This window comes from Xiphophorus couchianus, chromosome 19, assembly GCF_001444195.1.
Source record: "Xiphophorus couchianus chromosome 19, X_couchianus-1.0, whole genome shotgun sequence".
NCBI classification, from domain to species: domain Eukaryota; kingdom Metazoa; phylum Chordata; class Actinopteri; order Cyprinodontiformes; family Poeciliidae; genus Xiphophorus; species Xiphophorus couchianus.
The window spans coordinates 8,123,247-8,234,836 of record NC_040246.1 but is presented as its reverse complement, the minus strand read 5'-3'; the positions used below and the strand labels follow the sequence as shown (position 1 = coordinate 8,234,836).

At 38.4% G+C, this 111,590-nt stretch overlaps 2 protein-coding genes across 10 annotated transcripts; both read right to left on the bottom strand.

Moving 5' to 3' along the window:
- Nucleotides 1-7,951: 7,951 nt before the first annotated feature.
- fermt2 (FERM domain containing kindlin 2) lies at nt 7,952-54,161 on the bottom strand. Of its 5 annotated transcripts, none has more exons than XM_028000507.1 (17): nt 53,963-54,161; nt 51,705-51,862; nt 33,325-33,558; nt 24,548-24,676; nt 22,284-22,316; nt 20,339-20,564; nt 20,119-20,221; nt 19,739-19,846; nt 17,491-17,625; nt 16,464-16,513; nt 15,759-15,883; nt 15,507-15,613; nt 15,213-15,431; nt 12,238-12,258; nt 11,066-11,190; nt 10,815-10,956; nt 7,952-10,233 (listed from the first exon to the last, which is right to left on the bottom strand). In XM_028000507.1, the coding sequence occupies exons 2-17, from the start codon at nt 51,859-51,861 to the stop codon at nt 10,060-10,062; spliced, it is 2,088 nt and encodes a 695-aa protein (XP_027856308.1). In that variant the 5' UTR covers nt 51,862; nt 53,963-54,161; the 3' UTR covers nt 7,952-10,059. The 5 variants fall into 5 exon arrangements, with proteins under 5 accessions (XP_027856308.1, XP_027856303.1, XP_027856304.1 ...); XM_028000502.1 differs by lacking the exon at nt 53,963-54,161 and adding an exon at nt 52,062-52,137; XM_028000503.1 differs by lacking the exons at nt 12,238-12,258; nt 53,963-54,161 and adding an exon at nt 52,062-52,135.
- A 4,938-nt stretch (nt 54,162-59,099) lies between these two features.
- ddhd1a (DDHD domain containing 1a) lies at nt 59,100-78,530 on the bottom strand. Of its 5 annotated transcripts, none has more exons than XM_028000591.1 (15): nt 77,330-78,530; nt 76,573-76,650; nt 74,212-74,388; nt 70,176-70,277; nt 67,413-67,541; nt 66,736-66,883; nt 64,355-64,464; nt 64,166-64,272; nt 63,808-64,070; nt 63,591-63,666; nt 63,034-63,183; nt 62,844-62,908; nt 62,590-62,762; nt 61,810-61,995; nt 59,100-61,249 (listed from the first exon to the last, which is right to left on the bottom strand). In XM_028000591.1, the coding sequence occupies exons 1-15, from the start codon at nt 78,108-78,110 to the stop codon at nt 61,065-61,067; spliced, it is 2,730 nt and encodes a 909-aa protein (XP_027856392.1). In that variant the 5' UTR covers nt 78,111-78,530; the 3' UTR covers nt 59,100-61,064. The 5 variants fall into 5 exon arrangements, with proteins under 5 accessions (XP_027856392.1, XP_027856391.1, XP_027856394.1 ...); XM_028000590.1 differs by having other exon boundaries at nt 61,798-61,995; nt 77,330-78,528; XM_028000593.1 differs by lacking the exon at nt 70,176-70,277 and having other exon boundaries at nt 61,798-61,995; nt 77,330-78,527.
- Nucleotides 78,531-111,590: the final 33,060 nt, after the last annotated feature.

Here is a 111,590-nt window from a genome sequence, read left to right as displayed (position 1 = left end):
ACACGGTCGAAGTTCAGATGGAAAGATTTTTAAAAATTGCTCCTCATAAATGTTTTCCACCCAGTCTGACCGAGTTATTTCGCAACCAGTGGACAACAGTTTTGGTCGGTAGACGTGTGAAACTGATTGAGACATGCAGTAAAAGCGTTGGACCTGTAATGGCAGCAGAAACATTGTTCTGCAGAATTTTCAAACAGAGGAGCTGTGTGCAGATATTGCACATTTTGGATTTTAAATTCCCATTTTAAAAAAAATTGAAACATCACGTTTCATTTCCTTCCACTCTCAACAATGTACTACTTTGACAATCGCGAAATCTCAATAAAATGTGACAAATGTGAAAAGGTTCCAGCACCCTTGCTGTGTTAAAATTATTATTTTAATTCCAATTGGTAGATGAAACTGGGAATTATCACCAGTTTTATGATCATATTCATTTATTGTTGCTGTTATTAGCAGAACAAATTTCACTCGTTATTACCAAAAGGTGAAAAGCTCAAGCCCACTCACTTTTTAGACCAGTTGATTGGTGCATATTAATTCACATCGACCTCACAACCTTTGAAGATCAGAGAAAAGAATCAGTTTCTGTACTAAATATGCAAAGGATGCTTCAGTGTGTGTCATGCATGTAAATATCTTCATTTTGCATTACATATTAGCATTATAATAAACACCATTAAAGTAAGTAGTACTACATCAGGACTGTGGGCTGTTTTTGCTGTTTGCTGAACAATAGGTGTAGGGAGTGCATTTGTGATAATCATAAATGAAAACCATAAGTTACCACCATCGTAATAAAGCACTGACGCAACAGTTTCTCTGGATATTGAAGAAATCGTTCAATATCTAATTAACCGGTTGCCTAACTTTATATTTTTACTGGTTGTAGAAATACTACTGTACCAGGACAGCTGTCATATTGCACAGAGCTCTCTGTGAACACAAACTGTCAAGCTTTTCAGATTTTCAATTTGAGCTCCTCAGGTTTATGTTTGCGGTCGCCATCCGCAGTGGCAGTTCATGTTTGTTCAACTCACACCCAAACACACACACACTACCCTGTTCTGCAAAATACAGTAACTTTTCAATACATAACAGGAAACATGGAGAGATGAAAGTATTTCTGTGTCTAGTCTAGTCTTATCCATTAAAAATATTTGTATAGATTATTTGAATTTATGCTAAACTTTTAATGTTTATTTTAATCCAAGATGTTTCAAATGCCACAGAAGAGTTTTATGTTTTCAGAAATAGAGCAAAATCATGATTTGACTAGTCTAGTACTTTAGATTTTTAACTGGAGAACAAATGTGCAGATTCTTTAAAAAAAACAAAAAAAAAACATAAAAACTGTCCTTTAATATGGTGCCAACTTGAAAATTGCAGTATTTTCCTACCACTGGATATATAAACCACCAACAAGGAACTGGTTTTGGCTGAAATGACAGATAATTTTTTTAAAATGCTAATTGCGTCCCACTGGCCAAGCTGCCCTGACTGGAGACACAATTCAATCAAAAACCACCACTGCTTGTTCTAATGGTAAGTGACTCTCCACCCCAGTTTCGCATCCTCTAAAGTATTTTGATTCAAAATTTCCCCAAGTAACTTTGTTCACATTTTCATCAACTATCCAGCCTCCCTTAATGTTACCACTACCACAATGTTCACAGAGTTCCAGGGCGATATGAAGAGTTAGCTTTCCCTCACACATAGCCTGTTGTTGTAATTTTGCTCTGTTTTGATGTCTGTGTATTTGAGAGTTTACTGTTAGACTTGATAGTGCTTTTACTTTACACAAGAACACGCATGTTAAGCCAGCTCATTCTGCTGGACTCTACCGCTTTCTCATGTTGCGTTTGCTTGCCTCCCGTCTGTGTTTAGCAGGAATCCACTCTGCCCTGTGGTCTGTTTCATCTCACTGGGAGATAACAATCAAATGTCTAATATGGGTAATAGAAGAAGAGAGCTCCCTGGGTACCACTGAGCAAATATTTCCAATTATTTTATGCAGAAAACGCAGGATTGGAGATGTGAAAATTATAATTCAATCAATAGTCAGGACACAAATGAACCCTAAAATGCAATGACTATGATTTTATACATTGAGACTAGTTTCTTGATAGCTTCAATTTCTCAAATAAATAAAAGCCTGCCACCACCTAATAAATCTTCTATATCCTCTAAACCTCTCCATTTCTAAAAAGAAAAAGAAAGACTGATATTAGTTCTTGAATATAAGATTATTGAACACATTTTTCCTGAATTTGGTTTCATCTACCTGAATGTGTCAACCGAACAAGCACCAAGCGCTCACTTCACGCTCCAGGCGATGACAAGTTCGTGCACCATCATGGAAAGACAAGAAATAAAGCAATGTGACATCCCTGTTTGCGCTCAACATATTCCCCAACAAAAGCAGCCTTTTAAATTGCATTAAGTCAGCTACAAAACAAGATTCAGCCCCAACAAAACAGGTTTTAGGGCACAAGGTAATGCAAATTACCCAATTTTGTGCTACAGTGCTTAAAGCCAAAAAGGTCCTCGAGGATAAACGAATTACTCTGGAAAACAACTCCCACAGCAAACAGCCTGGGATCAGATTCAACTTCCCGAGTTGGAAGACACTGCATATCATATAGCATTAGCTGCAGCTTCTTTCCATCAACAAAAACCCCTTCTACTCACAGTTGTGTTTGTATGCATTTGCACACAAATCTTGTGTCCTGAAGAAAGTCCCAAAGCGCGCATGTTGGCTCTCTCTGAGCTCCATTTCATCACAATAAACACCATGTGACATGATCTCATCAGCTCAGAGGAAACCCTCCCGATCTGACATAAATGGCAAACTCAAAATTTCTATAACAGCTTGTGTGATGTCCCATAAGCATAGCAAGACTGACAAGGTGGTGAACTTTTACTTTGACGGTTCTGGAGGCAGATGGGAAGCAGCTGTGTCAGATGTTGTCATGTAGTGAAAGTTCTCATGTTATTATAAAGATGAGCAGGTGGGATAAGTTCTTTAGGAAACATAACCGAAGCTTACCTTTAAAAAAAAATGCTCCGAAGTTAGAATCCTGACAATATCTGATGATCTCTTACAAATTAGAGATCTTATTTGTAAGACTTATTTGGTATCTTGGGAAAGATACCAGATAAGTCAATTAGCCACAAAATTGGAAATGACTTTGAAAGTGCTTTCCAGCTGTGTGTCACCTTTGGACAGCGCAGAACCTTTTCCAGATCCTATAAACTCCGTTTAGCAGCCCTGGAGAGGTCCCTGTGACATCAACAAAGAAATCTTGGCACTCATTGGTGTTTAGCTCAGTCTAAACATTTTCCATGAAAACATCTCTAGACTCAACTGTGAAGATAACAGGAATGACGTATGCGTGGAACTGCTTGGCCGTATGTCATGAAACTGTTGGGGTCGAGTTGTGTTTCATATATCTGCAAGAGCGAAGATCAGCAGGGGAGAGGCGATCCACAGAAAAGCTGTGGGTTGAAAATGCAGAACTGTCACATGTCAATGTGTTAAGTCCAAGTAAATGTTGGGAGTCTTTTTGAAGCCACCTCTACACAATACCCAACACCAAACTCCACATTGTTCTCCAAGTTACTATATTTTTGGGTCAATGACAAAATCAATATGGTATCTTACTTATTGAACTTTTTCTACATTGTGTCATTCTGCAAACTTTAATGAATTTTAGTGGGGTTGGGGTAGAAGATCTGGATGTTTCAGTATTTATTCAGTATTATTTGCACTAAACAGAGGACACATATGTATTCAAATGTAAAACGTTTGAACGTTTCAGCTGACTTAGGTAAATTTATCCTCTTTCTTTCACTTCACATCTATGGAAGTTTGTGGATGTGGTGTGACAAAATGTGAAACGGTTCAAGGAGTGTGAATACAGTTTCATGTCACTTATAAGGCATAGAGGCAAGAATTTATAAAAGATTTACCTATGCAGTATAAGCTTTACTGCATTTGAACAACATATGAAATGAAATCTCAGAAAACTCCTGAATGTCCCAGTGGAGGAAGGAGATTCTTTGCAACAAAACCAGCAATAATATTTTATTTTAACTCAAACTGACAGTGGAAAACATTTGGCTTATATTACTATTATTACAGCAGCACAAAACAGAACTTTTAAAGGTGAAAGTCTCAAGTAATCTCTTAACAGAGATCAAAGAATTATCACACACATAGTTAGTGGGATATGTTTTCCAGAACCATAACACACAGCAAACTGATAAAAACAAAAGTACTATTTCTGAACAGATTACTTTTCTCAATATCCAAGATCAAAACATTCCTCACACAAAATGAAAATGTGAAAAGCTGTTCTTCCTCATTGAGCCTTTTCCACCCACTTTATTTTCTAACAGGATGCAACCTAACAGCCCACTATTGATTCTTGCAAAATTACTTTTTTTTTTTTTTTTTTACGTATCTCCCTAGATACTTTTGTCTTCTGGAGGAAAATCGATAAATCAACCTGACAGCAGCCTATGTTTCAGAGCAGAGGACGACCACGGATGTCAGAAAATCTCAATCCAAAACAATTTAATGTAAAATCTTAAGACAGTTTTATCTCTGCTGCACAAATAACAGCACAGAAACATACTCACATATATGATTGGTTTATGCTTAATAAGTTTTCCCCCAAAAAATACAGCATCTTTCAGTGTTACAGGCTTCCTGGCAAAGACGTGTAGAGACTTGGTGAAGCCAACATCAGTGGCAGAAGAGATCATAAGGAAAAGAAAAAAAAAAACAAAGGAGAAAACAGGTCAGTGAGATGTTTAAGAATGTGTCTTTTTGATCCCGAGAACAACATGTCAAAGAATGACATCACCAACGTGACAAAGGTGTGGGAAAGAGAAAACTAATTCACCTGGAGAAGGTCAAAAAGATTTGCCTGCAGAGAAAGTTGGATTTTCATCAGGAAGATTTCAGCATTGACTTTTCAAGTCAGCTCATCAGCACATATTCCGCTGGTGGACATTATCCACAGTGCTCTCTTCACTGCGGGGGCGAATGTCACAATCAGTTTCTTAGACAGGACACTCTGTGACATTAGGAGTGACGTTAACCTGCTGTGAACTACAAGACAGCAGAGCTGCTCTTTCTTGTAGCTCAACCCATTTAGGAAGCTGCAGCGTCTGAATGGCGACAGGTGCAACTTATGTGCTCCATGGCTTGTGCAACTAGTTTTGCGTTTTCACTTCCTGAAATATGCAGGAACTGTCCACCCCTCAAGGCTTTCCCCTCGTTTTTTTTTCTCCCACATCAAAGCCCAAACCCACCCAACATCCTCCCCAGGGTTAGCAGGAATTTATGACAATGGGTGAAGTCATTAGCGAAACGTCTTTAGCTCTCATTAAATTTAGGAATACAATAGGCCAAACACCGGTGAGACCTGGACTTTACGCAAGGAGAGTTAAGGATTCAGAAAAGCAAAGTAGCTCCATCAAGACATACTTCCAAATCTACAGTTTTGATGACTTTGAGTGTCTATTTTTTTATGAAGGTCATAAAATCCTATGTAGGTGTCAGAATGAACACAGCTTTCCACAAGTATAGGATGTTCTTACAGAAAGTGTCCTTCTCTAGATGAATGATGCCACTTCACTCAACTGAGTGGATAGATTTTAAAATGTACATCTTCATATTTAGGAGGAGGATTTTAGTCTTGATGCTGGAGAAGATAGATATACCCAGGTTCCCAGTTTTCCATACGACTTAAGAAATCGTATTAATAAAACTGAAAGTTTTTATTGCCTTTTCTTTTCAGCTGTCTTAGGTAAATTTATTTTCAAGAGAAACGAGCAAAGTTGAAAGGTTATTGATAGTATTTCAATTGAACCACCAAACTCTGGCAGGAATGCACAGCACAATGTCCACCCAAGAGAAAATTTGTAAAGTCTTGAATCTGAGTTAAATGAGTTATGTGGTAAATTATCCAAAGGAGGAGAAATTTAGGAGAATTGTCTTAAAGTTGTATGTTTGACACTTCATAAACTACTCAGCTAGGCTAGTCTGGCTATAATTTACCACAGATGGATGATTTCTGCTCCAATTCTTACATTGTTACTTCGTTGTGCAAAGGCATGCATCAACATGCTAACTTCAACATTTTTGTCGCTAGAGTAGACTACCTAATTTTCACAAGCTATGCAGTGTTTGTGTGATCCAACCTTTTGCAACTTAATCAGCATATGTTTCATTTCTAAAGGTTCAACTACAACCTGATATTTAGATATGAAAACGTTATTGTAAAAACAACATCCCTCACATCTGCTTAAAGTTTAAATACTGATGTACAACTGCGGATAAACATTCTCATTCATTTGGCTCACACACTGAAACAAAGAGCCAGAACTGGAGTTATTTGGTGTGGCTAAATATACAGAAGAACAACACAGAAAGAGTAGTTGCTGATTTAACACAATCTGTAGACATTAGCAGATGTTTCTTCTTTCTTAGAGAAGAGACATCCATCCACTTTCTCCATCTGTTTAGTGCTTGCATTGTTGCCAGGGTGACTTCTGCCTATTTCACATATAAAAAAACTCTAGTAAAACATAAAAACTGATAAACTTTACAATCCCCAAAAAGTTGCGTTGTGGTCTGCTTGTTTACTTCCTGCTAGAACTATCTGTCCTGACTGAAGCATAAATATTTTTTCGTATGCTCATTCCTCAAGTTTAGGTTGCTCCTTCCCTTAAAAGTCTTTCATAATCCTTGGGCAAAGGAAGTTTTGTTCTGATAAACTCTTTTTGGTGGATGAGGAGAAACACATTTTATCACCAGTTTAATTCCACAGAGGTCACTTCCTGCATCAAAAGTGTTGACTTAGTCTTTTTTTTTCCTGTGTCGGCAATCAGCAGAATCTCATTCATTCAACATATTTCTGTTCACAAACTTTTTTTTATATACATAAAAAGTAGTCAGTATCCTATATATAACAACAGTATCAGACATTCAGGATCCAATATGGTTTAAATTCTTCAATAGATGTTATGGCTCTATAACATGACATCTGTAATTAGGTGAATCCTATAACACGCATGGGCAAAGCAAATCCATCACTACTGCATTATTTTCTAATTATCATCCTCTTTAATAGATTTCCTGTCTTCCCTGATGAAACCATGTTGATTTTTGCTACCATTTCATAAGATGATGAAGTCATCATCAGGTGGTTTTAGGGGGTCCTGATCCGTCATCATTCTCCAGAGTTCAGCTGTTTCACGTTCACACCCACACGTTTCCACTGAAGGGGAACAAGCAAAAGCCTGGAAATAAACAGATTGTCAGGGGGCGTCCTCAGATTCGATCTCTACCTCCATTTGGCACCACCTGGTTTCTGCTGGTCAGTCTGTTTGCGTCATGTTTGGATTGCACCAGCCTGAGACTGTCACACGGAGGCGTACTTCTGGTTGAACTCTGTCATCTAGTGGAAAGACAAAGCCAGTGCATACAAAGCTTTAAAGAAGGCTTCAAAAAGACTTCCAGTAAATAATGGTACAGCCTAACAAAAAAAAGAAGAGTCACAAAGTGCAAGTGTCATGCAGATTTAGTGAAACTCATTGCAATAAACTGCTTAGAAAACTTCGTAAGACAGCATTTTATATGAAGTGACAAAAAAGTTAAGGTGTAGGCAATATTTTATTCAGAACTGATGGATTAGACAGCTGGGACGCAGTTTAATCCATCAGTCCATATATCTCTTGTTCACAAGTGAACAAGTACACCATGATGACTTGTCATTCTCTGCACTCGGCTGCCGTCAGCAACTCAAGAACTACAATGTATGCATTATTAGAGTCCATATCTTAAAACACAAATGCCTCTACCACCTGGTATGAAATGTACCAAAAAGAGTGTAGATGTTTTTGCAGAGATGCCTCTGCAAAAACTGGAGCCAAATAATTTAAATAAAAATTACTTTATTATTTTTTTTAAAATAAATGCATTTTTTTACAGTCCGAAAACAGAACAGCAGGACATGCACAGCTGCTCTGGACACTGGAGGCAAACAAAACATCAACAAGAAAAAAAAAAAATTTCTATATGCTTGTTTTTTTCTTCTCTCTTATTTTTTATTAATATTAATTTTTGTTGAACTGTCTCAAACTCCAGGGTCATCTTCTTCACCACATTATATGGTACTCTTCAGTTGTGACAAAAAAAAGTTAGAAAAAATGTGAACAAGCTGAATATAAGGCAGAAATATTTGTAAATAATTGTTGTCAGTTCAAACAAATAATAAATATGGTTCTCTTGGCCATTAATTGACTTTTTTTTTTCTTTTTTGAAAATGGGACAAGAGAAGACACAAAAATAAATGAACAAAATAAACTAGGAAAAACATCTCAACCAAGTCAGGAGTTTGAGACTAGTGTTATCTTCATTTAAATTCATATGCATCGTCATGTGGGACCTCAGTAAGACCACAATGTACAGACACAGTTCTGAAAGCTACACACGTCGACTGATGGCTTCTGAAAGGAAAAAAAACCCCTCCAAATCCCCAAAGCAGAAAAACAATCACTGTACAATTTTATAAAATGTTTGAGTTTTTACATTAGTTACAAAAAATAACAATACTTCATTTATCAATCCTTCATACTGAGAAGAGAACAAAAAAAATTGCATATTCATTCTTTAAATTCGGTGACCTTTTGCTGGTGTGTATTGATAACAATATAATACTATACGGTGAGACACAGGACTTCATTAACGTAGGACATGCGTCGAGGGACTGTGATAGTGTTCCTCCTGTTGTGTAGTGTACATGCACTTTAACGTCACAGCTGTAATTTCAAGTCTCCGGTTGCTTAAAACTCCAGAAAGCAGCTACAGACGGCCACATCTCTTGCTGTTACAGTTGGAAAAAAATGAAGGAAAGTCAGAAAAAAGAATTGGTGCCCTTGCTCAAACTGAATGAGACATTTTGACCTTATTCGGTACACCCAGGTGGTAAAACCCACAGGACGCTCATTATAGCGCACTAAAGTGTAGCGTTTTCAGAAATGTTTCCTATTCAGTCTGCTGAATACAAATGAAGGCTTACAAGGGTGTCTGCGTAAGGCTAATCCACGGCCAACAGGGTGGCTCAACCAAACAAGACGAAAGGTGTGCAACAAGAAAGCAAATGAAAAATTTTATAGAGAGGAATCTATAAATCAAAAGCGTTTCCATGAGACGTAAAGGAGAGTAATAGAAAGGACGTTTGACTTTTGATCACAAAAGCATTTGGTATCTTGCCAAATGCTCAAGATACTTCAGTCATCTTGAGCATTTGGCAAAGTATAATTTAATCCATAATACTTAAACTAGTTATGACATCATAAGGCAAAATTAAAAAAGCTCATTTAAATTTGACAAAGATTAGTTACAAAGACTAATCTTAGATAACCATCATTATTGAAGTAACTCCACATGTTATGAGATTTGGATTTTTAAAATGTTTTGTATAATTAAAAAACAACATTTCCTCTATATTTCTCCAGACTTGGCAAATGATAAAATCAACTCCATATTTTTCCAGACTAAGGAAAAATACAGAATATGATTAAGAGAGGAAAAAAAGACAAGTCTGAAATATATTCTTTGGGATTAAATCTAAAGGTTGATCAAACGGTCATCATGGATTCAAATTTGTGGCCATAACTCTGAGAAGAAAAGACAAGAAAGAAAAGAGGAGAATAAGAAGGTGGTGGTACAAGGTGTTATTCTAAGATTCCTACTCAAACAAAAGGCTTCATCTGGATTGTACCAACCAAAACATTAGTGACGTAACAAATGACTGTGAGCATTAATGCAATATATATATATATATATATATATATATATATAAAAAACTAGAACAATAACTGTGTCAGTCTTGGCAATACCTGTGCTAAACTTTGACTTCTTCAGCACAGTTTCAAACACTTAAAAAGACAACAGAATACAATAAAATAAACCCATACAAGCCTGCTCTTCTTCCCGACCCCTGACCTAAAAATCATCGACCCCTGCTGGCCTGGAACTGCTCAGACCCAGCCGCTGGTCAGTTTATAGAACATTTCCTCATCTAGCGACTCATTCTGGTCCTTGGCGCGTGTCGACAGGAAGATGTAGCCGCCGATGAACTCGTGGACCACCTTGCAGTCCACTTCGGCGCAGATGAAGGACAGACTGGGCTCGTCCGCAAACTCAACAGTCACCTGAATGCATAGGACATGACGCATCAATCAGACTACCAACAAACAATATATGAAATTTATTTTGCATTGTTGTCATGAGATGCACCGCCCTTTAAGGAAAAAGTTTTGTTTGCCACAATCCTTGTCAGAGACATGGTTGAAAATGGAGAAGAACATGTTCTGGACAGATGAAAACCTAACGCCAAAACCACCAGTCCCATGTTATATGACATGGTGGAGGAAGAATCATGCTGTGGGGATACTTTGTTTAGCAGAAACAAGAAAGCTAGTGGGGAAAAAATGTTAGGTTTGTCTTATCCCGAAAGACGATCAGATAGAACTTCTGTAAATTGTGTTTCTACAAAGTATTGACTATTCAAGGATTCATAGCAATAAACGTCAAAGATTTTTATTTGTAAAACCTTTGGCTTTTGGAAACCTCTACTTCACAATTATGCGATGCACTGTGTTGGTATATCCGATGAAACATCAATAAAATGCACAGAACTAGGGATAAATGTGAAAAACCTCAAAGGGTGAGGACATTTTTTATACGGTACAGTATAAAAAACAATTTTAGTGACTTTCGTTGGTCTCCCTACCATCTTGATCTCCCAGTTGACATTCCACTGTTTCATGTTGCTGAAGCGCCAGGTCTTGATTGCGTCTCCAGTGTGGGCGTCCATCCGGATCAGGCGATTATAGGTGATTCCGATCAGCTCTTCTTTTTTTCCTCCTTGGAATCTGAGGATCAAAAAGGGGAACAAAGAGTGACGGTTTAGCTCAACAGACTGCATGATATGCCACAAAAAATACAGATAAAAAGATAGATCATGGTGATTGAACTATGTACTTTGCAAGGAAGTGAGTGATTCCAAACTCTGGCAAAGACTGCCATGCCTGAATGAAGCGCATCTTAGCCTCGATGAGACTCATCTGGGCCACATTCTGATGGGCTTCAAGAATTCGGGCGGAAATCTGCCAAAGACAAAAATCACACATAAAAAAAAACAGATTTTTGGCATGGTGCTCTACTAAACTAAAACACAAATTAAGCCCAGCCCAACAAAATCATCCCGTCACCACATAACACAACAGCTACCCCATCAAATACAAATCGACACCTGAATATAAACTGTTGCCAAGGCAAAGAATGAATCAAGGTGAGTTTACACATATGTTTGTGGTGCAAGAAAGATATAAAATCTCAGGTATTTCACAAACAATATATCAAATATAGATAAAACCTTACCGTATTCAAGATGGCGCATGAAGCGACTAGTAAATGCATTACTGCGAGGGAATGCAAAACTTACTGTGTGAATGCAATACTTTTGTAAAACAAAAAGTCCTGTCACCTAGGGGGCGTCATACATTATAATCCAATGGTTTTTCTAATGACACTCTTTAATTTTGTTTTAATGTGGTGGTCATTATTTTTCCTGTGCATTTTAATTTTATTTTTGACAAGACACTGGCTTGATGTTGATGCATAACAACTGCAGTGAACCTGAACACCTCTTCTTCTTCGACATCAATGCCATACAAGTCCACACAGGATCAAAACTACCCTAAAATTGTTTCAGTCACAATTGTGTGTATTTGTAAAGTAACTGTTGTCAAAACACGTTTACTGTGGCCAGTCACTTACCTCCAGTTGAGTTATATATTGGAGACACAGAAACTAAAGCAGTGTTATAAAGCTAATACTAAAGTCATTTAAGCGCTTATTAATCTATTATGAGTGTTAAATGGACTAAAGCATGCAGCAGAACTCCATGTTTTAGTCTTTGACATATTTGTTAAGATTGTCGTTTCAACATGAAGTAGAAGTCATAGCAATACTTTCACATGTGATTTTCTTTTCCTTATTAACTCTTGGAAACTCGTTATAGCTGAAGACAAACAACACACATTATTAATTATGCCATCTACTTTCTATAGTTAGAGGAGCACCCAGACAAAAAAAGAATATACACAAACATGCAGAACGGCTTAAAGGCACCCAGTGGACACATCACTTACCAAATCCCTGACATAGCCTGGCTGAAGAGAGGAGGTGGGTATGGAAAGATGCAGGAGTTTGACAGAGATGCAGAAAAAACAGAAAGAGGAGTTTGGACAACAAACAGGCAAAAAAGACTAGAGTCAGGGGAGGAAGGATAATAATAATAAAAAAATAATGCTGGAAACTGCGGCATAACTGTAATGAAAGAGCAGGACTGTGGGGATGAGATGTCATGCAGTATTGAGCCACAATAGAGAGTAGAGCTCAAAAAAGAAAAGAAGGACGGCAACACTGTTGTCAAGGAAAACATCAGTCAAATAGAAACTGGAATTGTATATTTAAGCTTTGACTGTCTGTTTACTGTGTCATAACTTCCACAGAGACAATAAAATATCAGAGTTCCTCATATATTGTACCACAAGATGGCGGTGTGTACTAACTTCAGTGGAGCTGGTGATGGGTAACATCTTGAAGCTTTAGGAGCTGCTTTTCAACTCTTTCAGTGTTTGCTTTATGGCTAAACTTGTACAAGCAGACCAGACAGTGCTCTAACCCACGTAATGCAGACATTCCTGTGTGTACATCCGCTTGGAGCAACAGCACGGAAGTCTCCCTGGACGAATCTTGCAACAGGAAGCCTGATTTGAAGGAAGATGGGGAGGGGCTGCAGCCGGCTAGAGTGTTTACAGGTTTTTCCCAGACAGTTTTCCCGCGCAGCATTCCCAAGCAAGGCTCATTTCCTGATGCCCCAACGCCCACTACACAAGTTCACGTGTGCATGTGTGTGTGAGCATAAGGCACTCACTGTACATACTGTACTGCATTACCCTTTCATGTTGATCCCGTGGAAAGCATTCATCACACTGGGCTGGTGTGACTTTGGTGATGGATTTGAAATACAGTTATTACAGTTAAGGACACACTTGTTTGAACTCCTGGTAAAGAGTTTTTAAAATCCTTAAAAACAATTTATATTTTAATGAAGTAGCATAGATTCATATGGAAAATTCAACATGTTTTCAGTAGCACATAGATGGCAGGACTTGGATGACTATGCCAGAAAATTGATTTAGTGTCTGGTGCACCATTTCTTTGATTGATTTGGATCATTATGCAGTGATCTGCCATTTTTCAGTCAAGACAGAAACTAAACTGCATACCAAAGTAGCAAACCAGCAACATAAAATACATTACATTTATCCACAGTAGACTATAGTAACTTATTCTTTTACGATTCCTAACTAAATCTCAACTACAGTCAGTTTTGAACAAAGGCTTTTAAAACAAAGTTTAGTTTTCTGTATTTCTAACCACAAGTGTGATTTCCCTGGAACCAACACCAACTCTGATGATGACTCAATGCTTCCTCTTTTATAGCAATTCATGATTGTCTAATCCTTGTTCTCCGTCTCCATTTCTTTCTGGATATCTATGATACTCCAAGCGGCGGTCCAGACTCCTTGAGTCATCGTTTATTTTATCAGCTCCCCCCTGACATCCTTCCCTCTGGCAAAACGCCACATTTTTACTTCCAACTTAAACAGCTCCAGATTGAGTGACTAAGCTACAGTACAGAGGTAAGATCCTGCCTCATCCATCCCTAACTAACACTGCCATGGCAGCCGTGTACTCAGCTGCTGCAGTGTACACACAGCAGGCTATTTGTTTGCATGCAAATCTGCTGAGCAAAGTGTAGAATCTTCCCAACATTTGAAAGAGAATTAAAAGGCTGGTAGGGATTAAATGTTGAACCCTTTCACTCCTACTGCTGGAACAACTTCAGATGCACAAAAATTGGAGATTGAACAAAAAATAAGAGAAACAATTCAACAGTTTTCAGTTTTGTGTTGCCTCCACACTAGGTCAGTTCTTTTGTGTAGATTGAAATAGAGCTTATATATGCTTTAAATTTAGTGATTTCTAAACAGAATGTAGGAATTATGTGAAAAAACTGATGTAGCTAAAACCTTGTGTAACCGATTCAAACCCCAGGCTTTAGTAAAGGTTTCACCTGCTGATGCCAGTTTTACCCGTATTAGATTGTCCTGTAGGACATAAAATATAACAAGTATCAAGAAGAGCACTAAAACTCCTTTTTTTGTTGCTATCCTGCCGTGAATGCAAATTTTTTGTTAGGATCCAAGCTAACTTCTCAATAGTGTGTAACAAAGTAGCGTCTTATTTTAAAACCTTGACATTTTAAATTGTTATTAGTTTATATTAGAGATTAGCGCACTTAGCCTGTGTTACATTACTAAAACGGCAGCCTCCAGTCTTTACCTTACCTGTTAGTTTCCTAAAAGGCTGAAAACTTTTCCAAATACAGTATGAAAGGCTGAAAGCTCAAAAAGTCTTTTTTATGTAATCTACAAAGTTTTCCTATTATCTGCTGATGTACAAATACTCAGAAAACGGTTTCTTTTTAAAAGCTTTTTTGTTTGTGATTCCTCTAGCTAACTCACCAACAATAAAAATGACCCTCTTTGAGTTTTTTCAAGTTACAGCACCCACATTAAAGAGCATTTTTGTCAGCGTGACCTGCTTGAGCTTAGTACAGTGCTCTAGCAGCAAGAGATTTTTTGCTGGAGTTTCCAACTAGCCAGGACCAATTAAGCTGAAAATTAGCTCAACTTTTTTGGTGCATTTAATATTTAACCATAAGGAAATCTGATTTGCTGCATCAGAGGATAGAAATAGAGTTTAGCAAAAGCAGTTGGGTGTTGTAAAGATTGTGTTTTAGAAGTCTGATGGAAAGTTGACTTTGTGACAGAGGAAAATATGTACAGGAAGTTAAGGTGAAAAAAAACAGTAAAAAACAGGAAAATGTGGAGTAAGAGCCACTGATATCTGGGCAGAAAATGTTTCACCAATCAGCTCAACTAGTAGTAGTTTAATACTAATGTATTCAATTGTTTGAAGAAAAAAAAAAAAAAACATTTTTTTTTTTTTTTTAATATTAAATGAATCTTCCAGCAGAACCTGGGTGGCTTACCTGCTTGTTCTTGTACTTTTTAAGATACCGTGGAGACACCAGACACTCTGGGTTGATGTCAGTGGTGATTGGTTCAATGAACTGAGGGTCGGGGTTCATGTGTTGCATCTTGAGGAAGGAGAGAATGTTCTGGACCTCCAGGTTGTATGAGCTGTCAGCCATGGTCTTCCCTTTAGAGGCCAGGCGACATGCTGCCATCCAGTGAGCGTACTGTTTCTCCTGCAAACAGAACAACAGTGGAATTAAAGAGAGCAACAGAGGGAGGACAAATCTGGGGAAACGATTCAGCCTTACTGTGTCACACCGAAGCCAGATCTCATTCATCCCGTCGGCCACAGGGATTAGCAATTTGATGTTGAATTTCTGACCAGAAATATTCACATCTGGCGTTACCTCACAACCTGAGCAGACAGGAAATGAGGACAAAAGGTTTCCATCATTCTTTTAACACGCCACCTACCATAACATGTTTAAAGCAGATAAATAAACCTTCACATTTCATGATAAGAATCATGTAACACTTTAGGTATGTTTGGATTTCTGCACCTCTGAGATTCATTTGGTGTGCAGGTGTCCCGAGTGCTTCCTCTTTACTCTTGTAGCAGGAAATCGTGATGTCCTTGAACGTGCACCAGTACTGCTTATAGCCCTTCAGCGTCAGCTTCTTGGGTCTGGAAACGCACGGTAGACAGACATATCAAGGTTCAGGTGGAAAAAAGCTCAATACTCTTAAACAGAGGTTAACAGGAAGAGTGGGGGAGGAAAGATCATAGGAGAATACAAAGAGGAGGAAGAGAGAGAGCTCCTTAAGTGTAAAGTCAGCGAGGTGAGAAGGAATGGAGCCAGCATTGTGGAAAACCATTACAGAGGAAATACTCCTCAATATCACAGCCCCCACTCCAAACAACTTTATACTGCATATTTTATGAGACAAGCATCCCAGGAGGCAACATTCTGTCAGCAACGTCTTTGAGCCAAAAACGGATTGGATTCAAAATATGCTTCCACCAACTAATCTCCCTAAAGAGAACCTAAAAGCTCCCTCCTATTTAAATGGTCTTTGGTACTGGCACCATTACAGTTTAGCGCAATGTTGGAAAGAGAAAATAATTCTTTAAAAAGTTAATAAAAATTCTCCTAATGTTTTAATCAGAAATGTTTTTGAATTTATGATGAGTTACTTGCATTTTGTATGTCAGAGAAAGAGCAAATGATTTTTTTAGGGATGTGTTGCTCTGAAAATTCACTTACTTGAAGACTTTGACGTAGTCTGCCAGTTCTGGAATAGATGTGATGTCACCCTGAGGGAAAATGGAAAAAAATCCATTAACATTTATGCTTCCTTTGTCAACAGTTGAATTAGCAACTGTAAAGTGAGGGAATTTTACACTAGAAATATACCAAATCTAACTTTTAGCATGTCCTTTGGTTTATAATTTATATGACTTTAAATGCATCACTTTTAAAGAGCTGGCCAATATAAAAGGGCAAAATGAAAAAAAGTATTTGGTTCTGAGCCCAAAATCAAGTTATATGTGAAGAGAAAAACAAAGTACCAACTGCAAACGAAGAAAATGAGCACAATGTCAATGGAAAACCAATGAGTGAATAGTTTATGTATGCAAAAAAAAAGGTAGCTCAGGACAAAAGTGGTGAAAAGCACCTCCTGAAACCAATGCCAATTTATCCTCTGTGGAGTAACACACTGCCCTCATACCCTAGGATTTAACAGAGCTTAGTGGAAGGTCCAGCTTACTTGTAATCCATTACACTGATGAATGGCTGCTTGTGACAAAAACTGTTAGAAAAAAGAACTGAAGCAGGTTATTCTGAAAATAACCTTTGATAACTTGAGGTTATCAAGGCTGAGGGATACAGTGATGTAACAAGCTCAATTTTGAGCTTGTTACATCACTCAAAAGTGTCCATCAGTTTACATGTTGGGCCCTAAAATTGCACTTAAAGTAAATGTTGGCAAATGGCGTTGAAAAGGAAATGAAAATAACTATACACAGTCTAAATGATATATTTACTGAAATTCTGAGTTTATAGTACACTCATGTCGTATCTTGTTTATTTTTCGCCTTGCTCCTCTTCTGTACACTCAATTTTGTGTCCTTGTTAACTTTATGTGAAGCGTAAATAAAGCTCATGAACTCGAAAACTGAAACAAAAATAATGGACCAAAACCTCAAAACTGGGGGAAAAAATGGTTTCCCATTGTAAGTTCAGAAAATGCACAACACCAATAACAAATGCAGTAGAGTTTTTCTCATACCAGTGTGCTGGAGGTTTTCCCTCCCTCCAAAGTAATCTCCAGGTCAGATAACGCTGCATCCACCTCATCCACCTCCTTCTCGCTGTTATTCATGTGGTTGTCTGAAGACATGCCTGACAGCTTGTTGATGTGGTACTGAGAATAAAAAAATGCTTCACTTCAGATAACTTTAATGATTCATTATTTCTTCTATACAGAACAATGAGGAGTATTGAGTATTACTCTACCAGAAAAGCTGAGAGACAATTAGTTAAAGTAGAGAACACAAAAAGATGGAACAAGATGTACAAGGAAGGAACCGGTAGTCATGTTAGCTGATATCTGTGAAGTTTGCTGCTATTCTTGCAAAAATGCACCAAGTTCCCTTTTATAAATGACAGCTGGGCTGCAATGAATGTTATAAAATATTTGTATGGTAAAGCTTATTGCAACTGTGTACCATTTAACTTAGCTGTATGATTGTTTAAGAGGAAAATGAGGAAGTTAAAAAAAAACGTAACAGGATAGGACAAAATGACAGACGATGCTAATGCACCGCATAATAAGCGATGTGGTCAGGGAAACATTCATTGCATGTCTTTGAAGTTTAATAGCAAATAAAAATCTTTCTCACTGGGGTACATATGTGCAAGATGAGGAAACATGTATCAGTAACAATGGAAATAGCAGTTCAGAAGGATGGCCTCATTACAGAAAATCACCCAGTGAGTTACCAAAACTAAAAACAGCTTGTTGACAAATGGCATTTTTCCATGTCAACTCATCACCAGCCTCCTTCACCGATAGATGAATGAACAGCTGCCCAGAAAGTGAAAGCCACAGAGCTGTGTTTGGCAGAAACATGCTGCATACAAGCAGTAAGACTGGCAGAAAGAGTTCATGCGATATGTTTTATTTTAAACTGACATTTCTTTTCAAAATATGCTAAAGAACAAAGCTTATTTCCCCATTTTTGTGGGTCTAGGTTATGTTTTTAACCATCACATGCCAAATTTCTGCGTAAACTCAAGATGACGGCATGCAAACGCCCAGCGGAACCAGACTGGAACTAAATGATCACTGCTCCTTTTTTAGATGTCTGCTTCAGCTGTGAAATCTTATGCTCATAGTAAGTGGATGAAACGCAGTACAGCTACGTACTAATAGACAGGTAGTGACAGAGCCGCCACCAGTCGGAGCACCAAACGTTCATCAGCAACACTAATGGCACAGCAACAAGAAACCATTCAAGTGTGATTTATTACCAGTCTGATAAAATACACGGTCACACCTCAGACTGCAAGAGCTTTCAAAGGAATGCCTAACAGGTCTATGGGAAGGTATCTTGTTGGAGTGGGTGGTCTGGGCCAATGCATGGAGTCCTGCGGCCAAATACGCACTATAATTACCTTCGGGGTGAGGACAGAGTGGCGTCCTCAAGTCTTGGCACCCAGTTTATGATGGTCAGAAATAGCTGAGGGCACCATGTGGCAACTTGAGGAAGCAAAAGGGGTTAACATCTGTAGATCATTTCCACTGCTCCCCTTTCACTAGTGGCCTGTCCAGGGATTACCCCACTACTTGAAGAGCAGCATGGGTAATAGGTTTGATTCTAGCCTACTGTAATTCAAAACTAAAAATAACTGATTGAGGTATGTAAACATATTCAGAAGTCCCATAGAAACAATACTGAAAATGGGGCTTATTCTCAGAATGGAAACAATAAAGAAATTATTTATTTGACCTTTCAATTCAAAGTGGTGCATAATTATGAACTTTAAGTAAAAGGAAATGGATTTTAAGATTTTTTTACACTTATAAATCAAAAAAGTGTGGTGTGCACTTGCATTCATCCCCCTTTGATCTGACACACCTCTATAAAATCCAAGCCATTTGCTTTCAAAAGTCACCTAGTTAGTAAACTGGGTGTTTGTGTGGAAATCAATCTCAGTATAAACCCAGCTGTTCTGTGAAGACCCCAGAGGTTTGCTAAAGAACATTAGTGAACAAGCAGTACCATGAAGAAGCACAGCAGCGATCAGGTTGTAAAGCAGCATGAACACCAAGACACTGTGTGCACTGCCCAACTGGCAGCCATATGGCCCAGCTTTTGACTGGGATCCAGTCCAATTAATTAGCATCAGGTAGTGAGTTACAACATCCAAAGATAAAAATGACTGCAAAGCCCTTCATATTTCAGATCTATATACCAAACAAGGAAAGGGAGAAAAAAAAAGACCAGGCTTTCGCAAAAACACATTGTTCTTACCTGCAGGGCAGCAAACATCATCATTTCCTCCTCTGTGCACTCAATTTCCTCCAGCAGGATGGCCCACTTGGCCTGTTCATAGAGCTGGTTGACTCTGATGGCATCATACTGCGGATAAATACAAACACATGCTGAAGGGAAAAGGCATTGCAACACCTGTTAAACTCCCAGAACTCAAGATGCTCTGCCTTAACGACCAGACTAGCGCTAGATCAATGAATTTGATTAGATTCAAACTCAAAAGAACAGCACAAATGTTTCTTGAAACATGAAGACGGCACACATTTTAATTACTATATTTTCCCTAAAATATCACATGACTGTATAGTACAAAAAACTAGCTACTGCTTTAATTGTGATTCCCTGGTGGTGGGACATACCTTAGGGTTGAGGTCGAAGAAGCTGTGATATTTAAACCTCAGCAGCAGCACATCGTTTTCCTTCACATCCTGCTCCATGAGAGACCTGGATGAGTCCAGCCACCTGAACAAACATTAACATTACAATAAAAACCCACACAGATCAAAACTACGTAAAAACAACATATTAACATTTAAGATGATCTGTTTTTTTTCCAAACTACGGTCAGCATCATCTCACCCTTGATTGATCTTGGCTTTGTCCAGCAGGGACTGGGGTTTGTAGAGTTTAACCAGGATGTCTGGTGAGGCTATCGACTGGCTGACAGCAAGGATGCCGGGATTGCCCTCTGACAGGGGGCTGTCCCCAAACCAGGCTGAGGTGGGCGACAGAGGGCTGCCATCTCTGGAATCGTAGGTGGGAGTCATGGTCTTACTGTACAAGCCTGGACTAGAGTAGATACTCCCTGCAATAGAAAAAACATAAACCAAAGTCACCAGTTAATCCACCATTATCCACATACAAAGAAAAGCACACAATGCGTAAAGAAAAACATTTTCACTACATAAATGGTGCTTTGCAAAGCTTTTCATCTTTTTACAATGATCTTTTTTTTCCCACATTACAACCATTTCAGTAGAATTATGTAAACTAAAAGTAGTGTATTATTACAAAGCAGAATGAAAGTGAAGGATGGCTTTCAAACTTTTACAAATGAAAATCTGAAAGGTGTGGCTTGCATTTCTCCACTTGCGCTGGAATTTATTTAGCAATATCAGAGTGAAAGGGACTGAATATAAAAGCATTTTTTCCCACTTCACAATTATGCCCCACTTTGAATCAATTACATGAAACCCTAATGATATACTTAGTAAGACCAGTTAGCATTAAACATCACTATATAACTTCCACCCAACAGAGTTTTCAATACATCATGATAAGGTAAGCAGACCTACTAAATTACAACCACATACCGACAGAATTACACTGCTGCAGCAAACTATGTACAGCCAAGGCAAGATTTAAGGAAGGACAGGCAAAATTAACAATACTAACAAATTAGTTTAACAGAATATTATATTCAAGTGCTCCAAACATTTATTTACATGTACAATTTTTTCCTTTAGGTTTTCAGAGTTGGAATCCGACACCACACACACACAAGTCCCTGGGGTAAAGCTGTTTGCATTTCCCGTTGAGAGTATTTTTGGCGATCTCGCCCCCTTCGTTCCCTCTCTTCCTCCTACAGCCGTAGGTCAAGAAGTAGCTGACTAAACCACTAAATCTCTTCTGAAACAAGGAAGTGGGTTTGGTTGGAGTTTGTGACAGTGTATGTTTGTGTTTGTGAGCTAAGGTCATGAGAAAGGAGTGCCGGCTTTGACCACCCATTTATGTGGGGGAGGGTGTTATCCAACGGATCCTCCAAGGTCTTCCTCCTAATGCCGAGTTCACTAGGGCAGGGAGAGTACTCCCATCTCCCATAGGGTCTCAGGAGGAATGTCAACCATGTAGTGCAAGTATGTAGAAGGCAAAGCTGTCAGTTTATTGAGAAACACAAATAAGCCTCCTCCATCCTGTTTACTGTTTAGTTCTTGCAAAATGGAATTCCCTGAATTTCCCACACTTGGTTGCATGCTGCAGTTAGGACCTAGGCAAGAATAGGGTAGGCAAGAATAAGTTTGGCTTCAGCCTATTCCTTTTTTGGGGGGAATTATGGGTTTGTTTATTGTTGTTTTTTTTTTCTTTTGTTGTTTTCTGTGTTTAATGTGGACAATTTACCAAAATAAAGTGATTGATGATTGATGATGATTGATTGAGGACCTCAAGCAAGAAAAACAAAAGTGGAAAACAATAAATTTAACTGGATTACTTTTCTTTTTGGGTTGTTATCTGAGCCATAAAGACAGAATAATAATGTATGTTTAAACTGCTGACTGTCCTCCACATCCTTTAGAGAGCAGCAGCCTTAAATTACTCAAAAAGAAAACTGAGCTTTGACCTAATAGGACGCATAAGTTTGTATCATGAGACTACTAATGTCAGGTGACTCTCTCTTGAAGAGAAGTCAGGTGACTCTACTGCCAGCCTTCAGCCTACGGATGAGGTCTAATGCGCCAACGGAAGGGGGGGAAGGATAAGGAAGCAGTGCAGAAGACACAGGACAGAAGACGAAGGAAGCGCTTACCTTTCACTGGTCCGATGTAAATTATCTCAGAGGCTGGTGTGAGAAAGAAAGTAGGAAAAGGAAAGACAGGAAAAAGTGAAGGAAAAAGGAGAGGAATAGTAAGAAACAAAATTAGTAGGATAGATTCAGGATGCTTCAAACTGTTCAAGGAAAGAGGAAAACAGAAAAAGCAGAAGAAAAGACAAAAGATAAAGAATATTAAAATGAGACTATGTGGCATTTCCGGTGCCAGAGCGAATGAGTCAGTTTGTCCCATTTTTAGAAAGAGATGGGTTGGGCACAACTAACATGGTTCCATCCATATATGTGTAATCATTCAACACAGCAACAGTGACTTCAAATGCAGACAAGACAGTGGTCAAAATGACCATGAATCCTGTGTGTACAATTTAGCAACAATTTTCTGATTCATCGTAAAATTCTAATATCTGCTTTGAGTAAAGTTTTCCACAATCTGCCAAAATTTCCAAATCCAAGATTTAGATATATAGGCAGTATTTATTATAGACAGAGGTTAATAGCACAAGATAAAATAAGGAGAAACCTTGCTGTAATATGCACAGCCTTGATGTTATCTGCTGAAGTCTCACTCTCTCTTACTCTAGCAGTCTTAATAAATTTATGTCAAGCCTGGCTGTCTTCTACTCTACTGCAACTTGAAAGAACCTTCATGTTATCTAATGAGGTCAACTTAGGGTCAAGTTCTCCTCTTTACAAAACTGCTGAGACATCAAAATGTTCGATCTGTCATCCTCCGGCAGACGTATTAGAGCGTGCTTGTACTGCAGACCAAACTGAAATTCTGGTTGATTTCTCAACCAGAAATCTGAATTTGAGAAATCAAATTCTAGTGCATGTCTGGTATACAGCCCTAGTTATCAGAGGTTTTACCAACTTAGTTTTCACCAATATGTGGTGAAAACTCAATTTGTGTCTCAATATGTGTCATAAAAACACAATCAACAAGAAACTTTTAACTCTGTTTATAAAACCAGTGATTTCTTTTCTTATAATGTTAAGATTGTCTCTCAATTTTATTATTTCCTGATAATATTTATATTTTCTCAGTCTTCATTATTTACTTCTATGACTGAAATACCTATGGACCTTTAATTTTGTTAATCTGTTGTAAAATGGAATGAGAAACATAAATTAAATAAATGGTGTAATTTCGTATTTTTATATTTTTTTGCTTTAAAAAAAGAAGAAACATAAATCATTCTCAAATCACTGTTAAATCCTTTTCAGTTTATTGACTGATTAACAGCAGCACCGCATGTGACAAGTCACACTGATAGAAGGGTGGAGAGAGGAAAAGAGCGCATTCTGATTGCATCGCTGCCTCTCTGCAAAGCCTTGTGATTTTGATCAGGAGATCTGGGCTAAGCGGCCGCCGCCTCCTCCCCACAACGGACAGAACATCCTACAATCTGACCACGAAATAAAGCCTTAGACTGCAGCTTGTGATTTGAAAGGGAGGCCCTGCAGGAAGCACACTGAGTAGACAAGGAAACGAATGACAACAAGTAGAGTTTGCACGTGTTTGTTGAAACTCGGCTCCGCCTCGTAGTGTGACCACACGCATCCACTGGGAAATAAGTACATCTTGAATGTCACACACCCATGTTATGTAATGATGTGACTTTGGGTGTGATCGTCTTTGCTATTATGATGTGGTTCCTTTTTGCATTTTCTAGGATTAATTCTAATTTCACATAAGCATTTAAAAGAAGCTTTTCTAAAGAAAGAATAAAAAGAACAGCAGTGGAAATGAAGCAACAGAGACTCATTTACTCCGTCCCATAAATCAGTGACAGCGACCCAGCCTGTTTTGTTCTGCTCCTCCTTGCTCATATGGATGCAACTTTCCATCACTCAGTACAAAGAGAAGGAGGAGCAGGAGGGTTATAATAACTGCACTCCTCTTCCCTGGTTTGGGCTTAAAATGGCAGCGTGACCAGCTATGTGTGGAATCTCAACCATTCTTAGTCCTCCCTGCTGAAGAATTGGGAGCCATGGCTGTCAATCCCTTGCAGGCCTCCAATTCACACATTCACATTTGGTCACTAGAAACAGCAGTGTGGAGTTATCTTAGTGGTTTCTCAACCACAGGTGCAGTCATGCACAAACAAAAAGAATGGAAGATGCTCCGTGTGGGCCAGCAGAACCTGCTGTTCAACCTGCTGCTTCAAGACAATGTCAGTGTAACATCAACAAAGATTATTTTAATGTAGACAGAAATATAAAAGCTGTCTGTGCCTCACCAGATCCAGGAGTCAACAGGGGACCCTCCAGCTCCAGACTGTCCTCTTCTGCCTCTTCCAACTTTTTCTTTTTTTTCTTGGGGTCACGAGGTTTGCGCAGTAGAGACAACTCCTCTGGGTGGCGGATATCTAAGGTGGAATATACAGAAATGGAAAGCAAATGTTTTTCGATGTGGTATAAAAATATAGAAGCCAAACAAAACTCTACAAAAGGGAGCCAGGTTTTGATACTGCAAAGTAGCGTCAACTTGTCACAGGCTGTTGCAAGATTTGACACATTATTTTTATCAGATAATGCTGGGTGAAAATACCAGGTCTGTTTCCAAAACAGGAATGGAATAATTATATATACTGCAGTAAAGATAAACCATACTAAGTAATACTCAGTGTTAACTTAGTTTTGATGAATGGAGCAAAAAACAAAAGGAAAAGTTGGATGTATTTTCAATTAAACATGCTTATTGCAAAGTACACTCTACCATTTTCTGATAGTGTTTTTATAAAGTAACAATGATGATACAATGTTATCTGCTGTATCAGCAGACGATCTACTTGTGCAAAGCCAAAAGTTGTTTTTTTAACCGATAACTGCTGGTTGCATTTGATGCAGTTGTTAAAGAGCCTATTTTGTCCAAGGAAAATCTTGAAACAGGAATCCATTCTTCCTGTTTGCATATTAAGTACTCCAAGACACTGTTTTTAGAATCGTCTTCCATTTCTCACCATTGATATTTGAAATATTGCCTCCATTTCATTTGTGAATTCATTTTAAATAACAAAAAAGTCCCTATCCAATGTTGTTCCAATTAGTTTCAACTGCTCCACCATTATGCACATACTTCTGCACAGTAACATATGGGTGCAGCATATCAGTTAACCTGATGCTTTTACATGGTCTAGACGCCATGTACACTCGGAGGCGTCTGAGATCTTGCCGTCCAATATTTTGGAATGCAGTCTGCAGATAGGATTGTTCACCAACTACTTTTAAATCTTTTTTAAGAAAAAAAGGCTCTTGTTTGTGATTAGTGACATGTATTCACACTCTGCATGCTAATAATATATTTGGCTAGCTGGAGGAAATCTCACTGCCCTTCACGCCTAACGTCTATGTTAATTTATGTTAATAATAAGACGCTTAAGCTCACAACAAGTGTTCAGAAATTTTGATGGGGCCCTCTGAAACCTCTGTATACCTTGATACCAGTAAATGGCCCCCGTCAACACGAACAAACAGTAATTACTGCTTTCTCAACTATAGGCCTTAAATAAACCACCTGGCTTCTCCTAGGGACCAGAAACAATACCATGAAGCCACACAAGACCGGAAAAGAGGGATGCCGAGTCAACATAAAGTGTGAAAGACAGAAGGGAGAAGAAGCAGGAGGGGGTAGATGGGTAGAACTGCAAACAGCTGTACACACATGGGGTGGAAAATTGAAAATCCTTTTTCTCATGGCCCCCAAAAATCTCGCTTTACTGTAATCACCAATTGAGCCATGGGAACCACAGCCTTACTCATCCTTAGCAGAAACACATCAAAGATGAATTCAGTTGGTGCTGATGGTAAATTTTAAGGAATGACATCTTTTACCCAAAAGGCTTCCTATTCATTTGAATAATGAAAAAAGAGAGTGCAAGAAGCCGACACCATGCAGAGTAGACAGACTAAAGCAGCGGCCCGGGCTTCTCTTATTTTCTCTCCATCCCTTGGAGCAGAGAGCCAACATTCAGCAGCAGGACGACTCTGACGAAGGAGGTGAAGGAGCCAGAAAGTGTCAGCATTAAAACAGATGGGCCAAATGCAGAGGGAACACATCTGGACTCAGCTGGATTTGGCTTTCATCGCAGATTCCTTGTATGTCGATATTAGAAAGACATTTCTAATTATTTTTTAATTCTTCTTCGTACACAGCTGATCACTGTCTCATTTCCATATGCATAACAAAAAAAATCCCTCCACAGATGAGGGGTTTAACAACTGTGGCAGACTGATTGAGGAGGTCGCTGGAGGTGTTGAGGAGAGCATGGCCAGGAGGCTCGAGGGGAACATCTTGACTTGGTGAGAAGCTTGTTTGGCTTGTGTAACTAAAGCAAAAGCATTCCAGGAGTTTTAAGAACTACCAGATGGGAGTTGGTCCTCTCTCCCCGTCTCCCTCCTCCCTCATTCTCGTACTGTTGGAGCAGTCCCTCTGCCCTTATACAGCCATGTGAGCTCCAAGCGTGCTGCTGAGCTTTAACCTGACTGAACTATGTGAAGGGGCTGGTTGACACACAAACACATGCACTGTGTGACGTGTTTCAGACTGTGAGTACTTGGACAGGACATGCGTATAGCTGAGGCATAGCAGAAGCATGTGGCTTTTTACTACGCTGTCATTTTAAGCATTTAGCTCGTACAGACAAAATGGAAAATTTTCTGATTAACGCAAGAGAGACATTTTGTAATATTGTGTATCTGATGAAACTGAAGATATGTCTTTAATTTGTTGCATCATGGGTTATATTGCAACCCTTGTCTGTGTTGTTCAGCCCAGATCTTAATATTAAATTTTTTTTTATAAATCTGTTGGTAAACTTGGTCAAATCTCATGAATTATACATCCAGATTACATGACAAAATGACACATGTGTGACCTGCTGGTTGGTAACAAACATGAAGGCTGTTTTAACAATTAGTGAACATAGCAGAACTAAGCTTGCGCTAACAACACCCTCTTCAGTGTGAGAGGTGTTACTGAGGGAAAGTTGGTCATTTTCAGTTTCAGTTAGGTGTTTAAATAACAACAACAGGAAAGACATAAAAGCTGTAAGAATCTGTTTAAAAAGGAAATGGTATTTTCTAGGGAGGCATGTCAGTTTATTCTGGCGGCTACAAAGGAGAGCGAGAGCAGCTTGGGTTTATTCTTGAAAGCTTTCCATCTCTTCCTGTTATGGAAGTGACTTGATTTGGAAATGTTGTACCAACACATTCTGTGCCCCCTCACATCACCATTAAGCATCATAAATTTGTCTCTTTTTCCCCCCACTAGCAGCAGCCCAGCCCTTTCATACTTTAGAACAGTGATTAGATCTCAGGATCTACCAGCTTTCTCCACTGTGAATGGTATTACATCATGTTGTCTCTTACATTACGAACGTCTAAGCATCTTATTTTAAAGAGATGCAGCACTTCAGTGATTCCTCATAATTCTCAGTTATTAATCTCCCTTCTGACATACCTCAACTTTAACAGTTTGCCATCTGCTCCAACAGAGAGAAGCACCTACTGACTTATTTCCAGGCAAACAGTGTGAAGCTTGCGTTCGGTTCCAACATGCAAACGACTCAGGAGATCATTTATGTTACAAAATGATTATATAAATCTCTTTTTTGCCCATTGAATTGGACCCCCATCAATTCACAGTTCAGTAATCACAGATTCATTTCTTTAGAGAGGCCTCAAATATTCACAGACTTTAGACATTTGCAGGTGGTTGTGGTCCCCAAACTCCACAAAGCATCGGCCCACTGTAGTGTGTTTTTGTTATTATTCTAATGAAAGAATTTTCTTTAAAGACCATGCAAAATATTCAACTAAGATTCTTTAAATACATGCACATAAATGCTCAAACAACTCAGACTAGATGTCTGCATTGCTTTAGAATTACCAGCAAACAGCATAATAGAGTAAAAGTCACAATATAATTTACTTTTGTGAAACCACATAGAAATAAAGCACTGATATAGTTAAAGGAGCCTGGAAGAATAAAGTATTCTTCCAGTTGAAATCTAGTTGATTTTCACTGAAATAGTCAATGGTCTCACTGTATGCCATTGTGTTGTTTAAGACTTCATCTTAGGGAAATCAATTCTTCTACACTTCCCACATATCCTGGGCTGATCTTGTATGGAGGAGATGTGACTAATCAGATGTTTTTTAACAAATGTTTGTGACCTTTCTGTCAGCAGAAATGGCACAGGAACAACAAGTCCCCTATCGTCAATCCTACAGACTTCTGACAGTAACCAGGCCTGAGGTCAGAGGAGCTGGGCTGACAGGGAGCCAGCTGGATGTGAAAAATCTGCTCCTTGGAACAGATGATTCAGTTCAGTGAGTAATACCCACCACAAAAAAACACACAAACTTCGTCACAGTCTAATTTTACACCAGAATTTACAGTATAAAAGGCACAAACCCTACATGGACATCCATGAAGACAAAAATTAAGGATTTACAATATGAAATGAGTTCATTCGTAAAAACAGCTTGCTTTATTCATCAGACAAGGTCGAAAGTGTAGTAAATAAGAAGACACTTTTGATTTAGGAGTCAGAGTTAAGTCAAACCACAGTTGTTTTATATTATAAACAACACTGGCCAGTACATTTAGGCCAAGATAAGTAGCCCACAGCTTGATGGGCCATAAATCTGCTGGAGCTAAACAACAAAGCAATAGCCCAAACATATTAAAATAACTTTTCAGAAACTTTACCGAAAAAGACCATGAACGTCATACTCCCGATACAAAAGTGCTGCCTTAAGCCTTTGTTTCCACACTCATCTGGATCCATGGAGATTTATTAATTCATCCATCTGTTCGTTGTCCATCCCTTACCCAAACACCAGGTCAGAGATTATTGGTCCAGGAGGGAAACGCATTCTTCCTTCCCGCCAGTGAGACCAACTCATTCTAGTGGTTCCCAGAAGGGAAATATTGTACACTCCCCACAGCTGGTTATGAGTCTGACCTGGACTCCCCCATTGGATAACCTCTGCAAGGAGGCATCCAGAAGGTATCCTGATCAGATACTCATAGTGATGCAGTGTCTAATCTGCAGGAGGAAGGTGATTTCAGTCATTCTAAATCTTTTGGACATGATAAATATTTCCTGGCCAAAAGTAAGGATTGTTACATAGACAGATTAGTTAACTGGGAACATAATCTTTCCTTTCAGCTCTTTCAATCAAACTCAAGCTCCATCTTACAATCACTTGTAAACACCAGGATACTTAAAAATGACTCTGCTTTAGGCAAAATAATCCTCCACCCAGATAAAGAACATATTTTTCTGGTTGGCAACTATGGCCTCTGACTTAGAGGAGCTGATCTATGTACTGTAAAATGGGTTAGTACATATGAAATGCTGCTATTGTGTCTCTGCTTACTGTAATGAATGACTAAATGTCATAATTAAGTGGAGAAACCTGACTCTTGTTACCCTACAGTGGTGATCAGCAGAAAGGAGGGGTTTTTTTAACACCACAAAACCCATAGCAAAGTGTTTGTTAGATGTTGGAAAGTAAATAAATCCTCATGGTGGAGGAAGGCAAACATGATTTACACCAACACAAACGGAAAATGTTTTTATCACACCATTATTATGGCCTCAGAGAATTTATAAAAAGAGCTGATGAATTGATGAAGCATGCATGTGACTAGCTTGTTAGTTTCCCATCACACCAAGGATGCATTTACATGATCAACAAGCTGAAGATATTTTTCTACTACAGATAAAGGAACCATTAGCTTCATTTAAATTTTTTTTAAAATGTCTAATTGTCACATACAGACTCCTGTTCTGGTAATATTAGTGCCTCATGTTATCGCTGCAATCGTTTTTTCAGCTTTAAAATCAGTAAAACCCTTACGGGTGTGGCTCTTACATGACGCAACATCACAAAATTAGAAATAAATAATTTAAGTAGGCTTCTTTAATTTTTCATATATGTAAAGTTCTTAAAGAGAAAGGCATTTAATATAATTGGGTTCTGACACTTGAACTGAACAAGCCGTTTCCTCGTCTTTCTCCTGTTCTCCAGGTGGGTAAATATGAAAATAGGTTTTTAATCCAGTAATTAGACATGCTGGAACATATTTGGAACATCTGTGAACGTATTTGGAATAGTTATGAGCTATATTAGTTATTCAATTCTTGACTTTGTGTCGTTTTGTTTGAAGAAAGTAACTACGCACGGTGTACATGCTAACGTTAGCCATTAGCCAAGTCTGTTTAATACATGCGCTTCATCCACTTCAGTTTATGCTGGAAAAACCGTTAGAAACTGAAGAACTCAATGTCTATTTTTCTGTTTTGGCTTTTGTAAGGTCCCCACCACCAGTGTTAAAATAGTTTTTTTACCATTAGGATTCAGGATGATAAAAAAAAGTGACTTTAAAAATGACGTTTGGTTTTATGAAGGACTTTAGTTTATTGAACGTCCAATGCAGTACTGTCTTAAGTTAAAAAGTAGCTGGTTAAGGTAACCACTGTCTAATGTGTTTCATTTTAGATAAATAGCTTAGAAAGCTAAGAAGAAGAATGAGTGGATATGTGTTTAGGAAAGAGATGTTTGTTTTGTCGCTAAAAGATGTTTGTTTTTGTCACTTATGGACACTGAAATGTATTAAAAAGGTTGAACTTTGAATATATAAACTGTAAAGAAAGAAACTCAATACAACAAGTATGTTTGGATGTAAAACTTGAATAAATTGCTGCATGACACTTGAACTGAACAAGCCGTTTCCTCGTCTTTCTCCTGTTCTCCAGGAGTATATCTGTCAACAGCGGTGCTGTCGCTACGGTACCCGTTACATAGGCTTCTTTAATTTTTCATATATGTAAAGTTCTTAAAGAGAAAGGCATTTAATATAATTGGGTTCACCAGGATCCCGCTTTACTTAAAACTGGAATTAGGCTCCAAAACTCTGTACAGTGCATCTCTTAGCACTTTAACCAGGGTTCATGAGAATTCTCATTCCTGTTGACTAAAAAAAAAAAAAGCACAAAAGCAGAAAATTCCCAAAAGTCATCCCTTCACTGTCAACTTAGCAGCACAGAACAGGATGTGAGAGCAGCCAAATAACAATAGTGGTCAAAAATAGGGGTGGTGCAAAGTTATTTTTATTACAGTGTATTACAGTACAACAACCTTTAGCTACATTTTTCCTCAATGTAAACCAATTCCTCATGACAAAGTCATGGGCTTTGTCTAAGTCAAAATTCAGCCTCCTACAACAGTCACACAGGCAATATTTTGCTTTCCACTTAACTTGGAGTGTTGGAGTGTAGTCAATTTTCTGCATGTTGCTCCTGTGCAGTATAAGATATTGATAATAAAAACGATTGTATGACAAAGACAAAAAGCTTAGAAACCAACCCTTTTAGTATGATGAAAAAATTGACTAACAGTCAAAAACAACACTTAGAGGGCTGAGCTTCTCTGCGACCAGCTGACCAGATAAAACAGCAAAATCAAAGAAATGTATCAGTGTTAGAAGTGCAACAACTGATAACCTGTTGTCATCAGAAAACACATGTGGTCATGTCTTCAAATACATGACGGGTCCCTCTTTTTCTGCTGTTTGGACCGAAGCCAGGCTGGACAGATGTCGTCTCTTCCCGTTTCTTCTGACTTTCTATCCTTCGCAGTTCAGCAGAAATATTCAGGAAACTGTTAAGCTAAGAGTGCCCTCAAAAAAGCAACGTACCCAGACGTAAATGTTGCTGTAAATTAAGCCAAGTCAGCCGTCATAAAACTACAGTGCAAAATTGTCTCTGACTAATGACCAATAAAGAAAAGTGATGTTAAAGGGAGCATTTAGAGTCAGCAAACAATATCCTGACGCGTACTAAGTCAGCCAAAAGCTTTCTGCCTTCAAACTCTGTGAACCTAAAACATTTTTTAATGCCTGACTCACAGAAAAGCTTTTATTCTGTTCACATCAGCAGGCTTCAAACACAGCTGTTGTTCGATTTAAGCCCAATAAAAACAACTATGTAGTTAAGATTAAAAACAAGAACATTTGCTGCTGTTGAAAACATTCAAAAAGGAGAAAAGTTGCTGCTTGAGTCTCTGGTATCTGGCTCAAAACAGTACTGGGACCAAGATGTGTGTTTTGACCATATCCATGAATCCTTCATTCGTATTCTGTAGGTTGTTTTACATTTTTTGATAGCACAACAGCAAATGTCTATGGATTTTAGGGCATAACAGTTATCCTGTCAACAAATTCTTCCACTTTAGCTACGTATCTCTGCAGCTACTCCAAAGTAACCATGTCTTAGCAGTCTGATTAATGCTCTCCTTGCTTAACCTGCAAGTGTATGTTGTTGTATGTTTTGAAGTAGTAGATAGTGACAATGTTCTCAGGCGATCCAATATTATGTGTACATTGTGTACTATCGGATAAAAATTATAAACAGCAAATTTTTGCTTGTAAAGTGAAAAGGTGTCAAAATGTTTAAAAATATTTATGAATATGTTTGCAAAGCAATGCATGTTCTCCAAGCCAGCGAAACATGGATGAGATTGGTGCAAAGAGGCCTTCAGGAAAACATTGAGAGATTTTTTAGGTAAATGCTCGATGGGATCCAGAATGTGGCCTCTGACCCGTCTCTCAGAGAACATAGTGGAGCCAGGGGAATGAGAAATTCACAGAGGGAGCATAAACATGAGCAGTCATGTTTTCTTCTAGTGTTTTCTGTAAGCCTAACACAGATTGATAATCTTTGTATACTAAACATTTATCTGAGGTAGCTACAAACCTGAGTTCAAGGACATAACTTCATACATAGGGGTGTGCAAAGAGGAGAGAGTGTTTGATAAACACATGAAATTACTACATAAAAACAGAGCAACAGGAAGGGTGTGATTATCAAAGCTCAACATAGAATATTTCCAAAAATACCATCACCAGAGGAAGTTTTTAGTTCAGCAGGGTGTGTGCCTTCAGCATATCCTTAAACACTCCAAACAATCCGACGTCATAAAAACGAGCAGACGGTTCACTCACTGAAAGTCTTGCAGATGTCCGACACAGCCTTGAAGACCCGGTCTGAGAAGTTCACCTTGACCTTCATGTGCTTCATGTTGGGCAGCTGCAGGCGCAGCAGTTTGTGCTGCGGCGTGAAGAGCAGCCTGGCGTCGGCCTGGATGCCGTACTTGTCCAAAGTCCAGTGGGTTTTCAGCAACCATGTCTTCTTCTTTTCCCACCACAGGGCATGGTCTGACCAGTCCTTCTTCACATCTAAAATATGGAGGAAACAAAGAGATGAAAACGCTTAGAATGTAAATCTGTATTATTTACTTTGAGACTAAAAGAAAAAAGAAAGAAGAAGATAAGCAAATCTCCATCTGTAGCTACTTAATATCATCAAATATCCTCCTTTCAGGAAACAGGTCATATTTGGGAAGGACACTGTAAAAGTGTTACTGAAAAAGCTTTTAAAAGGGGCAGCAAAGTCAGAGTGTAAAGGGTGAGAGGAGCGTGTGAAAGACGTGGCTGTTTGAGTGACACTGTGGGAATATCGGGTTCATACCTCCTTTATTCCCAAGTCACACTGTGATCCCTTTTAAAACAAACACAAGGCACCCAAAACCCCACACAGCTTCTAGGCTTTTGCTCAGGAGGAGCTCAGCACAATAGCGACAGGTCTGTGGTCTCATGGTCTACGTGTCTGACTTCAAGGTGGAGGTGAAAGCCGCAGGGATTTTAAGGGAACGCGCAGCATCTGTTTTCAACATCGCATGGTTTCTATTCAAGCAGTGCAGCCATAAGCTGAGCTTCTGTAGGACTTTCCAAACTCCTTCAAAGTAAAATGAATTTATTAGTTAATACATCATTTATTAGTTAATATCTTGCATTTCCTTGAGATATATGCAAAAGAAAGCAAAATCATTTTTAAAGTAAAGACCCCTTCAAAATCAAGCCTTTCTTCACTTATTGTTCTCTTTTTTAAGTTAATCAGTTTCTTAGAAATTAATTACATTCCATTTTCCTAGGGTATCCAAAGCACACGAGAGGTCTGTATTTTTTTCCCACTAAGCTGTACGCACATCGTGTTACCACACACAATGAGCTTGAATGGCAAGGCAGATAAATAAATAATCGACAACAAAGTGTCATCTTGGTGTCACAGAGTCTCTATAACAAACATTACCGTTACTTCTACATTCTGGTTACTTAGAAGTGGTGCAAGGAAAAATAAATAAAAAAATTTCTGTCCTACTACAGCAAAGGGAAATGTGTAGTTCTCCGTCTCGTGTCTGTAGCAATACGAGTTGGTCAGATGGGACTGAGATCAGGGTTTTTGGATGAATATGTGGAAGAGCATCTCAGGCCAGCTGTTCAATGTAGCGGAGGAGCTGTGGTGCTGTGGGCCTCTGTCTCTTCCAAAGGAACCTTATGCACCAATATGAACTTTGAAATACCAGAAGATTTTAAATGAACATTCTCAATCCGAACACCTATGTCCCATAGAAAATTTGTATGGCATTTACAGAAAACCAATGGTGACTCTAGGGATTTTACGGAAAATATTATTTATTTACCCCAGTGAATCAATGTTCTCAAATTAAATGTTGGACTCTCAGTCACAGATTTTGATCATTTTAATTTGAATACTTTTTACACATATTTAACAGGTGTGCCAAAAAATTTATTTGTACACATTAAAAAAATAAATAGAACAACGTAGTATGTCCTATTCATATACAAGCCACTCATAGGACATAAGCAAGAACATAAAAAAATAACAGGTATATATTTGTTCTTCACTTTTTCCACAAGAGCAACAGTTTACATACACAGATAAATAAACACGATGTTGGATGTTGTTTGTGCCCAATCCCCCTGCACCTGTCAGATAAACAGCTTGTTGCCATGACATCCGAAACACCAACATGGCCGTGTTATTTCAGAGTGCTGCTGTTGTTTTCCCTGACCTTTACTTTACATTGGGGCAAATACATGCATTACTGGCACGCCTGCTGATTTTGTCTGAGAGTTGAATGAATGGGATTAGTGGGTGTCTGAGTGAAAACACCAGAATGTCTGTTTAGACCCGAGGAAACAAGACTGCTGTGATGAGGGAAAAGCAAACTGAGCAGAGGAAGGATTTACAATAATGATTAAAATGGAGGGTGGGGGGTATGAGGAGTGGGGGGACTCCATCACCATCTCAAAGCTGTGAGGACCATCTTGGAGAGGGGTTGGTTGTTTGTAAAGCTGCTGGCTTGTATGCCATTTACTCCAACAGGCAAACACTTGGAGGCCAAGTGAAAACATTCTTTCTGAGTCCTTGTGCAAGTTGCTCCAACAGCATGGGGTCGAGCTGTCACCGCTTCATTCTGATGCCTCAGCTGTGCAGAACACGGCTTCATTGCTACCATCAGCATAACTTTGCCCTCAAGTTTGGTGCAGCTATTAAAGGCAGAACTAATGAGAGGGACTATAGAGAGAAAACCTGAAAATAATCCTGAATGTATTTTCATAACTCTGCTCAGTTTTTCCCCTCAGACAACCTTGTAATTTCTGGTGTCTGGGAGCAGCCAACCATAACATTTGGCACTAAGGTTTGCACCACACACATCCTATAGAAGTGCTCTTATACTGTATTCATGCATTCCTGAATACATCGACTTGGCTAGTCTTAGACACACTCCCTATAGGCTCTGCTTCTTCATTTCCTTATAGCCGCCCACTGCTGAACCCTCAGTGAACACGGCCTTCTGCCCTATCCTTACGAGAGTCATTATGCAGTGGTTTGATGAGTTGTGATTGGACAAAAACAGCTTGGGCAGGCTTCTATTGGTCCCCTTCAGCGATAATAGGGTAACTCAATCCACACAGAGAGGAAGAGAAGGCCAATGGCATCTTACAGCTAAAAATATAGCTTGCCAAGCCTGACGTAATGCAGCAGCCAGAGGAATGGGTTCCTAAGTAATTGGGTGCATTAAATGTGGACCCACAGCTCCTGGTCTGTGCACATGGACTGAGAGGGAAGGGAAACCAGAATGAGAAAACCATGTTTTATGACCTCCACATGACATGACAAATGATACAGAGAATGTATGTTATGTGTGTGTGTGTGTGTGTGTGTGGGTGTGTGTGTGTGTGCTCCTTTTATCCATCCATTAACTACATTAGCTCTAAGTGTGCTGTGCATGAGAGTATCTGGGCTTTATTAGGCTTAATTAATTCATAAATTCAAGCAAAAGAAGTACTTCCCATTCAACACCATGATTTCTTAATCTGATTTATACACGAGTTGCCATGAGCAGAGATACAGGTTATTAAAGAAAGAATGATTAAAAACCATGAAAGGTACAAAGGTATAAAAGTACTCAGTCTAAAGGGCTTTCATTGGGATTTGCTCTCCTCTACATACTCCCTCCATATCTTGTCTTCTGCTCTGAATATCTTCTTTGTTTACATTAGGAGGCTGCTTTGTTTATGAACGCCTGTCTGTATGGGGGAGGGCAAGGGTAGAGGGATGATGAAGAGGATGAGTAAAAGGGCATGAAAACGATGGGTGAGTAGAATGAGCTACAGACGGGGAGGAGCAACAGCAATATGACAAAGCAGGTGGTAAAGCAGCAAGGACGTTCAAGGTTAAAACTGATGTTAGACCACAGCTTCAATTTATTGGGAATAATTCAAATTAACTAAGGAAGAATAAAATTTACCAACTGTTTCACAACCAATAAGGTGTCCTCTTCTACATCATATTAGCCAGGTTATCCATGTTATTCCAAGCTATGTTGACATAGTATAGATTCTTTTTGCAGCTTCTGCCAATAATGTGGAAGTTACACTGAAGTAGTGCAAATCTTTATTAGTTAGGTATTTTTCAAATAATTGTGATGCACTTCAGCTACATTTCTAACTTTTGTTGCAATGCTCCAGTCATCTGCAAGTCCTTCTACCTATAAAAACTAACAAATCTTAACCTGTGGTTTCAACAAATGTGCATTGAGCATTCATTAAAATATAACCCCTTCTCCGTGTTGTGGTTGTGCTCTGACTGGTTAACAGAGGAGAAGGATTTCACTAATAGGAATATAGCGTAGTTACATCCTTTTACTTGTCAGTGCATGAAAAAAAAATCTAATATATAAGATTTAAAAATGTGGAAAAACTGCAGATCCATATTGAAATAAATTAAGATTTCTAACTCATCCAACATTGCAGCTGAAAGCCTGCATCTCCCTGATCTTACAACACGAGCAACCCACCGTCTGCAGTTTTTCAAGCAACAGTAGAACCAAAGCCAGGTAATGTGTGACTCTTGATTTTTCCAAATGTTTTAAGCCACATATGCTTTGCAACAGATGAAAATATCAGACTGGTGGTGTGAAAGTCACAAAACAATGTGGACAAAAGCTTTTTTTGTGGTATGCAATAAATGCGAGACCTTCTTGTAGAAAAACTAAACTGCTTTTTGGAGAAAAAAAATGCTTATATTATTTTAAAAAGTGAGTCAATGCATTAACTGAAAGAAAATATTCATCACTATAAGTGCTACTGCAGGCTGAAATCAAAAGTAAATCTAAAAATATAACATTTAAGCACAAAAGAAGTGTTGTCCTGCAGCTTTAAAGGGGAGATTGTGGAGAGTGAACTCAGTGACATGATGTAGCTAATTTTTTTTTTTCCGTGCTTTGCAGCAGTAGACATCAGCTGGCAACCAAAGCCAAATCCACCCTCATAAAATGATTTAAAGGGGCTGTGTGTGGAGGTTTTGTGAGGCTTTTTAACCCCCATCAGCCAGTGTAACCAATACGTCAGTTGTCACTAAAAACATGTTCGTGCACTGAAAGGCCGTGTCATTTTCAACCATCAGTTGAGAACATTACGACCGAGTAAGACTAGTCATGCCGTTTCCAAGGCGACTGCTGTCTGACGCCACAGGGGCTGCAGTGTGATGACTTGTTTTCAAACACAACAAAGACGAAGAGCAAGGTATGTTAGAATTAACCAGCCCTAGCACATTTACACGAACACAGACTGAAAAGAAAAGTCAACAATAAAGATTAGGAAAGCATCGTTCTTAAATTGGAGATACTAAATACATCAACCATAATGTATTCACAGCACTTAATTTTTCCGAATTTTCTTTCTCTTCCCAATTCTAAACAGAAATACCCTTTTATGAAAATGTGAAAACAATTTTTGAGATTTTTGCAAAATTTTTGCAGAACAACTCTGTGAATGTCCTGAAGTGGCCAAGCAACACTCCAAGCTTGAATTCAATTAGCCATATCTGGAGAGATCTGAAAATGGCCAGACAGACGTCTCCCATCCAACTTCATGGAGCTTCAGAAGTTCTGCAATGAAGAAGGGGTAAAACTGCCTAAAGGTAGGCGAGCTAGGCTTGTGCGTCATATTTAAAAGGCTTCAGGCTGTGATTGCTGCCAAAGGTTGACCAACAAACTACAAAATGTTATTTCTTGGTTTGCTATTTTTAAAAAAATTGCAAAAGTCTCAAATATCTTTCTATTTTGTTGTAATGAGGTATTTGTGCAGTTTTGTTTGAGGAATGAGATGAATTGAATACAATTTGGAATAAGGCTGTAACATAAAAAAAAAAAAAAAAAAACTGAAGCCCTGTGAATACTTTCAACAAATATCTCCAAATATATTTTATAATGTTCAAACATGCAGAATCTTAAAATTCTACAAACATTTATCCTGTAAATCTACATAAATTTAAAGTAAGTAGTTAAATCAGGTAATGCTGAAGTGTTTTTTATTGATAAAAAACACTTCTGAAGGTGGATATCTGAGGATATCTGAGCTTGTTTCCAGGCCCCTGGTTATATAACAGCTCAGTTCTCTGCCAAGAGTCTATCAAACTAAGCATTTATCACATAAATTAAATATGCAATGCACACAGAGCTTGAAAGGGAGTCAAGGAAAATTCTCATATGTTATTGATTGTAGTGCTTTAATACCCCTCCTATTCCTGCTACCACTACTAATGCTCCTTCTGAGTCTCACACACAACCACAAACCAGCCAAAATCAAGGTAATGTCTTTCTCAGGACATGGTTTCGTCATTACACAAACAATCCAAATTCAAAGAATGTAGTATTAAAACTTTGTTCTGTAAATCACTGTTTTGCCTATTATAATCTACTAATGTACTTTATTTCAGTTTTAAATTTTTTTTATTTTGCAAAGCAAGAATTTTGAGAGACTGCAGCTGTAGGTATACATTTTTTATTTTACTTGTGGTTTCTTAAAAATAATGACGCAACATGAGCAGAGCTAATGTCTGAAAGGCACATGGATAAATATGCTGCAACTGATCTGAATAATTTTATAAACCAGGTAAATGGATAAACTCTTTTCCTCGACTTTCGTTTCCTTTGCAACTTTGGATGTTTAAACATGATATATACTGCAAGTACTTCTGCTTTACTGCAGACGTCTTGTTAAAACAAATTCTCTTTAACAATGTCAAAGCACTGACGGTTTCCATCAGAGACTGGCAGATGATAAGATCAAATACATTTATTACAGCTGAAAAGATTTTGTTCAAATGCGAAAGTATATGGAAGATATAAATACCGGCTTGGTCTGAGATAGCATAAAAGCCAGGAAGCATTGCCCTTTAGAGTATCTGAAACCTAAACCAAACATTTTGGAATGGCCAGCCTCTCCAAATAAGAAGAGTCCAACATCTCTGGCTTTGATGAATCAGACAAAAAGCCGGAGGGCTACAGGGCGCCTCCTTAGATACAGATACTTTGTATCCATTTGTGTCATAATCCCAACAGAGCAAAGCAGTGGGGATAGTACTCCTCCGCCCTGACACAGCTTTATACAATTAAGTATTCTGGGTTCTGGTGGAATAATGAGATTACAAAGAAACTCTGGGAATAAGATCAATGGAGAAAATATACAATATTCATCTGTTCTATCTTCCATACAGCAACCCAGTTAAATATCCCTTCAGGATTTTGAAGAGCTGCTCCACTGAAGCCTCTTTGAAACGGACAACAGGCAGGATACTTTTGCAACAGTTCAAGAAGCCAGAAAGTGGGCCTAAGAGGTGAAAGGAAACCTCAGAAAACTTGATTCAGCTCAGGAGGGCTGCTTCTAAATAAAATGATTTAGTAAACCTTAGTACACATAAAGATTCAACAAAACATCTGGTTCCACTCTATTATTGCCAAGTGCCTTGGTTGTGGAAACAAACTCCATGGTAGGTTTAGAAATGAGTGAAATGAGGGCTGAGAAGCTGCACAAACCCCTCCAGATCATTTTACTCTATTGACACAAAGGTTTGTGGTGTTACACCAACAATGAGCAGGTTTAAGGTTTCCTTGCTCTAAATCTACTGTGCTATTTGTACTAGAGGAAGGTGAAAGGGACAAAGCTATTTGCAGTGGATTCCTTAAGGAACCAATGAAAGTATTTTGCAGTTCATGGTTTAGATGCCACGTATGATTAAATCATCCTTCACAAGCACAGGAATGTACAAGAAGAGCAAAGCATTCCTGAATTTCTTTGATTCCACAGCAAAATAATTTTAAAAAAGATTTGATTTTTCAGAAGCCGATTCATAAATAGAACATTTCTAGAGCAATGACCGCTTATAATAACACAATTATCTGTTCTTTGAATAATCAAGCATTGAACAGTTAAATACAATGAATCCAAGAAGTGTCAAAGATAAACAATAATCACCCTTAATAGAAGCTTTAAATCCACTTAGTAAAACAGAAATGTAAAACTACTGCTGATGTCTGTCCATCAAGCCTTCTCCTCAACACGACTTAATAGTGTGTTGCAATAAATACAAAACTCATTATGAGTCTGATTTTATGTAAAATAAAGCCTCAAGTAACGTATGTAAGAAAGTGAGGAAGGAAAGACAGAAAAAAGAAGGAAGGATGCAAGGAAGAGAAACAAAATGGAGAGGATACAGAGAAGGAAGGATTTAAAGATGGAAGGGCAGAGGGATGGAAGTAAGGATACAAATAACACAAGGACAGAATAAATAAAGGACAATTTGAAGGAAAAACGAAAGTAAGAAAAAACAAGGAGGAGAATGAGGAAATACGAGTACAAATGTGAGGAAGGAGATGGAATGACAAGGACGTAAGCACAGTTGGAAGGAAAGAAAGACAACTTCAGACAATGGGACAGAAAAAGTCTAGAAATACAATTTTTTCCTTTGCTTCCTTACAATCTTGTCCATGGCTGGAAAATATTTAAAATTGAATTCCCTACTTTTCTGAACTGTGTAGGAAACCTGTTTCTTGGTAAGTTACCACAGAGTCTTCAGTTTAAGCTTTCTCTATGCTTGTTGTGTAGGAATATATAAACGGTTCTTAAAAACAAATGATTTGATTCTGTCAACCTGTGTTCACATAGAAACGCTGAATATGCTTCCTGTTCTTCAGGGTCATGGTTTACATGAAACCACAGATCTACTCTGAATGCTGAGTAGCACAATCACTGTAGCATCTGAAACAGGAAAGCTCTAGCCTGGGCAGGACCACCACTTAGGCTAACTACTTCCTGTCAGAAAGATTAAACAGCAAGATGATTACATGAGCTGGCAGACCATTTCTCACTTCGAACCTACAGACTTAGAACAGCTTGACGGCCACAATCAATGAGACTCCTATACACAGGAATATGTCTCTGTATCATGCCTTAGTGGAACAAAAAAAGAATGCTGAATCCACTCATCAACTCAGTTCACATCTGCAGTAAAGGGAATAAAATAAGCGACATGTCTTTACATCCTCAGGAAAGATATGACTATCAATATCTCAGACCGATCTTTCCCTACGGCCCTTACAAAATGTCTGACATAGCAAGAGCGCAGGAAGGCGGGAAAGAAAGCTAGACAGAACGTAGAAGGCAAATAAAAAAAAAAGGAAGTTGCGCATCCTGTGTTAAACAGTAACCATTTCCTAATGAAACCTGAATCTATTGTCAAAGAAAAGCCATCTCCATGTGGTCACCACAACCTGTAGCAGAGTTAGGCTGACATTGCAAAAAGGAAACTGCAATCAAACAGCTGTTTAGGTGAAGAGTTATGTGTAAACAAGGAAAAAAGTTTATTCTTTAAATGTACTTTTTATAACTATAACTACTGTATATACTGGTTAAATTGTAACTGGTGCATTAACAGTAGTTTTGAGTATTACCCCTTCAGATGCAACAGATCTGTACCTTGGCTATTCTCCCTAATTTTAATGTCTGTTATTAAAACAGACATAACACCTGTCGAACGAAGGTGCTCCATGTCATTTCACCTAGTGCATATTTGGTAAAGTTGCCATTCACAGTATAAGTGTTGCTTAGCAAAACAGTTCTGGCATTAACATGTATGGGGCTGCCTTTCACTCTGATGCTTTAGATTCACTGCAGTTCTCCTTTTGAACAGTAGATGGCAAGTCAGGCAAATTCTAATTCTATTCAACATGTAGTAACAGAAGAAGAATCTAGAGGGAGGATATTTTCATAAATATCCCAAATTGAAGTATTTAGCTTTTTAAGGTTCCGTAATATTTTGCGTCATTCACTACACACAGACCATTTCTGACAATCTTACAAAAATGACACGCAACTGGCTCAAATGAAACAACATGCAGCCGCCTGACGGGGATTTGGAAGGGGTTTTTTGTGAGAGGTGGTCTGTGAGGACAGCGGTAAGCATAAGCTTGCATTCAATGATGCAACCAAACTGACAAGAGAGGGTTCTTCCAAAAGGTATTGCTCTCAAGCATACCTGCAGCTTTTTATTGAAGTTTTCTGAGAAGCTTTTCAATTACAAACAAATAATGGGAGAGACAGCCAGCTAAATTGTAAAAGGGCAGGAATTATGGAGCAGGTTTAGAGGCCGAGAAGACAAAGCGCTTCTACAAAACAAAGTCAGCAATGTCAAAATTCTTTTAAAAACCACATGCAAAATGGTTTCTAGAAATGAAAGACATTCATCTGATTGGATGCTCTGAGCAGCCAATCAGTGCATGAGAAAGTAAGTATTCATGAGGCCAGAAATGAGACAATAAATAAATACTCTATGTTTGCACAGATAGACTTTTCCTCCTCAATTAAAGCAGAATAAAGTTTTACTGTTTTCAGTAAATTAGGAATCACAGGATAATTTTATTGATAGATGCCAAAAGAAGAGATTTTGATTACTTTTTCTTTCAAATTCAGAAGTTTACACACACCCACACACAATAAGATTACTTTGTTAAAAATGTGGGGGAAACCCTGGGGCACACAACATTTAAATTAACTGGAGGTACACATGCGGATGCATTTTAAGGCAAAACATCAGACACATTCCCTTTAATGTCTTCTTAATGTGCTTTCTAAACTGTATTACATTTTATTTAAAATATAGCCCTATGGAGGATAAATGCAAAGACACTGAGGGCAATACTGACGAATGGTATGGCAGCTTTATATCCTGTGAAGAAACTGAAACAAGTTCAGGATAATTACATTTTGTTAATTTCTAGCAAAGTGAATATGTAGGGCACAGCAAATGCAAAACAGACATTATGTTTTCCATGTAGGAAAAGTTCCATGTGGCACGCCGGTGGTACAGCAGCCAAAACCTGCATGCCTTGCACTGGAAACAACCACATGTGCTATAGAGACACACCAGACCAATTAGTTTGCTCAAGTTCTATTTCTGGAACATTGAATAGTCAGTGTACATGAACCCATGTCAGAAACAATGAAAGAATGAACAAAGCTTAGTTTGGAGTTTCCAGCTGATCATATACCGGCATCTTGCTATATTTAAGTCACGTTATTCTTGGACATAAAATAAGTCTGAAATACTTCTATAAAAACACAGCTATTTTAGTGGCAACTAGAAAAGAAGGTGAAAACAGGGAGAGAGGCAAAGAGGGAGGGATTTATGAAGAAAGTGGGAAGAGGATGAAGAGTGCAGCAGAGACTCCAGCAATGACGGCAGCCACCAGAGAGCCACATGCCGATCCCTGGAGCTCATTTCCTGCTTCATCGAAGACTTTTATGGAATTCTAGCAGCATGGCTAACGTCACACTGAGGGGAGATGGCAAGAGGAGAGAAAGATCAGGCCCTCTACTCTTTTGTCACTCATCTATCTTTTTTTTATTTTCTCTTTTCTAGCGACAGTGCTTTGAAAAAAAGTATTTTACCATTTACAGATTTTTTCTGTTACAATTAGCCAAGACAAAAAGGTAAAATTTTAGTATTGGAAAAATACAACCTAAGTGAAAACAGAAGTTCTTAAATGGCAGGGTTTCCCCCAGAAAACTTGCTAAGCCCAGTGGTCGGGGCACCGAGGCGGTCCATCGTGTTTTTGTATTAAAAGATGTTAAGTAGACAGGAAAAGTAAAAATATTACTGGGTAATTATATGTTACGGCAAGACATCACCAGTGAAACGATATTTAAACCCACAACTAGTCTTAAAAACAACAAATCAAAAAACACAATTAAAATGAATATTAATTATTTGCACTTTTGTTTAATCCAAATTAAGTCAGCAGCTCCATAAGGCCCCCCTGACCTTCAGGGACCCCATAAATGCTAATATTTTAACACAGACCACAGATACATAAATGTAACATTTGTTTATTGAGTTGATCAATGCTGCCAAATTTGATTTAATAGTTCCAGCAGGTATCAATTAAAAGATTTTAAATTGTTTAACATTTATATGTAAGATTTTAAGGAGCTGGCAAATTTACTCTATAAAAGTTCAAAGAACAATATTCATTGTTAGATTGTTTTGTTACCATAGCAACAATCTGATGTTGTTAGTTTAATCTTTGAGTTTGAGCTCTGTTTTCCCACAAATACAAACTAGTAAACTGTAATTATAATTTATTGCTTTTTAGGTTGGCCAATTAAACTACTCCACTTCTCCCAGATTTCACTAAATCCAACACAGAAGCTGTTAGAGGTGCTGATGTTTTTAGCAACAAAAGGGGCCACTTAGTCAAATTCTGCTCAAGGCCTCATGCAGCCTTGGACCGGCCCTGCATGAGTTAAATCCGCTGCACTGCGTAAACGGGAGATTTAATTTAATGCTGCTAATGTGGCTTTAGTAGCTCTTCCATTTCGTGTCTGTTGAGTTTTTAACAAGGGGACACAGAAACTATTTTTTTGGTCCAGTTTATGGGACGAGTTTCTCAGATCTCCGTACAGCCACGCACATTAACTCTGTCTGACTAAGGGGACAAAGCATTTAATATGGTTTGATGTTTCGTAACTGGAAAAATAATAATATAAAACTAGCATGATGTGTGACTACGAGGTGAACGCGAAAGCTCCTCACCAGGATGAACCTGCATGATGAGGTTGGCGCTGGTTCGTTAACTACTAACAATCCGACCAACCGGGACCACATACATAAACTTTATCAGCGCAGACAGGGCCGGGAGCTGGGCAGCGTGTTGAGATGGAAAAGCCGCACAAAATTCTTTGTCCACAAATATAAATCATTCTCACCACTACCTTGATCCATAACTCTGGAAAGAAACATAATTCCTCACAGGGGGTTGATGTAAATATCTATACAGGTCAGTCTGTGTCCAGCTTAAGTGAAAGGAGGCGCGCGGGATCCGCGCTGAGGTAAACTTCAGACATCCAGCTGCTGCAGCGCGCGAGGCAACGCGCAGAGGCGCCAGCGGTGTGATTGGTCCGGCTTTAAATACATAAACTATAAACCTATCTTTTAGGAATAAATCTGCTCCGCCAGTGAAACGCTCAGAGCAACAGAGATGCTTACAATCCACCTTAAAAAATAAATAAATAAATAAAATTGTGTTTTTTTTATTTATTATTTTCCTAAAAACATAAACAAGAAAGGCTTAGCCTGGCGGTGTGGCTCGTAAAGCATGGCGGGCCGCCAGACCTGTAATATACTGGGGGAAATGCTGAATGGGGATTTTACTCATAAAGGATGAAAAAACTATCCAAATTAGTCTTGGCCTATAAGGAAATATATTTGTCTCTTATAACCAGTAACTGGTTTTACCACCATATATTTTAAAGCAATAATGACCATCAGGAGTTTGTCCTCTCCATTGCAAAGATATTTGAACTCACCCACACAGTAAGGTTTTCAAGGATTCAGATGCTGAGTTTTATGCCACAGCATCTCAATTGGATTTAAGTCGGGAGTACGTTTGGTTCAGTTTGATTTTTGTTTTTTAGCCATTCAGGGCTGGACTTTCTGATATGCGTTGATAATTAATTTGCTGCATAGCCCCTGTGTGCTTGGGCTTAAAAATCACAAACTGATAACCAGATAGTCTCTCTCACGATTTTCTGCTAAACAGCAGAATTCTTGATTTTATCAGTTCAGAGCAAATCACCCAGATCCTGATGAAGCAATGTAACCTTCGAACTACTACTACTACCATGTTTAACTGTTGGAAGGATGTTATTTTTATGAATTGCTTTGCTACTGCCAAAAAAGGTTACACTTTTGTCTGCTAAATCTACAAAATACTTCAAGTGTGAAAGGTAGTCAAGATGTTTTCTACAAATAAATTCAGGCATTTGTGGTCAGCAGTGATTTTATCTTTTTTTTCCCTTTGGTAAGTGAAACTGAAGCAAAAATAAGTGTTCATTACATGCAAGTCATGAATTAACAATTATATTCACATCAAACAAGTTAGGTTTGGATAACCTTTCTTTTAATAAATGAAACCACTAATATTAAGGTTGTTTGACGATTCAAAAAAATGGAAGTGTGACTTAAGTTTCTTTTTTTTTTTTTCTTCAAAAGCACTCGCATACAAGTTTGGATGTGAGAAGCACACACTGCTACCCAGATTATCAAAGCTAAAAACCATCCAACTCAAAAAACAATTGCTTTAAACTGAATCAAACTCATGCGTCTCACAGCAAGCTGTACAATATGTTCCCTACTAAATGGAAAAGCTTTCATATAAACAGATTGTTGTACTTTTAGAAAACATGAACAAATTGAAAGAAAGCTCCAGTGATGGAAAGCAACGAACGGATGAAAGGATTACCAGACTCAAGGACCAAAAGGCGGTTAATCAGTGGCCTTTTAAATACGGCTCTCCTGCAGGTTTGCAGGGGGAAAGTGGAATCAGGGTCCGTCACTGTGATCAATACCTAAGTGGCTTCCTGGCATTTGTCTATTTAATCCATTATCAAAGGCCATCTGAGCCTGCAGCTCAAAAGAAGGGTCGAATGATAACAGGAGGATGCATGTCGAGAAGACACGCCCATCGAACCAGACGACCACACTCACGTGTGGGAACACATGCGTGTGTAAGCCTACTAATGAAATCTCGTAATCCCCAAAATATACCACACTGAAAGGGAATACTGCTCTTACCTGTACCCAAAACAAGTTCATATTCTCAAAATGTCAACCACCAAAAACAAATTAACCAGGAATCTTAACAGAGTGAAACAAAACATTAATCATTAAACCTAGGATGTTTTTTTATGTCAGACTGTTCAACAAAGAATTCTAAAGCATCCTATGCCTATATAACAGCATAATAGAAGTCCAACTAACATGCTAACGAGTATTTAGAGACTAATGTGCAGTAAATAAGACCACTGAGACCTCAGAGGAATAGTCTGGTTACTAGTAACAGGAAAAGACATGAGGAGTTTCGTTTTAAACAAGTTACACTGGGGTTTCTCTACATGGCTGATAACCAGAAATAATTCCTGAATGGAAAGTTTATTTCTTAAACTTTTAAGGAGGAAAGTTCAAGAACTTTCGTTCTTAAAAAAGAAGGAACTTTCTTAGGAAAGAAAGTTCTTAATAAAATGTTATTTTCTATATCTCAGAAAATATGTCTGCGATACACTGAAAGTCATGCAAGGCTCTTGTGTGAAGCTGACATAAGTGTTGTACTCTAACATCATTAATTAGTTGAATAATCAGAAGTGGTGGTTCTGATAGAAGAGAAATATTAAAATATATAAAGCCACATTAAGAAGTATAATGCCACACCCTTTTGATGATATAACTTACTGCTCTGGCATCGAGATGGAACAAGTAGTCGTTAAAAGATGTAACAGAGGCTAAAAAGGTTCCTGTTTGCAGGACAGATGCAACTAAAAACTGACAATTTTTAGGTTGTCTGGCACTTACCAGTGACTATTATGTTCGATAAAATCAAATTAAATTATATTGGAGCGCTTTTAGAAACATAAATCAAAATAACTCTTTGAAACAATTTCCTTTTAATAAAGCACATGCTCATTAACAGGGAAAGAAAATTGGAGTAGCTAAGCTTAAAATTAGGTTACATTTTGGCACAGCAATAACTTGGCTATTGCCTTCTTGTGCAATTCCACTTGGAAAAAAAAAAACATTCTCCCTTCCAGCATAGTCTGGGTTTACTCCCCTTGACTCAGATTGTTTCTGGTCAATTTTTGACCGGGCCAATCAGCGAACAGAAGGAGAAGTTGTGAACGATAGCACTGATTTTCTGTGCTGTTTAAGAATTGTAGTCTGCCTGTAGTTTTAGCAATGGCTGTGGACGGTTGTTTAGAAAGCAGGTAATTTCTTCACAACGTGGAACTGGTGCGTTACATGTGTTACAGGCAAATGTTAGCGACTGGAGCAACAAAATGACCCAGAACCACCACCCAAAGTAGATTGGGAAAAAACATTTTATTCAGAAAATAAAAAAATAAAAAAAAGGGTGGGAGGGGTGTTTTATATGATGAACTGATCTAAATATTACAAACAGACTTGTCTTTTTGGTAGCATGTCAACACTAAAAGCACATCAACATGAATGCACCAGCTAGAAAAACAATAACTTCAATCTAAAATTTAAGTCTGCTATTCGCTTTATCCTAGTCTCAGCAGCCCAGGTTATACTATATTTTAGTGCAACAAGCGTTTACATAGAAATTCAAAATTTATGGATATGCACTGCTTAGCCTTACGATTTGAACAGCTCTATAATTGCTCTTTAGCTCCAGTGTCTGCACAAAGAAAACCTTCTAACCTCGTAACGATTAATAAATGTCAAAAATACATATATCTACTCCTTGTTTTAAGAATAAAAATGTGCTGCATGGTCTGTATACACTAACCAGCAATGTGCTCCCTTGTGTTAAATCCATATTTTAGCTGGATTAATGATTACAATTCATGACAACCTTATGACTCAGGGTAGCAGAAATATTTCCTCTCTTAAGTGTCAGTTGCACAAATATTCTCCAGCACTTGGAGAGAAATTTAACAGCAGCACATTGTACTGCTACTCAGTAAAGAGGAGTCTCTTGAATTCAATCATACTTCAGACAGATGAATGTGAATTGCACATAGAGCAACAAAATAGTTATCAATGCCAATGGAAATACAGAACGCTGAAATGAATGAGTGGTCTAAGCAAAAATCCATCAACATATTCTGCTACATAACCTTTTAAAGTAAAATTGTAATCATGCCTGTCAAATAGATCATGCATTTCTAAATGTGGCAATGCCAAGACTAGCTAAACTATAAAGGAGCTTCACATGGTTTACCATAGGGAGGCTGTCCAACAAAAAAAATGTTCCAAGTACATCAACACAACAATAATGGATAAGGGCGGGTCTTTGTCGTGTGTGGGATGACAGGAATTGCATCCAACACTGCACTTCACTGAGCATAGATGCATCCCAACACAGACGACCACAGAGAACAAAGACCTCAATTATGTGGAGCTCCAACAGGACAGCTAAAAATGGGACCCAAAGGCAGGGAATAAAAACCTTGGAGCGCTGGAGGAATTCTGAGCATCTGAGCACCATCAACACACAACAAGCTGTCACTCCTAAATCGTGCTGCCACCGCTGCTGACCTTTTCTCCAGGCTGCATGAAATGAGCCAGTGTTCAAGTGGGTGGAACAGAGGGCTCTTATGCTTACTGGCACCCAAACTTCTCCAGAACATATCGCTGCTTACAGAATTGTGCATGTTAAAGAGAAGGAAGGGGCGTTATGCATGGCTTCAAAATGCATCTAGCTGCTTAGGCATAATACCTGCAAGGAAAGACAAGTTAATCCATATAGCTCCATTCACACAGAATGCCAATTATAGTTCTTTGCAAGAAAATAATGGAAATGAGAAATAATAGAATTAAAAACAAAAATAGAAACAACACAGGAAGAAAAACAGGTGAAATGCAGATTGAAAACAAAAATAAAATCTAAGAAATGGTAATTAATATAAGCAACAATTTACCTTTATAGAAACAGTAAATACTAAAGTTTGCAGTCAGCTTTAGCACAACTCTGCTTTTCATGAAGTTGGTTTCTCTTGTTTAATTCTAAGTGGAAAATTGAGTGATCAGTCTGATAGTGAGAAATTGAGAAGGATCACACCAGACAAGAAACTCTGAAATATATTCAGGCTCTAAACTATTCAGAGCAATACAGGAACAATCTTTTATTTTACAAACAGCTTTTTGACTCAAGTCAAGTTCTTTCTATCTGGCCTCAAATCATGGATTTCTGGACCCCCTAGTCCCCCCCCCCAAAAATGGAAATTCTGAGCCCTCCATTCATTATTGACTGAGGTCACATAGAAATACAAAGTTTCATGTCATCAGCATACATACGGTACTATAATCTGAGTAACAGATACTGAATTTAAAAACGTATCCCAAGAATGGAGCCTTGAGGAAACCCAAATTATACACAGTAGTCCTGGTCTGCCAAATAAGACCTGAACCAGTTTAGAAAAGTACCAAAAAAGCCCACCTGCATTTCCGGTCTATTAACCAGTATGTTACATTCAGCTATGCGCCGAGTTCCAGAGCCACTAGCTTGGATGTGTTATATGCACTACTGTCATTTAAAACCTTCACCAAAACAGTCCCAGAACTTTGATTTGGTAGAAAACCTTACTGGGAAAAACAATAGAGTTTTGGGGGGTTTTAAATCAAAAAGAGAGGAATGGTAATATGAGGCTTTACATTGGTCACAAAAAACCCAAAACATACAATTGACTTTTTACATTTTCCTCTCCAGATCTCAACAGAAGATATCCTTTTAAGCTCCCAGTCATCAGGGTGATGCAAAGCGGCAGCTGCTTACTCGTGTTTTCTGAAACATTTTGTACTTTTGCGATCTTCATGGAATTTAGTTTCTCAGAGTGGTGCCTACTTTGAGTGAGACATTTACTGCCCAACAAATGTGAACAGAAACACAAGCCAGCTTCAGAAACGCACACAACTCTCTCACACAGCAAGGCAGAACAAGGAATAAGTTTTTCGTGGCTACTCTATTACAAATGGAATGAAACTGCTATTTGAAGACACTAATGGAACGTAGTCAAAATCAGTCAGGTAATTATGCACACATCACATGACACAGACTTTGTGCAGTTTTCTGCAAAGAGATAACAAAATGTACATGTACCTAGCTTCTCCACAAGTTTGAGCATAACTCCACCAATGTGGATTTCCCCAGTGACTCTCAGAGACACGTCCCTGTGGAGGTCGGTGACATGCATCTTCAGCTCCCATGTCCCGTCGGCATAGCAGCCATCGGGCATCCGGATCCCATCCAGTGCCATCCTGCCAGAGAAGAACCAAAAATAGGTGGTGAAACAACACAGCCAAAACATACAACACACATTTAAAGTCTTGGAGAAAAGAAAAACGTAATCCAGGTTTGATATTTCAAAGAAGACCCCCCAGGTCCGTTACATTTTTTATTAATATCCACCTATCACATCTGATCTTTCATCAAAGTTTAACACAACTACAGCTGTACCAGCAATCTTTGCTGCTGCTTTGTTGTTCTCCTCGTGTCTTCTGTTGCTCTGGAAATCTTTTGGAGCACATATGAAACATAACCCTGATGTCATAGTGGGTTTTCAACCAAACCCTCCGGCCCCCGGGCTGTTTGTTCTATAAGCACAAAGTTTCTGCTGAATTCCCAAGAGTTTACCGAACTCTATGTTTATGCTTGTGACAGTGGGTCAGAAAAAATGTTGGTAAGCTGGCATCACTGCCAAACTAACTGACAAGTTGACCACACTTAATGTGTGTACAGAGACTTGTGGACCTCAAGATGCCAAGCTTTGCTGCAATTGACAGATTGGGAAATTGCATAATTACCTCACGATATGATGGCAAGATAAACTAGGTCTTTGTTCAGCCTTGTTTGTCACAGTTCCATTAAATATATTTTTAAACTGCTCTTAATGTAAGTATAGGCAAGCTTAACAAGGTAGCCAGTTTTTAGCAACAATCTCCTGACTTGTGAAGTTCAATATACATCTGCCTTATTGGACTTACATGTTTTGTTATCGTTCTCATTTTGAAAAGTAGACACATAAAATTGGTCTCTGTCACGTCACAGTGATTAGAAAGTTATTGGACACGAATGAAATCTACAGCTTAGCCCAAAATTATTCATGCACCAGGCTGATTTAGATTGAAAATATTTTTTTAATACGATCAATAAACTGGGTTCTGATGGGACAGGAACAGGAAACTCTCAAAACATAATACAACATCAAAGAAATATATTGGTGCCAAAATGTGCATATAAACATTCAGGCCAAAAAATGTTTATATGCCTTTCAGTAAGCATTGGAAAAATCTTCATTAGCATTAGAGCAATCAAATCCTTCAGTCATAAAAAGCATATAGGTAAAATTCTGAGCCTAACTATTAAATAAAAGAAATACTCAGTAACATTTATTTTAGGTTTTTAAGAAGTACAAATAACTGTTCTCTAGGAGACTTCATATATATATTTTTCCATCACTAAATAATTAATCTCAAATGTAAGGTAGTATTCTTCTAAATGCTTCAAGAGAAGGACTAATTTATTTGAAAGGTTTTTATACATCTTTAGCGTCTTATCCTTACTCACATCAGATTATGTTGGAAAATAATGAAAACTATAGAAAAAAGATATAGAAAATATCATATTATTGATAAAACCATAAATAATGTGGTATGAGTCATGTGTTAGCATATCTCCCTACCTGAACGGCCACTTTCAGTTAAATAAAAAGAACTTCAATAGTGTAGCCCAGTTTCTCCAGCTCTGCTACATGGCGCTTATAGTTTTCCAACATCTCTCAGTGCTCAATAACTCAGTCTAAAGCATTGATTTAGTAAAGAAGGAATGACTAGAATTGCATGGTGCCCGTTTATAAAACATGCCCTGTTGAACACAGTGACCCCCCAAAAAGTTACCACCGTCTCTGTACATGTCACTCTATTATCTGAGGCTCTCTGTCGGAGTGGCCTGGCTTTTCAAAGCAGCCGTCCAGTCAATAAAAACACGGCACAACAAAGACTATCTTCCCGCGAAAGCAGCTTCAATAGAGACCTTTGGCAGCTGTTATCTGCGTCAATGTGTCGTTTCACCTGTTAAAACTAACGGTAAAGGCTGGCTTACAAATAGGAGTTAATTATGTAAGCACAGCAACTCCCCGGCTGCTGGTTGCATGCAACATACAACCGCTCAGTCGGTCCCTGAAGAAATAAGTTCAACTAAAAGTGTAGAAGAAAACGAAACAACCCCTAAAACCTCACAGGGAAATAAAAAAGTGGGGTTTTAGTGAACAGCAAGCAAAGTGGAAAGAGGTTTTCATATTTCCGAGCGGCGACCGAGGACAGCTTTCACAGGACGAGCATTTAAATGTGCACACTCACCTTCAAAAAGACGGGAAAAAAAACACCAAAAGAGTCGACTACACGGCACAGAACAAGCGCCCCCTTCTTTAAATCATGTATATATTATTGACTGGGTGCTAAAATGAGAAAAAAATCAACCAAGAACTCGCCGAAGAAGTGAAGTATCCCAAACACTTTTCCAGGCAGCAGGCTTCGCATTAATGGAGTCCAGCCCTCCCTCTCTGTTTCCTCCCTCCCTCTTTTCCAGAGAGATAACGTCACCGCCCCAATCCCACTTTTCCTTTCTAACCAGGAGAGTCCACTGCTGGACTCAAACTATTATTGGGTGGATTCTGAGCATCTTCCCCCAGTTAACGCGTTTTGCTTAATCTACAAAAGGCGCATCTAGAAGATTTTGTAAGGAGTGTCCAGATGGGAGGGGGGCACTGATAATGTTTAATATTCACAGTTCTCCCCAGCATTTAAAATAAATAGTTAATGTTTTGTCCCCCCCCAACTACCAATTTATACCAAAAACTCAGCTGATATCATTTGTTAAAGCAAACTTCGCCTCCATGAAATTCAGTAACAATGATTTTAAAATGCAGCACAATTCCTAATTAGAGATGTTAGTCTACATTGACATGGAGAATCCCTTTTCAAATAAACCTTATCTGTAAATTCTGGGGGTGAGGAGTTGCACTTAAATTTGTGTCAAATATTTTTTAGAAATTAAATGTATTTAGTTCATACATGAAAACTCATCTTCACATATTTAAAATATGTTTGTGTTGGATCAGAAGTTTGATGCTGTCATCATTTTTGAAGTAAATAAATATATGACCTATTTAATTCTGTGTGTGTTGAGCTTTTTTTTAGGGATTGCAGTAGCAGTAGCTTCTGATTATGCTGCTCATCAGACAAATTCAGAACAAAAGATAAATAAATAAATAAATAAATTTTGCTCTCGTTTTTAAACAGATGGATGAAGAGACATTTAAAAATGTCCTGTAAAGTAAATCCTAACTATAAAGGACAGATTTACTTTCATGTATAGTAAAAATAACCAGTCATTTAATCCATTTACCCTTATTGTCATAAAACTGTTTTGTCCCAGAAGAAAATAAAAAAACTGAATAAAGCTCACTTAAATGTAAACCTATGGGTAAAGAACAATGTTGAATATCTTGAATCAGATTTAAATTGAACTGAAAGCCTCCAGGATATTCAGCAGCTTGCACGGTTAATGGAGACAGGAAAGATTTCAAACTGCCCTTATATGGCAACAATGCAGCAGAGCCTCGCATCAGTAGCCAGGGACCAGGAGTTCATCCATTTAAATAACCACACAGAATGACAGGAGAGTTTATTTTAAAACACTTTCATATCTTAAATTCTTGTGTTTTTCTGTAGAATGTCAAAAGATTTGTCAATCTTAAATCTTCCTCTGCTACACGAGTTTTTGAATAACTCATATTCAAAAACCAACATCTAATATGACTCCCAAGACTTCTCCTGGTGGTATTTACGCAGCTTTTCTCATTTTAAAAACATTTCTTCTCTCTGTTGTTTGCACAGTTTAAGTTCAAATATTGTAGTCTTTTGTTTTTAAGTGTACAAATATGCACACGCATCTTTGAACAGTTTCTTTTCCATTGTCCTACTCAGTTGCACATTTCTTGGATCAGAGTATGCCATTTTTGATTACTGCACAGTATTTTATAATGTAATTTTGCCATTATTGTACAGTATATTATTGTTCATTTTTTTTTAAATATAAATGTTTATAATTTTCTTTGTGTGGACCTACATGCCTCCACTTCGTGTCCTTTTGCTGCTGTTACACTTGAATTCAAGTTACACATGAAATTCTGTTATAAATTTGCCAAACTGCATTGCATTTTCTGGAATTTTAAATTACAAAAGTAGTGTGGAATTGCAAACTGGAAAGAAAATGACTTGTCTTTCAGACTTAAGCGTGAATAACAACCTGGAATATGTGGCATGCATTTGTATTCTGTCTCAATGAGTCGATACAGTGCAGTTACCTAACCCTAATTTTATTACAATCATAGCTGCAACAGCTTTGCACATCCAGATTACAACGGATTGAATTTTTTAGAAAATACCTCTAGCTCAGTACATTTTTAAGTCTTGTCAGAGATTCTCAATTAGATTAAGATGTGAACTTTGACTGGGCCATCCTACCACAAACCATGCTATAGTAGCTCTGGCATTATGTCAACGGTCGTTGTCCTGCTGGAAAATAAATCTCCACCCCAGCCTTTTGCACTCCAGCAGTTTTTTTCTAGCTCCTTTGAGCATCCTGCAAAAGAAAAAGCCTCCCTGCAGCATGATACTTACACCTACTTACACTGAGGACAGTGTGTTACACAGTTTAACTTCAGCTGTAACTAAAAAATTCCATTATGGTCTCATCGGTCTATTCTTCTGCACACTTACTTTGCACACTTACTACACGGTTTGTGGCAAAATTCAAATGGGATTTCTTGTCGCTTTTTTAATAAAGGTCCAATTTTGACATTTCAAAAACCATTCATTTCTATCCTTCGAATCCTTCCAAACTTTCTCGCAATTATGCATTACATCTCAATAAATTGCACTGACATTGTGACTGTAATGAGAAAAGGTGAGAAAAGGTTCAAAGTCAAGAGTATGAATACCTTTTCATATGTATTTTTGCTTAGTATACATTTGATTGAAGTAGCTCTTTCAAATAATGACATTTAGAGTTAGTCTGGATCACAAGAAACAGATGACAATACAGTCTGCAGGCCTCGGCTCCTCGTTTCACTGTTGTAGATGAAAGATAACAGTTTACGCAACAATGAGCGACTGCACAAATCACACGTAGGGGGTTGAGGAAAAAAAACGTCATGAGCCTCCCTGAAGCAGGAGCACAACACACACTCTGCCGCACGCTCTCCAAACGATCAGAAGTAACATCTCATGAATCATGAGAGTTTTTGGCGCGGTCTCCTGGTGAACTCACTCTCCTCCAGTCCTCCAGCGAAGGAATCTGGGCCTTCAGACCCCAGGTCTGCATCAAAGCGATTTATAACCTATCTCCCTGCTGCTACAACCCCCCCTGTCAGGATCTGGCAGCAGACCCCGTTGCCTTTTATAGGCTGTGTTTTAATTGCAGAGTAAACAGTTCAGTCCGATGCAAAGCAGAAGAGTCAGATAAGAAGTTGGCTCAGCTGCTGCTGATGTGGACGAGGACGGAGGGGGTGAGGTACACAAAGAAGAAGCAGAAAGTTGAAAAAACATAAGTTTGATCATTCACATGAACTCCTACGTTGCTTTATTGTCGTACATGCCCAGTCTATGTGTCCAGGCATCACTGATCAACAATAGTTACAGTTACGAGAACATCTGTTAAAATGGCTCATTAAGCAGACACAGGATGAGACCCTGTGCACTGAACAGATGGTCATTGTGTCTTTGTTTCACCATTACCAGTGGTACACTGACCTCTGCTGGTCAGACAAACCATGGTGTCATTCACACACAGCTGATCCTATTTGTTACTATGGTGCATACAATAGAAAAAAAACAAAACAAAAAAAACCCCACCATGAGCTCATGTGGAAGCCATCAATGCTAATGCATAACAATGGGTCCTATTCATCAACTATGAGTTAAATTCTGTTCAGGGGGTGTTGAGGAAAGAATCCGGTCTGTGTCGCTGATGAACAAACACATCCATTGTCTACTGAATTGAGTCTAAAAATGAGTGAGGAGGGGATCTACATGCTCTTGCACATTACAGGGACCAGTTCAATATTTTCCTCCCTTTAATAATGTACAAAACAGGACCAAATGAGAAAAGGAAATGATTTAATAAAAGGAAATAAATACAGTGCTTTGGATGGCAGTTAGAATCCATTACAGGCATGGGTTATTGCACAGCTCTAAAGACAGACAAACACTTTTTCCCCTCCCCAAGACATCTGCTCAAAGTTCAAACAAGAGTAACATTTAATTTGCACCTCCTCCTAATTCAAATGTTTTCTTTTCACTTATCCTCGTACTTAAAATTTGCAGAGCATATGCAACTTCTGTATGAAGCTGCTATGGTTTACAAAACAACAAACATCTGAGCTGGATCATTATCGATGGCTTCAATCTGGCACCCAACCCAAAGTGGAAATTCTACAAACACGTAGCAGCGGACAATTCCTCAAATGCCTTTAATACGAAAAATATACTGTCATCAGTCAAAAAAGCTGTACATTAACGGGACGTAGAGTCAGTCAAAATGTATGTTTCGCAAAAATTCTCTTGAATGCTTTACTGTGAGCTCGCAAGCTTCTAAGCAGAGTGAATAAAAGACTGAAATGTGCCAGTTTGCACATATTTTAATGAAATATTGCCAAACTACACAGTTGCAGCTCCACCTGGTGGAGGTTTGGTTGTGGTACAGATTGAATTTGTCACTGCATGAATGAGAGATGAGGCCAGGGCAAAACTGCATTTCTGTAGGTTGAAATTAGCTTCCCGCATGTGTTTCTGCAATGTTACGTCACGCCAAGCAAAAAATAAAGCAAACGGGAATTTTTAGTAAAGATTCTGTGCAATTCCTAGTGATGATTGTAAGATTTCCAACGGATCAAATCAATAAACAATCTCGGATTACTCTGCCTTATTTGCCCCAGGTAAAGCACCAATCTTGCCATCATGTCAGCTCTTCAAGGCAGAATGGTTTAAGCAAATTGGCCTTTGCAAATGTAACAGTCATTTTACACTTATAATAAACTGATTCTATTCAGTAATGCAATTCAAAAAGTTAAATCCCTACAGAGTGCTATATCTCAGACATTATCTCTTTCCGTTTTGTTATGGCTTTGAACTAGTGAAAATCCAAAATTCAGCTTCTAAGAACACTCACATATTAAGTCATTTAGAAAAAAAAAATATATTTTTTTTTTACATTAATATGGTCTACATGATCAGGTTCTGCTGACTTGAAGGTTTTCCAGGCAGTAATCATTGACCCTCTCTGCAGAGGACAGACCACAAAAAGGTTATTGCTAAAATATCTGTCTGGTCACAGAGTTCTGAAGCCAAGTAAATCAACGGAGGGTTGAGTGCAAGGAAAAAAACAAACAAACAAAAAAAACAACTTCATGTGATATTCTAATTTTCATAGAAATCAAGTTTTAAATTTTTATTGTATAAACCATAACCAATAAATCACTCTGTGCAATTAATCTACACATTATACGAGTTTAACTTCTAGAAGCGTATTACTGAAATAAATCAATTACTTGATGATACTCCAACTTAATGAGATGACCCTGTATGATAACACAACAAGAATGGATACATTAAATTTGACACTTTTTAATGCAACTCCGTTTGTTTCTTCATCCTTTGCTTGCGTGTCTCAAATGAGTTATTTTGCAGTGTTCAAAATTCTTAGATGCGTGTTGGCACACAGCACTATTTTTATTGTTCCAACATTCATCAGCTATTTATCTGAAACCATGCAAAGTGCAAAAGCATTCTAGTTCCTGCAGAAATATTACTGGGACTATAAATTAATGAGGGATCTTGTTTGCGCCTACAACCACAGATAATTTTATCTTTTTTAGAAAATAATTACTTGCCATATCCTGTCTTTGTTTTTTCTATCTTTTTGGAATAAATCTAGGTTTCATACAAGCAATTATACTTTAAGTGACTTTGTTTGACTATTCGACTGCAGCTGGAAATTTTCATAAATAAACACCAATATAACATCCGGCCAAAGGGAAAAAGTGCACATTGGTAAGAAAAAGCGGAGAAACGATAACATATGCATTGTCTTCGAAACACCTAAACAAACGCACTTTTAAGTTTCACACCTTGTCAATTACATTTTTCAATGGACCACAGGCAGTAGCTTTACTACAGCAGCTAACACACTGGACACATAAATGTTATTTGGCCACAAGTCTGAATCCCACTTTTCACATGATGAGATTCAGGTTTATATCTGCAAGCGCCTGAAAATCATTATGAAAATATTTCTGTTTTCCAATAAAAATACGTATAGAACCATTCATTTCATTTGGACATCAATAAAAACATATAGGCAAAGACAAGGACGATCAGATGAATCTCCATAAATTAATAAAAATAATAAAGAAGCGTTGATTTCAGTTGAGCAACAATGACTGCTTTCAGCAGAACTCGTGTAAATCACACCATCAAGACCTTGCCACTGTCATAAAGCGTAAGAAAATAAGTATATGCTTCCCAATTTGCCTGTTGTGATACAAGAGGTACACATCTGAAAGTAACATGGAATTTAAAAGGGAAATATTTAGCTGCAACTGCTGAAAGAAATTTCCCCCAAAAACTAAAAGTGTTTTATTTTAGTGTAACTAAACCAAGAAGTCATACTTGACAACAAATATACAATATGCAGAGGTTGTATTTGGTTTACGCCTTTCAAATATTACTGATCTTAAAAAGTTGAAAGCAAACAACTGAATAAAACTCATATTGCCAATATTATTAAAGGGTTTATGCCCTACTGTTTTTTTTGTGTGAAAATAGTATATTTGTAACATTTTTGGGCTGATTTCAAAAGGCATTTCATTCCCTGTAAGCAGTGGATTTTTCACATTTTGGCTAAATGTTCTGTGAAAAAGCCTTTTTGTAACAATCATTCCTTTTATAAATCCAAAAATACATCAGAAGGCTCCAGAGTGAGTGTCTGCAGAGTCGATGGGCTGATAAAACATTAAACTTGTAGACAACCAAATAAGCTGAACAGACTCAATGTTGGGATGAAAATGAAATCGCTTTTTTGATGCTTGAGGAACCTCCATGATTTAGGATAATTGCCTCTTCTTCCATGGTACTGTTAGCGTTCATACTGGCACAGAGTATCCGTCTGTAGGGGCTCCTGGTCCATCAATGGCTACATCGCGGAGTGAAGTTTTTTTTGTTGTAAAATGTTGTAAAAAAACAACAGTTTTTTACCAATGACTCTCAAATGTAGCTGGATCATAAATCAAGACAAAGGACAGGTTGATAGTTTATGTATTTAAAAGGTTGCAAGGGGAGAATCAAACAGTCACTGAGTTTTGTCAGGAAATGACAAAAGCTTCAGAAGTTACAAGACGCCTCAGTCTGGTTCCGGAGTGTCTTCTGCTGAGGCAGAGGGTGTTGACTTATTATATATGAAGGTCAGCAAGAAGAGTGCAATGTCATGTGAGCACCAGTAGCCAGTGTGTGAGGTCACAGCTGACCAATAGCGGCTCTCTACCAGACCCTCCCTCAGCTCAAAGTCGATGCGTCTCTCCAGCTCCACTGCAAGAGAGAAACGCAGAATTACAGTCATAATATGCCAATAGATCAGTAGATACCCTACTAGCCCTCCTTAAAAGTTCATTAGCTTTTATGTGAACTTATAAATTACACTGCTTTTTCTTTTCAGCTACCGAAAATATATTTTGATGAATGATTTCAAAACAAAATACAATACTCTTTCCCTTTGTATATACATGTAAACATAGGAAAAATAATAATTACTACCAATGATGATTGCTATTAAAATAACGATGCTGACTTGTAAGTTTGACAGGCATTAATGAGCTGATGTTACAAACTTCACCATTTCTCCAGCTTCTATATACCAATGCTATGGATGGAATGTAACAGAACAGTCTTTTTGCCCTCCAGCGTTGTCCGCATGCGTGAAATTTCTGTATGTAAACAACAACATGCAGGGGGTCTATATCTGTTACTCTGATTTTGATTAAGTCAGTCCCTCACCAGCCATGAACCTTACCGCATGTCACTGATATATAAAAACAAACACACACTTTGGTTAATGCCTTGTACCAGAAAGAACATACATAAAGCGTCACCAGTGGGAGATGTTGGTCGAGTTATTGTGGAAAGACCGTAAGACGACTGGCTTTCTGTGCGCTTCTCCTCTTCTTCCTCAGCGTTTGCTCCTCCCTCAACTCCTAAGGACACTGAAGGTTGGCTGTTTGATCGGGAAAACCGTGAGAAGAGGATGCCTCCTAAACCCTTTCCTATGCTTGCTGCACCTGCGGGTTGACAATAAGGAAGAGTTTCAAATATACAGAGAATGTTATGGCGCCTGTAACTTCTGAAAGTTAATGTCATTCTGACATTAACTTTCAGAATGATATTTGTAAAAACATTTTTTGAAAACAACGCATCATTTTCCATATACGTCAAAATGACAGCTTTCTTCATGTTGGTCACTCAGCAATCTAATATAATAACGTTTATGAATATAACATGATCAAGTGTGAAAGAGGGTATGACAACTTCTTTAAATGTATTATTTGCAGTATTCTGCAATTAAATAAGTATATATACTGTATATATATAGTATATAAACAGTATATATAAAAGCAGAGCAACAGCAGCTGCCCTTTATGGCCACATGATGGCACCACTGACTCAAAGTTGGGGGAACGTTCAAACTGCTGACTTATACAGTCTGACATTTTCACCAAAGACAATTACATTTTTAGAAAATTATAGAGTATGTGTAATTAGAAACAATTTTTTTTCATTGTGTGAACTTTGTACGAACCTGTTTCATTTGATGATATCAAGTGGAATAAAGTAAAGAATAAACCAATCAAGCAATAAAAACATGCTAAATTTACCTAGTATGCTGGCCTTTCCCAGGCTGGTGATAGACTCTCCATAGTGTTTACGGGCCAAGACAGGAGACGTACTCGGGCTGGGAATACTCTCCGTGTCTGAAGCTGGATCTTTAACTGGATTGAGGAAGGTAGGCCGTACCTCATCATAGGATGAAGGGTTAGTGGCACTACACCTGATGATTAAAAAAAATTATACATTTGTTACTACTCTGGGCTAGTAAAGAATAATAAAAGTGTAAAACTTAAGCTTTTACCAATGTATCTGGACAGGTGCAACGTTACTATAATGCTTAAGGATGAGAGGCTCCAGTCTGTAAGCCTAAACACAACAGAAAAGAGTTAACTCCTTCAAAGAAAAGATGCTGAGCATGAACATTTATCATTTTCACTTCTCATTTATTAAAATATAAAATAAATTATAGGCATATATCAGGCGTATCTCACCACAGGGTCTGTGGGATGGAAGACATTGAAGAGCCGGCTGCAGATGGAGGTGGGCAGGATGTGGTTCTGGTGGCCGCTGGTGCCTGGCCGAATCCCTCGCAGGGCCAAGAAAACTGCTAGAGGAGACCCCATGCAGAAAAAGTTTTCTACCTGTGAGACAAAAGGTGAAAAAATTGATAGTAAATCCCCCCAACAGGAGCTTTTATACATATATATATATTTCTTTTACATAAACAGAGCTTGTTAATTGTTATAAACAACAATGTGAGATGAGTTAATTTTTCCTTTCCTTTCCCATCTATGATTTTCATTTTTCCAAGGGTGTAATGATATCATTCTATTAGTACTATGATATACGTTTATATTTTGGCTTGTATGTGAAAGGAGCCTAGGTCAGCAAAACAAAATCTAACTTGAGTGTCAGTTTTGCTTCCTGAAATTTATTGTAGCACACTACCACCCTTAAAAAAGAGTTGTGTAAAAACATTCACAGTCATGATGAGAATATGTAAACTTCTGACTATAATTGCAAAATACAAGAGTCCATAAAATTTTACCTTGAATTTAAGAGCTGGAGGAGCTGAAGGATTAGAGGCCTCCAGTTTGACCAGTTGATTTTCCAACTCTCTTAACCTGGCAAAAACAAGAATAAAACTAATTTTGCACCACACCACACTAGAAATAAAGAGGTATTATTCCCTGACCTTAACGCATCCTTAGTCAGCAATATATCCTCTCCCTTTGAGTAACTGCTCTGTATAATTAATATCCCACCTATTCTTTGTGAGCCTCAGCTCCTCTAAAAGCTGCCTCTCTTCATAAGACATCCAGCGGAAATCCTGCTCCTCCTCTACTGCGCAATGCTCCTGCAGACAGAACCGTACGGGATCCCATCCTGTCATAATGTCATAGGTGATGACACAGCCAAGGGAGTGAGACACAATAGACACTTTTCCACCCCGTTCTTCAAAATCAGGGTTCCGCGAGCAGAAGAGCGAGTACAGTCTGTTCAGCTCTTCTGTGAGCCCCTTGGTTATCTAGAAGCAAGGGAAGAGAAGGGAAGAAATTATCTTCAGGACAAAAAACGTCTACTAGAGACGCCTTTTATAATCTGAAATTGTATGATTCTCACTTCGTCGCGATAAAGAGGACTGTTGTAGTACATGATGTCCATGGCACTGCTGTTGAGAAGGTCTCGCAGCCCTCGCACTTTGTCTGGTGTGATGGAGTCAACCGTATCTATGGAAGCATGCCATGTATGTATAACCCAGAACACACTTGAGGTTATCAATAGTGAAACCACAATGTAATCCTCACATACCTCCATCCAGCGCTAGTTTAGAACGCCATTCGACAGGGAGAAACTCTACGTGTTCATCATTGTGCTCAGAAAAGTGCTTCTCCTCCATTTTCCTCACGCCTTCCCTCAACCTTAAGAAACACAATGACAAAATGTGAATAATGACAGCGTTGAGCAACTGTACCTACAGAAGTCTGACATAAGAAAAACAGTTTGTGTATGAAAATATCACCAAGGTAAGTCAGTGGTGATTGACACTGAACCCCATTTTATCTCTTCCCATTTCTAATTGAAGAAGTAAGGTAGCTGTTTAAATGTAGGATGTTGCTCTTTATGGAGAGGAACCCACATGTCACATGCCTGTCTGCACGGGAACTTGCATGATCCGAGTTTAGGGAACTAGAATACTGATTTAAATGTGGTGTGCACACAACAATCTATGTTGATGTAGCAACATTTTAAACCGGCAGATTTTTTTTTTTTTTTTATCGCCCCGCAAGGGGTCTTTTTTGTGGGCTCTAGTGTCCCCCCTTCAAAGCAGGCTGACAGGAAAGGGGGAAGGAGAGGGGGGAAGACATGCGGCAAACGTCGCCGGGTCCGGGAGTCGAACCCGCGACAGCCGCGTCGAGGCTACGTTTGCCTGAACGTGGGTCGCGCCAACCCCTCCGCTACCACGGCACGCCCCAAACAGGCAGATTTTTAATCTTTAGGAAACAATAGTGTCAAAAACTCTACAGTTTTCCCTTTAGTTGATGACAAAGAAACCATCAGGCACCGTGTTGAAATGATACAAAATGTAATAAAGAGTCAAATCAAAAGTAGAACACTGGTTTGGCAGATCTTTTCTTTTGGCAATGGAAGGTGTGTGTAACGTAATCCACAGGAAGATACGAGGCAGGCTTAACATGCTCTGCAGCTTGACTTGGTCTACTTCGGTTACCGAGACGGTGTGAGCAGGATCAATGAGTAAGTGTAAACTTTGGGACACCATGGAATGTTGCGTCATGTTTATATAAGAATAGGTTAAATATGAGATATGACAAGAAGGCAGTAGTCGAGTACTGATATAGAGGTATACCGATGTAGCATTAAGGCATAAAGTTACAAGATTCTGCTCAAAAAGCAGATTTTAGAGCAATACTTACAAAAATACTACTAAATAAATCAGTGGTTTATTCTAAATTAGATTTCTATTTTAGTTCACGAGTCAAAATAAGAATAAATGCATATTATAAATAATTTTTTTATACTTGTAATAAATGTGTTAAATAATTTCAACAGTAGTGGGTGTAACTGTTGCTTCACTTTTAAAAAAAATCTACTAGATCACATTTAATATATTGCATCATCTTTACTTTAAATCATCACCGTGACAATCGCACACCCATCCATGTCTAATCGCATGAATAATATCTTACTCTTTGAGTTGTGCTTTATAACTTGTTATTTTTGGAAGATTTTGGGTACATTGCACTTTCTGGGCCACTATAGTTTGCATGTTCCTAAAACAAAGCATGGAGTCAGCTTTCCAGGTGTAGCACAGAAGACGAATGTGAAAAAAAGAGGGAAGCACGAGGACAAAACACAGACTGCAGCTGCAACACTATCACTGTTTAAACTGCAAATGGCCTTTGATAAAAAGAAAACATTGATATTTCTGGAACATGGCAACAATTTTTAGATTGTTTGGATGTTTTATTTGCCTGGACATCCTCTTATGTGAGATTAAAATCCTTCTCATCGAATATGTGTCTGGAACCAGAACAATTCTTAAGAACACTTAACTTAAGGATATCACAACCAGAGAGAATGGATTTATACCTCATCTTCCAGACAGCCTTATGAGACATAGATCACTGATCATGATTACATTCCATCGTAAGAAACATTTATTCTCTATCTTGAAAAACAGATTCTTAATCTTAATGGCAAGTTCCTAGGTAAACAAAGGTCAAAAAAAAAAATAAATAACATTTCCTAGAAGAGCAAAAAGCAGCCTAACAGGTTGATCTCTGAATAAAAGAACATCATAACACTCATGTTTAACAGGTTTGGACAAAAGGCCAGGCAATTATCACATAAAGCCAGCAGACAATGTAAAACCCTTTGATGTAAGATGATGTCATCATTTCTGCATGTGATAAAACAGAAAAAAATGAAACCAGTGCAAGGAGGTGAGTAAAGTTGGCATCTTAAAATAGAAACAGAAAAGAAAAGAAAAAAAAACATTTCGAGCCAAGACAATAGCTTCATTCCACCTCATAGTGCGCTTCCATAAAAGTATGCTGGATAGAAATCTAAAACTAAAGCTCAACTTGAATTTTACAAATGAAAATGCAGCTAAAAGCAGGCTTTGGAGGGCATGTCAAATTACAGTAACCGTAATAAAACAGACAACTCACATTCCAGTGTTTTTGATTATGCGGCCCTGGTCCATCTTCTGGCCAATCCCGTGCACCACAAAGACAACGTGGGTAGTCTGAGGGGGCCGGTCCTCTGGAGAGGCCTCCTCTACATAACCTCGATGGAGCCGTGTGCCGCTGCTTGAGGCTGCAGCAACAGAAATTATCATTGTCATTGTCACTTCTCAAACCAATAAGAAATGTAAGTTTGATATTGAGTGTACAACTCTGGCAGAAACAAAAAGGAAGACTCTCAATAGTCCAATATGCTGTACTGATTCCAAGGAGGTCAGTAGGCGAGACATGGACTCCTGCTGTGGCCACAGACCACGTGGGAGCATGTGTAAAGTACTGGCAGGTCAGAGTGTGTGTCTTTACTTAAAACCTATAATCTGATCAAGTTGTGTGCTAAACGGAAACGTGATAGGAGCCGGTGAACTGTCTGACTCGCTCTAAAGACAGATCAGTTTGCAGAGCGTTGGGTAACCAGGGAACGTTGAGGTAACCAGTCAAAGTTCCAGAAAATAGCATAGAGAGAAAAATGAATCATGGAGTTATGGAACTGTGCACCAGATCTAACCAGATTTAACCTTCCATGTTAACTAGTTTGTAAATAAAACACAAATACATTACTCTGTCCATCTTATATGATAAAGTGTGATGTAAGTGATACAGACCTTTGGAGAACCCCAGTTTCTGGGTAACAGTGCGAGCAATTTTTGATGTGGTAGCGTCGCTGTAAAGGTAGACTTCTTCTACGCTGTGCCAATCTACATGCGTCCGGCTCAGCTTCAAATGGTGGATGGCTGCAGCAGTGAGAGAAAAGTAATTGATTGAAGTCAGGGAGACAGAAGACATTGAGACGGAGAATAGATCATTTTTTGACAGAAAAATGAGAGAAACAGAAAATTAGAGAAGCTAAATATAAAAAGGTTTTCATTTTAGGGTTTAAGAGTAATACATACTTCTGAGAAATATAAGTAAAAAAGATTTACACCAAGTTTGTTATTTTAAGTAGGAATGACACAAAAGTCCACAAACTGTTTTCAAACAGCTCAATCAAAAGCTGTCTGTCGCTTTGATCTGCTTAAAAAAAGAAAAATCACACAGCATGATCGCATACTTCAGCTCTTGCTTGTCGTCCTGCTTTGCATCTTCCAATTGCCAATTGCTATTTTCTAAACTTAAATAAATGTCTGTCCTACAATTTTTTCTGGTTCTTATTCAGTGGTAAATGCAGTGACTAAAGCAAGTAAGAGCAAAATTATGGCTTGAGAAAAAACAGTTGATACCTACAAAGGCAAAGGACCAATACATGAAAGCAGTGGACTAAAGAGAGTCAACGCTGTGCTGCATGTTCCTGTTCAGTCAAGTTTATTTGGCTGAAATTGTTGAATACACTGGCATTTGTCCAAAACGTAACCATGGACTCTTTGTACTATTCTGAAACAAACAAGGAATTTAAATCCTTAAGAAGCCGGTAAAGTTCCCTGGAAAATGAGGTGTACTGGATTAGTTTTATTGCTGGAAATTCAGAACAATACCTTCCCACAGAGGAAAACTGTTGTTTCTTTTGGTCAAGCACAGATTTGTAGGACAAATAAGTTCCCTATCAAGAAATTCCACTATTTGTCCCGTTCATATCAATTAATGAAACAAGCAAAACCTTCATGTCTCCCATGCAGCTAATGGTTCTCTATTGTCTGCCCAATAAATGTCCTGAACCATGACTTTTTATACTGTATAAGTAAAATTTTTCTGTCAGTGCTTCTTGCACGAAGATGAGTTAATGCCTCAGAGATGAGAACAAGTTAAACAAATATAGTGACCATCACTTTTTGACACTGAATCCTATGAAACTACAACTTCTGCAACAGAATTCTCTTTCTCTTTCTCTTTGTAGATAATCAAATGAAATCACTCCACGGCAAAAGAAATATAATCGCTATTTATCACAACATGGCAGAGCACTCAACTACTCTTGGACACCAACAGTAAGGTGTAGCTGTTAGTGTTTGATGGAGAAGAGTTTTGTGATTGCCTTTTGTTGTGTGTCTGCTGGAAGAGTGTGGCAATGCTAGTTCTACTTTGTAAACAGCTTTGGAAGGACAAAAAGATCTCTTTATAGTCAACTTGTTGACCCTTATGTTTTGGTGGAGCAGAGGTGAGAGTCGATGGTAACTTCAGAGATGCATCTCAATAAATTAAAATATCAAAGATTAATTTAATTATCAAAATCAACACAAATGTTTGAAATACCTTACCCTGCATGTAATGCATATTTATAATTATGTTACTTTTTAAAAAAAAATTGAATTACCTAAAACATTTCAATGATATTCTTATTTACTGAGATGTGCCTGTAAATAAAATAGAAAATAGAAAGCAGGAATGTAAGAAATGATCAAAGGGGCCCCATAACCTTTGCAGTCAAAAAGAGAAAAGAGATTTTGTGACATAAACACCAGATAATATAAACACCAATTTGCTTGGAGCAAAGTAAGCTCCAAGCTGGGAAGAAATAAAGGTGAATGCAAGAGGCAAAGGGAGTCTGCCAAAACTATCATCAAATTTGGCCCTAAACTATATATTGTGACAATGAAGTTGATGTATTTCCAGAAGGCTTCATAGCATTGTAATGTTAAAAGTGAGTTTGTCATCTTCAAAAACCATGTGTCTTTTAGGGCTGCTGACTTTCCCATTGGGCTTTGGATCAACAGCTATTTCATGCTCCTATGAGATGAGGAAACAAACACAGAGACATCTCTTCTCTGTGAACCCAGAAACAGGACATTTAACAGACTTCAGAATGAACGTACACAGCATGCTAGCGCTGTGTCACAGAAAGACTACAACAATGACTTTTTGTTCCAGCTTATGAGTTGTGCTCAACTCTCAATAGAAAGCGTTGTTCAGAAGGCTTTCTTGAGCTGGTGTTGCTGGTCGAGTAAAAATATAGTAACAGTGTCAGAAGGAATGAGAAAAAGAGGCTGGGAATTTAAAAATAAACAAACAAACAAACAAACTGTGTTGAGACATTTTGATAGTCATTTTTAATTTCTGATGCAGTTCTTAACGAGTCTTGTAATTGTAGTTGAGTGATCCATGTTGTGTACTTACTATTCCAGCAAGGAAGCACGCAGGATTCCCCAGAAAGCAGCAATAGTAGTAGAACCAAACTCTAGACCACAGCACTAAAAAGTGAGTCCTAGCAACTAGGCTCAGTTAAAGCTGCAATGTAAACCAAGATAACAGACTAAATTCAGTTTTACAACAACCACATCTAACTGAGCCTAGGTCTAGTTCCAAATGTAAGGCTTCAAAAGGTTTAACCCACAAAAGAAAGGAAAAACTAGTCCAACAGAGGCCTAGCATCTAAAGGATAAAGGGTAAAAAGCTAAAGGAGCTAACACAACAGAAAACGTAGGATTTCACAGTACCTTGGCAGCGTTTGCGCTTGTGACCTGCAGTTTTAGCACCCGTCTGATATCCACTCCATTTGAACAGAAACGGGAGATAGAAAGGGGGCAGGTGGGAGAGAACTAACAACCAACAAACAGTGAGTAGTGTTCATTGCCTGGTTCAGGTAACATAAGACTTCATTAGTCATTAATCTTAAACATGGCAACTTATCAAAAGACACTAAAGTTGACTCATTAGTCCAATGAAAATTGCTTATTTTAAGAACATGTTAGCTTCAGAAAATAAAGTGCCTTGTAAAAGTACTCATAACTCTTGAACTAGATCACAGTTCATTACATTAGACCAACATACTTTAATGTTTTTATGCGATAGACCAACACAAAGAAGCAGTTTAAGAAATAAAAAAATCTAAAAAGTGTCCCAAGCATTTGTATTCAGTGCTCTTCAGTGCTTTACACTAATGGTGCTAAATAAATCTAGTGTCATCATGCTTTGGGCCTGGGAAGCTGGCTTCAGTAAAATGGATCCGATAAAAATAGGGCAGTGCTGAAAGAAAAACTTGAGACAGGGGCCGACGTTCACCTTCAAACAAAACATGGAGCCTCACAATTAAGCACTACTTTATGTTGGTTTACCAAATAAACTCCACTGAAGTTGGTGGCGTCAACATGAAAATACTGTATATTGGAATGTTCAAGGGATATGATTTCCTGCCCAAGACCCAGTAGCTAGTGCCTAAAGGTTGAGAGTAAAATGGGTGAAGAGGCATATAATAGGAGTTTAGATTAATTGACCCTGATGACCATGAAAGGCATTATAAGAAAGATCCATTTGTTTTTTGACATGTGTAATTAATTACATTAATAAATTAATAATCTATAAGTTGTATTTTAAACCTATTTTACTAATGTGGTAATAAATGCAAAACTTTCTCTAAAATGTTAAACTATGTCTAACAACATAAACAAGAAATGAAGCTTAAAATTGTTCAGGAGCTGTACTCTGTGACTTCTGAACAAGTTTTTTTAATATAGGAGTTTAGCTTTGCAGCATTTTGTCTGTTTATAGCCACTTATAAGAGGAAAAGAAATCTAAATGTTTGTCTTTATTTAAATACCAAGAGGTTAAAAGAAAAAAAAGAAAATCAGACAGACCAGAACATTTACATTTATTATATCATAAACAAAGAGCATAAAGATATTCTGAATGTGAACTGCGAAATTCACAATCTCGGATTTGACTGGCTCATTCGATCCATGATAACGAAGCAATCAGACTTGCAAATATTGACTGTGGTTGTTTCAGCTGAAGTGAACGGCAGAGGAGGAGCGGGGGAGAAATGCTGAGACGCACAGTAAATGTGATTACTGTAAAAGCGATTGGTACAGCACTGATGAAGCTTTTGAAAATAAGTGCTCTGTAATGCCTGGGATATCTATCAAGGCTTACAAAGGTCAAAATGAACTTACTAGGTTGTGTATGGTGCAGCATATCATAGTGCGCAGCTGGTCTTGGGTCTTTTGATTCCTGAAGAATTATCAAAGTAGCAAGTGGATTTGGATCTTTAAGATTTATTAAGCCCAAGAGGTACGTAGACAGTTAATGAACAATTTAGATATCTTTTGGACATAGAATGACTTCTGATAAAGCATTTTCTTTTCTTTAAGTTCTTTCAAGTATCTTTTTGGTCAATAATTATGTGTAATCATAGGCTCACAAACTTCTGAAATAAGAAGGCAGGTTGCATGGAAATAACTACTGGATCTTACCCTCATCAAAAACATACAGAAAACAAAGCTGACGACATGCCTGGCCTGCTGGATGTAATTTTCCCTGACGTCTTTCAAGCATGAAAGATGAGTCCACACCCTATTGTCTCTACAACATGCCTAGTACTCTGCACAGCCAAGGTAATGGGTGGAAACAACAGATGAACCTTACCATGAAACATCACAAATTCACTATGTAAGCTTTGTTCATGTCAAACAGTGGAAAATAATGTTGAAAAAGACCAGCAACTAGAATCTGACCAGGTACTATTTTCACTTATTGGGGATATTTAAAATTTTGGATTACTTATCTTAAGTTCATCATTTAAAACAAGACCGAGATGTTCTGCAACTGGATGCAGTTCAAAGCCTACCATGTCTTCTGTTTCAACTAACTACTGCAAAATACTGTACTGCAAATCTGTAATGTATTAGTGCACTTATAAAATCCTTGTATTAGATGTAATGCAGTTTAAAATAGCCTCCATATGGCTCTGAGTGCTACAGATTACTAGTGTCAGGGCAAAATATTCTTCTGTAAGAGGCAGAATGCAACATTAGCTCAAGGATAGTGAATTAACAAGATCTATCATTCACTTTGCTTTCAGGCTCAGCTAAATATAGAGGTGGAAAACGAGGTACAAACAAAGGAGGAGGTGGGGAGGGATGTACTCTGCAGTCACCAATATTGTTTTCCATTAGGTAGAACCATGAAAAGAGCAGGCATTGCTTTGGCTTATTCTGTTTTGCAGGAATTCAGCTCATCCACAACACACTGAAACTGTGTGTGTGTGTGTTTTCTGGAGTGAAACTTCGACAAATGTTAGAAAACAGAATAGAAAGTCTGTATATTAAATTTTACACAGCTTACACTTAAGGTGTAATCCTTCTGTAACTTGCTGTCATTAATATGCCCAGCATTTATGTAGTGACTATATACAGTATATATGCATGAATGAACCCAACAATTTTTTTTCTAAATGATTGATTAATTTTTCTTTTCAAAAAGTGTCTGAAAATACCAGCAATTGTAACACAACTTAAAACTTTTAATTTTTAGGGCGATACAATCACTTTATTCTGAGTAAGAATAAATAATTAAATAAGTCACATAAGCTTACAAGGAAAAAATCTGCTCATTTGAAGTCTAAACAAATCATTTCAAAAATTCTCAAATGAAGAATGATTATATATAGGAATATCTTTCTGTGATATTCTAAACTTTATGGACTAAAGTTTAAATTCTGCTTCTCAGAAATAAATAACTAATAAATAATACAGAAATACTAACACAGAATGTTAACACTGGAATATCACCTTATGGCCTAAACACTGCTGACCTAGCAGTTTTTCAGGAAAAAGTTTTTTGACCCACTTAAAAAAAGACTATTTGTGTATGGGTAGCCACTAATGGTCTTTCATAAAGCATCTAGTTTTATGCAGAGTGATGTTCCTAGAAAATTAATGGAAGTTTAAGTAGAAGGAAAACATTGCAGAAAAGGGAGCAGTTATCTAACAGGAAGTTTTAGGAGACATCCATCTGTTGTGAGTTTTATGGAAATAATATTCTAATTTCTTTTTGTCAGCTGTAGCATATAATTATCAAAAGAACTAGAAATAATTGCTTGTTAAACATAACTCAGTGTAACTTTCTGAGTGTTTCACTTTCCTAACCAAATTCCCTGAATAAATTATTATGCAATGACATTCAGATTTTTTGAAGTGATTTATCAGGGTTACATTTTATTTATAACGTTAGGGTGTTTTGTTGGGATATCTGGAGACGATGCCGCTTTTGTCTAACACAAGTTTCTCCTTTTTCTACATACTCAATCTCACTCTTTTGCAGTACTTCAGTATCCAGTTCACACAACCAGACATTCATCAATCTGACCACCTTAAGGAGAGCTTTGAATCAAACAACCTCTTTCTTACTGCTATCCAAAGCTACATTGTGTGACATTTTGTTTGAGCCAGCTCATCAAAAAGGGTCATACCAAAATGTACATGGAGATCCTAATTTACAATGGAGGCGTGACAGCACAAAAGAAAACAATGGACACACCTGCCAAGTTAATTTCTAACTCTCACATATATTTCATTATTAATTAGTAACTTGACCTTTGTTTCAATACACAGCAAAAATGTAAAGCCCAACTTTTTGTCATTATAAAGCTATTAACTGGGTTTACAAAGAAATTAGCAACAAGAATTAATACATCAGTGCTGTCTGACGCTTTGAAGGGTAAACTTGTAAATTTTTATCTCCTTTCCCAGCACTCACCATCTTTGCTATCAACGGTCTTCACCACCAAATCCGTCTCAAAGGTGTCCTGCAAATGTTGGCCTCGGAAATGGTTCAGGTGCTCCTGCTCAATGAGGTCGCTCTCTTCTTCCTCCAGCGGGAGCCAGCTACCATCAATGAACCACTGGCCTCTCATCACAGAAATATGGTCTTGTTCTAAAGCAGACACACCTCTGATTTAGTTACATAGAAATTATCTGTATAGTTAGACATTTGAAGTTTTTTTGTTTTTTTTACAGTTTCTATTTATATCATAAAAGTTTTTACCAATTGGCATTAATGTTCAAATGACTGATTATACTGCATTATAATTTGTGTTAAGTAGGTCTGTGTACAATGGATGTTAATTTGACTATATGACAGTCAATCCATTAATGTGTACTATATTGGATTCAACATACTATAATTATGAATGAAGTGGACGCATTTCTCTAGCTATTTCTCTTACCTTGACATGACTGTTGTGAACTGATGCTATTTCAATAAATCTTTTTCTAGGAACTGACTCATTTTCCTGTGGCACTTTAGATGACGTACGGCAAACTGATTTCCATTTAATTAAATAAGTCAGTCAAATCCAGGAGGACCAAGTCTCGGTGTTTAACCGAGCAGGGCCAGGTTTCATTACAGTCTAGAGTCAAATTATGAACACCATTCTGGCTTGAGTCCCAAGAGGAGAATTAGAGCGAACTAGCTGAGCCTATATTAGCGACACTCCAAAAGCGACAGAACCTTTTTTTTTGCCAAAAGAAACCAATGATACTGAAATACACCAGTATTTCTTTTTTTAATGTCTTACTTAAATCTAAAGCAAACACAAACACAAACACACGCTGAGATAAAGGCTCAGGAGATAATACTGGGTCATCAGTTGAGTCAGTTTGCGACAGTTCAGAGAAGATAAGCTTAGAGAACCTTTAATATCTCAACTATTTCATCATGTGTATTGAAGTCCAATACACAATAAATGCTTGCTCATCCACCCTTCATTCTCCTGTTGCTCCTTACTGGCTGTCAGCTGGCTGAAACAAGGCAACTACACTTTCCCCTCACTTACAAGATAAAAATGAGTCGAGTCTTTCTGTGGAAACAACCAGTACCAGCTACCTATATCTTTTCTTAGGGTAACTTGTTTTAAAGATATAGATGCATGTCAAACTGGATGTTCCCCAGCAGATAGCCCACAAAACTAAAATTTATGAGAGCACTGTCTCTATGTTTATGTTTGTTTAAATAAAAATCAATTTTCTTCAAACTAAATACTGACACCAAGGTACTCAGTGTCACAGTACCAGTTCAGAGAATATTTATTTCCTGTAAGCAATCATGGCCAGATTTAATCTTGAATGGCTCCAGAATGAATATTGTTAAAAATACACATATTCCTGTGGGACAATAAAGATCATTTGTATTTTATTCTACAAAGACCAGGGATCAGAAATTATCATTACCCATCGATTGGCTCCCATGTCAAATGCCAAACAAAATCATATTTTTTCCCTTATTTATTAAATGCATCAAAACTAAGAATTCCCATTTTCAGTCTATAAGCATATCAAGCAGCAGCATGTATTTGTATGCACTTTTCTGAGTTTAATTAAAATTGTGAAAGTCATATTCCTTCACTTTTTATTGGTTTTGGTATCTAGGAACCCACGCAGCTCCTGTTTGTGACTAATTGATTGGAGTAACTCTACAGTTCAGAAAAACTAATTGGGTTCTTGGAATTTAAAAATGGCACAGCAACTGTTTTTACCAACCAACGGTCACAGTTGAATTTAAACATAAATTGTCTGTATAGAGTGAATGCAATATCAGGAATGGCAACCAGGGGCGCCGCCAGGAATTTTGCGTACCATGACAAAATAAGAAATTGACACCCCCAACCCTCAAGCAGTTCCTGCCACCATCTCTTGAGTCTATCTGACCAATTAAAAGCTTTAGATAACTAACTTTAAAGACTTGCTTCCATTGGTCCAATACTGGTAATAGCACATTTACTGATAGTAAATTAAACATAGGACAATCTGCAAGTAACAATTTGAAGCAAGATTAAAAGCAGACTTAAAATGACTAACAACATTGTGTCCGATAAAAGGCTTCCATTCCATTCCAGTCTTGACAACATGGCCAGACTGCAAAGCCTGTCTTGAGGCCTAGCTTCCAGTCCAGACAGGAAGCTATTTTTTATTACCATTTTATAATGGTTGTTTAAAATTCTCTCAGTAATAAATATTTCAGTTTTTTGTGTAATTGTAAAAAGAGCAAGAGAGACAGCGAAATCCCCATACATTCCCTGCACTGCTGCTAACTATCATATCATTGAACAGTGTTGCTCACCTTCTTCACTGGGACAGGGAGGAGGAGTTATGCTGGTATGGGGGGTTATGGCTGCTGCTGACTCTGACACATCTGTTGCTAAGTGTGGTAAAAGGTACAGGGACAAGTTAAATTTAAAGATGTCTTGGTAAATATTCCCCTTCCCTGATTAAATGATGGTGAAACGGAGACTAGGTAGTCTGTAGCTAAGCTAACTAAGCTAAAATGACTTATAATCACAACTGTAGTCTACCCACCTTTCTTGGAGAAAATCTGGGTTACAAATTGACGCCTTCTCTTTTGTCTTTCTTCTTGTTCTCTTTTCGAATACCTGAATTTAGTCTTGGCTGCATAGTTATCACCGTGGTTTTACTGATTACTAAACACTGTCAAGTGCGCAAAAGCAGGGACATACCATGTTATGCAGATACAGGCGTGTAAATATGGATGTTTGCTTCTTTGATCTGGGAGTGCATGCATTTAATATATATATATATATTCTTTTTTGTGCTCCCCTCCTATTGGTCAGGGGCCATTACAATTGTCCCAACTCCCCCCAGATCCCCTAAACGGCGCCCCTGATGGCAACTAATCATTGACTGTGGTCCAATAATCTGTATGCCGTCTGTCAGGCATTATACTGCAGACTATTAATTATATATGACATGAATGTTCGTAACACAAATGGGTGATGAATGATATGATATAATTCAGAGTGGACCCAAACATTAGCTCGATCGATTTTGTGTGAGCGATGGAGCAGAGGAAATATACTCACGCTTCCAGTAGACAGGGTAGCATTTTCTCTCTTTTATATCGACCTCATAAAGGCCTCCCCGAACACACACACGCTCCACGTTGATTTCAGTGCAGTCCGGGTCTGTCCCATCAAAGGACACAGTAGATGTGTCAAGAGAGCCACGGCCTTCGTCCACGCTGCTAGTGCCAGTGTCCACGGGCACTGCGCCGTTCTGCCCCGGGCTGTCCACACATTTACCGCCAGTCTCCTCCTCTCCATCGCCGACCCCGGAGCGTATCGCACCGGGGTTCAGCTCGCAGTATTTCCGAAACATTAGCTCAATTTTAAGAGAGTCGTGTCCGATAAAAGGCTTCCATGTTTTCTTGTCTTCTTTATAGAACCACCGAACCTCCTCCGGGACCAGTTCCGTCACCACCTCGTTAAACCTGTGTCTGGAGCTGTTGGAGCGAGACCTCTTCCTCCTCTCGAATAACGGCCCAACGCCGTTCCCATCGCTGTCCCTGTACTCTAACGGGCTGCTGTCCAGGTAGTCTTCCGGGGAGCCCAGCTCCAAAAATATCCCATCCTGGGAGCCGTGGTCCTGGGCACGTATTAGCGGCAGGTGACCGTCCAGTCCCGGTTGGACCGACGACATCCCCGCCTGCATCGAGTCGTCCACGAGGCTCATCTCGTGACAGCAGGAAAATACATCGCCTCCCAGAACCCAGTCCGTGTTCCCGGTGTCGGCGTTGACCGCTGGACCCTTACTGTCTGCGCTGAAAGACGAGCTTATGCGGAGGTTTTGATTGAAACTGCTCATAACTATTTGAGCAGGGACTTCACCTTAGACGAGCTAACGCTGTCAGACTACAACTACCACCAGAGTCCATGTTACAAAGCAGCGCAAACAAACCTAAATAAAACACCTCTGCTACACCTTCCAACGCATCTCCATTAACGCCCCACAGCTGTTGGCATGTATGCTAGCTCGTCAAGCTAATGAAGCCGGTTGGAAAACTACCCTGCGCCGATAAAACACTAAAAAAACTGTAGCGTCTCTGTTTACCCCTAGGAGCGTAAACTTGATTCGAACCTCGCAGATGACACCGAATCGCTTCGGCCCAGCTTATCGCTGCAGCCGCCGTACTTTGAGTATTCCTGGTCCCATCGGAATATCAAAGACTCCTCCATTTGAAAACAAATCTCGCATAGAAACAGAACTGTAGCGCGAGCGCGCAACGTACCAGCTGACGCACAAAACAGCGTGAACGTGAACGCGTACGTCGAAATTGAGCAACTATGACGAGAACGGAGCTGAGTGCGGTTGTATTTTCTTTCTCCCGGCACTGTTCGCATGCCACACTAGAGGACGCCAAATGCTTATTTTTGTAGCACTATTAGTCTAACATCGATTTAAAAAAAAAATTACGGATTTTTTTTTTTTTTTGGACTGATTAATGGTTTAAATTTGTAACTTTTATATTTATATTCTACATAAAATTTTAAATCTCCCAAAAGATATACAGCGTGTTCTGTTTAAGATGATGTATGCTAAATGTTACATAATAAAATCCGTCCTGGAATTAATAAATATGGATAATTAATGGATTAATTAATAATTAATGGAATTAATAAATTTTTAATGTAATTGTATCATAGGTAGTTTAGCAATTTTCAATCTAACTTTGGATTTCGCCATCAATATGAATATTGGAGGGATTTAATAAACTATCTAAAAATCAAAACACAAATTTGAATACACATTTCTTTGATGTTGCAGTGCAATATATACCAATGATTTTTATATAACTATATAAGGACGTAGACGGATAACATTTTTGGCATCCCTACAAAATTTGTTTGTATGGAAACATCGAAACGTACTTTTTTGAATACTTTAATTTTGTTGGATATACTTGGTAAAATAATGTTGAATCTTTTTAAACCTAGGAATGACAAAGATTTAGTTTACCACTAGAGGTCAGCAAATGTCTATTTTAAACTCAAGACTAATGTTTCAAAGGAGTGTATTTATTTTCCAAAAAAGTAATTTTAGTCACTGGAACTAACAAAAATAAATAACGATATGCTTAGCAACAAATACATAAAATGTCTCAAAAGTAGACAATTCGGCTAACATGTAACGAAAATCTATTTCAACATTAGCACTACAAAAAGTGAAGTCAAAGTATTTGCTTTTATTTCCTTAGTCTTCTGTCAGCAACACATTAGTGTCCATAATCTAAAAAATGTGTACATATCTTTGTAAATAAGTATGAGTTGGTGTTGCATATCTGAGGATGTGCATTTGTTCCTTGTTGTTTATCTATGCACATTGCTTGTATTTAAACAATATGCATTTTGTGTATCCTGGTCCAGGTGATTCTGAGGCCATGGTGTGACCTGTAGGGAGAGATGGAGAGAAGGATAGAAGAAGAGAGAGAGAGAGGCCCAGGCAGCTGTATTTGGAATAAACAGACATTACCCCGCTGTGCTCTAATTTACTGCAGAGTGGGAATTAAACTTTGGGCTCGTCCCACCCCTCCGCGGGCCAGTGCTCTGCGCTTCTGGCCATCAACAACTACTTGCACAATGTGCGTTATTAAAGCGCTACTCCACCCAAACTCTGTCTTTTTAGTGTCAAATTTGCACCCCACAACCACTACCCTCACCACCCCACCCGTGGCTGTGAAAAAAATGCTTGGCTTCTGGAGGAGTTTAAGTTTTTCAAAAGGCAACATGTAGAAGCGGCACTCATAGCTGCATCTAGATGAGATTCTGACTGTTGCAGTGGTTCACAAGAAATTTCTCCCAGACAGTTAACATTCTAAACTCAACAACCAACTCAACATACTTTTTGGATTGCTGTAGTACATAATGTAAAGCAACCAAGATCATCAACAGGTTAATCATGGATCTGATTATGCCAAGAACTTTCTCCCAGCCCTCTTTAACACTAAAGGATGACATGTGGCTTTTATATATGAACTTCTCTCTGGCGGTTGACTCAGACAGGTTGGCCTCATTGCTCTCTTGTGCTCTGTGATGTTTTGCAACCACTAGGCCCACCACCTGGATGAGTGGATGACAAACAAACTGCAAATTTTCCTTCCAGTAACTGACCAAATAGATATTTATAACCAGCTGGCCGCCTCCCTCATGCCCACTGGGCCCCCCTTTCCCTTGTTCTGTGGAACCACGGCTGGAAGAGCTTCCTTTAAAGACCAGTTGTGTCACTTCTGGCTTTGTTCTTCAACAAAGAGAACTGCCCCTCATCTGCCCGTAATTGGGTTGGCTCTTGGAATGTGCTTGATGTCTCCTTGCAGGCTGGCAAGGTAGGTTGGAATATGGCAGACAAAGGAGTGAAAATATAGACAGCCAGAGTAAAAAAAAGAATATTTGTCCACTAAAATGAGATATATTTAAATGAAGCGCATTAGTTTGTAAATTAGATGTTCAGTAAAAGATTAATTCCTGGATTAGTAACTGAATATTGTGGTTGGAATTTTAGTCAGCTGTTTTTCTCATGGTAAAAGACAACATATGTCTCCAGCAAGATGCATCAAAAACTGCTCCTATAAGTGTCCATTACACAACAATGTAACAATTTCTGGTTGCTCGAATGTGATACAGTTTTGTTTGGATGTGCCAATGTGCTATCTAACTCGAGCCCATTGTTTTTTATTTGGCTGACTACCATGATGTCATCCCCGTTACACAAAGTCCCACAAGTTCTTAATGGGATTTAGATCTGAGGAGTGTAGAGTTATGTGAACTCATTGTCATGATCAAGAAATTAGACATGATTCAAGATTTGCGATGTGGTGCATTATCCTGCTGGAAGTTATCATCAGAAGATTGGCATACTGTCATTTATTCAAGGAGACTGTGACTTTTAGACAATGATAAACTGGTACGTAAAGGTCCAAATGGGGCCAAGTAAACCTCCAACATACCACTAAACCACCACCACCAGTCTGAACCGAGGGATGGACAATACCCATTGATGGAATTCTGAGTACTTTGGTTGTAACATCAGTTTGATAATCTATTACCTTTCTATAATCTCCAGCACTTTACCCGTCCTCCTCTGATCTCTGACATCAACAAGGCCTTTTTATTTACCTAACCTTCAGTCATGGGATATTTTCCTCTTAGCTTCCTCTGTAAGCCATAGTGATGGTTGTGCGAGAAAATCCTAGCACATCATTCTGAAGTACTCAAATCAACCCATCTGGCACCAAAATCCATGTCAGATTCTGACCCCTCTTTCTAATGCATGGTAAATTGTATGATTTACTGTTGTAAAACTAAGTATCTAAACTAACTATGATTGATGTTTTAAGTTCATAAGGAAAATAATTGTAGATTGAACTTTAATTTAAATTGTAATTTAAAGCTACGCTGTTGTACAATAAAGAATTATGTTAATATGAAACATAACTGAATGAGTAACTGAAATGTTAATCATTAGTCCTATAAAAAATTGTAATGAATAGTACATTCTAAAAAAGGTTTATATTTAAAAAGATTTTTCTAATTCCTACTTAGACATTCTTTCAACTCTACCCAAATAAAATATGTTTAAATGGTCAAATTTTGGTTCATTTGCAACAACTTGTATCATCAGAGCACCCCCTACCTTTGTACATTTGTTGTTTCCCGTCTGTTTTCTTACCTCTATTTCACCCTCTCTTAGCCACCATTTTAGGGAGATTAATCCCCACCCTAAACCAAAAACTCACCCACCCACCACACACACACACGCCCTCGAATGAAATACAGAAATTCCACACGCCCCGTAAATGGAACAATCTGTCGATTTTCCTGTCAGGGTCTGTTTGGTCTCCATGACTTGCACCTCCACATTAAGGTGGGGTAGTTGGAGGCACAACAAGGCCAATCAGCAGCACATGTCACCAGCAGTTACTGTTGTGATGCTGACCATGCACAGATAGTTGAGAGGGGATTGGAGGGTGTTTATGGCATTGTTACTAAAAGGAAGCAATTTACTGAGCTCAAATTCCACTTCCATGGAGGGAAAATGTTGAAACAGTAGTTGGCAGACTACCAAAAGCCTGATCCCCTAATTGTCGTCATTAATAGCAAATAATCTCAAAGTACTTACTTTGTATTCTGGGTAACATTATGGTGCTCTGTTCAAGACACCTGGCAAAGCTCTGGGGATTAGTTTCAAAATTTGTCTGCAGCAATCAAAAATAGTTTTAAGATTTCTTTGGTCCAACCACAAATATGTTTAGTTTCTTTTTGGAGGTGCTGTGTAGTTTTGGTCTTTAGACAACCTTGTCACCAGATTCCAATCCTTTGGTTTTGGTCATGACTCATTTACTCCTGAATCCTTCACCTTTCACCCCCAGTCCCACTCTTCATGTCACTCACCAGCTATCCTGGATAAGTAAATATATGATGTAATGTGTGGTTTTTCCCTCCACCTTCCATCCTGCTCCATTGCACCAGAGTTGATTCAACTGGAGGTCAGTTGAAAGAGACCCTGAAGTTGTCCACAAGGCCCTGGAAAAGGGGGACTTTTACTCTTGAAAGGTTGAACAAGGAATGTTCTTGGGTAGGTATGACTGAAAACCGAGTACAAGTCACCCGTACTCACAACCGTCTGATTGACCGTCTGGGCAAAGGAACCTAAATCTCACCAGCGACTCCACCTCCCCCCTGGCTGTCTAGACTACAGGTTTGAGGTGGGAGATTGGGGCCATTGACTCCCGGCACACGGCAGTCACCGCCTACCCCTACTGTTCTCACAATCTCCTCCAGGGCTTGCTAACCCATTGTCATACAGATCAACTGCTACAATTCACAAGTCTGAGATCCTTCCATGCTGGTGCCTGTGAATGACTTGCCTAAATGCTATCAACATGTTTGTGTGAGTGTGTGTAAGCTTGTCAAGAATAATAAATCTTTACATGCTGTGGTATTTTAATTACATTGTGCTCAAACAGCAGTAAGCTTTTAATAATCAAGGCTTTTGTTGGGCCTTGTGTCTCCTTTTGTTAGCTGACTTGGAAAACAAGAAAACAGATCTAATCTCTGGATACCAACAGGTAAGACTTGAGGAATAGCAGCACTCAGTGGATTTAACCTCAGTGGATTTAACACATTTGCTTTCACAATGATTTAATTATTGAAAGAATGAATTTTGTTCTACATTACAAGAAGAACAAGTCTAGTCTTATGTTAATCATTATGTTGAGTGCCTGGCAAAAGTATTCAAATCTTCTGACTTTTTTTTTTACATTATGCCACATCAGAATCATGAACTTGAATGTATTTTTTTGAGGTTTTCATGTAAACAACCAACACAAAGCAGCTGATTATTCTCAAGTGGAAGAAAAATAATACATGGATTTATTTTAGCTATTTTCTTTTCATACAAATAAAAATCTGAAAAGTGTGACGTGCAGTTGAATTTAACCCCAAGAGTTAAGCGTTCGGTTTAAATACAACGGTAGGTCTTTGTACGTCTAGTCAATGCCGTTATGCTCTAACAAATGAATCTGATTTGATCTAAAGGATTTATTTGTAGTTATGGCTATATATTTAGGATTTTTACCCTGCTGAAAGGTTAATCCATACCCCAGTAACAAAACTTTTGCAGCATTTCACAATCCTAAAAGACAATCTCTTTTAGGATTCTCAGTATTTAGGTCCATCCCACTTTGATCACCTTGCTTGTCCCTGCTGAAGAATAGCATCGTCACAGGATGATGCCACTGCCACCACAATGAGGATTGTGTGTTGAGGGTGATATGCAGTGTTAGATTTATTGTCACTGCTACCTTAAGCAGGCCTTCAGAATTTTGCAACGATTTGTATTTGTTTGTCATACCCAAAAACTACAATGGATACTATGGTTGTATTATGGCAAACATAGGAAAAACGTCAAGAGACATAAATACTTTTGCTGTCTCTACAAACTCTGAGAAAAACACACATAGCTCAACTTCTCTCATCAAAAACTTAGTCAGTACATTTTCTTGCAAGACAATGTTTTGATAGTATAATTGTTCAGAAAACGTTTTGATGCCTTGTCATCAGGATGTCGTAGTAGACCAGCCTGGAGGATAAAGACAGTTAAACATACTACAGATTTCTATTTTAAGAGACAAAATCCTAGCAGTAAGCATTTACTGGTTAAGAAAACCCCGGTAAGGAACAAAAGTGTGCAAATGATTACTTGTGGGTGATGTTGAACATTTCTCATTGCATTTTAAAAGCATCTATTTGAGGATCTGTCACTTTCACCTCTGCGTGAAAGTAAACTTAGTGGTAAAACAAACTGCCATAGAGAAGATTAATGAGGTGTGCCTTTTCTCTCTCTTGCACTATCCTTCTCTTTATCCCTATGTTTGACTGTGCAAGCTGAGGGTCAGACTGTGCAGGAATTAACTTAGGTCGGCGGTACGGGGTAACGTGTTGAAGTAAACATGGAGGAGAGACAGCAAGTTATTGTTCCACTCACTTGGATTTACGCACATTAAACAAGGAGATTTCTTCACATTATTTAGCTTATTTAGCTTAGAATATATTCCTCTTGTAGTAAAGTAATCTACACACTAGGGGTCATGAAGTGGTTAATAGTCACATCTATTGTACATATGGCAACCCAAAGAAACGTGTTCAGATGGGATGTTCAGAAGTGAGGTGCTATTTCGAATAAAATCTAAAAACAATTTATTTCTTTTAAACAAGCTATGAAAATACATTATTCAATGACGGAGGTTGGAGTGTAATGTGTAAGAAGTAATGGGATATAAATGAACAGAATGGAAATAAATTTCACTGTGACTGTATATTTATGTGCAAGGTAGCCATGTTGGATTTTAATGTTTGGCAAGAAACCTTCAGTTTCCAAGTGCCAGAAACGTTTCTGATTACATTGACACCTTCAAATTTGGACATATAAACTTTTTGTTAAAAGCTTAACACATAATTACCACATATCTCTCATGCAACCATTTAGTGCCAATAAAAGAAATTTGCTTTTAATGCTTATGTCACAACTTGAACAGAAAAAGTTCAAGTTCTGTCACTCTACAGTTTTAAGAGAGCTGGTTTAAAAAACCAAAACCACCGAGTTAGAAGAAACTAGATATTTGTTTTGAACTCATTTCGATTTTGAGCATGTAGGATTACAAAACACACACAAAAATCTTGGCAAATCTGCTGCACTGTCGAAAGCTAAACACAGTGAAAACATGTTCAGTGAATAAATTATTGGTTAAAAGAAATGACATGACTTATGAGTGCACATGGGGTTTTCCTCTTCCAAGAGAATGAATGTTGTAACATGGTTGTTCATCACCAGTTTTTAAGTTTTATTTCAATTTACTTTTCACTGTTTTTTTTATGTCAACCTGTTTTTTATGTCAACCTCATTTTTATGACCCTAAGGAGTTAAAATTTTTTTTTTTCCATTTTACAAAAGATTTTACTAAAGTCTTTCCTACTTTGACATTTACCAAAATAGTTTAATGGGGCTCTCAAAATGTTTGCAACCAAGATTTTTAATAGCATTTGGGAAGTTTGAAGGACATGAACATTTCTGGCGTGGTATCTGATTCGTACATTCCTTTTTCATGCTAAGCTAAATGGCTGTTTCACGGGGTCTTTTAAAAGAAGGTGGACAGCATTTAAGCAGCTGCAGTCTAAAATCTAAACTGGTTGAACTGGTCAAAGATAAACTGGAAAGCCTTACACTGACATATGAGGACTTTCTTTACAACACAGTTTGGGACTCATGAAACCTTTCTTTCTATTTGTGTAAATAAAGTGTTTATTTAATGTTTCATCACAATAATACTGTAACACATACAGACCTGAAAATTAAAATACTAAATTATATATATATTTTTTACATAAAGACATGTAAAGTCACAAACAGAAATGGTTTTAAGCTCACTGGTAACATGTGTTGTTAGTGGACTATTTTGCTATTAACAGTTTAAAAAAATCAATAGACTAGTATTTTTTAAAAATATGATAAGTTGTTTCCTTTCACTAATGGTGTACATAGTTGCTGATCTTTTTAAAAAAAATCTAAACCACCCATCAAAAGGGTTAAGAGCCACACATAAAGAATCCTCTTTATTCTAGAAATATTTAGCAAATTTACAGAAATTACAGAAAAAGCCTTGCTCCATACATGGCTGGTTTTATTTAGGTTTATCCTATCACACTGAAGCCTACACCTTCCACACGTTGGTTTCTCTTGCTGTCACTTGTAGGGTAGGTGTTCTGCTCTCAGAACCTCTTCAGATCTACATGGAGACCTACACATGTTTGGCCGGTTCTGACTGTTTTTCGATGATGTTTCACACTGTCAAGGTTGACTTATCTGAGTGGAAAACAGTGTCCAGGGAATAGACTTATCCCACAGACGGCATTGGAATGTTTTTACAGTCTGGCTTTGGGGAAACCCTTAAAATACGGTTATTCTCCAGAATGTGCAGAATGTGGTAACTAGGCTGAGATCTATTTATGCATTTTAGAATTTGCTATTGTAAGAAACATTTGGAAAATTTAAACTGGCTTTTGTATTGAATTTTTACTTAATGTGGTTTGCATGTAGTGTTCATGTTTTTTTCACATATTGTGGTGTGTCGGCTTAAAAATTGAGTACATATGTTTATACTCTCTTGAGGAGATAAAAACATGCGCTATAGTCCAAATTTGAACCCTTTTTATATAATAATATATAATCTCCTTTTAATCTCTTTCATCTTTTATTTTCCTTTTTTTCGTCTTTAAGTAAAGAGCCGAGAGATGGGACTGAAAGTCCCCTCAGAGGGTTGGTCTTCCACTAGTATCCTTAATGGATGTCAGATGTATGTGAGAGGAGGCCATAGCGTGAGTGTGTTTCATGTTAGTTCTCAGCATGATGAGCAGGGTGGCAGCTGGGGATGAACAGAAACGGCCTCAGCCTCCTTACAATAACTCTATTTTTCATCCCCCAGTTCCATTCTGGCTCCACTGTTTTTCTCAGCGTAATATATTGGTATTAATAAAGGCAAACAAAGGCAAACATTCTTTAATGGTGGAGGAAGACATGTTGGGTTCCCTGAGAACCAGACAGCAGCCTTCTTGCTTCTTCTCACAATAAATCTCTTGGCTGTTTCAGTGGCTTGAGAGCCAGGCTCTGTGTTAATGTTTTCCCAAAGTTGATTACAAAGAATTTTCAAGCAGCTGTATTGTTTTTGAAATCAGTAAATCTATTAAAACTCAGCATCAGTTAAGAGTTGAAAAGAATTTGTTCTGAAGCAACTGCTAAATGGAGGTGATTCTGTCCAATAACCAACATCAGATTAAACAGAACTTAAAGCTTGTCCCCCTCCTGGCAACAGGCATCTGAAATTGCTTAATAGGAATTTGAGTTTCCCCACAAACTTCTTTGTTGGAACGACACCCTTTTACCACAACCATTAAACACTTTGGCTCCCATTTCCACAGAGCGCTCAGTAACATTAAATTTGAAGCACTTGAGGGTTTTAGTTTGCACTATTGCTCCTTGGGGAGACGTTGGACGAGGGACAGTGCTGAACTGCCAAGCCTAATGAGTGAATAATACAGCAAGACTACACACAGTATGGTGTTGGTTGCATTTCATACGGTGACTCAAGCCAGGTGTTTTTGTAAAGGGGAAACCAGTGTAGGGCAGGGGTTTGAGTGTATTGAGTTCAGCAGACAAAGATGTGATGGCGTGGAAACCGGTTCAGCAAGAGTTTTGGGAAATTTTCCTTTTTTGTGCACTTTAATCAGCTTAGACACCGTAAAATTGCCCAATGAGGCACAATGGTAAAATGTGATATAACATTTCCTCTTTACTCTTTACTTTGCACTTGAAAAAGATCTTCAAGTGGAAAAAGTGGAGTAAATAAACAAGTTTTTCCCAAATTATCCCCACAAGATTGTTAGGTAATGAAATCCATCAGCTGAAAACTTGTGAAATTTTCTGAAATGTAAAAAAAAAGAACATTTAGATGGGCAACAACCTCACCAAGATGGTACAGGACAGTGCAGAATTTGATTTGAGAGTTCACTTCCAGGTGTATTATATGCAACCAGTCACCACAGCACCTCTAATGTCTCTTTGACTTGACGTCTTAGCCTTCTACTTTCCCCACTACTTCAAAATCATCCATTGAGCCACTGATGAACTTCATAAAGATACAGTAAAGATAAAAAAAATAAATAAATAAAATTTAAAAAAAGTCTCACTGGTCAGTATTGCCAGATTGGCTGATTTTCCACTAACTTTGTTTTCTTTTGAACGTTGAGCTGGAAAAAAATCCCCATCTCTGGCCTGTTTGTTAAAATGTGGGCAGCTTTTTACAATACAATACAATTTAGTGGGCTTATAAAAAATATTGTTTTTTAAAATTCAATCAAAATTGTTGTTATTTTGCAGAAAAGGGGCAGAACAGTAAAAAATGTCTCCGTGCACTCATTTTATTAGTTCATTTATTTTAATATGAATAGAAACTATTGAATGTGACATCGTAAAAGAGTAATGGTTATTCATGACAGTTTTTGTTAAATTGTTTTTTTTTTTTGGAGTTTTACATTTTGGAAACCACACTTGTATTTCAGTAAATGCCATTGTTGAAAATGCAGCAGTACTGAAACAGTAAGAAAGCAAGACTCTTTTGCCTAGGATAGATCTTTAAGCATAAACATCAGATTGAATAGTGTGACAAATTTGCAAATAGCATTCCAAACAAATATTTACATCATTGTACCTGAAGCATGTGGCACAATGTTGCTTCCATTTTCTAACAGTTTTGTGCAGAGAAATGTTTATTGTTTATGAAGTTGCTTAAATTTTTCTGCAAAATACCAAAACACGCAAATGATAATGTATTAGCTTGTGTTTGTGCACAAGTGACAGACAATGATGTTTTTTATGGTGTTATTTTTTCATACTTCGTAGCAATATTTTTGGTTTTCACAACGTCCTATGAATAATGACATAAATGTGGGTTAAGTCTCAATAGAAAGTCACGGTTGAAACTTCAGTTTGTTGAATGAAAGTCAGTAAGCTCTTTTTTTTTATCCCTACATCTGAAGATAAAATTTTAAATCGCAGTCTACTAAAAATAGGACTAAAGGAGTATCTCTCTGGTAAAAATGTGTTGCAAACAGTTTCTGCTGAAATTTTATTATGTGGCAACTTGGGAAAAGAATGTTGTCCCATGCAATATGTAACAATAACTTTCATGCCTTTGTATTTTTGTATTTTCTTTTTCCCAGGAATGTACTTTCCTTAAAAACTTGAAATTTCAAGTGCTATTAAGACCCCAAGAGCAGCTGATTTTTAATTGTTTTTGAGCATTTCCATTGTGGTGACCTGCAGACCAAAACATGGTCGCTATGTCGACAGAAACTAAACACCAACACCTCCCTCTGCCGAAGCATAATTCAGGGTCTTGCTCAGCGGCTGAAATCAAGAGAAAAAGGAAGTTGTGGAAGTGAATGGCACGACTTTCAGCAAAAAAAAAAAACGTTATAATTTCATCACAGCGACTGCACTTTGTATCTGTATAGAGTCACTAGAAATACCACTTAACAATTGTGCGCTAGTTTGTGTTAGTCTCTAACATAAAATCTATAACATACATTGAAGGTTGTGGATGTAAAGCATTAAAATGCTCAAAGCAAAACAGGTATTAATACTTTAACAAAGCACTGTATGTATTAATATCAAACTGTGCGTGACTGAATAACTTTCTCTCAGTCTTAATATTTTCCTCCATCCAGCAGGGCCGGCCCAAGGCAAAGCAAACTAAGCAGCCGCTTAGGGCAACCAAGGCCACTAAAGGGCCCCTTCAGTGGAGCTGATTTTTATTTAATTTTTTTTAGTAATAATTTCTGTCATCATAACATCAAAAACACACAATTTTACTATAAATTTATTTGTTTTTACAATAATATGTATTTCGTAATGTATGTCGAAATTATTATTTTATTGGTTTGGGGGGGGGGGGGGGAGTCTGGTGGCCGCGGTAGGTACTGCACAGCTCCGCCGGTAACGTGAGCTGTTGTGCAGTTTGCAGAGCGCAAGGTCCAAAACTCCGGTCAGAAGTTAAGTAAGCAAAACAATGTCTCAAAAAAGGACTTATCCTTCAGGGCGGGAGGAAAGAAACAGGAAGGATAGAAAAAAGCCAAGATAAAGGTTTGTTTTAATGTGTCTTGATAATGTAATGTAAAAGATTTGTAAAGCTATAGCTTGATAGCGACCTGGAATGGTCCAGTTCAACAGCCAAACATTTATAAGGTCTTTGTGTTTGTGTGAAACTGAGTTTAAACTTTAAATGAGTCGATTCTCCTGCTTGGTGCTGTATGTTTCTGGGTTACTTTTGGCTTCAAAACGGCGTGTTTGATAACAATAATTAAAACTTCTCAAAGTTTGACATTGTCTAGCAAAATGTTTTTACGTCAGGCTGCATAGCTGCTACATCGATGAACTTCTCTATAGTAGTTGGGGATTTGTTGTTTGCTGCTGAGCATAATCATGTTGTTGCTAAAACAAATATTATTTTTACATCAACTTCTAAGTTATGTGAAACTTCCGTTAAAATCATTGGAAGGCTCAGAATCAACCCGGTACGGGTCCACATTCTCAGGGGAGAAAAAGACTCACCTGGTATAAATTACATTTTTTAGCTGTTGGAGTTACGTTTAAGAGAAATTTATTTAATCAAAAAATGTCATGAATATGTGCGTAGGGCCGCACCAATTGCAATTTTCTGGCCGATCCCTGGTTACCGATCTTTAAAAAGTCTGACCTGCCGATTTTGATTTTGGCTGATATAAATTATATTTTTTTTTTGTCTGAAATGTTGCTAAATATAACAAGAAAGTCTCTGAGTTGGGAACAGTGGGGTGAATATTGTTAACTGTAAACATGCAGACCTGACCTGGTGGGCTTTTCTGTCAGTCAAACCTCTCACTGTAGAGCAGACGAGGACAGAGACGGATTTTTAAACCTTTGCTGCCAAAGATAAGATTAGGGGATAAGATCAGCTTTTCACATGTAAGTATCAGCAGATCACGTTCCCCCAAAATTAAGAAAATCGGCACCCAGAAATCAACTGGTTGATAAATCAGTTGGCCAATAAATGTATCCTATATTATACATGTATATAATGTAAACAGCAATGTCAGAGATGCAATAAGTTTATAGCAGGTGTGTGAATGATCTAATGATTGGGCTGCTGATTGCAGCCAGTCCACATTGTTAGCAGAACTAGACGGCCCCAAAACCAAATTTCGTTCTCGTGGAGGTTTGGGCCGGCCCTGCCTTCCAGCACATTACCTGCCTGTTCTGCATGTTCTTGATAGATGTTTGGATATGTTCCATAAACAGGGCAAAGTTTAATTTATGGGAGTCAACTTCTTCTAGTTTTTGCTTCTGAGCACAAATTAGAGAAGTTAAATAGCTTCTACAATTTTTTTCTGCACCTGCCACCCAAACTCATCTCCTAATAGCAAATGTCTTATCTCTGCCAGAAAGTGAAATAGTGCCAACAATGTCAAAGCAGTGATAGAAGAAAAAAAAAAAAACAAACAAAGAAAACAAAACAAAGCAAAACAAAGAAATGTAAAGAACTGTGTAAAAGGGGTTCAAAAGCGGCACTGTTGTTGGGGAGATGAGGGCAACTGAGGTTGAAGCAGGTTGACTGATCATTGGGGAATCTGAGCGGGCAGCCAGTTGGTAGCCTTTCTTTCGCTCTGCGGGATGGGGGCGGAAAGCCTCATTAGATCTCTCTCCATGTTGGGCCCTTAAGTCCATCTCCTCAGCGCCTGTTCTGTTTGTTTAGAGAGCCAGAGCCTTTTAAAGCTACGTTTGGCCTAATGAGCCCATTATCTGCCAATGATCCACAAAGAGGCCCTCCTCTCGCTCGCTCTCCTCTCCTGCTCTCACCCTATTTCTCTGCCACCTATCCCCCTGCCATCTCTCCCACTTTTTTCTTCTTCTTCTACACAGCTTGCAGTCTTTCTCATTTTACCCTGTTTAGCTCATTTTCTCCTCCCCGCTGGCCCGCTCTTTTCCCAAACCTGTCACCCACTGAGCTCATTTCATTTCCTCAGGACAGCAGAGGAACCTCCTTCCTTTCAAAAACACCCGCCTCCCCCTCCTTTGAGGCTGCGTGTTTTATGCTGTTATTGGAAGTGCTTTGGTCTGGTTTTAACTGCCTCACACCTGCAGACATTGTTGACTCTCTCCATCACAGCTGACAGTATGAATTAATAGTGCAGCAACAGAGGTGAGTTGTCTTCAGGAGAGTGCTGGAGAAGATTTGTGGACGAACATAGGTTGCGACCTTCCCCTCAGGAATAAAAAGATGTGCACTCCTCTGCTATTTCAGATGACCTTGTTCATCTACGCTGCCCCATCCTAATAGAAGCAAAGCATGGATCAGAGCTCTGCTTGGGCCTGGCTGCCTCTGTAACGCTGAGGACTTAATTATGGTGATCTGGCAGCGGTGAAGAAAATGGAAGGAATGCTGTCCTCATGGCCGTCCTCGCAGCAGGATTAGCTGCAAGGGCTGCACTCCTCAACCTCCAGAGGCTGGATGGCTCCCCCCTTTTGCAGCTGCTTTTGTTTTGCTCTCCAGAGGCAGAAGGGCATAAGGAGGAGGGAGGGGAGGAAGAAAAGAGAAGAAAAAAAAAGACAAAGAAAATTAATCTGCCCAGTGCAGGATCTTAATTCGATTTAATGAAGGGAGCCAGAAGCCTGAGAGGCTTTAAGCTCCCACACCTTCAGTGGACACGCACACATTCACACACAGTCGGCACTCTCTCATGTAGGTCCTATTGATCTGTTGGAACAAACCCTATTAAAGGCAATTATGTTATTCAGCAGCCATGGCAAATCCATTTCCTTGCTTTATTTTCTTGCTAATACATGAAAGGCAAATGTATTAAGCTTGAACGTGATGCTTCCTGCTCATTTTTGGTGTGAGATCGGAAATCTTTGCTTCCGTCTTGCCATAATGCTATTGTCTCAAATTTCTTTGAGCCAAATACTTAGACAAAAAAAAAAAAAAACATTAAAAAATGTCCTGCCAATTATTCTTTTGTTCTTCCTGTTTCGTATTTGAGTAATTTGCATTGTCATGTAGTAGTATTTATGTGTTCAGGGCAGAAAGACTTGGTTGAGTGGGACACATTTAATTTCATGGTTGATTGGCTTTCCCTTGGTTGTACGCAGTTTACATAAGCATCACTAAAAGAATTTTACCATGCACTATGATTAGCTAATGAGGCTAAAGTTGGGGTTTGTAGATTTGTGGACATTGTAGACCACTACGTCCACAAATCTGGATTGCTTTTCATTGTCTTTTTCTTAAGATCCAAAGTTCTTAGGGCTGCAACAAGAAGGTCCTGGGTGCAAATCCAGTTTGGGGTCTTTCTCCATGCAGTTTGCATGTGCTCCTTTACCTAGGTACAGCAGCTTCCACTTCAGTTGGTCCGTGATTTACGGGACATCTCTCAAGGGTGTGTGCAGCCTCTTGCCCCATGGCCCCTAGATTTATGCGCCAGTCCATCTGACAACCCTGCATTGGTAAACCAGGTATAGATCCTGCCTTTAAAGTATGTGTGTGCTTTTTTTTGTGCTACCTGTTTTTCGTGGAGCTTGTGAAAAGGGATCATAGGTGTGAAATTCACAGTATTCTGCAGCACCTGCACTGGATAGATTACTTTTGCTGTGATGTCTTTTTTTTATTTTTACGAATCAACAGATTATTTAGGAATGACATTTCAATGCTCTATAATGATCTACAGTGATCCCACAGTGGAAAGGTGGTATCTTTGAAACACCACTTATTTAATAATACAATTATTATTAAATGTGTTTTCTATGATTTTTATTTTTGTAGCATTATGACAGTTTTAGATTGAATCAAGTGTTGGGAAGGTTAACTATGACTAGATCATTCTACACTATTCATTGGTTCTTTAAAATACAGTTTGTAATCTAGAAAATCTCCAGCTGGGAAAATGTAGTGATTTTAGTTTTCAGAAATATTGTCGAAATCTTCAACACTCTACGTGAGACATGAGACTAAAATCAATCATGGTAATGCAAGAACTGCTTATATGACCCAATACATTTCTACAGCTGTTTTTATTAAAATGTTCATTATTTATGTATTTGTTGCAACCTGTGTAAAAACTTGCCTTAGTAGGAATTTTCTGCCACACACTGGTCCCGCCATAAAGCAAAAACAATAACAGAAGAAGGCTTCTCTTTCCAGCCCTTTATAGTTCCCGTCTTTAAAAAAAAAAGAGCAAGAAAAAACAGCCTTTCCATCCTTCCTACCAATGCAGGAGAAGCCCATTACAATGTTCATCTTCTCAACATTTGACAGGTGGAAGTAGAACTTTGGGGTTTATGTTTTAATTATAAAGAATTCCAGATGGGTAGGGGGCTCATAAATTAGAAGCAGGGCTGCTCAAATGTCTTTTTTCAAAGGGACCAAGCGGGTCAGCATCTGCTTCTCATTGTAAGCAATGTTATTAAGGGCCCCGACTACAGAAAGGCCTAAGTCCCCTGTCTGGCCCTGCAATAATTGACACTATTAAATGTGCCTAAACAGATTTAGAGCATTCAGAAAAGTTACATTTGTCTTGCAGAGTGACTCTAATCATCCATTTTAGATTGAAAGGACCAAAGGAAAAGTAAGCAATATCTCAATCAGCTGCACGTTATCAAGGCAGTGAGAGAAAAATAGGGTAAACCAGAAAGGTTACAAAAAAGCACACCCACGCATCTTAAGGATGTTTCTGTGAGTGGGATAAAGATCTGACCTGTATTATTATTGAACAACATCATGTTACACAGGCAAAAGTGAAGCTGAAAGCTGCAGGAAAAACAACTAGATTCAGTTCAATTTAGATAATTTATATATATAGCAAGCATCTTTCTCAAAATCATCCATACACTATGAAGTTGTTCCCCTGTACTACGCTTCATGCATTTTATTTGGCATTTATGTGACAAAAAAAATGCATGTAGTTACAAATAATAGTGAAGCGTTGTGTCTGTAATAACTGGTTGTAATCGTGACTGCATAATTCAGGTGATTTTCAGGTCGTTTGCAGCCTCTGATTGGCTCTTCCTCCAGGAAAGACCTGGAGCATATAGCTTTTGGGTTCCTGCTGAAGAAATGCTTCTCCAAAACATAATACTGCCGCTACTATGTTTCACTGATACTGTGATACATAGTAGCACAAACAGTGCACAAGTTGAGGTGCAATTGTGTGTGAGCAAAACATGAAATTTTGGTCTCATCTGAACAGAGCACCTTCTTCCCAGTTTGCTGTGAAAGGTGACTAAATAGAAATGCAAATCATGCATTTTTTGTAAAATTATATTTTTACAACTCCATATCATTTTCTGCCCCCTGTCAAAAAATGTCTTCATTTTGTTCTGCTATACCACCTAAAATCCTAGCAAAAGACAACAGTGTTTGTGGTTGTAAATGGACAAAATGTTGTTAATTTTGGCTAAACTATTGCAGTCCCTTTGTAGACACATGTAATTCTTGTTAGAAGGCAGATAATAAGCATTGTAGAGGGTTGTGGTTAGATTAATGTGAAGGTGTGTTTTTCTATATGATTCAATTAGTAAAAATGTCTGTAAATATTAAAAGAAAAGATTTTTTTAATCATCTATAGGCATAAGTAAATTGGAGCAGAAACTCTCAGGGGTGTGATTGAAAGGGCGAGAAGTTAATTTGGCAGCTTTTCCTCCTCACTTTGCTAATGTTTCCTCTCAGATCTAAAGTCCCTCACCACCTAGCCCCCCATCTCCTAATCTCTCCAAGCTCTCCAAAACACAGGCGCTTTGCAGCCTCATCACTTAGCTTGCATTTCTGACCTGTTTCATAAGTCACTGCTCACATTTGCATGATTGGTTAACATAGAATATCATCTTCACTTTTTCTTCTTAGCATTATTATTACAGACTCCCCGCACATCCCGCACCACACACAAATATTCACGTACAGACACACACCCCCTCATGAAAAAGCACCCTCCATTACTGAAGTGCACACTGACCCAAAGCGAAACCTTTTCTCCAAGGGAAACATCCTGCTCTGCAACACTTTGGCTCAAGTGTGTTTTCTCTAGGGGCTTTAAGGGTGCACGGGTGGGCGGCTGGGCAGGTTGCAGAAAGAAAGGGGGGAGGAGGGGTGGTCCAAAGTGATGGCAGTGTGGTACTTGAGCTAAATGGAGACCATGTTGGTGTATCTTCACGGAATGTCAATCAGGGTTGCTGATGTGTATGGCGCAGGAGGCTCTGCAACCGCTCAGGAGAAGATGAAGGGTCATAAAGGGCAGTTGTGAAGGTGGCGGAGGTGGGTAATGGGCTTGGCGTGAACATAAATGTGTGTATGTGCACGTGGTGTGTTTCTTACTCAGAGGAGAACCACATGGGATCCTTGCTCTGCTCACTCACCACATTCAAGCTCGTTTGTGTTGCAGGTTGTGTGAAGGAAGAGAAAATTATGCTTGAGAGACATATGCTGCCTTTGGTATTAAAAATGCATAATATTTTCTCAATTCTGTGAATTAAAAACAAATATTATACTCCACATAGATATACTTGATGGTAGAAGTTGATCTTCACTAGTGTAGTTTAAGCATTTTCACTAAAGCCTAATTATTTATTCTCAGTTTCAATTAATATGACTGGTACTATGTAGTAATACAAACCTTTTTTGCTGATAAAAACCTTCATGACAAGAAAAACTGTTACATAAAAGACAAAAAAAGATTAGTCTGCATTACACAAGAGAATGTGTTTTGATAGGAACAATAAATACCACGAAATATTATGAGCCCAACTAAAAAAAACACAAAATCCACAGTTGCAAGGAAAAATATCTTACTTTTTGGAATGTGGCACCACATCTGAAAGGTCTCAAAATTCCTTAGGTGGAAACATTTGTGATAAAACCTGATAAGATAAAATAAAAAGTCAGTGCCTGGAATACATAATTTTTTTTTTTTGCAAAAAAAAAAAAATTATTTAACTTGAGCAGAAACTGGTGCTAGGCGTAAGCTGTTTACACAACGTAAAAAAAGTTTGGAATGTTTGAAATGCATCCAGTTTTAACAAAGTCATTGAGAAGAAACTATCAATTTCAAACAATTTGAGCATTTATATAAAGTATAAAAAATTAGCTGCAATCTAAAACTCCAAATTATTTAAATATGCAAATATATCTAAGTAGTTATTTTTAGTAGACTACATTTGAGATGTTTAATGTGACAATAAAAAAAATGTGAATTTCTGCTAAAATTTGTAGCAGGGTAAGTCTCCAAGCTGTTCCCACAAGGCTGTGACCATGAAATTGTCTTAAACTCTGTTGGCATGCTTATGTATTAAGAGTTCCTCTGACTGGAACCAACTGGCCAAACCAAAGTCCTGAAAAACGTTACTCTGCATCTCAGTAGCTGCTGAAGGTGGCTTGTGTTTACATGGCTTGTGTCATTCCCAATCACATCCACTTTGTAATAACTCCACTAACAGTTTACTGTTGAATTTTTATCAGGGAGGGAATTTCATCACTTTTTGCATAGGTGGCATACTCTCAAGGCAGAATTCACTGAGCTCTGGATAGTGACCTAGTCGTTCATAACCAGACCACAAGTCAATCAGAAAGGTGATTATTTTGTCCAGGATATCAAATGGTGGGTAGAATGTTTTTTTTTTTATAGTGCTAGGGCAAGTGCTTGTTGGTGTTCATAAGAAGGGTTGCTAAGTGAGCTACAGCCTTGGATTAACAATCAAAAGGGCTTTATTGATTTGGGTACACGGGTGTTTAAACTGTTAAATCTTTGGCCATCCGCAATATCAGGGAATTTTGGAAGTCCACTATACTGGAAGTATAAAGTCAAAACTTGTCACCAGTAAGTACATTTGGTGCACTATAACATTACAAATGTGATAAAGAGGATCCCAAACTGTTCAACATCTATTTCTCATCAAGAAAGAACAGGGAAGGTCTTCACTTTCACACCTACAGTAAGTGGTGACCTCAGTTTTTAAATTTGAAAAGACAAACTTGTAAAAAAGATGAGCTTATCCAGCAAAGGTATGTGCATAACATATTTGAAACATGCTTTAAAAATGAATCCAAGGTCAATTACTGTACATATATCAACTCTTTGTCATTGTCCTACTGTATATACAACCTGAGGCAGCTCGAGTCTGTGCAAGTACAGAACATCGTTTCATGTGCAAACATTGGGGGACATCAGTTTAACTTTTAACTTTTGTGACAAATTGGTCGGTTGTTGTAAACGTTCCAAATCCTTTTAATGCAGGGTGGGGTTTTTAGGAAAGGGTTCCAGTAGGACTGACATCACTTTGTAGCTGTAACTTTCATTACAGCAGAGGCTCTTGCATAGAGTCAAACACTATCCTGACATTCTTGCTGGCTGAGGCTAGCTTGCACGTAGACCAATGATCTCAGAGGTTTATCTATGTTCACACATGCAATTAAGACACCACTGTACTGAACAAAGACCGTGATAGTCCATGAATTTGACATTGCCTCCTTGCCCATAAGTTCCATTGGGATCCCCATTGCGTGAACACTTTTCTTGGCTGTAGTATTTCTTGACATACCGAGAAACTGTTATGGAGAAATTACTTGAAACTGACAATGATGTAATCAATGGTGACACTCTAACAGCAAGTGCAAAGAGCGCTGTTTTCAACCTCTGATGATAAAGCTAATCTTCAGACAGAAAAAGGGAAAAGGTTTATTCACAAAGTATCAAGCAGGGCACAAAAGGTTAGCTTCTAAGGTAAAAGTCTGCATTTGTGTGCAGTGCAATGACATGTCTGCCAACAATTTGTATGATTTTTGTGTGTGCATGTCAGGTCATGTTTGTGTGTGTGCGCTAATGGACCCCTTCCCCAAAGCCAGCTGTGTCTGCTGGATAAAGAAGCACATGCAGGCTAACACACTACAGGTTGTTGTGTGAGATAGACCAGGTCGGCTGGTGACAGTGTGCAGCCCCTCGCTTGCCTCATTTATCTGCTGTGGCAGAGGACAGAATGCAATTTCCTGTGAGGGGGAGGCCAGGGGAACGGAGCTGTTAGGGGGCCAGGGGATGCAAAGAACATCAAAGGCCCCTGAAAGCTATCAGGAACTTGAGTACTGCCAGCGCTGCGTGCCAACTCGCCAGTTCTCGCTCTCCCTGTGGTGCACCCGGACATCAGCAGTGACTATACCCCCTATTCACTGTGTTTGTTAATATATGTGTGGATGTGGGTCTGTGGGAGGAGGATAAAAATACCCCTCCATTTAGAGGCTCAGACACCTTGAGCTGGAGCACTCAGAGCAGCCATTAGGCATGCTGCAGAATGAAGAGAAGGTCACAGTTTATCACTCCTGCCACCCTTCCTCTGCAGCATAGACACCCTCTTGCTTTCCTCTCCATCCCTCCCTCTACCTCTCCTTGACAATTCCGCTTGCTGGCTGAGCATCCTCTTGTTCGTGTCTGAGAAGAACAAGAAGACAGAGGGGAGCAGGGATGTTTGATTTGAACTGTTTGGTGGAAAGCACGTGTGAGTGCTGTTAGAGGAGCCCTCTAAATTAGAGTCAGATTGATTTTGTTTGCCGTAGCTATGTGTTTGTTTGTATATTTTTGACTTTTGTGCACATGGGCTTTCTTATGTCACGATTTCTCAGTTTGAATGTTGTCATAACACTTCATGTGACTTGTAAATAAGTTAACTATATAAACTACAAACTGATCTTAAATAAGTCGGGGTATTTAGGAGAGAATTAATTATATTACAGGAAGTCACTAGGAGTTTTATCTCTGTTTCCATGTGCATCCTGCTAATATTTTTATGTTACATTAAACAGCACCTTTTTAAGAAAAGGGGGATAGCATTCATCTCCGCTTGGAAAATAGCAGCCTAATTTAACAGAACCAGTCCTGCATGGAAACTAGTGAATATTTAGATATTTTAGTTCAGTTTCTTGTCCTTGTTGATATGATTGTACAATAAAGCACCATTTCATGTCTCTCCCTCAAATCTCTATCTGTTTCAAATGAATGTATGAGTATCTCTGAATGACACAGATCCAACTCTCTGATAGCGATGATCAGCCATGTCTGCCACCTCTGCCATCATTTGTTTGGAAATCTTAGACTTAGACTTAGACTGACTTTATTGTCATTTTGCATGCACATGGTGTATACAGAACAACATTTCGTTGCATACGGCTCAGGACAGTGTTTTGAGGTTCCAATGTTGTGAGGTTACTCTAGAATAAAATAAAATACAGTATAAAATATGATTATAAATATGAATATAAAATATAAAGTGGAGGACTGACAGTAAAATGGAAGTTACTTAGTCTGTGTGAATGGAGAAAAGTATAATTTGTAAGTTATTTTTGGAGCTCTGGAAGTAGTGACCAGTGCGTGGGTTCCTTAGAAGGATTTGAATTTTGAGCCTACTAACAGCTAAGATTCATCACCTACCACAGCACCCAAAATATTTTATTTCTTCTAAACTGTATTTCTTCATTGGTGGTTTATCACCAATGAAGTGATAAACCACTTCATTGGTGAGTGGTTTATCAATCAACAATTGTGAGTTCAGCATTCAAAATGCCTGTATCCTTGTCTTGGTGGTCTAAAACAAAAACACAGCTGCCAGCTACATGGAGCAGAGTGCTCTGTTGGGTCTATCTAGAGCCTATCACTAACAGGATGGCTGGTGTTGCCTATGGAATGCTTTTGTGTTGCTATGTACATTACTGTGTGTGGGAGGTCACAAAAGTGAACTCCACTCATTGCCTTCTGCTTTCACCCAGTCTGCTGGATTTGTGCATTTTAGCACAAGGCCACCTTACTTTGTCTTTCATTACCAGCTCTTAGAGACACATTTAACCTTGTCAGTTGAAAGAGTGGAACTGGAGGTCTGGTCAAGGCTGTAAGGTAGAACACCGGGGGTGGGATATCTTATCATGGGCATCAGAAATGGCTTGTCGGCAGTCATTCATTGGGCTTGGGGAAATAAACCAAACCTCCTCCCTGCAAAATGATTGAGTGAGACAGATAACAGCAGACCAAGGGGGTCCCCTCTCCCCTTTCCTCGATTCTCTATCACTCTTGCTCCACATCGTTCCCTCTCTGTGGCTGGTTTTATTGGAAAGGAAACAAAACAGAAAGCCTCAGTGTGGGAAGCCACTTGTTATCTGAGAGTCTTGGGAATCGAGGCCTGAGCTGAGGCTTCACTCAGCGCACTAATGAAAGCAGAACAATTTGGCTGCTTTCGTTCCCAACATAGTTAGACCTCTCCATTCCCATTTCAGTACAGGTACTCCCACTTCCATGTGCCTCCCATCTTCATTTTCATTCCTCCTTTTCAACCACTCCACACCTTGAACTCTGGTTCCATCATCGGGTTGGGTAATTCTGTGAGCCTAACCCTACTCCTGCTTTGGATCAGCTTGGTAAGGCTCATCAATCATTCTAATAAAAATATTTGAGACATTTAGACTTCATATCAGTAACCCATGAGTGCAAACACCATGTAGACATATATATTGTTAGAATTTGAGAGTTATTTTTTGCTGGATTTGTGTCTAGAGAGCATGATGGACAGGTTTTCAAACGTCAGATATGGCCCTTTTAACGCAAGAAAATCCTCCCTATTCAAAAGTTTATTAAGGCAAGAAGAGTTAGGTTTCCACATCTTAACAATGCAGTAGAGAATCACTAAGTTCACCTTTGTTTGCCGCATAGCTGAGGTTTACCATCCCCAGGTGAGCGACTGATAGCACCTCTCTGTTCTGATTTTCTCCATCCTGTTACTCCCAGTGGAGCCAGGTTAGGGAGGCAGGAGGACCAGATGAATGCCATATAGTAAAGTAAGACTTGGCCGCTGGGCATCTGCAAAGAAGGCTCAGCTCCCTTTGTCGTTCATCCCTGACAAGTTGAGGCAATGCACAGAAAAACTCCTCCCATCCACTTTCACCTGCAGTATTAGTGGAGGGCTTGCAGGGGTAGCACTAAGATGTCCCTATAGGGCATCTCTATGTAGCTCGATATCCCAGTGGGCTTTGCCGACCTCCAGAGAGAGGTTAAATGAAGCCAGGGCTGTCTGACGGACAAAGGCCGCAGGTCAGCACCCAATCCTTTGATCCATTTCTGCCCTCTTCAGACCAGAGAGCCAGACCTTTTTGTTCCACCATGCTTTTCTATCCCTTGGGCTAGTCCCCTTTTTTCCTCTCAATCTGCCCCCGACAATGGAGTCACTTACAAAGCTCTGTGCGTTGTATGGTCTGCCAGTCACCAGAGGGAAAAGGTTTCAAAAGGAAGGTAGCGGGGCTCAGTATCTCCCAAGTCCCCTGTGAGGAGATAGATACCTATTCTTTGAATCCCCTGCACTGGGCACAACCCCATGGCTGTACCCAGTTCTTTGCCGGGCCTTATGTGACACATAGAAGATCTGAGAAACTTATTCATAACGGTAAACATTAGCAAAAAGGAGCTGGAAAAGTTCTTAGCACAGTTGATTTCACCTCAGCTCCTAGTTTAAGAGAAACAATAATCTTTTAATTTCAAAAACCCCAGTTTGATACCAACAGTTCTGAATGGCACTTCAAAAATTACCTTACAAAAGCACCTTCAATCATTTGAAGTCATAATTCTTTGATTAAGAAAGGTTAAAGTTAACCTGCTGCTGCTATGTCTCTGTGTCACTAAGTGAAGGAGTCACAGACCTGTAATGGTCATATTATGTAATAGTTAGTCAAATTGTCTGAATGACCAGGTCACCACTGAATTTATGGCAAAAACACATCATAGTGTGGACTCATGCACATCATTTGTTACCTCTGACCCAGAATGAATGGGTTGTGAGGAAGGATTCAAATTAAGAACAAAAAAGAAAGAACCATGCACTATAAAGGAAAATGCATTTACTTCTCTCAGGCCAATTGACAAACCAGCACATTATTTTTACCTTCTGGAATAAACCACCTCTCAACTACTGAACGTCTATTGACCACCTTTTGTTGGATTTTGAGGAAAGTCAGTCTGGTCTTTCTTTAGACCAGCAAAACATGTTGGAAAAGTCCATAACAAATTTAGCAAAAAATAAAAACAATAAAAGGCAAACTTGTTCTTTTGATGTTTTGAAGACTCTTTTTCACCTTTTACATTTAAACATTTATATGTTGCTCAGATGTAACTTCTTGTCTTTTTTTCTCTTTTTTAATAGATGATTTTATAGAAAACCTGTATTGAGCATCGAACAGCATTGCAAGATTTGCCTGCAGTCAACCGTTCCATTCCATTGCACTACAACATTCACCATCCACAGTCAGTCAAAATTATGGGGTAACATAAGTTGTGTGACCAAACTTGAAGTGTATATTTTGGGGATTTTCATTGATTGATTTGCCAGCGGAAAATTGCTCCAACACTTCAAATTCAACTCCTGAAAACAATTTTGTGCCCATCCCCTCAAGTTTGTACAAAGCCAATTTGCTCACAGGTAGGATCCCAATCAGTAATAATTTGATCACAGTGGGTTTGTGCAACCAGACATGGAAAATAGGCAGAAATTTTCAAGCAAATGTATTTTAAATATGCCAAATACTCTTTCCTAGTAGAGACTACTTGAAGTAGGCCATACATCCCAATTCCTGCATACTCCATTGTTTCTAAACCCTTTAAAGTGTATGTGGCCTTAAAAGAGAAGCCAGTAATTGGTTGTTGGAAATGTCAGGAGAATCTAAAGGAGTCTGCCTTGACACAGCGTCAGAAGTTTTTTATACACCTAATGCTTTATTTAACTGTTCAGTTGATGATGAGTCCATTGACTCTTTAGTTTAGTTAATGGTTTTTCTCATATGTTATTGTGATGCAGAGGGAACTGTTATCTTTTGCACCACAAAGGTGCAAAAGATCTTGACTTGGCATCTATCGGGCGACCCCGTCTCATATAAACAATTAAAGAATTTGGTTAAATCTCACCACAAATGCACCTTTGTGATTACTGGGTTAGTGAAAGAAAATTACTTCAGTATTATTTTGAAAGCTGCTAAAATGGCATTCTCATGTATCCCATCTGTTGCCTATAAAGACATGCTTTACCACCAGGTAGAAAAATTTTTAATTTAAAAAGGCAATTAATTTTTTTTATATATATAAAATGGCACATAACACATTGCAGTGCTTTCAGCACAGTAAATTTTGTAATTGCTTTAAGTTACTGAGTGCATGTGTTATTTCGGTGTCTCCCATCAAGTAGTCAGTATTTGTGTGTGGCAGGAGTCTTTACAGAGGGCCATAAGGACAGGAATGTAAAGACTCCACTAGGGTCCTCTGTGGTGCTAATGGATTAACAGACCAGCTTGGCATGCTAATGGAGATTGTCTGTGATGTAATGAGCTTCTAATTAGGTCACCTCTGAGCTTGACCCCCTTGTAATGAGGGCGGGGGGCATAAGGGAGAGGAGGGGCCAGGCCCGGTGATAGCTCCCTGACCTGCAGGTGTGAACCGGCCTGGGCTGTAAACAGGGCTGGACATTCCTGGCATTCTCAACTCAGCATCCCCTCCCAAAACTCCCCTCCTCCTGCCTGCCAATAACCCTTCTCCAGTGCTATGGGTGGATACACACACAGAGAAACAATTGGAGCCATATTTCATGCTCTGAGGTGCTTCCCAGTTTGGTTTGAAAAGAAACAGTTCACTTGGCTTCGACTGTTAATTGATTGTGTGACACTGCTCTTAATAATATCCTCTGAACATTCAGGTGTTGGAACATTATAAGGTATCCTGTCATATGCCAAACATGAGGAAAGGAGAACTATTAGCTTAAATGTTGAAGAGTTTCATCACTCGGTTTTTTTAGAGTTTCTTATCCTTACCCAACTCGTCTGTCCTTGCTGAGTCATAAATGGTGCTGAACTTTTCACACTTTCTGTTTCAGATCCTCTAATTTTTTTAAAGTTTTTTTTGTAATCTGCATCGGGGGAAGAAAAAAAAAAACAACAACTTTATTTGTCTGGAACATGAAACAGAGCAGGCTAACGAAGCAAGGGACAAGGTAAAGTGCAGTAATCTCCCCTTTTCTGCAGGTTTTCTGTGAAAGTATTCCAAGACCATTGCCAAGGCTTTTATTGCTCACTTTATGAACATTGGATTATAATTTACATTGCAGTATTAGTCTTGCGGGGTTTATGGAAAGTGCACGGTGCTGTGCTGAGTGAAGTGTAAATGAGGGGAACTTTGTTGGTTTATTTCTCCTCCTCCTCAACACATTGAATTAATTTGAACTATTCTCAAGATGTCTCTCTAAGGAGCATTTGTGTCCAATTAACATTATGGCAGCATGTGGGCTGGGACTGGGTGTATTCGTGCATCCCAATTCTTATGCATAGTTACCACAGGTGGTTATGCGGACTGACTTGTCGGGGTGGGTGTGCGCGTGTTGTGTGTGTGTTTGTCTAGCTTGAAAAGAGTCAGTGTGAATTTGTAGCATTTGTTGTTCTCTAGGGGATAGATAGGATCAGAATAGGTTATCAGCCTTGGAGGGCGGTGACCAGGATGCAAGGAGCTTTGGGTGGGTGGAGTGGTATGATGAATGACCTGTAGGAGCTTATCGCTCTGTTTGTAATGTAGAACCTATCAGATGTTAAGGGCCAGTTAGTCACTTGGTTGGGGTTCAGGCCAAAAAAATTATTTTATTATTTCTTTTATTATTGTAAGATGAAGTAAAAATCTGGTGGCAGTCAACCTTTTGGTCATCACTGACCAGAATTACTCTTGCTTTCTGGTTGCAGTGCTAAATGTCCCACAGCATTTTGGAATTAATTGTCATTCTGAGTTGAAATAAAGTCACCACCAATAGGTACAATGCCAACAAAAAACATACTGTGAATCTTTAAACACACACACACAAATCAACAAAATCCATTGTCAGTTATGTGTGACAAGATCTTTTTCTAGATATATGTCCATTTTAAAATACTATTAAGTTTCTTGTCAAAGCTCATTTTAAGAAGTCCTATTCAAATTTTGCAGCTATAAATGTGTTCAAATTGTATGTGTGGCATCATGTTGAGTTTCGAAAGAGAAACACTGCGATCGGCTCACTGCTGGCCGATAAGAATACTATTGCTTGCATCAGTTTCAGAGCTTCCTATTGATTTCTATTGCTACATTAAGACTATTTCATAGTTTTGAAAAAAGATTGACTACTCCTCCTGTATGGAGGAATAGTTGGTAACACTGTTGGATTGAGTTTGAATCCCAGCCCAGGATAATAGTATGTAGAGTTTACATGCTCTCCCCTTGCATGAGTATGTTCTCTTTGGGTACTCTGGCTTCCTCCAAAATTGCCCTTAGGTATGTGTGCGGGTTCGTGGGGGGTAGGTAGGGGGGTGGAGGGGTATGTGAGTGGCTATTTGTGCTATGTGTCTGTAGTGTGCCCTGTGATGGACTGGCTACCTGTCCATGGTGTACAACCCAATGACTGCTGGAGATAGACACTGGCACCACTGTAATTCTACACAGACAATAAAATATATATAATATATTTTACATGTAACAGAGATTCCTTAAGTAGAATTTGAGATTAATGAAACGCTTATTCTATTTGTGAACGCACATAAATAGCATTTTTTGTACTTTTTTTGTGTTAAGATCAACTCAGAATTAGACAAACCTGTAAAACATGAATTAAATTATTGTACAGTGGGTACAGATTATTTAAAACACAGTTTTTAATATATGAAACCCTCATCACAATGATCATACAAAAGTTTTTTTTTTTTTTTTTAAATGCATGCTAAAATCTCATTTTGTCTTGACATGTCTCAACTCAGTATAGTGAACTTCTGCAGCTCGCGATGTACCACTAAAAAGAGAATTAGAAAAGTCAACTGTTGGGATTGGTGTTCCTGGCCAACATTTAATTACGGGTATAACTTCTTCAACAAGTCCTCTGAGGGCAGGGAGGTACTGTAAAAGGAGCACCTAAGCAGTAAGTGGAGACTCTCTATCAGTTTGAATTCAGTGTTTTCCTTTTGTAGCCTAGACTCATTAAGCCATCTATAAATGGTTAGCACGTAATGAGAAAGCTTTTATGGGGTTTTTTTTCCCTTGAGGGGATAATCAAACTCCAGTAGTTGTAGAATGTTGTCTGGATTGATAGCATACCCTCTATTCTCTGTGGTGGTCCAGTCAGGCTTATTCCTCTTCACAAATGGACTTCAACCCAACAGTTTTACCTCCCTTTAACTATTTCGTAACCTCTTCTTCCATTAATTTATATCTCCAGGGTTTTGCATCTTCAACAACAAAAAGATGTATTCTAGTCTCAATTACAGGTTTCTTAAATTGCCTCTTTACTTCCCTGTGGCATAATTGGCGGTGACTTTATGAGTCCCAGCCACTGGACCCAATGGTTAGCAAGCACTACTTCCAAGAGTCCTTCTTATTTTCCAAGACATTGGTGGTAACGCAAAAAAGGAGGGAGTGATAGACACTGATATAGTAAGCAAAAAATCATTTCAACGTAGGAATGAAAGGCTATAGTTTAACCAACTATAATTTTGTAGGGAAAAAGTTGTAAGCAGTTAATGTTACCTGCATTGAATAACTTTGGAGTCTTCATTTAATGTAAATCCAGACGTAGTGGAGCTGACTGTTAGTAGTAGTCAGCTACTAGCTGTCCTAAAATAAGTCAAACTTTTGATACGCCACTGGACAAATAAGACAGTTTTTCAATTATTTAAGAACCTAAGGTTTGTGGTTGTGCATCAGTAAAGATCATCCCCTGTGAAACACACTCTAAGAAAAGTCATAAATAGCCTTTAGTCAGAATAAATCTAAGAAAAAAATAAAAGGTGTGTAAAATTAAAAATGTTTTATATTTTTTGAGTTTGAGGCTAATGCTATTTTATTGATTTCTACACAGCTCCAAGGGGAAGGTCATTGGTAGCCTGGTGCCTCCCTTTTCAGTCTGTCACTGTAAATAATAGTTGATTCTTCTGTAAATAGCAGCCCAATTCAAATATGACAAATGTCTAAAAGTTTGTGAAATAATGTTCACATGGAAAGCTGTGAAGTTTGTAGACTGAAGTTATTTTAAAATTTGCATTAGTCCTCTTTGGTCTTTTCTCCTCTCCAACCAGCCCTTAACTTCAGCCTTCAAGACATGCTAATCTGGATTTACACTAAAGAAAGACCCCAAGAGCAGCATCTACTTTGTGTAACTGCTTATAACCTTTCAAGAGAACCATTCCCACTTATCCTTACAGCTTAAAGGCCTGGTGTCTTTCTCTGCTGGTTAATGGTGACAGACCAGGTACGACCTGAACATGTTGCCAGGCGTCAAAGGGCAACACAGTGGACAGACAACCATCCATGCATTCCCAGTCTGAGTTGTTTAATTTACTGAAATCAAATCAAGTATAAGCAGTCTGTTACCTTCCTACCACTCACGCCAATATGGCATCTTTCTTTAGACAGATATGAGAACTATTTCCGATGATAACCTTACAAAAATAAATCCACACTATTCATTTAAACAACTTTTTTGCAGAGTTTTCCCTGTGGGCACTCACCAGGCAGATCGGTTGCCATGTTTTTACTTCAGTTATGTCGGTAATGAAGATTCATTTTATATTCTACCTCTGGTGGTTAAAGGTGTATTCATCACTGTCATTGCAGGCGGTGCTTGAATGAGGGTGAAAGCCTATCCATGCGCAGATGTTTACCACTGAGGTCAAAGAGCACGCCGTGTTTACATCAGTTGGTTTAGGATGGCCATGTTTGGAATGGGAAAAGCTGCTGTGGGCAAAGAATTTTATCGAATTACGCTTTCCGTCTTCCCGTCTCGATCCCCCTTAACTTTACTGCTGCTTTTAAGAGCTTTCGTCTTTTGCCTTGGAAGATTCAAAACAACTGCTGACTGAGCGTCATGTCTATGTCACTTCCTGCCTTAGGGTGCGTGTGGCCTCCCTACTTCCTCTCTTATTCGTTCCAGAGGTGGGCTCTAAAAATGCGGCTCCAAATGAGTGAGCAGAGGCCCCTTGGGGGATCTACAAAAAGGCATGCAGTTTGTGATTTGGAATAAGATATGTAAATCTAGGATGGCCTTTAGTACGTTTCTGCGAGGAAAGTTACTCAGCAGCTGCTTTTTGTAACTGTGTCTCAAGTCTTGCCTTTTAACTCTTGGCAACAGATACAAAGAGAGGTTGAGGAGAAAGAAGGGAGAGGCCTGGCTTATGGGAAATGGAATGATAGCTCAGACCAAAACAAATTGTTTCTGGTTTCAGTTGAGCCTGACCCTATTATCAGCCTGTGTCAGATCAGACAATTGCTGGAGCAGAGACAATCCAGATGGGAAGAGTATGAGACAAGTTCAAAATAGTTTGAGGCTGTGAGTAAAATATTTCTTTCTTTAGGCTTTTAAATAGAAATGCACTGTCTCTGTGTATTTGTAAGATGGTTCTGGACTTGCATTTAATTTCTCCTAAGATACTTTTCTGGTACGATCACTGACATCCCAAAACCTAAAGTTAAATTGAGTGATGATTGCTTATAATTTTCCCATTTAATTATGTGGCATGAATTTAAACAAACATATATTAAGGTGTTGGGTGAACAAAAGTAAATTGTGTAATTCAGTACAACTGTTTATCCAAACATTATGTATTTATTTTAGTCAGCGCATGCAGATTTAGGGGAATCCGCATGCTAGATACAAACTGTATCTAGTTATAAAGACTGCCTTATGGGATGTACGGCTCAGTAATTTTTAAAGTTGGCTCTAACTTGTGAGTTCAATCTAGATCAACTAAAAATGGTAAAACTAGTGTCACAGTGAATCTCAACAGTGTACATACCCTGATGAAAATAAATCATTTGTGATGAAGATAGGTCATTTCAAAACCTTTTCCACTTGTAATTAATTATTTTGTGTTCAAATCAACTGAAAAAAAAGTATATTTGTAAAAATGACACTGAGCTGAGCTTAGCTCCTTTCATTTGTGTACACCACCACTAATACTTGTTGGAGCAGCTTTTAAATAATTTTCACCATTCATTCTTCTTCAGTTCATGCCTTTTATTAGTTTTGTCTAATCTGAAAGCCCTGAGAAAGCTGTCTTTTGTAGGTTTCTCTGGCCTTTCCACATTTGCATCCTTCAGCTGAAGTCAGTCTGAAGAGGTGTTACAAACGACCAAATTGATCTAACTTTCACACAGCTTCTGTCAGGAGAAGGTTGGAAAACGTTCTATAATATTATTTACACACTATTTCATGATAATGGCAGCCATCCATAATAGGAGAAAATGTGGGAAGCATATCTGAGACCAGACGTTTCTCCGGCATTATTGAAAAGCCAATAGCGGCTTGTCTGGGAGTTAATGAAGAGGCTGAGTAACCAGAGAATTTTTGTAATCCTGTAAAACTGAAAATATAATTAAAGAAATAGACTTAACAGAAGCCATTACAAAAAAATGTTCACTAATCAAAAAAAAAAAAAGAATCATGACTGTGATAATATGAAACAAGCATCTAAAACTATAGATGCTTCAGGTATGTGTTGCTCATTAACAGATTGCAATTGGATATCATATGAGTATAACATTAAATTCTGCTTGTCAAGCAGCCTAGTGGAAATGAAATAAACCAAATTGTCATAATTTTAGACAACTACAGCTGTACAAGTGTTGTATTCCACATGAAAGTAAAAAGATTAGGTGGTTTCCATGTAATACTGAAAAGCAAGAGCACTGTATCAAAAAACTAAGGTATAACAATGTAAATAGATAATAAAAAAATCTGTCTTTAGCCATTGATATTCTCAACAAAGACAAGTGGTGTTCTCTTCATAGAGAGTCATGTTGTATCTTCAAAGTATAACTTGCTACATCCAACTTTAACTCCATCCATCCAAATTTAATAGAAAGGTGTTTTAATATAACATTGATATAAGGGTGGGCACGATTAGTCATTCTGGTTATTGCACTTGTATTTATTATTTCTGTCAAATTAATTTTTTGTTTTGTCTGAATTGAACTTCACTGAATAAATGTCACATTACAGTATTTCACTTTAAAAAAACTGCAAATTTAACACAAGTTTGTACACCGCTCAAACCCATTGTAGGGTTTGGTTACTTATAGGAGTTGCAGACAATATGATGTTCTAATAGGGACAGAAATAAAAAAAAAAACCTGTGTGTACATGTGAACT

What these genes read in the sequence shown, in the direction of transcription:
- fermt2 (XM_028000502.1), bottom strand. Translation starts at nt 52,132, where the DNA reads ATGTGCTCCAAAAGATTTCCAGAGCAACAGAAGACACGAGGAGAACAA. An exon ending in AAAAGTACAAGAACAAGCAG is followed by an intron (nt 12,259 to 15,212) that starts GTAAGCCACCCA and finishes TCCTCTCTTCAG; the next exon opens with CCAGGCTATGTCAGGGATTT. An exon ending in ATCACTCACTTCCTTGCAAA is followed by an intron (nt 10,957 to 11,065) that starts GTACATAGTTCA and finishes TTTGATCCTCAG; the next exon opens with ATTCCAAGGAGGAAAAAAAG.
- ddhd1a (XM_028000590.1), bottom strand. Translation starts at nt 78,110, where the DNA reads ATGAGCAGTTTCAATCAAAACCTCCGCATAAGCTCGTCTTTCAGCGCA. An exon ending in GACCGTTGATAGCAAAGATG is followed by an intron (nt 70,278 to 74,211) that starts GTGAGTGCTGGG and finishes GTTGGTTGTTAG; the next exon opens with TTCTCTCCCACCTGCCCCCT. An exon ending in CTCCAGCTCTTAAATTCAAG is followed by an intron (nt 63,184 to 63,590) that starts GTAAAATTTTAT and finishes TTTGTCTCACAG; the next exon opens with GTAGAAAACTTTTTCTGCAT.